This window comes from Phragmites australis, chromosome 22 (genome assembly GCF_958298935.1).
Source record: "Phragmites australis chromosome 22, lpPhrAust1.1, whole genome shotgun sequence".
NCBI classification, from domain to species: domain Eukaryota; kingdom Viridiplantae; phylum Streptophyta; class Magnoliopsida; order Poales; family Poaceae; genus Phragmites; species Phragmites australis.
Genome location: NC_084942.1, coordinates 3,898,293 through 4,036,029, shown reverse-complemented (window position 1 = coordinate 4,036,029; position 137,737 = coordinate 3,898,293). Strand labels below are relative to the sequence as shown.

Genomic DNA, 137,737 nt, shown 5'->3' with positions numbered 1-137,737 from the left:
ACTATTTTGAGATTATGTCGGGTATGAAAATTAATTATCAGATTAGTGATGTCATTGGAGTTGATTTTATTGGACAACAAAGAGTTGCTAATACATACAACTGTCAAATTGATTCGTCTCCGATGAAATGACTAAAAGCTGAGAAGTCCATGGGATAGAAGAGTTTAGATTTTGGGGTCAACATGGGTCCATATAACTTAATATGATATCGGATGACAAGACTTGAGTTTAATCCTATCCTATCCCACGTTGAGACTTAGATCCGTTTGGTTCGATGGACCGAGCAATCCGGGAGAGGGCCGTTCAGTTTTTTTAACGTTTGGTTTGCTGGATCAATGGGATTCCCTCCGGATGCTGGATAAGGTTATTCGGGTAAATCGGCCGGACAGAGCTATCCAACTTCTGCTAGCTCGTTGCTATGTACGCTCGTGTTCACGTTTTTTATTTTCTCACAATTTTATTTAGAATATAAAAGTTGATCTAAAAATTCTAAATATTTTTATGAGCAAACTAGAGTTTACTAGCAACCTATTTTAATTATTTTGATAAAAAGCTTGAGCCAATATTTAATTAATATTCTTAAAAACTACTTTTATAACTTCTAACAATTTTTAATGTCTCAAATAAATTCTAAAAATCAGAAAAAAAATTCACTAATATTCTTCTCATGTGATGGATCATCCTATCCACTCTAATCCTAACAATCAAACAGAAAATTAACTCATCCTATGCACTCCCATCCTACCAACCAAATAGAAAATTATCTCATCCTATTCATCCCAATCAAACAGAAAATCAGATCATCCTATAAAAAGATATGAATAACCCTATCTCATCCAATCTCACCCTCCAACCAAACACACCCTAAGAGAGCTACATGTGTGTGAGAGGTACATAGTACCCTGCATATGAGAGAAGGTGAATTATTCGTATTTCTTTATAAGCTTAATTTTTTGGAGTTAACTAGATAGTGCATGGTAGCTTAATATATATTAAACGCAGTCTTGAGTTCAGAGTTGACGTAATTCATATAAAAAATTACAGCTCCTATTTGGCACCTGAGACCTAAGTGTTGGAACTCAGTGAGAACAGTGGACTCGAGATTGACAGGATGAATCAGTCATTCCATCACGTTACATATATTTACAGAGAGGAGTGTCTTCCTGTGGGAGGCATCCGATTACAACCATAACCGTCATTGGTGGTTTCTCTTTGATCACAAATTCGTAACACTTTCTCTTATCAAAAGATCTTCATCTGTATAAGACAAATTAAATACTCTTAAAACCATATGAAAAAAATATGAGGAGATATATCTATGTAATATATTATTAAAAACTTCTTTAAAACCCAGTGAAAAAATAGAGAAAAATAATATAAAATATGTATATGTTTGTATTGATATTATCGTATTAAAAACCTTATATAAGAAACTATATAGGAAAAATTCATAAAGGAAAATAGTACAATATTTTTTTATATGAGACCATAACAGGTTATATATATTAGGAATTTACTCACAATGAACTTTGCAAATCTCGGAGCCTTCTCATACCAATTTTATGTACACATCTTTGACATGTGACTTTGGTAAAGACTTTGTAAATAAGTATGTGAAATTAACATAAGATTTTGTTTGAAAAAATTATATCTCTCCAATTTTTTAATTTATGAGGATAGAATAATTTTGAAGCAATATATTTTGTAATATTGTTCTTTATATAACATGTTTGCATCTTTGCAATACAAGCTGAATTATCTTTATAGATAATTGTTGGTGACTCTAATGCACCAATATCACATGACTGTTGTATGTGGTTAATCATTCTGTGAAACCATATACATTCATGTGATGCTTCATATAATGCGATTATTTCATAATGATTAGTGGAAGTTGCCACAAGGGTTTGTTTAGATGACTCTTATAACATAGTTATCCCATTATATAGGAATACAAATTTTGTCTGAGATCTGGTATTATGAGAATCTGATAAGTAGCCAACATATCGTATCCAATCAAATACATATCTTGATTTTTCTTCTAGAATAAATTAAGATCGTTAGTGCCATTGAGATATCTGAGAATATTTTTTACTCCTGCCAAATGGTGTTTAGTAGGAGTTGAGCTATGTCTAGCTAGTAAATTCACTATAAATACAATATCAAGGATGGTGCAATTTACAAGATATATAAGCACTCTAATGTCACTTAGATATAGGACTTCAAATCCCAATGTCTTTTCATTATCCTCATTAGGTCTGAATTGATCTTTATCCATATCAAGAGATCTGATAATCATAGGGTTTTTTGATGGATATACTTTATCCATATTGAATTTCTCTAATATCTTTTGGATATAAGTAGACTGGTGCATAAGTATTCTTGAGGGAAGATGATTGAGTTGAAGACCCAAACAGAATTTGGTTTTACCCAAATTCTTCATCTCAAACTCGATCTTTAGATGATTGTGTGCTTCATTTGTATCTTATATGTTTCCGGTGATATTGTGATCATAGACATACAATGGGATGATACAAAATCCAATTGAGGATTTCTTCGTAAACACACGTGGGCAGTCATCATTATTGGAGTAACACTTCTAGAGAAGGAACTCGCTCAGTTAGTTGTACCACATCTTATCCGATTGTATTAAGCCATATAATAACTTATTCAGTTTAACACAATACATGTTGCGGTTTATATTTACATTTAAAATTTTAAGTCTTTCAGGGACCTTCATATAAATATCCGAATCGAGTGACCCATATAAGTATGCGGACACTATATCCATCAACTGCATGGATAAGTTCTTTTGAATTGCTAGAGATACCAAGTATTAGAACATTATTCCACTTATGACTGGAGAATAAGTCTCATCAAAGTCAATGTTAGGTCTCTGCATGAACCCTTGTGCTACAAGTCTTGCTTTGTATCTCACCACCTTATTGTTTTCATTCCCTTTATGGACAAAAACTCATTTTGATAGCATAGGGAAGGTGTTGTGGGGAGTAGCTATTACTGATGTAAATACCCTTGTTTTCTTAAGCGAGCTTACTTCTGTCTCAATTGCCTTATTCCATTTGATCTAGTCTGAGTGCTTCATGCACTTCGCTATAGTTTTAGGCTCTAGATCTACCACGAGGTTTTTGGCTATCTTTGAGGAGAAATAGATGTCAACAATTGTAGTTTTTCTATTATATGATTCTTCTGAATAAATATAATCAGTGGACATTTCATCTACCCCTTCTGGTTCCTTGTGATTTTCCATAACAATGTAGTTAGGGTGTTCTGATGTCCCATGACCTGAATCAGTGTGCATATTTGTGTTGGGTTCTGGATGTTGAACATCCGAAGGTCATGTATATTGATTATCCATAAGGTGTCTATCAACTTTAAGTTGATTTGCATTTACTGCCTTAAAAGTTAACTTTCTTTATTTTCTTGGATGTTTTTTAGAAGCATTATCCCTTATGACCATACTTCTCCTCCTCTTATTTACATTTGGGAGTTAAGTGGGTTTTGATATTTCTACTCTTTCTGGCACATTGATAGCAAGAATATGAGATTTAGTGATACCTTAGGAGTCAGTAAATGCATCTATCAGATTATTTTCAATATATTGTAAATTGATAATCCTCTCGTTTGAACTTCATGTTTAGATTCCTTAGTATGTGGATCTAAGGATTGAATGTTTGTTGCATTCCAATCTATTTTTTGTTATTATTTTGTGGTACTTTTTGTCACCCCCTAATGCCGAGAAACGCTATGTAGGGATGGCAATCGGGTATGGAAAGTACGGGTAATGCTCACCTGTAAGATCCTCATCTCGGGATCTCTTGTACCTCCTGTATCAGTCCTTGAACTAAGTAGCTGATAGGCACAGTATAACAGTTGTAGTATCATAACCAAACTTTATACATACATATTAAGGTTCAGAGAACAAATGATTACAAATCATACAATATAATACAAACATGTCCGAACGGCCAACAAAACACAGCGGAAAGCAGTTAGGGTGCGAACGCAACTTTTACAATTACTCTTCATCCTCGCATGCACCTCCGACGAAGTCGACATCGGCTTTCTCATCTGAATGCACAGCAAGAGTGAGCACGAAAGATACTCAGTAAGCCCTATACTACTTCAAAATGTTGATAGATGCATAAAAGGGTAATTCAAGGATAAAGCTTTACAATTTTAGTTAGCGCAAAGCAATTTTATGCATGTATTCCATTGTATCATCTACCATCGACCTTAAAACAGTTTGAATAGTTCAAAAACAAGGTAATAAGCTATATCTAGAGTTTTTGGGTGCTGAGAGGGGCTACATCTCGCTCCACAGTCCCTATCATCACATATGGCATACCCCTAGTACCACACAGCTCCTAGAGGATTGATCTAATAACCTCATTACACGGACATCTAGTCCACACACTCGCTCATCAAGACACACGCACCCAGAGTTTAGTCATCAGGGTTACTATTTTCACATGTCCATGTCCGCGGACACGGCTATTTGAATAGGTTTACACTCTTCAGAGGTTGTACATTGTACCCATGCGATATGCTTAGCCTCCAACTATTGCAAGCGGATGAGTAAATCATATTGAGACACTCCAATTACCTTTCTTGTTGAGCTTTTCTACAAGATTTACCCCTAAGCAACTGAGTCCATGTATTGAAGACCAGTCCCCCTTTTAAGCCTAGTTCGGTTCTAGCAACCTTCAAACAGAGGAACAGATGGTCACTTGACTCCTCACTACTCTTAGCCTCCTAGTATGATGCCTAACTCAGTCCCGTGAAAGAAAAATCAAGTCCTACCCATTCAGGATGTATGGTTGCACTGGGGTGGCTAAGTATGACCTCGCAATGAATCAGTCCTTAAACGGCCGAGGCAGGTATCTTATATCAATGAACACCACAAAGGTGACTTAAGCCCCCATGAGCGTCCTCATCCAGAGTACCACTTCACATGCTATCGGTGTATCAGGAACCGGGGGTCCCCGAATCCCAAGGCCAGGCCAGCCATCCGCCACGTGGCACCATTCCGCGAAGTCTCTCCCCAGGGGTGAAAGAGATTGAATCCCGGGAAGAAAGTGCTCGGGGAGGTGTCCGGCGACCCTCGAGCACCCTAGTCCCCTGGAGACCAGGAGAGCTAAGTGCCGGGAGGAGCGAGCCCGGGGCCGCTAGCGGTGGCCCCTGGGCACCCAAGTATCCCGAGGACCCACCGAAGGAAGTTCCGGGAGAGAGTGCTCGGGGTTGTGTGCAGCAGCCCCTGAGCACTCGGTTCCCCGAGGATCCGTACAAGAGTGCCCGGGAGAGAGTGCTTGGGGAGGTAAACAGTACCCTCGAGCACTCGGTCCCCCGAGGATAAGAAAGGGCGCTCTCGGGAGAGAGTGCTCGGGGAGGTGAACAGTACCCCCGAGCACTCGGTTCCCCGAGGACAGGAAAGGGCGTTCTCGGGAGAGAGTGCTCGGGGAGGTGAACAGTGCCCCCGAGCACTCGGTACCCCGACGACCCAGAAAGGCTCCCGAGGGGCCCACCGATGAGGTGTCAGCCAGTCAAAGGTCCGAGGCCGTATTTAAAGAGCGTGCGTGGCCTGTCCCCTCCAACTGCTCCCGCTGCGCTCAGTGTCAGTTCCTGCCACGTTCTGGCAGAGAGGCGTGGGGTTATTAATTGCACAGGTCCCGTCCTGTGCCATTCGGCCCGTCTCAGGATAACGTCGTGAGGGCCAAGGCGTTTCGTCGGCCACGCTGCTGTGGCAGGGGAACAAGACAGGGCGGGCACGCCGGGCCGCTCTGCGGCTGCCCGGTGGGCCCACTCCACGGCGCCCGTTACCAGGACATTTATTGTGATGGACGACCGGGCGTGCGACGCATTTTCCACCCCCGGTCACGTCACCCAGAGGAAATGATGACGCACTTTCCATTTATGATGTCTCAGAACTCGTGTCCCCTCCCTCCCGTTCGAGGCACGTTGCTGCCGGCGAGTACTTAAAGCAGCCGGCGGCACAGAAGCAGAGATATCTAGAGGCAACGGATAAGAGGAACACCCGGAAAACGGAGATCAGAGAACATCTGAGATCTGAGAAATGAGCGGCACGAGACAGACCGAAGAACTTAGAGCCCCAGGCTCTGAGATAGACCAACATTCTTGTAACCAGCAACACCCTTGAGGGACTTCCTCAGGGCATTTATAGTATCCATACAGGAGTAGGGTGTTACGCCCCCGTGCGGCCTGAACCTGTCTAAATTCCGGTGTATTTACTTCTTCTTACGCTAGGTCATTCCACCACCACCGGCAGTTGTATTCATTTCCATTTATTTCTACAACGAACATATTCAGGATCATCCCCCTAGCAGAATCTCTAAAAAGGGGTCTCTCGGGATCCTTGCGACTGGAGTTAATCCTCCGACAGCTGGCGCGCCAGGTAGGGGGGAAGCATCCCTAAATCTGTTTGTTTGTTTTCTTCCGTAAAAAAAAATTGCCGGTGGTCATCGCCTCCAGCGTTCCGGCTCCAATTCCAGCGGGGAAATGCAGACCCTCGCACAGGAGGCCCCAGCAGCAGCCGCGGTCTGCGTGCGCAGCGCTCCCCTCCCAGGGCGACCAGGGCGCTGGGTCCAGTAGGGCCGCTGTCGCCATCGCCGGTGCACCATCCGATCCCCAGCCGGTGGCAGAGACTCCTGCCGCCAGATCCGCGTCTGGACAGCGCCGGGCGCCTCTCCGGCGTAGGCTCGCCTTCGGCGAGGCCAGCCCCGAGAGTGCACTGCTTGTAGCGCACGCTCTCCTCAGGCATCCGCCAGTCCAGGCGACCGGGGAAACCCCGGAGGGCCGCTGGCTCCAAGAGGTTGCCGCCCTGGTCGGCACTGCCCGCCGCCAGGTGCTGGCCGAGAGTTCCCGCGCCACCACCCAGCGTGGCGCCGCCAGAACCGGCCCATCGTCGGGTAACGTTCGCGCTGGCCGGGGGGCCTCCAAGTGGAGCGCCGCTCCCCTGGCCACGTCCAGAGGCCACGACCTCCGCTTGCACCTCAATGAGCGGAGAGGCATCGAAGACGCGCGCGTCACTCTCGAGCGCCAGCGGGAGACCCGGCAAGAGGCCGAAGCTGAGGACCAGACTTCCTCTTTGCCAGCCTATGATCGCCGGGGCTCCCCGGCTCGCCGACGTTCACCGCCCAAGAACGCCACCCGCGCCATAGGGTACGGCACCGGCTACTTTGCCTTCACTAGTGAGCTCCGCCGGGTCAAATAGCCCTCCAAGTTCCGCCCTGACCTGCCGGAGAAGTACGACGGGTCCATCGGCCCCGTTGAGTTCCTCCAGATATACACTACTGCCGTCCAAGCGGCTGGTGGCAGCGAAAAGGTGATGGCTAACTATTTTCATGTTGCCTTGAGGGGCTCTACCCGCTCTTGGCTTATGAACTTGCTCCCAGGGTCTATTAGCTCCTGGGATGATCTTTGCCACCAGTTAGTGGCTAATTTCCAGGGCACGTTCATGCGCCTCGGCCTGGAGTGCGACCTCCACGCCGTCAAGCAGCAGGAGGGGGAGACGCTACGGCGCTTTATTCAGTGCTTCAGCCAGGTCCGCAACACTATCCCGCGGATAACCCCCCACGCTGTCATTGTTGCTTTTCGGCAGGGCGTCCGCGATGAGCGGATGCTCGAGAAGCTAGGCACGCATGAGGTCGAGACCACTGCGGAACTTTTCACGCTGGCCGACAAGTGCGCCAAGGCGGCAGAGCGTGGGCTTGGCACGCTCCGCGCCCCGAGCGCCCCAGCGCCGATCAACCAAGTTCTTCCCGCTGCGACAGGGGGGAAAAGAAAAAGAGAAGGAGGCGCGAGGCCGTCCCCGCCGAGCCGGCCCAGGGCCCCGCCCATAGGCCGGCCCAAGAGCCCGACCGCCGGCAAGCACGACCGCCGGCAAGCACGCCGGGCGACCACCGATAGACAGCCTGCACCCGCAGGAGCCCCGGCCCGCGCTCCTCCTAGGGTTCCGGCTCCCACGAGGGCCCCCACCCCGGCCAGGCCCCCACTCCCGTGGGGCCCGAGCCGGGCAAGTGGTGCCCGATTCATCAGACCAGATGGCACGACCTCACGGAGTGCCGAACGGTCAAGAGCCTCGTCAAGCAGCCCCAAAGGGAGCGCGACGAGTCCCGCAGGGGAGGCGACGCTGAAGCCGCTCCCGACAACACAGAGCTCGACTTTCAGGAGCCCGAGCACACCGTCGCCTTCATCGACAGAGGCGCCTATACGCCTTCCTCACGGCGCGGCATCAAGACCATGCGGCGCGAGGTATGCTCGGCAACCCCGAGCGAAGAGGCCACAAGGCCCCTGAGATGGTCGGGCACCCCGATCACGTTCAGTACGGCCGATCACCCCGCCAGTACTGCAGGCGTGGGGCGACTACCCTTGGTATTGTCCCCCACCATCTGCAATGTAAGGGTCGGCAGGGTGCTGATCGACGGGGGCGCAGGCCTCAACATCCTTTCCAAGGAGGCCTTCGAGAAGTTGTAGGTGCTCTCCAGGCGCCTAAAGCCATCGCTTCCGTTCTGTGGGGTGACACCCAGGCACTCCCTACCCCTCGGGCAGGTTGAGCTGCCCATGACTTTCGGGAGTCGGGATAACTTCCGCACGGAGGGTGTCGTCTTCGACGTCGTGGAGCTCCCCCTCCCCTACAACGCCATCCTCGGGCACCCGGCGCTCGCTAGGTTCATGGTGGCTGCGTACTATGCGTACCTCACGGTCAAGATGTCAGGCCCAGCAGGCCTCATCTCTGTGTCCGCCGACACCGGCGGTGCCGTCTCCTGCGCCGAGCAGTCATACCTGGCCTTGGTCTCAGCTCAGGCCGAGGTCGAAGGCTGTCCAGGGGGCCCAAGACCCTCTTCATCCAAACCCCGACTCGCCACCAATGCCTCCATTCCTACGAAGGAGGTCGTGGTGGGCTAAGACGCCTCCCAGGTCATCCGAATCGGCGGTGACTTGGACGGCAAATAGGAAAGCGCGCTCGTCGTCTTCCTCCGGGCTAACGCTGACATGTTTGCTTGGCAGCCGTCCGATATGCCCGGGATCCCTAGGGAGGTGATCGAGCACCACCTGGCTGTGCGCCCGGACACACGCCCGGTGTAGCAGAAGGTCTGGCGGCAGGCGCCTGAGCACCAGGAGTTCATCCGGGAGCAGGTCAGCAAGCTCCTTGACGCCGGATTCATCCGAGAGGTTCTCCACCCTGAGTGGTTGGCAAACCCAGTTATCATTCCGAAGGCCAACGGCAAGCTCCGCATGTGCGTGGACTACACCGATCTAAACAAGGCTTGCCCCAAAGATCCTTTTCCTTTGCCTCGCATAGATCAAATTGTAGACGCAACCGCGGGATGTGATCTTTTGTGTTTTTTAGATGCAAACTCTAGTTATCACCAGATTCGCATGGCCGTAGAGGATGATGAAAAAACTGCTTTTACCACTCCGGTGGGGACTTATTGCTATGTGTCGATGCCTTTTGATTTGCTCAACGCTGGGTCTTCTTTCCAGCGCGCTATCCACATCACCCTTGATTCGCAGGTTGGTCGCAATGTCGAGGCCTACATCGACGATCTCGTGGTCAAGTCCCGGGACCACGCCATCCTGCTCGAAGACCTTGCCGAGACTTTCAACAGTCTCTGCACCACCCGCCTGAAGCTCAACCCCGAGAAATGCGTCTTCGGGGTGCCGGCGGGCAAGCTCCTCGGTTTCTTGGTCTCCAGTCGAGGAATCGAAGCCAATCCTGAGAAGATCTGGGCCATCGAGCAGATGCGACCCCCGGCTCGACTCAAAGAGGTTCAGCATCTCGCCGGCTGTATGGTGACCCTCGGGCGCTTCATCTCCAAACTTGGGGAGCGAGGGCTCCCCCTCTTCAAGCTTCTGAAGAAGACCGATCGTTTTGACTGGACGCCGGAGGCCGAGCAGGCCTTCCGCGATCTAAAGAATTACCTCACCTCACCACCCGTGCTGGTGGCCCCGTCCGAAGGCGAGCCACTGCTACTCTACGTATCGGCCACTCCTCAGGTCGTAAGCATGGTGCTGGTGGTGGAGCGTGATGAGTGCACGGGGTCAGGCGCTGGGACCCAACTCTCAGCTGCCCCGGACTATTCTCCCGTCCTCGCGGCTCCCCCCGAGCAGGGGGTCGAGCCCGAGCACTTGGCTCCCCCCGAGCAGGGAGTCGAGCCCGGGCACCCAGTCAGCCCCGACCACGGCATCGAGCCTGGGGGCTGTGGTAGGCCCACTGGTGAGGCCGCAATCCGGGCCCGCCGGGTGCAGCAACTGGTGTACTTCGTCAGTGAAGTCCTCCGGGAGGCCAAAATAAGGTACCCCCAGGCTCAGAAGCTGCTCTACGCTGTGCTCGTCGCTTCCCGGAAGCTACGCCACTAGTTCCAAGCGCACAAGGTCTCGGTGGTCACTACGTACCCACTAGGACCTATCCTCCGGAACCGAGAGGGCACCGGGTGCGTCGTCAAGTGGGCGGTGGAGCTAGCGGAATTCGACCTGCAATTCGTCAGCCGCCAGGCGCTCTCTGACTTTGTGGCCGAGTGGACGCCCGTCCCCGAGGCCGTCCCAGAAGAAATCTCCACATATCCCGGGCACGATGCGCCCGGGTACTGGATCATGCATTTCGACGGTTCCCTCACGCTGAAAGGCGCGGGGGCCGGAGTGGTACTCACCTCCCCAACGGGTGAAGAACTCCGGTACGTCGTGCAGCTGCAGTTCCGCGCATCCAACAACATGGCAGAATATGAGGGTCTCATCGCTGGCCTCCGCGCCACGGTGGGCCTTAGGATTCGTCGCCTGCTGGTCAAGGGAGACTCCCAGCTGGTGGTCAACCAGGTCTCCAAAGAGTACCAGTGCTCGGATCCTCAAATGGCGGCGTACGTGGCGGTGGTTAGGAAGCTGGAGAAGCGCTTCGATGGTCTAGAGCTGCGGCACATCCCGCGCCGCGACAACGCTCTGGCCAATGACCTCTCTCGCCTGGCCTCCTCCCGTGCGCGCGTCCCTGCCGGAGTCTTTGAAGAAAGACTCACACGGCCTTCCGTCCTGCCTGCCGAACAGGACGAAGGGGAAACCTCGAACTCAATTCAGGGGACCCCGGCGGCGCCCTCAGTGGGAAGCCCCGTCAGGGTGTCGCCGTCCGGTGAGTGCGCTGCACTTGCCGACCGTTCTCAAGATGCCTCGTGGATGGACGACATCCGAGGGTACTTGAAGGAAAAGTTCCTCCCCGGGGATGAGGCTTCTGCCAAAAGAGTTGCTCGGCAGTCCAAACTCTATGCTATAGTAGATGGGGATCTCTACCCGCATAGCGCAGGCGGCATTCTCCTGAAATGCATCACCCGGGCAGAAGGCGACAAGCTTCTCGCTGAGATCCACGAGGGCGAGTGCGGTGGCCATGCATCGTTCCGCACGCTGGTCGGGAAGGCCTTCCGGCAAGGTTTCTACTGGCCTACAGCCCTCCAGGATGCTTCCGAGCTGGTCCGGCGCTGCAGAGCGTGCCAGTTCCACACAAAATAAATTCACCAGCCAGCTCAGGCTCTTCACACCATCCCCCTGTCATGGCCTTTCGCGGTCTGGGGGCTGGACATTCTGGGGCCATTCCCCCGAGCAGTCGGGGGCTATGAGTACCTCTACGTCGCCATCGATAAGTTCACCAAATGGCCGGAGGCGGTCCCAGTCATCAAGGTGACCAAGAACATGGCGCTCCAGTTCATCCGCGGCATCACCAGTCACTTCGGTGTCCCGAATCGGATCATCATCGACAACGGCACTCAGTTCACAAGTACCCTGTTCGGGGACTACTGCAAAGACCTCGGCATCAAGCTCTGCTTCGCCTCCGTCGCTCATCCTCGAAGCAACGGACAGGTCGAGCGCGCCAACGCGGAGATACTGAAGGGGCTCAAACCCGGACCTACAACGTGCTCGCAAAGCACGGGAAAGGGTGGGTCGATGAGCTGCCTGCCGTGCTATGGGACAACCGGACCACACCAAGTCGCGCTACCGGGGAGACTCCCTTCTTCCTCGTGTACGGCGCTGAGGCGGTCCTCCCCTCCGAGCTCACTCTAGGCTCCCCTCGGGTGCATGCCTACTCCGAAGGCTAGCAGGAGCAGAAGAGACGCGACGACGTCGATTATTTGGAAGAGCGCCGACGGTGTGCCGCCGTCCGAGCAGCCCGCTACCAACAGAGCCTGCAGCGCTACCATCAGCGCCACGTCCGGGCCCGGTCTCTTAAGGTGGGGGATCTAGTTCTCCGACGCGTCCAGTCGCGCGAAGGAAGGAACAAGCTATCCCCTATGTGGGAAGGCCCCTTTACCGTTATCGGTGTCCCGCGAGAAGGCTCTTTCCGGTTGGCAGCAGAAGATGGGCAGCCGCTCCCCAACCCGTGGAACATCGAGCACCTGCGCAAGTTCTTCCCGTAGATGGCCATGCTCGCGGCTCAGGTCAACCAGGCCGGGGGCTTCTCCCCGCCCAAGTTGACCGGGGGCTACCACTAACTGGGTAAGTCACCCAACCTTGTAAAAAGAATTGTCAATATAATATATGTATCAATGTGCAATCCTTATGTCAAATTTTATTTTTCTAGATTCTATATGTTTAATCTGTCTGGTGAGATGCTCGATTGTGCGAGAAAAGTTCGCTCTCTCATTTTCCCCGCTGATAAAAGAATCCCGATCGGTGTGTGCATGGGCAGTTGCCACTGGCTTACGTCTGTTGTGGTAGGCTGTGGTGTTCGGTGTCGTGACAGTCTCCCGGGCACTTCCGAGCCCCTGGGGTTCTCGGGTAATCCTATCGCTCGAGCCTCTCGAGTAGTCCGGAGCCTAGGCCCCAGGGCCGGGCTGTCGGTGCTCGGTCTGGTCTGTCATACCCGGGCGCCACCGAACCATAGGACCTCTGGGTTATACCTCTGCCAGCTCTTGTCCGCCGGTCTGGGTATTCGAGAGGTCTCGGGTCGAAAATGAGAGCAGTCTATAATGAGTACCGCACTAACAGAGCGCACCAAGCAAAGAGTCTCCCTATTTTCAAATCGCAGATCGACACAAAAGCAAAGGAAGCTCAACCGCGAGGGCCTCAGTGCCCAGGTCACTGCCCGGCCCTAAGGGTCCTCGGGTGGTCCTACCGCTCAGGCATGACTGGTCGGGACCGCCTGATCCCGGGCCCCTCATGCGCCCCCTGGTGCTCGGGTGCCCCGGCCGCGGGAACTAAGTTCTCGGGCACCCCGAGCTTGGAGCGCATGCCCCTCCTAGATCGGTTGGCCGAAAAGCCGACAGCTGTCCGGTGAGTGGTTAAATTCAGACGAATTTACATTCAGTAATATTTTGTTCCCGAGTCGTCCTCGGGGGCCCTCATACTCTAATCTTCTCGGTGAGATGGTCTCCTCGCGCACAAAACCCTGCCACGTGTCCACTTTTTCCTAGAGCGACAGAACGGTTCGTAGAAAGGTGTACCGTTCATACAGTAATGTCCGATCGAAGTTTTTTATAGTGGTCGTGGTGTTCAGTCCGCTTACAGGGCCCCGAGCACTACCAAGTCCCTGGGGTTCTTGGGTAATCCTATCGCTCGAGCCTCTCGAGTAGTCCGGAGCCTAGGCCCCAGGGACGGGCTGTCGATGCTAGGTCCGGTCCGTCCTAAGCCCGGGCACCACCGAACTGTGGGGACTCTTGGTCGCATTCCCGCCCGCGCGTGTCTCCAATCTACTTGCTGAGTGGTCGCAAAGTGGAAAAGTGTTCACCGGTCATGGCGTGCTCCGCACTGGATCGATTTATCTCCCGAGCAAAGAAGTTTGTGCCTTTGTCTTTTGACTTAGCCATCGCGGACTCACGGGCTCAAGGGCTGAACGCGCCCAGAAGGACGGTTGGGGCGATATCGTTCTCGGGGAAGGAAAGGTCGGGGTCGGTCCGACTGAGTACTCCTCGGGGCATCAAGTGAAAACAGCAGAAACTACACCAAGCACTCAGAAGAATACTGGAGTTGCGACCTCAAAGAAAGGCCTCCATTATATTTACAAAAAAGGGACAGCGTTTCTGAGGGATCACTCCCATATTTACATCAAGTAAAAAGAAAAGAAGAAGAAACGAATACTACAAAAAAAGCCTAGTCGGAGTCAGAGCTTTCACTGCTGCTCCTCGGGACTCGGGGCGGCGGCGCCTCTCACGTGAAGCCGGCCGCCACCGCGGCGGCGGTACTCCGAACAGCCTCCCGGGCGGCCTCCTCCTCGGCTTCGACCACCCCTTCCTGAGCTGGTCCCAGCGGGAAGTTCGGGTCCTGGCTCCGGTAGCAAGCCAGGACGTGTTTGGCCACTACCTGGGCCAAGCCATGCCCCTCCCGGGCGGCGAGTTCTTGGATGGCCTGGGGCAGCGTTTCGAGGCGCTCGCTGACCTTCTGGAAGCCCAAGGCGAACCGGCCGGGGCCCGCTCCTTTATCCTCCACGGGAAGTCGCCCGAGCCCGACCACCCTCATGGATCGCTGCATCAGCTGCAGGCTGGCCCGTTCGGTGTTGGCGGCCTCGAGTTCCTCCGCCATGGTCCGCAGCCGCTCCTCAAGACCCTACCCTCCGGCTGCACCAGCAGAGCTAGTGGCGGGCACCTGGGCCTCAGCCTGCTTTGCCTGCCCCGCCAAGGCGGACAGGGCTTGCTCGCGGATGGCCAGCTCTGCCTCGAGCTTGGTCGCCCTTTCCTCCCTAGCAGCAGCGGCCGCCACCGCCTCGACAGCCTCCGCCTCCCGGTGGGCCAACAGATCCTCCCAGGAGCCCAAATCCGCCGCCGTTATCTCGGCGTCGGTCTCCCGGATTGTGGCGTCCTCCTCCCGGCGTTGGAGCTCCCCCTCGACGTGCTGGAGTTCCTCCGCCCAGTATTGGAGATCGGCGTGGGTCCGGTCGACCTCACCTTTCTGGCGAGCTAGGTCGGCCTCGAAGGCCTCTGCTGCCCTCTCGCGGTTCATCGCCGCCTCCTCCCGCTCCTGCGCCTACCTCTCCCTGGCAAGGGCCTCGGCAGCCTCCTACCGCGATGCCTCGGCCAGGCGGGCGGTGTCTTCCCACTCCCGTGCGGCCTCCGCGCGGGCCTTCTCCAAAGCCTCCGCTCCCGCGCGACCTCCGCGCGGGCCTCCTCCAAGGCCTTCCGCTCTCCCTCCAAAGCGCGCCGTTTGTCGTCATGGACGGCGCGCGTCGCGGCAAGGCGGGAGACAAAAACGCGACAAGCCGCAGTGAGCTGCGCTCTCTCCGTGGCCAGAGCGGCGGGCTCTGCCTCCCGCTGCGCCATTTCCCCCACCACGGCCGCCTCCAGCCGCCCGATCACCTCCCGGGCGCTCTCAAGCACGACCGGGAGAGGGTCGGCAGGCTGGCTGGGTGCTGGGTCCCCCGCGGGCCTCCTCTGGGGGGCTCGGGGCCCCAGAAATTTGCCGCGCAATCATCCGCCCCGCGCTCGGCGCGCTCGGGCCAGACTCAGACGGCGCCGGCTGCTCCGGCGCGGCCTCTGTTGGCGGCTCGGCGCGGCACGACGTTTGAGCTTCTGGCTCCGCCGCCGCGCTCGCCGCTGTCGCGCTCACCATCTCCAACTCCGCCACCACGCTGGGCGGCCCCGGCTCCGCCGCTGTGCTCGGCGACCCCGGTTCCGCCGCCGTGATTATTGGCCCTGGCCCCGCCGGCGCGCTCGGCTCGGGCGCGCTTGGCTCAAGGACTGGCGCCGGACTCGGTGCCTCCGGCCGCCCCTGGCTCTTGGCGGCGCCTGTAGGTGACCTGCGAGAGAAAAACAAGATCGAAACTCAGAGTGCAATCCGGGTAAAGCGCACTCGGGAAAGAGGGGAGGACGAAACTTATATGGCCGTGGGTCTTCGGTACTGCCACCTCGCTGCCGGAATCCTGTACTCCGGGCTCGGCGGCGCTGGCCCGGATTCCTCCCTCCTCCTCTTCTGCCGGGGGCTCCGCGGGGCCGCCGCGTGGTCTCCAGGCGCCGAATCGGGCCCGAGCAGACGAAGGCGCGGTTCCAGAACCTCAGATGCCGCCCCCGTCGACGGCCCAGCGCTGCACGACTAGCCGTCCGGGTTTCCGCCCTTGCCTGGCGACGGTGACGGCAGGGGCTCCGGCGCAGGAATGAAGAGCCGGGGGCGCTTCCCCCGGTCCTCCGGCGCCGGCAACGCTGCCACCGCGCTACCAGCGGCGCCTCCTCCTCCGGCGCGGCCGCTGCTGCCTACGGCAGCCCTGCCGCTGGCCTGCGACCCGCAGCCCACAGAGCCCGCGCCGTCAGATTGCGTTGGGCCGCTTACGGCCCCCTTGCCGACCGCCTCTTCCACCGCGGGGGTCTCGGTGGTCCCGGGACTCCGGCGCTCCGGCCGGTCGACCAACTCCTGGGCGTCGAACTCCGGCAACTTCGCATGAATCGCCACCCGGTCAGGATTGGCGTAGAGCGCCATCTCTTTCCATCGGAGCTCCGCTCGGCTTAGGTCATCCACCCCGGTCACCACCCGGAGCATGCCCCTCAACTCCGGCATGCCCAGGTCCCAATCCTCGCTGATCTGGGTCCGAGTGATGTCCTCGGGGCCGGTGTAAAGCCAGCAAGGCCAGGCCCGCTCCCGCAGGGGCGCCAGGCGACGACGCTGGAAGTCCGCCACCACCATCACCGAAGTGAGCCCGGCCTCGCGCAGGAACTCGATGCGCTCCAGGACCAGCTCCAGCCGCGCGTCCATTGGCGACGGCACCTCCCAGATCGCCTTCTGGGGTTCCGCCGCCACCTCTGGCAAGGTCAGACGGTCGTGGGGGCTGACGTCGATGTAGAACCAGCCGTGCCACCGGTCCTCCCACTTGCTTTGCAACACCTGAGGAATGTATCGCTCCCCAGGCCGTCCCGCAGCCAGAAGCTGCAGCAGCCAGCGACGTCCGCGGTGGAGAAGCTCCTCTTCTTCCCGGCCGACCGTAACGCAAAGAAGTGCCGGAAGAGTGTCACCAACGGTAGCACCCCCACGAACATCTCGCAGAGGTGGGTGAAGACCGCCAGGATGACGACGGAGTTGGGGCTGAGATGCACCAACTGGATCCCGTAGGTGTCGAGGATCTGGAGGAAGAACGTTGAGAACGGCGGCACCAGCCCGGCCGCCACGAAGGAGGTGAAGAGGACGATGCGCCCCGGGCGGTTTGTCACCGGCGGGAAGCTCACCGGCGTCACCACTGAGGCCCCATGCTGGCCTTCGGGGACCAACAACTTCCGAATCTTCCCCGCCGCCTCCTCGTTCAACAGGCGGGACTCCGGCAGCACGCTGTCGGGAGTTCTGTCGCGGCGGCTTCCTCCTGCTCTTGGCATTTCGTCGGGGCGGGGGATGATCTGGACGGTGGAGAAGGGAAGGTGCCCTGATCGCCTAAGGAGAGTCTAGGGCTCAGGAGTGCAAGGAGAGTAGGGGCTAGATCACGAGATGGCGTAAAGAGGGGGGCAGTTCGCTCCCCTCCTCCTTTTATACCCCAGGGAGATTCAAACGTCGCCCGCCACAGTGCACTCGGCAGGACGGTTTCCTCGATCGATGCAACCGGAAAACGGAGATCAGAGAACATCTGAGATCTGAGAAGTGAGCGGCACGAGACAGATCGAAAAACTTAGAGCCCCAGGCTCTGAGATAGACCAACATTCTTGTAACCAGCAACACCCTTGAGGGACTTCCTCAGGGCATTTATAGTATCCATACAGGAGTAGGGTGTTACGCCCCCGTGCGGCCCGAACCTGTCTAAATTCCGGTGCATTTACTTCTTCTTGAGCTAGGTCATTCCACCACCACCGGCAGTTGCATTCATTTCCATTTATTTCTACGATGAACATATTCAGGATCATCCCCCCGGCCGAATCTCTAAAAAGGGGTCTCTCGGGATCCCTACGACTGGAGTTAATCCTCCAACACATGCCCCCACCAAACAGTTTTCACCCATTTTTACACACCACCCACCACATACCACATGACGTCAAGTATTTTACAACCATCACAAAATTCACAATCATCAAGAATTCATTATATATGAGTTATCATTGATAATGGTAATCTTATCTCTGAGGATAGGTGTTTTAAAAATGACGTCTCCGAAAACGTATTCAACCCTAAGCATACTAGACATCAAGACATCATCTGTTATTAATATAGATAATAATAGGTAATTCTTGGGTGATATATATTTTGGATGATAACATTTATGGCATTGTAAGTGTTTAATAGGATTAACTACTACAAGCAGTTTATAAAAGTGCATTATATAGCACATGCGATATAAGTCCAGTTTTAGTTGATCATATAGATTAGTTGAAAACATAGGTTTAATATGATCAAGGAGATAGTACTTGCCTTCTTTGAGGTTTTCTTCAGGATCTTGGTTGTAGTCAGGATCTCCCTCGCTCCTGACGTTTCTCGCGCAGTACTTGTAGAATTCTGGCAGTTATTAATGGGCTATACTAGAGATGAACCAATAACACCAAAGGGAAAGCCAAATTAGTCCTAATTGATGTCATATTATGATAGATAGGTAGATCTCGAATTTAGATCAATTTCGGCGAAAGAATAGCTGAAATCAGAGCCAGAACGGAGAAGTTATGACTCCGGAAAGATTTAATCTAATAACAATCGAGAAAATACAAAATAGTACACACATGAACAGTAACCTAGGCCCATTGAATAGTATCTGGTGGGGCTCACATTGAACAGTACATAGTTGGGCCAAAATTGGGCTCGAATTGGGACAGGTTCGGGCCTGGATAGGCCAGACTGGCTTGAGTTGCACAATATTGGACTACACAGTACTAGCCCACTTGGGTTGGGTTGGCCGGTTTAGCGGGATTCTAAGCTGGGTCATCCCACTAGGGCTCGGCCTGTGGGTGGCTGGGCTAGCCGTCTCGGTTGGGCTGCGCAGCATGCGGATGGCGGCCCGGCCACACGCGCGTGTAAGCGCACGAACAAAGTTAGCCGCGATGGGGGAAAATCGGGCCGGTGGGGAGCGATTTGGTGGAGCCATGCCGGCAAACTCGTAGAGAACGCACTGTCGCCGGGGTTCCACGGCGGGAAGCTAACGCCAGGCATCTACGCATGATACGGAACTTGTCTAGGGGCACATCGAAGGCGGCCGACGGTGGAAATGACATCAGATGGTGACTGGAAGAGACAGCAGTGGCGCCATAAAAATAGACAGCATCTCCCCTAGACTACGCGCGATTTCCCTGCAAGAAAAGGAGGCTAGCGCTCCTAGCTACATGGCACAATGGCCATACCATATACTCAGAGGCATAAGGCACATCAGCGGCGAGCTAAAGCACGACGGCAGAGCAAAAGCTCGGTGGCACGCGGTTGCGCGCGAGAAGGAAGCACGAGGATGGCTACATGATAACTAGGAGGGCTCGTGAGGGGATTAGGAGGCTCACCGAGATCAAGAACAGCAATGGGCAGAGCGGCGGCCGGAAATTCGTCGAAGAGGTGACAGCGGAGTGGCTCGGTCGAAGGCTCGGATGGCCTCCCGTCGGGCTTCCAGTAGATGGAGAGCAGCACTGGGACGGCGACATCTCCCTCGATCTCTTGGGGAGCACATGGACGACGGATCGACGATGGCGAGTTGCGGTGGCGTGCAATGGCGGCGGTGCAGAGGTTAATTGGGGAAAAAGGAGAGGGCCTGGCCTGCACTATTTATAGAGGGGAAAGGGTGTAGTGAGGCAGTGGGCGTGTGACATCGGGTGGACGTCAGCAGGCAGCGCTGCGGTGAGGTGATGGGGCAGCGCCCCCCATTTTTCCCGCGGCATGGGTGCTCTGCGCCGTCCAAGCGTGGGTGTGGGCGCAAAAGTCACGCTGTGCAGCGGCATGGGTGGTGCGAGTGTGGGCAAAGAGAGAAGAGAGAGAGTGAGAGCACAGAGGCATCACAAAGATATTTCCCCGAGGGAAGACGGTCGTCGTGGTGGCAATGGACAGCGTGGCGCTGTGTCGTGCTGGAGCAGGGAGGAAGATGATGGAGGCGTGGCGCGGATGGCCGACACGTGGGCGGCTGAGCTCGCACGCGTGAGTGGGCCAAGAACGTGGGAGTTGGGTCGTGTGGGGTTGCGACGGCTTGTGCGCGTGGGAGAAAGGGAAAAGAGGTCGAGCGCTGCTGTGGGTCAGAGCAGAGAGATGGGTGGGAGATTCAGCCTAGGGAGAAAGAAAAAGGAAAAAGGAAAAAAAGGAAAAACGAATTAAGTTTAAATTCAAATTGAGGCATTTGAATTTGGATTTGACTTTGGATTATGATCAATTTCAAGTTAGCATATTTAAACTATGATTTGGTCTTGGATCTTGAGATTTTAGAGATGATTTTAATAAAAAAGATTCAAATTCAATTTGAATATGGTCTGAATAAACTCTAAGAATAGATTTGAAATGGAGAGATATTCAATTTCAAATCTCCAGACAAAGAACCATAAAAACCATAAAACAATGCATATGAACCAATTTAATGTAGGGATCATTTTAAAAATAACCCTAATGCAGTTTGGAATACCTAGTCAAGCTAATATATTTGAATATATATATTTCCTTAATTTTAGTGACTTAATTAAGCACCAAACGTTTTAATTTGGAGCAAAAATTGAATTTAATTAACACATTAAAACTCAAGATGTTACATCACCCATTCCCGTACCCACTGTTTTTTACCCGCCCGCTAGTGAAGGGTTGGCACTAAACCCGTCACCCATGGGTATACCCATTTACCCATGGGGCGGTCTAGCGGCGGGGTGCGGTATGCGGTCTGGGGGTGGCTGAGCTGATGAGTGAATCAATGTGGGCATGTGGGTTGTGGTATACTGATACGTGGGAAACTAGGGTTTGGAGGGTTGGGTCCGAAAGTGCATCTTGCCCTTATATGTGATTTTGTTAATTAATGATAATACCTATTAACTAACAATTATGTTGAGAATTGTCAGTAGATCGTTCTATATGCGATGTATGTAGAAGAGATATGCATCAAAATAAATGGACTTTAAGTGATGCTCGGGTAAGTCAATGATAATACCTATGGACTAACAATTATGTTGAGAATTGTTATTAGGTTATTCCATATGAGATGCATAAATAAGCATGAATTAGTTGAGAAATGCCATGAGTTTAAAGAATTGCATCAAAATCTTTGAGATCTTAGTGATGCTCATAAGAAGAAGAAGTTTGAAGAATGAATGCTAAGTTACCTATAGAGATCAAGTAACTAATGGTATGCTATTGTCAATGAAATTTTATGAACTAATCCATATGCTATGTGCTTCAAAATGAGTGGAGTTAGATTCCATATGAAGAATAACAATAAGCATGAAGGCTAAATTACTTGTGGAGATTAAGTAACTTAAGGTATAAAATTGTCAATTATGTTTTATGGACTAACCCATATGCTTTATGTTTGAGAGTGAGTTGAGGGTTAGGATCCATAAGAAGACATAAGTTGAATTGAAATCCAATATACCAAGAGTGAAGAACAAAAATTGGGCTCCATATTTTATAAAGTGAATTCATTGAAGATGTCGAATATAAAATTATTTTCTATGGCAATACGGTAAAAGACAAGTAAGACTCGACTGTGATTAACCATCCGGTGGTGAAGAGCAAGCAATGACTTAGCGCCGAAGGACAAAGATGGTGGTGAAAAGCAAGTGAAGTTTTTGCGCCAATATCGGGTAAAGTCTTTGTCGTTCGCTAGTCCACTTGCTTCACGGATGGCTTGTGACTGCAAGACTCAACCTGGTACGAATTGCGTTGACATATCTAACCGTTGCATCACTTTATCTACTTTTCCAAACCTTATATCACTTTACCTACTTGCAGCGCAATGGTAGTCTATGTTTGGTTCATCTACACCTACACTAACAATGCTTGCCAGGCGTCTAGTATCTTAGTGCGCTTCATCTAGTGGGTGTGAGAGGAACTGGAGTACATTTGTATTTATCCACACGAAAGTTCGCAACCGCTTAAGCTACAAGAAGATCCATAAGTTGGTATATGTCAACTATAACCTGAGAATACAGAACAATTTGGATGCAAACATCAGGTCGACTGTTGATGATGATCTATTTCAGTGGCTTATGGAGCTCACATTGAACGAGGAGAACAATCCGCTCCGAGACTAGATGGAGACCGGTAGATCAAATGCTGCTCCTGAGCTTGATGAGGAGGACATAGACAGAGACATACCCCTGCCAACTCACCTGGTGACAGACAGCAAACCCACAAGATTTACAACGGTGGGCTGCTAAAGTGATATGTGACACACACGGGAAAGAGGAAGAAGCAAATGGTGCATCCAAAGAAGAGCAAGAAGATTAAGGGTAAGGGCAAAAGACAAGTGCAAAGCGATGAGAGCATAGATAGTGACCCAAAAAGCCCAATTTACCCAGAATCGAATGACAACAGCTCAAAGACAGATAGCGCTGACGATGATGGTCAGGGCAGCGATGTTCCTCCATGCCCATCCTCTGTCGTTGCTCCCGTACAATTCACTGATGAGAGTCAGTTTTCGTATGCCATACAGGACCAGGACCACGATGCCCCATACTCACAAAGGCATGTCATACAGGGTGGCCATGATGCACCACAAGATAGTGGGAGTTGTTCCAGCAACTATGGCATATAGAGTAGTTCTAGATTGTATCTGTACCACTATCCTGTCCTCGATGCTCAGTCAGAGCCACCTATTCAGTGGTCTATGAGTGTTAAGACCCTGAGTTTTATGCTATATTGCAAGGATAATGGTCAACCACTTCTGTATAGACGGGGTAAATTTGGGCAGAGTTTGAAGCAAAGTTGCTATCTACACGATGGATAATGCTCATGTTCACTGAGGAGTACAATACAGCCAAATTTAATCGCCCTCCCAAGCTAGTGGTTCTGAAGGTGATGATAATTTACTTTCTACAACTATTTTATTTTCATACTATGGTATTATACTAATTTTTTTCTATCTCGTAGGTTACACATGGTGTGGATACTATGCAAACTACATTTTAAGTATCGACCATCGCTTTGATAAGTACTGATGAATGGCATGTGATTGTGTTTTTAGCTTTTATATGGATAATTCGACATATTCATTAATTTTAGGCGCTACATATATAATGTATGCATATATTTGATGAAACAATGATATGGCCATGCTCGTATTGCTTTTAGTATCTATTTGTTGTCTTAAAAATATACAAAATATAGCAAAGGTCATAAAAAAAATTCTGATTAAACAAACATAGCAAACCTCATATCATATTTGTTACTATTTTTTTGATTTTTTGGTGATTTTTTGTGTTTTTTATTTTCCTAGAAATTCATTGATTACGAGTTCATCGGGTCGGTTACCGATTCAAATCGCTCGGTTTTCGATTAAATTCGCTCGGTTATTGAGTCTTCGGTTTTCTTACAAACCGTTTGGTTTATCGCAAAAATCGCTTGGTAACCGGTCCGATTCGATCGGTTACCGAACGGAAAATCTTATATTTTTTTAAAATAATTTAAAGTTCACCAAATGAATTTGGAGCGAATTTTAGCTGAATTTTGAACAGTTATCGTGATAACCATGAATTTTCGGTTACTGCTGGAGACCGATAACCGTTTGCAAAGCGGTAACTAAAACCCTGGACGATGATTTTCACATTATGATTGTAGCGTTTCAGGAAGGTAAATGCCCTTCCTACGCTGCAATTTATGCCCGGTAAAGAAGACCGACGCCGATGACAGTGTTCCGAGAAAAAGAAAATGCTGGTAGTTTGTTTTATAGTATGCCCTGGGATGTCCATAAATCATAAGCTCTAAGATCGAAGTGGTTTCCTGTGATGGTAATAGCTTATCACTGATCGATGCTGCTCTGTATGTAAAAAGGATGAACTACTTACACTACAACGCTCACAGTTGAAAAACAGTGTATTTTCCCAGATCAAATTATTATTGTGCGAGCACTGCGAGGCATCATCGCAACATGATAATTTTTACATGTTTAATATTGCGTTATCATTTTTCTCGCGTGTCTGTTACTGATTCATGATGCCCGCGGCAACAACGGGGGGAGACCCGATTACAAACATAACCGCCATTGGCGGTTTCTCTTTTATCACAATTTCGTAACACTAAGAAATCCTACACGTTACGGCGCACATGTGCATGCAAACACAATACTAGTTGCTAGGCACAGTACAGCGCACGTGCCAGACGCGGTACTGTTGCACACAATTGCGGCACGGGAGTTAGGTGCCGTGGTATAGGACAAGGAGCCGAACAGGTTTTAAAAAATAATATTTGAAGACATATAAGGCCTTGAAAATTTATTAGAAGCTCACGGTGCTCTTACAACAACAAGATTATATATATATATATATATAACCATCGAGATCTGGAATGAAACTAAATAAAGATGTTCATGCAACACCTGACAAACAAACAGATTTTTTTTAAAAAAAGAGTGAGCACACAGGCAACATAAAAAAAGATGGAAACGTACTCGACGATGACATGCTGATATTCCCAGTATTTAGACTCTTCCGGACGGCAGGTTTTAACTGTTGGCTTTTTCATGTGGACCATTAATAATGCTGCTTTTTCCCAAGCTTGCTTCGTTTCTGAAGGAACATACGGCGAAAGAGTCACCTGCTCTGGTTAACTGGTTTGACGGTTGGACCTGCCTGTTCAACCGGGATTCAAATACTATGTGTGTACCATAAAATACGGAAGGGAAAATTCTATTAGCTTTTACGGATATATTGGTTATCAAGATTATTTATTTGTATTAAGATTTACGTCGATAAGAGATAAGAGATAGATGAATAATGAGTTAAATAATATAATTAATAGATATATCAGATAGAAAGGATGGACCAATAAGATAACTCTAGATTCACATCTCATAGCAAGTTACTCCTCCCCGCAAATTAGCCTAGCACACCCAGAGCATAGCACCGGACCGCGTGTAACGGCGCAGCTAGCAATGGAGAGGCAATTCTTTGTTAGAAAGCAATTTATCTCAGCGACCTGGGATCGACTCCTGCCCTCCCCTTCATGTGTTATCTTTCCCCTAAAGCATTCGTAGTCCTTGACAGCTTGCCTTTCATGTGTTCTTTTGCGAGGAACGCCTGCTTCCATGGCAAACTCTGATAATGAATTTGTTTTTCAGAACTTCTGTTTGAGACAATAAGCAAGTTGTGTTTAATTTTTTTTTCGCAGCAACGCACGGGCAGTCCGGCAAATATATAAAGACTTCGATGTACTCGACAACTGAACGAACACGAGTACCCTGACACCTTACTTAGATCCAAACTTGTTAAACACTCTCAAAAACTAATATCGATAGATCCACGACAAACTGACAGGTTCATAGCGGCGATGTATGCAACGCAGCCGGCGAACACACGAACTAACGGCCCTCATGCAGACGTACGTAGCTAGCCTTCACTGGCTACAGGGCGAAAGCTGCGGCAGCCGCGGCGGCGCCGGCGGTGCGGAGGATCAGGAAGTAGAGCTGCGGGTTGGCCAGGAAGGCCTTACGGGAGATGAGGAAGCCGGCGGCGCCGGGCGCCGTCATGGTAGCGGCCGCCGCGGGCCAGAGGAAGTAGGCCCCAACGGCGACCCCGATCCCGATGAGGCCGAGCCCTGCGGCCACAGCACTTGCCGTGTCCACCTCGGACAGCTTCTGATGGAGCTCAGCCAGCTTTGCCGTGGACATCTCGGGTAGCTTCTGATGGAGCTCAGCCAGCTTTGCCGTGTCCACCTCGGACAGCTTCTGATGGAGCTCAGCCAGCTTTGCCGTGGACACCTCGGTTAGCTTCCGATGGAGCTCAGCCAGCTTTGCCGTGTCCACCTCGGACAGCTTCTGATGGAGCTCACCCAGCTTTGCCGTGCCCACCTCGGACAGCTTCTGATGGACCTCAGCCAGCTTTGTCGTGGACACCTTCTGATGAACCTCAGCAAGCTTTGCCATGTCCACCTCGGCTAGCTTCTGATGGAGCCCAACCAGCTTTGCCGTGGACACCTCGGCTAGCTTCTGATGGAGCTCAGCCAGCTTTGCCTGCAACATGGTTTAAGAAAAAGGAGAAGGACGACTACTCAGTCACTGGCACAAATGTTGCAGCGAGATGGAAGAGCTAGCTGCCCGGGTCTGTTTATGTATGTAGAGGAGGAGGGCATGTGATCACGAAGAGAGTGAACGCACGATGACGGTTCAGCTCCATCGGCACTCCTTACGAGTACATACGATGATGACTCGGCCCAGGTTCCTTTGATTAGTGATTGTGGTTGGGCCTAGGTCCAAGCGTCCATTTTATTATAGCCAGTCCCAAAGCGATTTTGCCAAATCTACTCTAGTCCCAAAGCGATTTCGCCGATTCTATTCTAGTCCCGACGCGATTGAGTAGACCCGGAAGGAGCGACAACGATGCACTACTTCGTTGCTAGACTAAAAAAAATGAAGTAAGAGGAATTTTACGGTGCACTCTGTTTACAGAGGAGTGAAAGTACATAGTACCTAACCCTGTTTATACGAGCTAAAACTAATAGTTAACTGGTTAATAGCTAGAGATAATTGTTAGTTGGTTAATTGTTAGCTGGCTAATAGTTAGTTGGGTCTGTTTAGATATATTAGCTAATAGGTATTTGGACTGTTAGTAAATGATCGTCTTATCTTTGGCTAGTATTACTTCCTTAGAGAGATAGGATTAGGTGGAAGGGCAATACTGTTTTTTCGCCATCTATTAGATGAAATTAGCTAGATTGAATCGGCTAACAAGATAACTATTAGTAAAGATATTAACTAATAGTTAGCTTCTACCTGATCTAAACAGGACCATAGTGGTATCAGACTGCATCCTCAATTTTGTTAATGTCTTTTGTTATGGTATGTGAGTGATGAATTGTTTTTCTTAGGAGCAGTTTAGACCTCGGTCTCTCCGTCTATATATCTTAGCGTCTTTCAATGCTCTTCTGATTTTATCCAGGAGTCTAAGACGTGGTTTGCTCCTCTATGCATGTTTTAGTGATTTTGGTATTGATGCAAAGAAGTCGTAACGGTCCCATGCACGCGTACATAGTGAACACACCAGCCGACCTCCATGAAAGCGCCACGAAAACGAACAAAAAAACAATAAGAACTCCATGAGCAAGAAAGATGAAGCACCCATCGACGGCGTAGAGGTTGCCTCAGGCTCCATGCGTGCACAACAATCTGATTTTCATTCAAAACCGTATTAGGCGGCATCTAATTTTTCGTTAAAAATTTCATTAGACGCCAGTACCACAGATAAAGCAAAAAAGAAATTTTTCTTGTGGTGGGTTACTGGTTCACTAGTACAGTACTACCTATTGAGGTTTGTTTGGATTAGATAGAGCTTATTGAAAGCTACTTTTAAAAGTTCTAGCTGATTCAAACAGCTCAGTTTTTTATCTAGCTTGTAATAATTTAATCACTCAGCTTTCTATAATCTTATAAGATGAGAAGAGCCAACTTATTTCAGTTAATATATATTAAAAAGACTTTTTTTTGCCCTTCACCTCCTCAACCGCACGCGTTTGCATGTCAACAATAAAGGTAAGAGTACTATAAATAATTAACATCTAAAATTAACAATAAACCAGCTTATAATTCAGATCCAAACAGCCTCTAATTTTTTACTAATCAGTTTTTAACCATCTATAAACTATAAACTAATTTTCTATAAGCTCTAAACAGAGAGTCTGACTCTTCATCTGCTCCATGTCATTAAGTGCATTGATTGCAGCGCTGGCCGCTAGCCTCCCGGCCTGCTGCTGGCTCGTTCTTGCCTCCACTTAGGCTAATCCCAATAGAGAGAGTATCATGATACTACTTCCTAGGTTGCCACGTTAGAAACAATGAAATAAATGAGTCCATTGATACAGCCCCTCCTAACACATACTTAGTATCTTATTGCTATTTCTTAAATACTTTATAATAATTAATTGTTGCATGTATTATAGATCAAAGCTTTCATATGAATTGTGTGGTCACTTGTATTGCTTTGTACCCAGTACTAGCGGGTTGTACTTAGAAGACACATGGTCAAACTATAGTAGTTAAATTTAATCGGACGTTGTGTACCTTCAATATATGAAACATTAGTAAAGTTGCAGTAGCATGGTCCTGTAATGGCTGAAAGAGACACTAAATAGTTAGCATACCTTGAACATTTGTAGCACTAAAAGAGTTGCCAACCAAGTTCTTATTTTTCTCTTTCTCCAATAGTTCCAAATATGCACTCCATTTGGACTGGTTTTTGAGAGTCCTCCAAAAATGAACCATGGTGAAAGTTTTTCCCACCTCTCCTGCATAGAGTTGAAGTGCCTCATCCATCATTTGATCATCAGACATCCCACTTCCATGGTGTTTAGTTGTTCGACTCCAACAGCCATTGAAATGGCTGATGGAAGCCTTAATACGCTGAAAATGTTGCTTTAGTTGATTCATTTCTCTTCTATGATCAGCTAGAGTGTTACCGTTATACTCTTTAGTAATATCAGACACAAATTTATCACTCCTCTTGCTGTCGCCATTGATTGGGTCATTCGAATTATGCAACCAAGCACTAGCCTACAAAGTTGAAAGTAAGGGCAGTATTAGCATGGAATAGAATCCAAATGTATAGTCGGAGTGTTTAAAATATGAGGTTACCAATCTGATTTCTTCTTCATGTGTCCAATGTATTCTCTTTGTGTTCCTATAGGCCTTGCCATCTATCTCATCATCCACATCAATAGTAACTAATGGAGGCCCTTTGGCTGAAGGCACTGATGGTGGAGTCCCTTTAGCAAATGGTGGCGGTGGTGGTGAGAAAGTCCCAAAGTTCGAAGGAACTCCAACAGAATAAAAATTTTCTAAGGGCTGAGGACCTTGAGTGAATGGTGCAAACTGTAGAGGTTGTAATAAATTTACAAAACCACCAGGTGGATGATTCCTACAATATGCATCAACAAAAAATAGGATTTATGCACAAATCATCTGACAGACTAAAGCACTAACAATCTATAGCATGTCACACGAGATAGACTGAATTTTATTAATGAAAAGGGACACTGTACAATGAGAACTATACAGAGTATCAGTTGTTGCATTTGTGTGCCTGATTCATTGTCAGTCATCTACATCAGTTGTTGCCATGTTGAGATGATTGCAAGTTAGTTAACATTTCATTTGGAAATTAAGGTGGCATGTGGCTTTGACATTTCGTGAGAGCATGGCAGGAATTTACTGAACTTGTTGTGGCAATTCTGTATCACGAGAAGTGTATGAGATGATAATATGGTTGTTCTGTTAGTGGCTTCAGGGTGTGAGTAATATGGCATCGTGGATGGATGAGCAAGAAACTCAGGTCACTTGCAGAACAATTCTACCTGTTTGATGCAATTAGTAGTGGTTTCATTATGAAGTCAAAATGCAATGTATGGTCCATGGTACTTAAATGATTAGTTTGAGCTTATGAAGTCAAACATGCAATGTATGGATGGATGAGCAGGAAATGGAAACCAAATTATTGGAGCGCCAACAGCAACTGAAATCTGAACTAGTACCTATAAAATTGCTAGGCTGAATACCTCAAAAATTGCTAGGTTGAAGCCATTTGATCTTCTGAAGCACTAACAAACTATAGCATGTAAATTTTAAAGGGCTCGTACCATGGCTACACAGATGGGAAGGCTTGAGAGCAGGCAGTTGCGTCGAGGCTACCAGTGGAGGCGCCAGGCCACCAACCAGCTCCGGCTGCGGAACCCGCGTAGTCCGCTGAGCTGGCTGTCCACGAACTCAATTGAGGTGCCGACGGCACCGGAACAGAGGATGTAGTCTCGCGGGTACGAGCCTTCTTCTCTCGACGAGCCATCCACCCAGACGACGGATTTGGGGAGACCGAGAGGAGAAAAACAAAGGATCGACAGTGGGGGATCGGCTATGGAGGTGCACGGCGTGGAGTAGGAGCAAGGAGAAAAGAGGATGGAGGGGATCAGCGGCGGCACTAGGACAGATCGGCTATGGAAACATGGAGGTGGACGGTGTGGAGTAGGAGCAAGGAGGAAAGAGGATGGAGGGGATCGGCGGCGGCACTAGAACGGATCGGCTATGGAGCCATGGAGGTGGACGGCGTGGAGTAGGAGCAAGGAGGAAAGATGATGGAGGGGATCGGCAGCGGCACTAGCATGGCTAATCCTATAGGCACAATGGATCAGCGTGGGATGGGAAGAGGATGGAGGGGATCGGTGGCGGCACTAGAACGGATCGGCTATGGAGCCATGGAGGTGGACGGCGTGGAGTAGGAGCAAGGAGGAAAGAGGATGGAGGGGATCGGCAGCGGCACTAGCACGACTGATCCTGTAGGCACAATGGATCAGCGTGGGACGGGAAAACACGTACAATGATACCGCTCCGCTCCCAGTGCAGTATCGAACGATGTTGTAGAAATAGGATTTTGAGCCAGGATTGTATCTTCCACAAGATACTGCTATCACCTCTCTCTTCTTTAATTACCTGACACATCAACAAGAAATCCTACATAGCACCTTATTTATGTGCATGACATCCTGCACTGGTAGTAGTCTTACTACTATTTTGACGGGCAGAAATTTCTCAACAAAGGTCAACATTCCAACATGAAGGAGGAAAAAGGGGATTGACAGGGGGGGGTGAGAAAAGGGGAGAAGAAAGAGCTTTTTTACTATGCTACAAGCCCTATCGAAACAAGCTCAACATAAGGACTCTCTTAATGTTTCAACATGACTGATATTTTAAATATTAATTAGATATCCACGTAAGAAAAAAAAATGATATGACAAGCTATTTAAAGAAGAGAGAGATATAACTTATCTCTTATGAAAAAAAAACTAGTTGATGGAGTCATTCAAAACGTAAGACATCGCATTGAGACATTGCAGCTTTTTACTTACACTCTCTCTCCCCTCACATTTGACCATCTACACTCTCCATGACACAAACACTATTCACCCCTTCTCTCCTCATAAAGCAAAACACAGTTCAGCGCACGATCAAATGGTAGTTTTGATCATACTACGTACAACCATTAATTGTCTTCAGAGACCTAAAGAAACAACATATAGACACTATGTATTAAAAACTTATTTCTTAATATTAATTTTTTACTCTCTCTCCTATATCATCTAAGAAACAAAGTATTATGAGTATTATGAGTGGCCTTAGTGCTTCATATTTCCTGTCCGAACCTGGAAATAACCAAATTATATCTTTTTTTTCAATCCCGTTTGCGAGATCTTCATTATGGTTAGCTTCAAGTTTGCATTTGAAGGTATTTGTTTTGGTATATTTTCAAGGATGTTATTACCATCGAATTTGACCTGTTTGCAGTTCCTGTAGATAAATACAATTATTCTCGCAAGCCATACATAAGAACCGGTTGGTGCAAGATGAGCACAAATAAAGACGAGGCACGGTGACACTTAATCTCCTATGATAAATGGCACGGCAATCTATTATAAGCTTAACAGCATTAATCAATCTCTAAGTATATATGCAACTCATGGATCTCATGTCATATGAGTCACTTTTTTTAAAAAAAATACATTAACATTCTAAAAGGACTAAAGATCCCACATATGGATGTCTTGTTAAATGGAGCAATTGTTAAAAGAAAGGACGAATGTTTGAATTTTTTAAGTTCACCCAAAACCGGAAAGGGGATCCCAGGTTCCATCAACTTTTCACTCTTTATGAGAAAGAAATTGATCACCTGAGCAACATCTGTGTTTGCTGCCTTGTTCAAATACTCCTACTTCAACAAGTTTAAGGAATGGCAAAATGAAACCTTTTGTTACATGTTCAGCAAAATAAACTGAGATAATATAGTTGATTGATTTATTGGGCTTGAAAACTGAAAAAGAACTACTGGGAAGAAGCCACACATCATAAGTAGCATTCCATCATCATTTAAGCTTGTCAACAGAAAAGAACTACTGCAAAGAAGCCACAATCATAAATAGCATTCCATCATCATTTAAGCTTGTCAACTGAAAAGAATTACTGCAATGAAGCGACACATCATAAATAGCATTCCATCATTATTTGAGCTTGTCAAAGAGCTTTGGTGCAACCTGTAACACAAGTTTGATGCACAAATTGCAGTCAGAATGATCCAACGGTCAATTACGTTGGTTCGGATCTACTTAACACACGAGTAGTACTTACACACTTGTCAACGCATGATCAGTAGTCAAAATACTGCCCTGTGCAGTGTTTCTGTCCAGTTCCATCATTCTCGACTCTCTTGATGCATCTCTGCACATAAGGTAGGCACTAATAAGTACACAAGTTTACAAGTAAACATACTTCACAGTTAAAGCCTCAAGATCATGTTTGCCAATACCAAAATAAGACAATGTCTTCGCTCAAAATTCAAGTTCAGCATTTTGGGTATACATGATTGAAGCATACAGAGTAAATGGAAATAGATCATGGATTGTCGAATCCATATCTGCTGTCATGTAACTCAAACAGCAAGTTTGAACGATTGTTCCATTCAAAATCTTTTGAACCGAAACAGGAGGACAGACCACTACTGAGATTTTCATTAAATAAAAGAGAGTTTTACAAGAAGATATTTTTCCATTCACAATTGAATCATGTGACTCGGAACAGATTGCTGACAACATAATAACAGTAACAGGCTAACACCTAACTAGTCTGCTATAAGGTGATTATAAAACTGAAGTGGGATATGGGAATCCAACAAATTGACAGGAAATACAAATGGCAAGAGGATGATTTTTGCACAATTTCTAGCATAATATATTGGACTTGAAACTTGTAGGTTAGAGCTATATATTTTTGGCGTAGGGCTTGCTCTTTATTCCCCGTTCCATTTTCTGTCTCTTCTCAAATTCAAAACTCAGCTGTAAGACTGATATTTTCATGAGGAATGGAAATGGGAAATCCCCCATTCGAAAAAAAAATCAGATAACTCTATAGCCGTGCACTGATGCGCTATAAATAGGTCAAACTTATCAAGTACTAGTCCAAGCTTGTTTAGCAAGTGATATACAATAATGACTAGTTACCACTGGTTTTCACAAATCTTTATCATATTTCGTCTTCACTTGTGAGTATGTGCCTGACTGGAATTATTGTACCACACCTCATAGTCGTACAATGATTTTACACATTGCGGCTTGCAACGTTCCTCAAGGTAATTCTTTGGATCAACTGGTTCAGCATCCGCCCTAACATAAAACTAGGCATGTTATTATAAAACCAGATGAAATGACGGAAACGATTACTGTTTTCAAACATTTTCAGCGAAATCCAAGAAATGGACCTTTCTCGTATAAAACCACTTAATAACTACAGACTACATCACTACACCGAGAACATCTATTTATCTACTTAAAGTACAATTCCAAGGTATTTATCTACTTCCCCTTTCCCTAGAAAAACAAAATCAAGCAAATTTCATATTAAATCTCCAAAGAGAATGTTGTGTATAGAAGAGCAAAATTAATACAGTGGGACTCAAAACAAATATCTGAATCAGATTTCCTTCCCCGAGATTGAGAGCACAAATAAACTAAGCACAAACATAGAATCCTACTTCCATCATAGACAATTCGCGTATACATATGAATGTCCTAATTTTCTGAAGAATCTGAAGCCAGCGTATCTGAACCCAATGGACAAGCACTTTGACAACCTTAGAAGATCCGCAGATGTCCGTAACGCGGGGATAAAACCCATGGCTGAGAAAACAAATTTTTTATCTTACGTCGCGTGTGAGATCACGAGACAGAATCGAACATGTTCCCCGCATGAACACGGATGGTACGCCACAGATCAAGAAACGCAAGTTCAGAAGCTAAACTAACTGTTTGAGTAGCAAAATCCAGAGGAAGAGAAAGAAATACCGACATGGCACTCGTACGAATTCGACCGAAACCGCTGGTCTCCCGCGCCCAGAGATGCCGAGACCCGATCCAGTGGACGGGTTGGTGGGGGTGGATTGTCTAGGGTTACGAGGAAGGAGCACTGGAGGAGACGCCGAGAGATGCAAGAACGGAGCAGCACGACAGGAAAGGCAAGTAGTTTCAATTGGGCCGGAGTTTGGGCATATAGGTTTTGCTCTACTTTTTGGCCCAGCCCAGCCCAAATGACTTAATTGAGTCCAAGGCTGTATTTCTCTGTTTCCTTTACGATGAATAGCTTATTATCCGTGAAACACAAATATTGTACGAAGTAACCTCAAATATAAACTTAAGATATAAATATATGGATGGAGCGTCGTCAAAAGAATACATCAGGAGCGATATCACAGTTTTATTTTATATGAGATCCGAAAAAGAATGATGAGATTATCTGCTAATTTCTTTATTTATTTTTATTAATAAAATGAGTCATATATCCATAGCAGATAACATGGCAGGGAAGTCGAAGGAAGAAGGTGGATGGCAAAAGTAGGTAAATTATTTAAATTTTAGGGATTTTATTAGATATGAAGAGAGTAGAGAAAGAGGTGACGCAAGAACTAACACGTGTTTTATACCGTAGAGATGTTTTCAGAGCTTTTTAATGGGATTTTAAAACCGAAAAAGTCTGTGAGAGTACATGAAACTTATTTGAACGCGGAAATTTTCAAAAACCACTCCACAAGTAAGAGGGTTCGTAAAAAATTACACACGTCTCCAAATTAACCGGTCAAAAGTCCCGGTTTGGCCCTTTGATTGGCTCAGGTGTCTTCCCATGTGGCCTAGTCCTACAGTACTACTTGAGAGATCCTTGATTATAGGTAAGGATGACAACTAGCACAGATCCCGCAGGTAGAGTTAATTCTCAAATCTATGCTCACACCTATTACTCGTCGTCTGTATGCCCGTTAACATATAAACATATGGTTGACATAGTAAAACTCCATAAAACATGTAATATAAATTTCACTAATAAAAATATCATATATATATATTTATATAGCTAACATGTATCTCAGATAATTAACAGGCAATTCACATATAGTTCACACGTATTACATTATGTCACGTACTTCACACATACAGACAAATAGTTCAACAATTGCTAGTTACTTAGAGCGGATACCCAAGCTAAGTGGGCACATGTAAAACTGTTTCATGTATGTGTATGTCTACCTGTTAGGCTTAGAATCAAATCCATACCTAAACCCATAGAAAAAATTGACCTAAACTCACACCCATTGAGGTTTTTTCTTGTGGCCATGCAGATAATCCGTACCCATTATCATTCCTAATTCTAGGTAGCACCTTGAGTTGGGCTTGCGGAGTCTTCCTGCTTCGGCTCTGCTAGCATTCGGCCCGTCTCTCTTTCGGCTTCAGTCTTTCTGCTCTTTGCTTCACTTGCCTTCCTGCCTTCTCTCTTCTGCTGCTGATTGGCAGCAGGTCAGGTGTGATCAGGTCTGCCTTCTCTCTTCCTCTTACTATGTCCATGATGAGAAGGTGATCATGTGAGCATGGCTCCTTTAATTTCATCAATTAACACTTCTAAAATTCTTGCAAGGGGTAAGATAATTTGCCTTTTGTTTGTCAGTTTGGTGATGTTATGTGCAGGAATTATTGTTTACGCATGTGGACTGTATTTTCAGCATATAACAGTTTCACCCCTTCTTGCAAGACAGCTCATTCTCGAGCTATGGTGACAGCCATGACGGTGTAGATTCTTCCACGGCTTAAGCAATATAATCATCGTTGGATTCGGAACCTAGTGTCTCAGACATCAAATGTTATGAGCAGGAATTACTGTTCACTCGCGTAAACAGTAACTGTGGTCCTGTAGCACGTGATTGGTTTGTTAGTTTGGATTAGATTCAGTTTAGGGGTAACCGTGGTACTGTAGCACAGGCGCTGCATCTATGATGGCTATTTCCGATTGGTCTCTTCTGATTAGTTTAAATTAGAAGAGAAATAGAGATAAGGTTAAGAGATAAAATTAGATTTAAATTAGAAATAAGATTAGAGATACAGTTGGTTTGAATGTAGAAGAGATAGGCCGGCTGACCGGCTATATATACACAATGTCAGTCGTGATTAATCAATCAAGCAAGAGAAATCAATCTAATTACAAGTCCCTTATTCTAAGTCTCTTCTAATATTCTATCTTCTCAATCTATGATATAATCTCTCCCCTAGAAGTTGATGTCGTCCGGCTATCCTCCTGATGGATGTTTATCGTAACATTTGATATCATAAATGACAGAATCTGAATCCAGTGTTCTTCACATCATGGTGAACTACTTACTATACCCGGTGACTGAGGAGGTGCTTCACCAAGTCTTCAACCCATATAGTACTAAAGAGGTGCAGCTTTTCGTAGTGGTAACACATGTGGGGGCGCTTGTACGGTTTCGGTCAGCACATGGCGTACTCCACGGCGCTGCATCTATGATGACTATTGCCGATTGGACATTCAGCATATGCAATCAACACCAGCACCTTCACTGACAATAACCTTGCAAGGTTTCGACTCTGGCGAGGACTCCAATTCTCAAGCCATCGAAGTTTTGACCAAGCTAGTGACCGACATGCAGAAGCAACTCGGCGAATTAGCATAGTAGGTGGCTGCCATCGACAAGCGTTCTCTAGATACTGCAAGTCAGCTGGACGTGCTGCAAAATGGCTTGTCATCTAGTGCAGCGGCTCCTTCACCGGTGGAAACCCTCCCAGCAAAGATGATAATCGTGGCCGAGGAGAAGAAACCACCAAAGCGTGCTGCAGCATTACCTCCACCAGCTGCGTTGCCTCATCATGAGTGCATGTACTGTGTCTCCAACATCGCCTACGACATCGCCAATGGCTAGGCCATGCCAGTGTTCACCGGCTCAACACCTATGTATGCTCACTCATTCAGTCATAGGCGCAAATGACCTCATGTGCGCATGCAACGATGTAGCGAGCATGGCCCTTTTAGTGCATATATGTGATTTTGGTGATTAATGATAGCACAGTTAATGGGACTAATATATTTATCAAGTATATGCTTTACTAGGTCTTATAGATGCAATACATGAAAAAACCACCAAAGCCGAACTTAAGAAAGTTTGAATTGAAAGAGTTTAGGAAAAAATGCACTCACCGGATGATCTGGTGCTTAGAAAAATGTACTCATTGGACGGTCTGGTGCTATGAAAGAATACACGCTGGAGTGTTTTGACACATAAGAGAAAGTCGAAGAACTCACCGGATGGTCCGGCGTTGAGGTGATGTACACACCAGAGCATTTTTCAGGAGGTGCATTTCTGTAGCAGATGAGTTGTACACACTGGATGGTCCAGCGATGAAGAGGAGAGTACACCGGAGGCTTCGCCGGAACATTTTCCAGAAGGTTTTTAGAAGAGAAAGAAGTTGTACACACCAGATGGTCCGGTGATCAGAAGATTATACACATCGGACTAATGCGCAATAAGAAGTGGCTCGGCTGGCTCAAGTATACACACCAGATAGTCTAGTGATGGAGTTCAAATTAACACCAGAATATATAGTGTTCACAAATGGGTTTGAGTGAGATTCCAATAGCTAGTTTCTACTGCGTTACACGCCAGATGGTCCGGTGTATGTACTATTGTTGACGCCGGATCATCCGGTGTTCACAGTCTGTTTGAGCTGTTGGAGCAACGGCTAGTTCACGGGGTTGAGGCTATAAATACCCCCCACTCGACCATTTGAGCATGCTAGAGTTCAAAAAAGCTCATATACACTTGAGAAGACATTTAAGTCACCAAAGTGCTAAAAGTGATCATCCAAGACAATTAGCATAAGACTAAGGGAGTGATTAGTGCTATTAGGCATAAAGAGAGTTGTTGTTAGGTTTTGATACCTAGAGAGGGGATCAAGGAGGGATCCTACATTGTAACAAGTGGTACGCTAGTACCTTTGAGTCTTGGTGACTCGCTGGCACCGTGAGCCTTGGTGGCTCATCCTTGTTGACCCTCTGACTTGATGTGGAGCGATGGCAAGACGCTTGTACAGGGACACGGCGGTAAGTGACCAGAAGAAAGACTTATGCTGAGACCTTATCTTGGTGGCTCAACCTACTTGAGGCTGAGGTCTAGGTGGCTCAAAAGTCGTGACTGGGTGCTGTCTGGGAGCTATAGCCTAGGTGGTTGCTCCAATGTGGACTAGGGATGGTGTTTATGTCATTAATACTATAGGATAAAAACTCCTTATGCCAAGTTTGCTCTCTCTACCATCTTTATATTTCCGTATTTACATACTTGCAACTTATCTTTATATATTTACCTTCCTAGAGTAGTTTGCTAGGATTGGATATATGTTGCAAACCTTTTTGAACGGTAAAGTAGACACACTAGATAAACCTAGGGCACATTTAGATAAAAATTGATATAGATTTATCTTGTGAAGTTTATAGAGCTAATTAGTTTTAAGTGTCATAATTCACTCCTTCCCTCTTATGACGTCACCAATCCCCACAAACGAGGAGTAGCGTGGATCAACGGAAGCCGCTCATTGACGGTTGGGCACGAGGCTACACGCAATCTACAATGCTGCCAAAGGCTACCGCCATGGTCGTCACCATAGCTCGAGGACGAGCTGTCTTGCAAGGAGGGGTGAACAATAACCGTGGTACTGTAGCACATGATTTGTTTGTTAGTTTGAATCATATTCGGTTTAGGAGATAAGATAGAGTTTGGTCAGTTCAAATCAAGAGAGAATTAAGGATAAAATTAAGAGATAGAGTTGAATTTAAACTAGAGATAAGATTAGAGATATAGTTGGTTTGAATGGAGAAGAGATAGTTCGGCTGGCTGGCTATATATACACGGCGCCAGCCGTGATTAATCAATCAAGCAATAGAAATCAATCTAGTTATCAGTCCCCTTCTTCTAAGTCTCTCATAATATTCTGTCTCTCTAATCTATAATCTAATCCTCTCCTAACAGTCGATGCCCTATTCGTCTATCCTCTGACGGATGTTTACCATAACAAGTGCATTTTCATTTTATTTAGAAATATTAATACAATTCATAGATGCACTCACACACTCACACCAGCACACACATATATTCACACAGCGCCTATTGAAAATCGGAGATGTGGAGCTTAAAAATTGATGAAGTCACCATAAACATCTTGCTATCGACGGGTATATCTCCTACCATTAAAAGAAAAATTATATCTTGGTGAGAAACACAAAGAGCAACATAGGTTTGATCCTTGATGGGTAAAAGGTATAACCACCCCCCCTAACTATACAAGCCAAGGCTTGGTGCATTTCCAATTGACGTAAGGCATGATAAGAATGTGGAAGGAGAAGAACCTAGCTGTTGATAAATAATGTTATTACGTTGTGCCTAATATTTACTGGTGCTGGCCTTCGTAATTAAATAGATAGAGGGGAAGAAATCAAAGTATCTTCAGGTTGGTGCCATGCATGAGGATCAAGTTGGAGCGTGCCAAATGGAAGGAGGAGGTTGTTTATTTCCCTCCTCTCCAAAAGGGCATTGCGGCCATCGCTCTTGTGGGGTAAACAGGGCAACCATGTGTTGGTGATTGTGGCCGTCCAGTAACTAGGATGTTCAAAATATAGTAAGTTTAAAATTTTAAAACCCAGTGCTGCTCACAACACAATAGTTTCTCGAAAGACCTACAAGAAATTGTACAGTTCCTGTAAAACTCTCAGGAAAAGCTGATAAAATCACACTGTTTCAAGCAGTAATGATATAGAAGAGCTAAGTAGGAACGACTCATCCACCTCTCTCCCCCTCTTCTTCTTCCCCTTCCTTCTTATTCTCTTCTTCTCTTTCTCTCTTTTCTTCTTCATATTCCTTATCCATAGTAAAAAATTGTTGAGTGGCTAAGAGGACTCTATTGGCTGCCAAACTATAGGGGCTCCCAACCCCTTGGATCCGCACCTGGTTTCAAGCAAGTCCCCAGTTAGTTTTATCTTTAGGAATAAATCACACTCAGTATTTCGTAGGGCAAAAGCACGAGCCGATCGATCGAGCGAACGGGCGTACTCAACAAAAGGCAGACAGGAGCCCATGAACTGAGATCGGCGATTCCCCATCCAGATCATTGCAACTTGCTAGAAAGCATCATCTCGTGCGCAACTTTTCAGCTTCCTCTCATGCATGATCGATCGACAATGCCGGCCGCAAAGCCATTGTTGCTGCATGTATGCACATGCATGGGACCTAGCTAGACCTGAGCAATGCGAGATCCCACGAGGGAGAAGATTCGAGATCTTGTTTCATAAGAAAATAAAAGGAGACCGGCGACGACTCAGTTAGTGGACCTATGCATATATATGCTGTTCATGAGGTAACTTACTGCTCCCTCACATATTACAAGTGCTATGGTCGTATGGAGCACTGCACAATCTTTGGTGATCATCTGTTTCTATCGTAATATATTTATCGAGGGTGTGACTATTTTTCAAGTGTTTGAAATTAATTTATTTTTCAGTTACCATATCATATGCCCCCGAGTCAACACCAACCATCTCATCTCATAAGTAATTAGATGTTGATTGATTGAAAAATAAACTGGTCTCGAGCGCTTGAAAATTAGCAAAAACTGATTTATTAGACTTCAGGAAACTATAATAGATTCTTTTTTCCTGAGGTAAATCTGTTTACATCATTCTCGCATTGATCAAGCACATGCGGATGTCAACATTTTTTTCTGAAATGATGGAGTACTTATTTGCAATTCATCTATGCTTCAGGTTACTACCGCCTTGATAACGATGGTGGTGCTCTTGTCCAACAAGAGCTTAGAGTTAGCTGGAGACTTCACAGAAGCCTTAGTTTACACACAATGACGGATGCAGATGAGCTAGTTAGGTAGGAGGACTCATTCATTACTCTCTTCTTCTTCTTTCTTTTTCTCTTCCTGTTTATCTCTCTTTTTTTCTTCCTCTTTCTCATTTATGAAAAAAATTGTTTGAAGAAAAGAGGGCTTCTATTGGCTATGAAGCAGTAAGGGGCTCGGAGGAGCAACCCTTTTGTACAGTCATCGGCTTTGGGTTCGAAAAGTTTAATTGGTTATATGTTGAAGATATTCTAAACTTGATTTTTTTTCCTTTTTATGAATGTAGTATCTCTCGAATATTGTGGTGCGCGGCCTGGGCTTGCTGTTGCAACTAGCTACACACAAGATCCACGGGAAGAAGAGAGCAGAGTACTTTGCCCCACGTGCTCGCGTGTGCAACTTGTAAAAGAACATGGCACAACTTGTCCCAGTAAAGGAAAAAGAAAAGACGGTGATGTCGATCTGATCTTTGCCCGTTCTTATATACACTAGGACAACATGCATGTATGGTTGGGGCTTCTCATTCAAAGCTATGTTAAAGCTTACGCGGAGATGTCTTTTTTTCGAAGGGACAATCGGAGCTCTGCTGATTTTTTTTATAGATTAGAAGAAAAAAAAAAGTCTCATACAGATCAACTACAGAACTAACGCATTAGCTTGCGCTAACAGAAAGGCTATTCCACAACGGGAAAAACAGAAAAAACACAAGAAGATGCTTAAACCATAGAGAACAGTAGACGCAAAAAGAAAAACGAGAACAACAAACTAGAAAAGACGCATGTATTACAACGGTATTACTCAAACATTTTCATCTACAGGTTGCTCTCTCCACACCAGCCTCCTAGTTAGAATCGATTCTTTTATTAAGCAGGCAACCTCTGTGCAGTCAACGATTGTTTATGGAAAATCCTTCGATTGCGCTCCTTCCAAATGTTTCACCAAAAATAAATGACGATTCCGTTGAATTCTTGTTTTTATCATGAGGAACTTGTCTGCTGGCTTGTTTCCACCAAGCACGCAAGGTCTGAGAGGAATTCAACTGGGGGTCTGTTCCAAGTCAAACCAAGAACAAATCAACTGTCAAGTTCCTTTCTAAAAAGAACGGTCTTTGCAAAGATAATTAGCCGTTTCGTCCTCTTGGTCACACAGTCGGCAAACTGAAGAATCCCCCCACCCACGCTTTGTCAAATTGTCCCCCGTTAGAATCTTGTTTTGTAATAGGATCCAAAAAAAGTTTTTGCATTTGTGTTCCGCTTTTGCTTTCCAAATATTCATCATGTTATATCTTCTGAACTTGCCCATAAACTGTATGTGGTATGCACTTTTCGTCGAGTATTCGCCGTTCTCAATCCAACTTCAAGTGATGTGATCCAGAGTGTCCTCTGAAATGACTATATCTTGCAAGAGTTTCCATAACAAAGTCATTTGGTTAAGTTCCGCTTGAGATGTCTTTGAAAAACGTTTTACAATCTCGCTTGTAGGACATGTTATATATCTGATGAAAATTAAACTACCCTCTCCTCGAAATGCAAATCTGATCAGCACCAAACGTTAATTAAATATTTGAATTAACAGGTCGAATAATGGCAACGGTTAAATTCTTTTTTTAGAAAAGAAAAAAAGGAAAACCATCAAATTGGCTGGCACAAGGTCATCATCGTGCAAAAGACTATCAACTCACTGCAAACAGCTGTCCAGTTCAGAATCATACCCGACTGGCCATCGTATAGATTAATTATTCAGGTACAAGCTGGATTAATATTTTTCTTTTTCAGATTCAGGTACAAGCTGTACGGATTAATAGAAAAGAAGGAAACACCTGGAATGGTGTCAAATTCCATCTTCTAAATAAAGATGATAAATTTGTTTGGTGCCTGATGACAGTCTACAGACCGGATAAGATAATTATCTGTCACTATTGGTATTTTTAGATAATAAAAAAAAAGAAAATTAGCGACGACGGGAGTGCCACTGAGCCAGCTTGGAATGAGCCGGCTCAGATGACGCTCCCGCCGTCGCTCCCCCATCATCGCCGCTCCATCATCGCCATTGCCACCACTGCTCCGCTAGCTCCGCCGCCGCTCCCCCGCTGCTAGTGCCGCCACCGCCGAGCTCCCCTCCACATACACAAGCATGACATTATAGTCAAAAAATCAAAACAAAATCAGCAGGCACAAGCATCCCATGCTCGTTGAATTGCTCGGAGCTCCTAGCCTCGCTCCCCCCCCCCCCACGGGATGAATGACACTGAAGTGCTTCGACGTGCCACCACCTAGTGCATCTCCTTCCCCCCGGCGCAGTTCACATCCCCCCTCCACCCCGTCCAAGGTCGGATCCGTGCGCGATGGGGTACCAGGCGGGCAGATCTACCCCTCCCCTCACTGGCGACTTGGACACTACGAGCTGGATACGAGCGAGCGGCCCACCCCGTCCCCAGCACCACCACTCTCGCCTTCTCCCCCTTCATCATCGGCCCCACCCTTGGGAACCCTTTCCCTGCCTCATCCCGCACCTGCCACCACGGTGGTGGAGAACGGCGACCAAGGGTGGTGACTAAACGTGCCTAATCGCGCGTGGCGAATGAGCGAGCGGAGCAAGGAGGAGGCGGCCATGGTGCGAGATGTGAAACGTTAAGTGCCAGAGAGAGAGAGAGAAGGAGGAGGAGGCAAGGAGGATGGCATGGAGAGAGAGAGTGGATGGGATAAGGTGGAGAGAGAGGGAGTGTGTGGAGTGGTGAAGCTGGTGACTGAGAAAATATCGTGTGAGATCGAGCTGGACGGGAGTGGAGCCTAAATCCGATTGAAGAAAAATCTCGGGTCCGATCGTTTCACTGTCGGTTGTCCTACAACCGGCACTGATACGAACTATTAGTACCGGTTTTTAGCGGCTCTACCACAATTTGGATGCAAGAGGTTACAAACCGACAGTGATATATTTTCACTGTAGGTTTTCATATAACCACCAGTGATGAACTGCTACTTATGGCTAGTTTTATAGTAGTGTGAAACAATCCACAAAATTCATCGCAAGAAAATGAAATGTGTCATTCTTAAAATCAACTTCGAAAAGGCATATGATAAGGTCAAATAGTTTTTTTCTCATACAGACTCTCTAGATGAATTTTTTTTCTAGAAGTGGTGTTCCTGGGTAGAGAACTTCATCTCAGGGGTAGTGTAGCTATCAAAGTTAATAACGGCATCGGCCTTTACATCCAAACGAAAAAAGGAGTACGTCAGGGAGTCCCTCTCTCTCTAGTACTATTTAACATTGTGACTGATATGTTAGCAGTTTTTATAGAGAGAGCAAAATCTATTGGTCAGTTTAGTGGGGTTGTTCCACATCTAATTGAGGACAAACTATCAATGCATGTGGCACAATCCTATTTATCAAACACAACATGGAAAATGGTAGGAACATGGAGGTCTTATTTTATGCTTTTGAACAACTATCTGATCTCAAAAATCAACTTCCATAAAAATACATTATTCTATTTTGAGGAGGCACAAGATGAAGTCAAATATATACACAACTTTTTGGATGTGCGATGGGCCAATTGCGGATGAGGTACCTTAGCATTCCAATCCACTATGGAAACTAAGAAATGCTAATTGAAAAACAGTAGAAGATTGGTTTGCTAAGAGACTGAGCAATTTTATAAGCAAATGTCTATCATCAGGGATAAACTTTTTCTTATAAACTAGGTTCTCTCTAGTCTACCAATATATATGATGTATGTTTTCCAAATTTCACGAAGGGTCCTTCAACAACTTAATTACTTTTGATTTAGATTTTATTGAAAAAGTGATAGTCATAAAAAGAAGTATCGTCTAGTGATACAGGAGGTTAATTATATATTTGAATTAACTGGTCAAATAATGGCAACGGTTAAATTCCTTTTTTAGAAAAGAAAGAAAGGAAAACCATCAAATTGGCTGGCTCAAGGTATCATCGTGCAAGAGACTATCAACTCATTGCAAACAGCTGTCCCGTTCAGAATCATACCCGACTGGCCATTATATAGATTAATTATTCATAAAATTATTCAGGCACAAGCTGGATTAATATTTTTTTCGTTTTCAGATTCAGGTACAAGCTGGACGGACTAATAGAAAAATGGAAACACCTGGAAAATGGTGCCAGTTGAGCTGGGCCAATGGGAGATTGGGAGGCCTCAAGCAGATCCAGCGAACAACCAGTTGGACTGACGGGCGCGCACGTACTACCGCGTGGGGTGGGGTCCACGTCGGATCGATCGGACGGCTATGTACCCTCCACATCATCTATCGTGCGGTCCAGCTTGTCTGAGCATCTCCAGCGCATTCCAGCCTCAGGCTCTTCGGTTTTTCTTTTTCGGTCTCGTTTTCTTTTCATCTATTTCAATTCGTTGTGGACCACTCGTATTTCAATTCGTGCATAATTGGAGTTTTTTTTTTGTGTAAATGGCCCCAACTCCCGATATATATATATAAAGGTGTACAGTTTTCGATTCTCAGTCCAAATATGTTTTTTTTTTAAAGAGAGGAGGTTCTCAATTTTTTTTAATAATATTAATTTAATTAAAATTTTAAATTCGGTATCCAGCAGCTGTCGGCATCAAAAATTTGCCAATATCACCTATTTGGCATTTGGGATGCGGATAGACTTCTAGTTTTATAATTTTACGAAAATAGATACCTAATTTGCAATTTTACATTGAATTAATATTATTTTAAAAAGAAATCCGGAGGTTCTCTACACTAGCTATAAGCCATGTGAAACTAAGACAAATCCTAAATAAACCAGTTTAAGAAATTTCCAATCAATTTATTTCCATGTTCTGTATTGAATGTTGTGGTTTGTTGGAATCATAGCTGTTTAGTATGGACCTACTTGCGAATAATTCCTCCCCCAAAAAGAAAGCTTTCAAATAATGCCTTTCATGTTCATTTCATGTCACGGTTTCTGCAACGTGACAACTGGAGTTTAGGAGATGCATAACTGGTTATGATATTCCCTTGTATAGGATTGCAAACTATTTATATTACATGCACCAAAAATAGTTGGCACCAGAGGATGGGCTAAATAACTCTTAAGATGTTGCGTGAGTAATTAGGTAGTGTTTGGTTGAAGAGTAAAATGGGATGAGATATATTATTCTTTTTTGCGTTTGGTTAGAGAGCGAGGTAGTATGATATGACTCTCACATGAGAATATTTTTTTAAATGTTGGACAAAATGATCTAGAAAATTTGTTGAACATAGTCATCCCACTCAAGATGTGAAAATGACGATAGACCCGAGAATCTAAAATAGGATGCTCTATCTCTCTCACTAAACAAGCATATAAAATTATTCCACCCTTAAATATATAGATGAGGTTATCTCTTCATCAAGAATGAAACTATAGAGTATGGAATCCTGTAAAATCTGATCCACACTCCATAGTGTTGATGCTTAACCACTTTATTTCATATACTTTGGGCAAGTAATACTACAACACTACTATCTTGTTCTACGTGGAAAAAAATTCATCCTAGTGGTCAGAAAGAAATCCGAGCTGTGGGTGATATCAACAACCGACTAATACTTCCAGTGTTTCGTTCACCAGATAGAACGAGACAGAGTGGATCTATTTTATTTTTAAACTATTTGGATGTAGAGTGATGGGATAAAATATTTTAGAATCAGAGAATAGTCTTTAAAAATTTGAGACAAAATTGTTAAAAAAAAGTAAAACACAATCATATTACTTTGAACAAGATACTAATGATATGTTTAAAATACTAAAATAGATTTGTTACATCTTACCTAATCAGACATCTATATATAGTACGGTTAGACACCGGAACACGTTTGAGACAGCGATCGATCCCGGCGCGAGCGAACGGTAAAAATACCCGTTAAAAAAATCACAACTCTGGATCAACGAACGACTCAGACATGAAAATGGTCGTATTTGAAATGGCGATCTTTTTTCCCAAGAATACAAATTTCGTATTTGAAATTGAATTAATTTGAGAGAAATACACGCCTCGTATTTCAAACCGTATCCCCACGGTGCCACGGGCCACCCATCCCTTCCCCCACACTCTTGTATAAACACCACCACCACCCTCCGTCCTCCGCCACGAGCACGCCGCCATCCAGATCCAGCCACACCCTTCCCTCCACCGCCGCTCCCCGTCGTCCTCGAGACCGGCGTGCAGTGAGGATTTGGATCGGCGTCTTCCTTCGCTGGTAAGGGAACCCTAGCTTTCTCTGACACGTTGCTCGTTCTGTTCTGCGGTGGAACTTTTATTCGCCCTGAGCGATCCATCGAATCCAAATCTTTGTTGCTGGTACGGATGCTCCGATCTGCCCGGTTTGTTGCGGATTCATTTGCTCCGCGGCGGAAGACTGGTAGGGAGCAGTTTATTTCCAAAAATTTTGTTCGAGATGAAAAAGGTTTTGGAGGGGAAAAAAGGGTTTTTGTGTAAGAAACCGCACCTGGCCGCCTCACTCATGGTGATGGCTAGCCTGCGCACTTAACTCAAGGGGACTGATTACCCCTAATGAGCTAAGCAGCACGGATGATGTCCGAACTAGTAGTAGAAAGAAGGTGGCATTTGTTTTCTGTTTTGAGTGACTGGTGGATTGGTAGCAATAACCTTCTTCTGTTTGAATCTGTGTGATGCAACAGAATCACTAACCAGATGGCTGACGGCGAGGACATCCAGCCCCTTGTCTGCGACAATGGCACAGGCATGGTCAAGGTTTGTGTTGCTCCTCCTGATTGATTCATACGAACCGGCAGTCCGGCATTTGTGGTTCTGATTGTAGAGTGATGTTTGTGTTATCTGTAGGCCGGTTTCGCTGGGGATGATGCGCCAAGGGCTGTCTTCCCGAGTATCGTTGGGCGCCCACGCCACACCGGTGTGATGGTGGGGATGGGGCAGAAGGATGCCTATGTTGGCGATGAGGCCCAGTCCAAGAGGGGTATCCTCACCCTGAAGTACCCGATCGAGCACGGTATCGTCAGCAACTGGGATGACATGGAGAAGATTTGGCATCACACCTTCTACAACGAGCTTCGAGTCGCGCCCGAGGAGCACCCCGTGCTGCTGACCGAGGCACCCCTGAACCCCAAGGCTAACAGAGAGAAGATGACCCAGATCATGTTTGAGACCTTCAATGTGCCTGCCATGTATGTTGCCATCCAGGCCGTGCTTTCCCTCTACGCTAGTGGACGCACAACAGGTGATTAACTGATTATCCCATTACATCAAAGCGCATATTGCAGTGTAAGCTTTTTTCCATCTCAGCTGGATAAACGTTGTTGTTCTTGCAGGTATTGTGTTGGACTCTGGTGATGGTGTGAGCCATACGGTCCCAATCTACGAAGGTTATGCCCTTCCACATGCCATTCTTCGCCTTGACCTCGCTGGACGTGACCTAACTGACAGCCTGATGAAGATTCTTACTGAGAGGGGTTACTCTTTCACCACCACTGCTGAACGGGAAATTGTAAGGGACATCAAGGAGAAGCTCGCATATGTGGCACTTGACTATGAACAAGAGCTGGAGACTGCCAAGAGCAGCTCCTCTGTGGAGAAGAGCTATGAGCTGCCTGATGGGCAGGTGATCACCATTGGGGCGGAGAGGTTCAGATGCCCTGAGGTCCTCTTCCAGCCTTCTTTCATTGGTATGGAATCCCCTGGAATCCATGAGACCACCTACAATTCTATCATGAAGTGTGATGTGGATATTAGGAAGGACCTCTATGGTAACATTGTGCTCAGTGGTGGCTCAACCATGTTCCCTGGTATTGCTGACCGCATGAGCAAGGAGATCACTGCCCTTGCACCAAGCAGTATGAAAATTAAGGTGGTGGCACCGCCTGAGAGGAAATACAGTGTTTGGATTGGAGGGTCCATCCTTGCCTCCCTTAGCACCTTCCAACAGGTAAAGATTACACTTCTCTGTCGCTCAAATATCAAGTTTTTCAATGTTGCAGCAGTAGTTGCACTGTGCCTTTTTTTTCTGTTAGTATACTAACAGCGTGCTCTGATGTTTATATGACAGATGTGGATCTCGAAGGGTGAGTATGATGAGTCAGGCCCAGCGATTGTTCACCGGAAGTGCTTCTAAGCCCTGGATTCTTGGTCTTTCTACTTTACTCTGGCTCTTCTTTGGTTAAGTCCTTGCCATGTATGCTACTCTGTTTGAGATTGCTGGGGTGCTATTGAGCTATATTGCCGGATTTGTTCGTTGGGTCAAAATCGTGTACCTTTTAGACTTAATATGTTCAGTGGCTGCTATATTCAACCAGTGCTGAATCATACATTTCGTGTTCAGGTTTCACTTGATGGCAAATTTGGTGCCAGTGTTAAAGAGTATTGAACTATCTACCAGCGTCTGTAATAGTTTTCGAATGACTGTTTATCATTTCCTTGTACATTTATTCTGGGATCTGAATCCGTTGCACTGTTGCATACTTGCATTGTCCATTTAATTCATGATATCTGGCTTAGGGTTTGGTGACTTTCAACTGGTATCCGCATTGGTGCAGTCACTTGATTTTTGTTGGCAGCCAAAATGTTCATTACATCTTTTGAGCTTATCTGCCCTTTGGCTACGCACTGTCGTAATCAATGCAATAATAGCTAGTGATTTCTGAATGCATATGCTGCTGCTTCGGTTCATCTGGCACCGAAAACATGGTGTGTTGGCGCTACTGATTTCTGAATGCACATTCGGCTGCTTTGGTTCATCTGGTACTGAAAACGTGGCATGTTGGCGCCACTGATTTCTGAATGCATCAAAGGCAGGAACATGATCCTGTACTTGGAGAACATGGGATGTTGCTTGGTGAAGAGTAGGGGTAGGGGCCATTGCTGCTTGTAACTTTCTTCATGTGCAACCATTGATTGCTTCATGTGGGTGGATGCCCTTTGGGTTGTGACTTTGTTCAGATCCGTAGCCTTTCATCTGCATATAGTGCTCCTCTTTTCCAGTTCATGTGGCAGGTCATTTTCAGTTCTACTTTTCGGTTATTTTCTGCAGTTTCTTGTGGGCGGTACGAGTTCATGGCCTTCAGGTGGCAGCGTGGTTGCTATTGTTTCTGGTATTTGTGGTGCAAGTTTGCTTGCAGCTGCACACCACAAAGCCACTGGAAATCATGGATATGTGGATTCGTTCATGCCAGAACTTTCAAAGGATCTCTAGCTTGTCATTGTCTGGTTCCGGAAAGTAGTTTGTGTGGCCTGGCTCGCTATCTTGTTATCGACACATCATCATCGATGTGTGGCTGATGAAGTGAGCCATATTTGTTTTCTTCTTTAAATGGGCAACGATAAAAGTGAGGTCTAGTTTGGATGGGATCTTAGCACAGAAAGTCAGAAACTCAGTGAATTGTCATAGCAAATACACTTCTACAGTCACCTGTTTGTTTCAGTTTAGGATTATAATAAATTTTATTTATTTTAATTTAGGATTATAATAAACGATTTATAGATGGTGGATTATAATAAGTTGGAGGGAAATAAGCTGTGAGCTGTTTGGCAACTTAGATTATTGTAGTCTAGATTATTGGCAAAAGTCTGTAATACCCTTAATAGGGGTTGGAGGATTCAGGTGTAGGATGGGAGGAGTGGTATTGATGAGTAATTTTTTTTAAATTTGATGGATAGTATAATAGAAGGTCAAAATAAGCTGAAATAAGCTTCTTTTCACAGCTTATGGGATTATTATAATATGAGTTTCAGCTTATAATAATCTGGACAAATAAGCTATCTATTTGTTTTAGCTCAGAACAAATAAGCTAGTTTATTATAATCCTGAACTGAAACAAACAGAGCCTAAATTGACTCGGGGCAACCTTTTCGACACAAATACATAATTTCAATGCAATACATAAAAAAGAAATTAAATCTCTCTAAGGGAAATGGGAAAATTTTCCATTCGAAGCTAGAGGTTTGCCTGATCTGAACACGAATTACATTCGCGCATCACTACACTTCTTTTTTATGAAGGAACCGACAGTAGAGTTGCTTATTATATTAAATAGAAGGAGAAGCCTGACGGGTGAGGGTGTTTGATTCCAGTGATATCCAAACATGGAACCAAACAGTAGACGCCATAAGTCAAAAGATTATTAAAACAAATATCAATCCCTCTGGTTATAAATACATGTCGTTTTGAAAAAGATTCGGTTAAACTTTTAAAACTTTGACTAATAATTACTTTCAAAATATTTTGTTTAAAAACTTTAAAATCATGTGTAGATTTGTTTTGAAAATTACTTTCATAATATCACAAATTTAATGAATTTTATAAATAGATTCTAATAGAAAAAATTATGGGCCAAACCGTGGGCTCACTTGTGGGCCGGAATTTTGTCTCGTGGGCCTCAACAGCGAGGCCCAACCGGCCCGCGTAACAATTCAGCAGTGCGGTGCCTTCTTTTCCTCGTACTCGACTCGGCCCCGCCATGGCTGTTGCTCACCGGCGGCGGCGCTCATGGCAAACACCGGGTAACTAGGGTTAGCCGGGGCAGCAAGTTAAGCTGAGGGCCTTCCATGCATGACTCGGCCATGACAAACCGCCCTCATGGCGGCGCCCTTATCCTCGACAGCCACTCTCGCGCCGGTGCTGATCCACATCCTGCGCGGCGCCTCCAACCTCGCGTCCGTCGCCGCCACCCACGCCAAGCTTCTCAAGGCCGGCGTCGCCTTCACCATCGCCTCCTGCAACCACCTCCTCGCAGCGTACTGCCGCTGCAGCGCTACGGGCGCCGCCCGCGACCTGTTTGACGGAATGCGGGAACGGGACGTCGTCTCCTGGACGACGCTCATGTCCGGGTACGCCGGCGTTGGTCGGCCCCGGGAGGCCCTGGCTCTCCTCCGCGGCATGTCCCTCGACGGCGTGCTGCCGAACGCCGTCACTTTCTCGACGGCCGCCAGCTCGTGCGCGCGCCTCGCGGATGCAGGCCTCGGCCGGCAGGTGCACGCCCGCGCGGAGGTCGCCGGATGCGCTCGCGACGCCGTTGTCGCCACCGCGCTCGTCGACATGTACGGCAAGGCCGGCGGCGTCGAGGACGCGCGCGCGGTGTTCGATGGCATGGCTGCGCCGGCGAGGAACGTGGTGTCGTGGGGCGCGATGCTGTCCGTGTACGCGCAGAACGCGCTCGGGAACGAGGCGATCCAGCTCTTCGCCGAGCTCAGAACCAAAGGCAACGGCGTGGCGCCAAACCACTTCATGCTGTCGAGCGTCATCAGTGCGTGCGCAGGCGTTGCACGTCTGGGCATCGGCAAGTGCCTCCATGGCGCAGTTTTACGGCTTGGGCAGGAAGGCAACGACGTGGTTGCCGTGGCTCTGGTTGACATGTACTCGAAATGTGGATGCTACGAGTACTCAAGAAAGGTGTTCGACAGGATCGAGCAGCCCTCAGTCATCCCCTACACCTCCATCATCGTCGCAGCAGCAAAGTATGGCCTCGGGAGGTGTGCACTTACTTTGTTCGATGAGATGATCGATCGAGGTGTGCAGCCAAACGATGTTACGCTGCTCGGGGTCATGCACGCTTGCAACCATTCTGGTCTTGTTGACACCGGTCTCCAGCTCCTCCGGTCCATGCAGAGCAAATGCGGCATTGCGCCATGTCCCAGCCACTACACATGTGCGGTTGACATGCTCGGTCGAGCAGGGCGGCTTGAGGAGGCGTTTGAGCTCACCAATGAAGTGCAGGTTGAAGGCAACGACGCCCTCATGCTGTGGAACTCCTTGCTGTCAGCGTGCCGGACGCATAAGCGCCTAGACCTAGCAACCATGGCAGGCCAGAGGGTGTCTGAGTTCAACCAGGATGTTGCTGGTGGACTGGTAGCGATGTCAAATGCATATGTCTCAGCCGGTCTGACTGACAACGCTGCTGCTGTATGGTCGAGCATGAGGCGACGCGGCATACGGAAGGATCCCGGGTGCAGCTGGATCGAGGTAAAGGATATCCCCCACGTGTTCTATGCCGGCACAATATCGTGCACGGGTGCCAGGGCAGGTGAAGTGATGATGTTGCTGGATGAATTGGAGGGTAAGATGAGGGAGAAGGGTTACAAAGGGAGACTAGGGAGTGCTAGAGTCTTTGATGCCCATGTGGATGATGGTGAGGAAGGGGAAGGTGTGATGGTTGGTGTGCATAGTGAGATATTGGCTCTAGGGTTCGGTTTGCTGGTCGTCCCAAAGGGGATGACCATCAGGGTGATGAAGAACCTGAGGATGTGCTGTGATTGCCACGAGGCATTCAAGATCATCAGTGCCATTGTTGAGAGGGAGTTTGTGGTCAGGGATCTGAATAGGTTTCACCATTTCAAGATGGGGTCATGTTCTTGCAATGATTACTGGTGAGTGATTGGAAGTGATATAATAAAGTGGTTCTGAACTTTCTGGTAGAAAGGAGAACATGAACAGATTCCTTGGTGTAGATATTCAAGTGAGTTAAAAAATTTAGGTAACAAGAGCATTGGTGATAGGTTGTAGGCCCACCAAACCTTACCCTGAGTTTGCTCTGGCTTTATTCCCTTTTTCTTGGGCAAATCTGCGTGCCTTTTTATTCCTCCTGGATCAATTCCATGCCACACCCAATTGCTTGGGCGGCCACTGGAGGCAATAGTGGTGGAGCTAGAGAGCGTCGATCGGGTCGTTGCTGCCGTTCCAGTGGAAGCTTAAGCTAATGCAAGGCTGCAATTTGTGTTTATCCATGGCAGCGGCAAGGCAATGAACAAATGCGTGAATGTAAGGAGGTGGAGGTAGCTGGCACAATCCTGGCTCTTTTCCTCTTTTACTCTCCTTATGGCCTGGCCTGATTGGTAGAGCTCCCTATCTCGTGGAATTGATTCAGAGGTGGAATGAAAAGTTTGACAAGCTGGTTGATTTCTGAGAGACATGACTGTGCTGGAATTGTCCTTTTTACTATTGCCTGTCTGACTTGATCTGTACATGGCACAATGTCTGCTGACCAAATTATATATGGTCTGTTTATGTATTTTAGGATGTTCAAATAAACTGAGACTATAGATTGTAAGATTGTAAGAACCTTACATAGGGTATAGTGATAGTTCAAATGGTAAAAAGATGGCAACAATAGTATAGATATTATAACCAAATTGTAAGACCTCATCATCTAGGTTGAGAAGATAAATGTAAGACATCATCATCTAGATTGAGAAACTGCCCTCACGAGGTCATCATGGACTTATCAAAAGATCAAACAAGGTAGTATGCAATTGAAGTTCAAAAACCAAAATGCCTACATAATGTTGGTGTCAAATTCAGTTCATAATCTGAAACGATATGCAATGCCTACAACAATTTCATCACGACATAATATACTAAACAACCTATTTTGATTATTTCCAACACTCCATCAATCTGTTTGATTCTGGCTACTACCATAGTGCGGCCTCAGTTCACCATGCTGCTTTAGGCACTAATAAGCCATTTTGTCCCCTCCTTGCGTAGCTAAAGGTTTTTCCACATCAACAAGAAGGAAAATACATTCAAAGATTAAACTGCCGAGACAGCATTTCATCTTCTTCACCTCATTCAGGGGGTGGTACAACAGATAATCCAACATCTCAGAACTGTGACCCCTTGCGCTGCAAAAACAATTGTAAGCGACAAGTTGTCGATGAAATTTATATGATTTACGAGAACTTCATTTTTTAGTTTAAGTTTAAATTGGAATAAAACAAAGGGACTGAGCGGTTCTATCTTGTTTTGGTGCTCATCACTGTCCCAAAACACACAAATTTCATTCAAAAAAGCAAATCAGCAGCCATTCGGATTTACGATACATCACACTTTTAGGTAGATGGTACAAGATTGCAAAGGATTTACTATACAATAGAGACTAATTTATGAAACAGTTCAAGCAAAATTTATGCGCCAAAAACATCAACCAGGTTGGCCTTTACAGAAAGGCATTTTACACAACAAGCTACCTGATACTATTCATAACTTGTGAAAGTACCATGCTCATAAGTATCAGGTAAAAGTACCAGGTTGCTGCTGCGTTTAGAAGTTGGTCCATTCAGATTCAGGGTCCATATTACATCAAATAAGAACTTCTAACTGGCACAATCTGAATTGCTTTGCTTGCACATCCAAACTGGCACTGCAACAACACATACAATCTGTTTTTTTACATGCACATCACAACAGCCTGAAGTTGTGCCAAACACCGTTTGTTGCTTGCTTGCCGTAGCTCTAACTGAATCAGACCATAAGAATTGTCCAGGAAAAGGGTATCTGGTGGACCGAGGGTCGACCAGGGCTAGGCAGTGGTGGCGAGCGCTGCGCTCTCCCCAACCTATGGCCTCTTGCTTGCCATAGGTTTAACAGAATGAGACCATAAGCATTGTCGAGGGAGAAGGCATCTGGTGGACCGAGGGTCGACCAAGGCTAGGCAGTGGTGGCGAGCGCTGTGCTCTCCCCCAACCTATGGCCTCGGAAGATGAGGAAGAGATGGATCCACGCAGATGGGAGCCAGATAGAGGGATACGGCACAAGGTGGGAGCCAGAGCGTCGTCATAACAAGGTGTTAGCATGCAGTCATGCGGTGACCATGTCCCGTGGTTCTCCTCGTTTGTAGCTTATGCAGTTAGCTCATGTACTTGTACATGTATCTGTAACACTGATCAACACAAGGCGTGGTTGCAAGCATTCTCATGCTTACATGGTATCAGCCATCTCCCGATCCTAAACTTCCACTGCTCTTCCCAACGCCGCCATGAGCTCTTCTTCCTCCTCCTCCTCCTCCTCGTCGGACTCGGAAGTCGACTCCGGCCTGCATCTTCCCAACACCACCCAACTCCACTCTGATCCCGCTCCTCCGACGGTGGTCCAGTCCATCAACATCCAGTCCAGGGTCCCCATCGTCTTGGACCTCAACGACGACAACTACACGGCCTGGGCACGTGCGTTCTCCGCCGTGTTTGGCCAGTATGGCCTGGGGGACCACGTCAATGGCTCCCCACCCAAGGGCGACTCCGACTGGGTGCAAAACGATTGCGCCATTGTCTCTTGGCTCTACAACCGCGTCGCCCCCAACCTCCTCAGCGTCGTCTCCGACGACGAGGACTCTACTTTCTCTCTGTGGCGCGGCATTTGCAATCTGTTTCGCGACAACAGGTCAACACGTGCTGTCTACCTCAACGCCGAGTTTCGCCGCTTCTTCCAGGGCGATCTGTCCGTGCTCGCCTACTGCACTCGGATGAAGTCCATGGCCGATCGCCTGGCCAATCTGGGCGCCCCTGTCACCGAGCCCGATCTCGTCCTCAACATCATCCGGGGTCTCAGCCCCAGCTTGCACCAAGCCGTTCCCCATATCACAATGCGCAAGCGCCTCCCCTCCTTCCTCAAGACGCGCTCCATGCTCCAACTTGAGGAACATCGGATCGGCGAATCCGCCAAGTTGCAGGCTGCCGCGGTGCTCCTCGCCCAAGCCCGGTCCGTCCACCTGCCGTCGCAGCCGCCGCAAGGCCCCACGGGCGGTTCTTCTTCAAGCACCAACCACCGCCCGCCCGTGCCATCCTCGTCGGCCTCCTCGTTCAACAACAACAAGAAGAAGAAGCCGTCCAGCACGGCTTCCTCCACATCTTCTGCACCGCCAGCAGGCTTCCAGCTCGGTGTCAACCCATGGACTGGCCTGGTACACGCCTGGCTGTTCCCACCGCCACGCGACAACGCCGGCATCCTCGGCCAGCGCCCCGCCGGTGCGCCTCCGCAGGCCCACGTCGCCACCAGTGCCCAGGGCGATTCGTCGGCGAACGTTGACCCTCAGCTGCTTGCTGCGCTGACGGATCTCTCCCTCCACAACTCCGGCGGCAATTGGTACCTCGACACGAGCGCCTCGTCTCACATGGCTTCCGGCTCTGGTAACATCTCCTCCATCCACCCTCACTCCTCTTCCACCAACATCATGGTCAGCAACGGATCTCTGTTACCGATCACACATGTTGGCTCTTCCAACACAAGGCTGGGTATGGTGCCTGACCAGTGATAGAATTGAGATCGATCGGCCATGCATGTTGGCTGCTCTCTGAAGTAAACACCTGAAATAATAAAAATGAGTGTTGGATATGTGTCGAATAATTGTACAGAGTTGGTTACATATAGGATTTAGAGTTGTATTAGCGGTATTTGGCAGAATTCTAGTAGGACTCTAGTGGAATCATAGTAGGATTGCTGTAATCAGACCTCCTCATAAATATGAGAGGAGGGCTGCTGTTTGTAACCATGACGGTATAGTGACAGGTTCGCAGGAGGCAGCAAGTCTGCGGGAACCCCGGGAAGTGACCGATGTTGCTAGTTGGGGAGGAGCATCCGTAGTCATGCCCTGAGGATGTAGGCTTCGGCTGAACCTCGTTAACAAACATCATAGCTTTGGTGTCATCTGTGATCGTGTGCATCATCTCGGTAGATCCATCCGTTGCTTCCGCTAATAGCTAATTTCCTAACAAGTGGTACTAGAGCCATGGTTGAATTGGATCTAGAGACGTTGCATGGAAGATCACGTAGAGGTGCGAGGATTATGCATCTACAGGGCATCGTACAACACGCGGGTAGTGCGAGAGGGGCACAACATAAGGTGGAGCATGACGGCGGCCTGTGCGCACGGGCGGTGCGTGTAACGGCTACTGCAGGTCAATGCAGACGTACGGGTAGTGCAACGTGGATGGCAGTGCGGAGGCGTCGTGGACACGCAGTGTGCACAGGCGTGTACAGAAGCGTTGGCGACGGATAGGATTTCTAACCAGATTCTGTCGTTGAGGGCCGCGCGAATGCCATCGAGGAGTCATGCATGCACGACGTGAGGTGTTTGCATTGGTGGTTGATTCGTTGTGCTCGGTAGGTACCCAACGATGTGGGGCGTGCCGGAGGGCAGGAGTTTGTGGCGACAGAAGAATGCGGTGGAATCTAGTTCATACTTGACATGCGATGGAGTTCTGTTCGGTCACGGTTTCTATTCGGCTCGTGCGAGAGGCACATGGAGGTTCGGTCCTGAGCGGGCAGGTAGCGAGCGGTATTGGATACCATGGCAGATGTGTGGTACGCTATCCGAGTTTTGACCGGTTCCGCAAGGCTAAATTCACGTCCAAGGCTGATAGATGCATGCGATTGGTGCACTGTATGTGCCTTGTGCGTGAGTTGCTATGGTATGGAGGTGCATGCATGCATGCATGAGGTCGAATAAAAAAAAGGAGGCATGCATGGCTGTTTTCATGGCTCACGTATGTTAACGTTCGGTCAGGTGCTCTCGGCGGCATGAAAAAAAAGAAAGGCACGTGGGGCACTGCGGTGTCTAGCCTAGGAGTTGGTTCGGTGCATAGCTGTCTGAGGGGCTGGTTTTCTAGGCTGGATCGGACGGGTAGCTAGGTGGGTGCGTCACGACAGCACATGCATCGATCATGAGAACTGCAAGCGAGTACTCGGCTGGTGTGGACGGGAACGGCTCTTGCATGGAGATTCTCAACAGGAGATGTGGCCAGGTGTGGTTTCATGTAGGGTGATGTGAAGGTGTTTGGCCAGTGACCAAATCGACGCACGTGGACCGGTGGGTTCCTGCAAGGGAATTTCGACAACGACAGACGGGTTCAGTGAAGGACTCGGGCAGACCATTCGTGGTGAAGGTGAATAGTTTGGTATTCGGCGATGTGAGACCGAAGTTTCGGTTAGGCGTTGGATGGATTGGCGTACAAGTGGCAAGATGTGTCACGCGGGCAAGTGCACAAGGTACGCATGTGCTGGAGTGCGACAGGAGGTCCCATATGCTGATGAATATTGCAACAGGCGAAGGAGAAGAGACAGTCGACCGGTTGGCCAGACCTCAGGCCAGTGTTGCGATGCTCGGTTATGAGCATAGGATGTCGATTGGTCGTGATGCGCATGATGACTGATGAGAGTTCGACAGTGGTAGCCGGACAGTTTGCGGGTACATGGCAGACAGTCCAGTGAAACTTGGTGGACAGTTCACTTGGAAGGTGAACATACCGTGGTGCAGGGTGGACAGGCTGGTGGCAACAGGCCAGTCATATCGAGGCGGCAGAGACGATGAGACTGGCGACAACGACATAGGAGCGTGAGGGTTAGTGGTGGTTATTCTCTGTGGCGTGGCAACACGTGGCGCGAGCTTAAGATGCAGGTTTGCATTGGAGAGGGCTTATGCTCTTCCAAATCAGTAAGGGTGCGGATCTATTCAAATTGTGACCACGAGATTTCTGAAGTGTGGATCGATGGGCGTGAAGAAGCTTTAAGAGCTGAATTGGAAGGAAGAAGAGATTATGGAGATCTTTACTTGTAACTGGAGTAATCTGGTTGGTCTGGGACTGCAGGAGGCTACGGTGTAAGACGTCGGAGAATCGTAACCTAAACAGTCATGTGAAAGAGTAATGCTTGTGTGGCAATTTCTATGCGTGACTCGGAAAGCAACCGTGAAGTTCTCAGTATCAAGAAGCAGTCAATTGTGAGCATGGATGTTGGATTCAGTTGGTTTTTCCATGTGATACCCAACATGGAGCGGTTTTCTTCATTAAATCTGGTGATTCTGGTTGTATCTACTTATGTGACGATGTGGGCTACCGTGTTGTTGGAGTAAGGTACTATCAAAATCAAGATCTATATTGAAGTTGTGTGCTTCGGGGAGTGAGACATGTGTCAAAACTAAGGAGGAATCTGATTTCGTTCAAAGAGGTTGTTTTGATAGAAGAGAAAGGTGCTCAGTTGCAGGTGGAGTCATGATGTCTGAAGTTGTAGAGATAGCAGTGTCTCTGGAAGACAGTGAGTCTGAGTAAAACTCATCAGGTAGCTCTTGTTGAGCGACAAATGCGACAACTCAAGTCCGGTGTACATGGAGGTTCGTGCATGACGGCTTCAAGGTGGCAAATTATTCGTCAAGGTGGAGTTTGTTGGATATGTGTCACATAATTGTACGGAGTTAGTTACGTATAGAATTTGAAATTGTATTAGCGGTATATGGTGGAATCCTAATAGGATTGCTGTAACCAGATCTCCTCATAAATATGAGAGGAGGGCCGTTGTTTGTAACCATGACGGCATAGCGCCAGGTTCGCAGGGGGCACCAAGTCTGCGTGAACCCCAGGAAGTGACCGGTGTTGCTAGTTGGGGAGGAGCGCCCGTAGTCATGTCCTGGAGATATAGGCTTCGGCTGAACCTCATTAACAAACGTCGTGCCTCTGGTGTCGTCTGTGATCGTGTGTATCATCTCGTTAGATCCATCCGTTGCTTCCGCTGATGGCTAATTTCCATAAATAATATGATCATTTAACATGCTTAAAAAGCAGGAACCGTACATTCTTGAAGTAAATGAAAAACACACATGCTGGATTTAAGAAACATTTCAAAAGAGAAAAAATTGAGCGAGACCATAAACTACACAAGCCGGTAGCATCTTCCAGAAAAAACCAAGACAAAATTAAAAAAAAACCTTTAATTAGACAAAATTAGACTTTGTGCTTGTGATTACAAAATTCTTGGGAGAAATGTCAGGTGCACCTCTCCTTGTTTAATCGAGCGCTCGTGGAGCTTGGAAGAGGTCCAGGAGCACTAAAGTTTCAGTTTTGCTCAGCATCTTGAAGAACATACTGCATTTGGTACCATCCTGTCATATTATAGCAAATTAGCAATCACAACATATTACATGACATCACTTATACTACAGAAACAAAGCATCAGATGATAGGACAAAGCTAAAGATGGCACAGATCTCAAATTTATCTCATACCAATCACACGTAGACCTCATGGATCAGCAATGTATTTCTTTCCTAACGGAGTTGCCATAGGACTGAACGCTACAACCAGCGTGGTCCACGTCAAAAACAATTTTTGTTCAAGATAAACTCTTGCTTGGTAATGAGTAATGACTGTCAATACACACAACTAACATGCACATTAAAGCAAATACAACTAGTTACACAACAAAAGCAGCTCATAGTCTTATAGCTACAACAAAGCAGGCTTCAGACAAAAACTACTGCTGCTGCCTGGTGTTTCTTGGCAGCAGCATAACTCTGCAAGACTAACAAAATACTAATCATTGTATATAAGAGCTTGAACTAACTTGTTCAACAATTCGCTCTTCACCCAACCATGAATCGTCTACAGCCTACAACTGGGCTGGAAGGATCTCATTCCACGTATCTGGCACTGAAACAGAATAGAGATCGAGAGAGATATGATGTTTAGGCTAATTGCCGCACGGTTGGAGACCTGGGCGTGCTCTTTATATATACGGCCAGCAGGTGCCGTGATGTACAAGGGAAATCAACCAAATATGGTTGAGATTACAACAGCCGGGATACAATTCCATATATACCCGGTGAATACCAAATACAAGAAGAAACTTCTATACAAGAGAGATTTTATCTCTAATACCCGCCCGCGGTCCTTGCGTGGATTCAGGAGGAGACCGAACGCATAGATTGGACTTGAAATCTAAAAACAGTTGTGTAGGCAAGCCTTTTGTCATGATGTCGGCAAACTAATGAGAAGAAGGCACATGAAGCACTCGAACTTCACCAAGAGACACCTTTTCCCGAACGAAGTGAATGTCGATCTCGATGTGCTTGGTGCGATGATGCTGGATTGGGTTTGCGGACATGTAGACAGTGCTGATGTTGTCACAATACACAATTGTTGCCGTTGCAAGAGGTTGGTGGAGCTCCTGCAGAAGTTGTCGTAACCAACAGCATTCCGCGACAGCATGAGCAACAGCACGGTATTCAGCCTCAGTGCTAGATCATGACACAGTCGTTTGACGCTTAGAGGACCAAGAAACCAAGTTGTCACCAAGATAGATGCAGTAGCCCGAAGTGGAGCGTCTGGAATCTGGGCATCCGGCCCAGTCAGCATCAGAATATGCCGTTAGCGTCGAGGGAGAGGAAGAACCGATGAAAAGCCCCAGGTCAAGAGATCCTTTGACGTATCGAAGTATTCTCTTGATCAAGGCAAGGTGGGGCTCTCGCGGATCATGCATGAACAAACACACTTGTTGGACTGCATATGCCAAGTCGGGGCGTGTGAGCGTAAGGTACTGGAGAGCCCCAGCAAGGCTCCTGTACTCAGTAGGATCAGTAACTGGAGCACCGTCTGTGGCGGATAGCTTGGCCCGAGTGTCAACAGGTGTCGCTGTAGAGTGACACTCGGCCATGCCGGCACGATGAAGAAGATCAACGGCGTAGTGACATTGAGACAAAAATAGCCCGTGTGATGTCCGAGAAACAGAAATGCCGAGGAAGTGGTGCAACTCGCCGAGATCCGTCATGGAGAACTCCGAGTGAAGGCGCGCAATGATGCGCCTAAGGAGTTGTGGGGTAGAAGCCGTGAGGATGATGTCGTCGACGTAGAGAAGAAGGTATGCAAGATCAGCTCCATCCTTTAATATGAACAGAGAAGTGTCACAGACCGAAGCGATGAATCCCATGGTGCGTATGTGAGTAGGAAACCTTTGGTACCATGTGCGAGGTGCTTGCTTCAAGCCATATAAGGACCTGTGTAGACGACAGACATGCTCCGGATGTGAGGGGTCGACGAAGCCAGACGGTTGCTGGCAATATACTATCTCATCAAGAGTACCATGCAGAAAAGCATTTTTGACGTCCAGTTGATGAATAGGCCAACATCTGGAGGCGGCGAGGCTGAGGACGACGCGGATCGTGGAGGTTTTCACGACGGGGCTGAACGTCTCTTCAAAATCGAGGCCGGGTTGCTGAGAAAATCCACGAACAACCCACCTTGCTTTGTGACGAGCAAGGGAGCCATCTGAGTGAAACTTGTGCTTGTATATCCACTTGCCAGAGACAACATTGGCACCTGGTGGTTTCGGGACGAGAGACCAAGTACCATTGTCGATGAGTGCACGATACTCCTCCATCATAGCATTACGCCAGTTGGGATCCGTAAGTGCGCTTCGGTAGTTGGAAGGAAGCGGAGACATAGCCAGTGTTGCGGTAGCAGATAAGTTGAGGCGGTGGACCGGCTTCACAATGCCAGCAGCTGCTCGGGTGACCATTGGATGAGGTCCTGGCACAGGGCGAGCAGTGGGCTGGGCCTGTGGAAGAGGTTGCATGAGTGCTGGAACATGCACCGGTACAGACGAGGAGGCCGAGACGTCGGGTGATGCCACGAGCGGTGTGGAGACATCGGCATCAGGAGCTGGCTGGTGATGCACCGGCCGAGGACGCCGAGCGTAGACAGCCTGGCAAGCTTGCGCAGGGGCTGCTGCCGCAGTCGCATTGGTCGATGGAGCAGTTAGCGCTGCGGCCAACTCACCGCTTGATCTGGTGGCCACCGGTGGAGCCACAGATGCAGCACCGTGGGCAGTCGGTGGAGCAGGGGGCATTGCAGCCAGCGCACCGCTTGACGTGGAGGCCACCGGTGTTGCCACAAATGCACCAGAGAGGGCTGCAGTGCCGTGAGCATCAAGCGAGTCGGCCAGACCGACCGAAGCAGTGGCGCCACGCAGCACGGGACGTGTGCTTGACGTTGACGGCAAGAAGAAACCTGCATTGTCCTCGGACACTAGAAAATCCAGTGAGTTAGAAATAGAAGCTGGGTTGGAAGAAGGTGGTCCGGTGAAGGGAAACACCGTTTCATCGAAGATCACGTGGCGAGAGATGTAAATGCGTCCCGTGACGGGATCGAGACATCGATATCCCTTATGTGAAGTGGGGTACCCGAGAAAGACACAAGCCACGGATCGAGGCGAGAGTTTGTGTTTTACGGTGGCTGAAATGTTAGGATAGCAAAGGCATCCAAACACGCGAAGATGGTCAAGGTTGGGAATTTGGTTATGGAGTTTGTGGTAGGGGGTAGAATTTTGGATGGAAGAGGATGGTCGCCTATTTAGCAGATAAGTGGCAGTGGCAAGGGCTTCAGCCCAGTAGGATGCTGGCATGGAAGCATGGAACAGGAGCGTGCACATGGTGTTGTTGATGGTGCGAATCGCCCGTTCAGCTTTGCCATTTTGCTGTGACGTATAAGGGCAAGAGAACCGGACATGAATTCCGTGATCGGCAAGGAAAGTCATTGTGTTGGAATTGATGAATTCTATGCCATTATCTACTTGAATGGAACGAAGGGATGAGCGAAATTGAGTAGCGATATATGCGTGGAATCGAACTATATGGGCATGTACTTCTGATTTTTGTCTGAGTGGAAAGGTCCAAAAGAAATGGGAGAAATCATCAATAATGACCAGATAGTATTTGAAACTAGAGTTGCTCAGTAATGGAGATGTCCATACATCGCAATGTACTAACTGGAACGGTTCTGTTGTGGTCGAATTAGAGGAACCAAAGGGTAGACGTATGTGCTTGCCAAGTTGACAGGCATGGCAAGTGGTACGATATGTTTTATTACACGAGATAATAGACGACTTTTGAAGAACAGCAAGGGCATCACGACCAGGATGATCGAGACGCTGGTGCCAGACACGAGCGGTAGCAGAAAGGGCGATTGGAGTGGTTGAAGGTGATGATGTATTCGGCAGGAAGGTGTACAAGTTGCCATGACTATTGGAGCGTAGAGTCACGCGCCGGGTCTTGAGGTCCTTGATGGAAAAACCAAAAGGATCAAACTCGATAGAACAATCACTATCTCGTGTAAGTGACGAACGGATATGAGGTTCTTAATCAAAGAAGGCACAAAAAGAACATTGTTGAGATGAAAAGTGGACGTAGGTGTGTAAAGCGAAGCGTCACCGTGGACAAAAGCACGAGTAGTTGCGCCATTGCCAATGGTGACGAGAGAGGGAGATGATGAAATGGAGAGAGGATGGAGTTTACCATCATCGGATGTCATGTGCGTAGAAGCACCTGAGTCCAGGATCCACCCTTCATGTCCCTGAGTGGACAAATTATTCATTGCTGCTATGAGGGCGGCTTGATCCCATGCAGGACTGGCTGTCGAAGCAGACGATGTAGTCGGTGGAGCGGTCATTGTGAACGCCTGAGTTGGAGGAGGGGTAGGAGGCCCGGAGCCGAGGATTCCAGCTTGCGGTGCGCCCGACGAGAAGCAGACCTATGGCCCAGTCGGGGTTGGTGTAGACGACGGGGTTTGCTGTCGAGGAGGACCGCCGTAGCTAATCTTTCCTTTCTTGTTCTTCTTCTTTCCTGAGCCGTGGCCACCTGCATGGGGCGCCTGAGTGGAGCCGCAGGAAGTCGAAGAGCAGCGCTGATTGCGCTGAAAGTTTGCGAGGAGAGCAGTGGCGGAGGCGATGCGAGACTCGCTGTCCATGCGCATCTCTTTCATAATGAGCTGTGACAGCATGTTGGTGAATGATGGAAGCTGCCATGGAGAAACACAGGCTGAGGCCGCGCAGAGTGTTGATGACGAGAGTGGAGTCACTGACAGGATGGCCGACGTCGCGGACGGCATCGGCCACGCTTTTCATCTTCTGGAAGTAGTCCGCGATGGGCATTGTACCATGCATCAAGGAGTGAAACTCGCTGTTGAGGTAGATAGCGCGAGCCTCTTTGTTGTCGCGGAACTGAGACTCCAGCTGCGTCCACAGGTCGTAGGCGGATTGGTTTGGCTGCATGACGAAGGCGAGGAGGTCGGTGGAGACGGAGCCGTACAGCCAAGACTTGTATGTGTAGTCGTCCTGCACCCAGTTCGGGTCGCCCAGCGTCAGTGTAGCCTGCTGAACGTGTGGAAGAAGGTTGAACTTGCCACAGAGCGCGAGGAAGAAGGTGCTCCACATGGTGTAGTTCGATTCCTGCAGGTTGAGGACAACGGGGAGGCGGACAGCAGCAGTGTGCGCTGAAGGGGGCATCGCCGGGGCGACGCTGGTGTTCAGAGCACCATCAGCGGTGGAACCCATCGGCCAGGAAGGGAGAGTAGCGGAAGGTGGATTGGATCGATTAAAATCCTGATACCATGAAACAGAATAGAGATCGAGAGAGATATGATGTTTAGGCTAATTGCCGCACGGTTGGAGACCTGGGCGTGCTCTTTATATATACGGCCAGCAGGTGCCGTGATGTACAAGGAAAATCAACCAAATATGGTTGAGATTACAACAGCCGGGATACAATTCCATATATACCCGGTGAATACCAAATACAAGAAGAAACTTCTATACAAGGGAGATTTTATCTCTAATAGGCACCCTAGGAAGACACCAGTGCAAGCAATCTTGAACCCCTTGCTTTAATGCTATACTATGAGATATGACCTTCGTCACTTAGACGCGATAGCGCGGTGAAATTAAAATTTTGCTAAAATTTCACAAATTTTGGGAATTTCAGAGGGGAATAAAATATCTAATTTCAGATTTTTCTTTCATTGACATACGTGACCCACAGAGTAGAGGATGAAAAATTGCCGAAATTTTGGCGAAATATCACGAATTTCGGTCTTTTCACTGGTGAACGAAAAAAAAATGTAAAGCAAAATTGAAATCCCGATGGTGACATCCAGTAGCTTGATTCTGGTTTCCTTCACTACACCCTCAGCATCAGCGTCTTCAGAATGATTCTGGTGAATGCCACTTCCCTTGGCCAAAGGATTTGTGTTGTCACAGTGCCCGTCAGTGTTCCAATCTCCATTAAAACAGTGCCGAGGCGATATTAATCTACATAACATCTTCGGTTGGAGGTGGTGAGGAAGTTATGCCTCCAGCCACTTAACGACATTGTGGATGGTCAATTTTTTGGCCTTCCAGATGACAGCAATGTTGTCATTGTTTGGTGCTCCACCAAGATAGATCTCCCACTTGTTTGCCCTTAGCTTCCTTCGGTTCCAGTGGTGGGCAGTGTTAAGAACCAGAATATGGAACCTGTGAAGGTTATTCTCCACAAAAGCAGGTGGACGGTACATAGCATAACTTGTTCTCGGGTCTGATGGATTCAGAGGCTCCAAATCGCAAAATGTTGATGACCAACGGTATAAAATGGTTGTATTAGTGCTCGGGGATCGATCGGCCCAACCATCTGGTCTTTTTCAACTGGTGCTCACATAAAGCCATATTTCGCGCCGACATCTTCCACATCTGACCTCTGCTTTCCACCAGTGACCATGCACATCTTTGATTGAAACATTTGCCTCCCTAAAGAATCGCCCACATAAGCAATGGTTTTATCCTGCATTCTAAAATATGTCTAAATTAGTATTTACCTATTGACTCAAAGATACATTATCATGTCAAAGAGTGCAGTTTATGCCATCTCCAAATTCATCTTGGATTGGCTATGGCCATATACCTCCTCGAGAACTGAGAGGCCTCAAACTCTGGCATCTCACAAGCTTCAGGCTGCCATCTAAATTTTTCATACACAAAATCTGTGTGCTACGTTAGAGCAACTCTCTGAAAGTCATTGTTTATAGCCAAAACCAGAGTATAGTGGTACGCGGTTGTCAGAAACCTAATTTTCATTTTTGTAGTTACATTCTGTAAGAAAGATGAAGCAAAATAAATATCAGAGAGAAGTATAGACCCTAACGTATGTACAAGAAGACTGAACAGAAAACAATCTTCTGAGACTAATGTACACAAACAATAGGAAGAGAATGCTAATGAAAAAAAAAACAAGTATATTTGCATCCTCATAGAAGAATTAAATTCACGCTTCCTCCTGCAGTCATATAAGATGAGTAATTACCTTTCTTCTCAAAAGGAGGTACTTCGTTTTCATCTGCAACATCAACAGAATAACCTATCATAGATAATGGTGATGGCACACCAGGAACTTGTTTTTCTACTTTAACTACTGAATTATTTTTTTTGAGAGAATACTTTAACTATTGATTGAGCCGCTGGGTCTGCACTTGGGAAGTCCTCATCTGAGGATGTATGCTGATCTACAAACTTTGAGTTAGCTACAGAAGTTTGAAAGAAAATGAGAAAAGAGATAGATGTGATACAAAAGAAATTTAAGAGAAAATATTTCTGTGCTTAAGATTACGTGGATGAGTCAAAAACCAATGAATCGGGTTGGAGGATTTCAGAACTGTAGTATGTGCCTTTCTCCCATTTCCAAAGAAACATCATGAAGAAAACAATAATGAGAACTTTTTTAGAGAAAATTCCTTGTATGCCATTGGAACTTAAACTTTTGCTTTACGTGATATCCAAAATTTACGCTTTCTCTTCTTTGCCACTAGATTAAATATGCCATCTCTTCTATGCCATTTCCTCCCTTCTATGACATCTAAAATATGCCACTCCCTCCCTTCTATGTCATCCAAAATATGTCACTCCCCCCCTCCTTCTATGCCACTCCAGTGGCAGAGTGGTAGAGAAGGAATGACATATTTGATCCAGTAGCACAGAAGGGAAGCGTAAATTTTGAATGGCATATAAGGCAAAAGTTTGAATTCCAATAGCATACAATGAATTCTCTCAAGTTTAAGCTGCTTGCACCGCAGTCCATTTATACTTCCAAACCTCAACCCTTTATTGGCATTCTGTAACAAATAACTTCTCTACAAAATCGGCGTGTGCTTAGTTGAAATTTTTGAATCCAATATACAAGTATAAAATTTGCTAAAAGTACAATATAAATATATTAAAAATTCACAAGTAAAAATAAGTCATGATTTGACTATAACAGTGCTGAAAATTTCATATTACTTTAAGAAATTACAGCTAATTAGGTGACATTATCTGAACCACTACCAACTAAGGGTGTAACAAATTAAACATCTAAAACGTTTCTGTAAAACCTTATTTTGACAGCAAAATACAACATTAGTAGGTAGTAGTAGATACTAGCACATAGCATTGCATAATGAGAAAAAGAATGAGCCAACGATTATCCTAAAGAAACTTAGAAGGATATACGGAGATTAGCAAACGCCTTGAACTTATGAAATTTCAGATAATAATTGAAAACAACATAGAGTATACCCAAGAATACTAAATCATTTATCAGAATACCAGCCAATCCCTTCTAGTTCCAGGGGTTCTTCTTGTCTTCTTGAGTTTGTGGTCGAAACTTTACGGAGAGAAGTAAAATGAAGAACCGATCCCTGATGAACTTTCCAAATTTTGGATGTGCTCGACACCGGGAACCCCCTAGCTCTGCCCCTGGCAGAGGCAAACCTAGCTGTAGAGATAGAGAATTAGTGAAACCATTGTTTGAATAAGGCCATCTCCAACGGGATCGGTATCCCCATGTGGCATCACTGTTCAGCACGATTTGTCGTTCGCCAGCAACCACATTGTCCTCCAACAGACCCTGTATCTAGTGCTACAGTGTTGCGGCCGCGACACTGTAGTAGCTGGTTGGAGGAATTTGTTGATGCTTTGAGGAGTCTGTATCACTGTTTCCTGAGTATGCATGTGGGTCCGAGGGAGAGGAGAGTAATGGAAGGTAGGAAATAGGAAAGCTGTTGGAGATGAAAAAATAGGGTATGCTGTAATAGTGTTATAAAGGATAAATTTTTAGAGTATCTGTTGAAGATGACCTAAAAATCCATAGTTGAGTGGTAATAAAATTAGAACGGACCAATCAGATTTAAATGAAAGAATGAACAAGCTGAAAGGTATATATGGAGGAACCTGAAACAACTACATCATTTCTCAGAGCATAGCTACTTACACAAACAATCAAGCCTCGAAATAAGTAGCCACCTTATCTAACATGTCGAACCCCCCTGTTTTGAAAAGCTTATCTTTAGGATCAAAATGGGACGGATATTTCTCGACTATCCGACATGGGAAAAGCAAATATAAGATGACCGATATTCATGTCTGACACTATTCAATATTATCAGTGTCTGACTCCAGATCCGAGAAAAAATATGAGATATGATACAAGATGACTGATATCCGTCCAAAGTATACATATGTTGGGTGTTACGAGAAAATCTATTGTAATTTTACTTAAAAATATGATAATATATAGGTAAATTATCATACATCCGTAGACAGGTAATATTGAATGCTTTTGTTTTCATATCTCACTGATCATTCTCTCTGTGCTCACTTTGATTACACCTGTATACTGTTTAATATACTGTATGGGGATGCAAATGAAGTGAAAAATTTCCATCTATCCGACTATCCGCTCTGACTTCGAATTCGAGAAAAAAATATAGGATAAGATACAGGATGAAGAAATAATTATTCGACACTATTTGTGTCTGTATCCGATCCGTGAAAAAAAAATTAGGATAGGATACAGGATGAGCTGTATCCGTCCATATCTAATCCGTTTTCATCTCTACTCATTTTCAAGCATCAACATTGTGGAATGGCCTAAGAAACACTCAGTTTCATAACATTTTTTCAGCTTCCATGACATATTTGGTTTATTTTTAATATTATATAAGAAAGAGCTGAAATAGCTTAAAATAAATAAGAGGAAATATTAGGTGCATAAGAGTATTTTGATGTATATATACACAAATTTAAACTCATACGTCGGATCCAATCTGAGTGACCCAAGTGAGAGGTGTGAATTCCTCAACTCATATATGCATCTTTTCATCTAACCAAGTCCGATTGGACCTAAGTCGGCCTACCTCGGATGGAAGATTTCTCACCTCTCACTTGATCCACTTAGATTGAATCTGATGTACTAGATTGAGTTTGTACATATACACAGTAAAATACTTTTATGCACCTGATACTTTTTCAATAAATAATAACTAGTTAAATGTTTATGTGTTAAAAAAACACAAATATTAAATACGGTAGCATAAAGTATAAACTAAAAAGAAATAACATAGGAGAAAGAGATGCCGGATAATTAACTCGTGTTTTATAAAATATAGAATTATTTAGCGGGAGAATGCCACTCGAGTCTCAAAGAATTACACGCAAAATGCCTTCCAACTACACGCATCACAGCGCCCCACCTTCTGCTGACCCCGACCCACTCGCTCCCCCCACCGCTCTCGTTCCTCCCAGAGACGAAACCCTAGTCGCCTAGCGGCTCCACCGGCCGGCCCTCCTCCCCCGGACCCTCCCATCGCCTGGCGCATCCCCTCCGCCTCCGCTCCCGCCCGGCGCGTCCCATCCGGGTCCCCGTCGGCGCGCCGGATCCAGATCCCGTCGGCCTCCCCTGCAGCCCGGCTCCCCTCCGCCCCGACGCCGCCTCCTCTTCTCCCCGGCCGAGCAGCCCCTTCGAGCCGACTCCGCGCACCTTCTTCTCTGCGACCGTGCAGCCTGTTCTAGTTGACGCCACGCCTCTTCTTCTCCCCGGCCGAGCAGCTGAAGGTACACATTCTCCCCTTTTGCTTTATGCAGATCGAGCAACTAAGTTTCTGAACGATAATGCCCCTTGGATGTTTTCTTGTGCCCCTTCGAATTCTAGTCTGATTAGCAACGGAGGTCCTGAATGCAATAAAATTATGCTCAAACTTGCACGAGATTATTGTTTTCTTTTAAATTGTATGTACCAGCAAACCAATTCTGAATGTCAGTGGTAAGAAATGTGCTCATATGTGCAAGCGCAGTCCCTTTAACTTTGTACACACTGCAAATGCAATTTTCACGACAAAAATACGAAAACAGTAATATAGAAGTGTAAACAGGAAATAAATACACACTCAGAACAGCCAGGGGTACTACAGATATTACGCACTTCATCCACTTCAAAGCCCCATCCAAAATCCAGGATGCCAATAAACCTCATCTTTTAGAGATTCAGCTTTCCAAAATCTGGAAATCCATAATGTAGGATCAGCTTTTGAGAATCCACAACAAAAACAAAGACCCTTAAACTAGCTATGGTTAGCTTTGGGAACAACCCTATACAAGGAATACAATCAGATACGATCCTATCTGATGGGATCCAGAGGATCCGTCTGTGATGCACGTGACATGCATGAATGCACGTTATACATTAACAAATAGGTTTCACGTGGTTCTTGCTTTGGGAGTAATCAGCACCATGCGCCTGTGATATGGGATGGTGAAGCTCGTCAATCTGGATCCGATCAACAAAAAGAAACCTTGTTAATCTGGGTCTGCTACCTGTATAGGGGGAACAGGGAAGGAAATGATAGGTGCGGTTGATATTATCATGATGAAAGATGTTTCGTGCTTGTTTATAGCATTGGTGCTCCCCTGTGTAGGCTGCTTGTATTGTAGTGTTCTATAGTTCAACAGACCAAATAGCTCAAAATGGATCCTGGTGTAGAAATTACAATAGGTGATTGACTTTACAGAATAAGCTCTGAATGCATAAAATGTAGATTGGATAATGCATCTTGGGTAATCTGGCCAATTGTTGTATTAGTGTTAGCTACCACGCTTGATAATTTTTACACTACCGTGTAGATCTGTTGTTGCAATTATAATATATGTTTGGGAGCAATGAGAAATTAAAAGCTTTCCATAGTTTTCTTTCTTCGAACCCTTCTTTCCCTGTGTTAGAATGTGAAGTGCTGAAGTGCATGCATGCAAAGTAACTTTTGAACCATTCATATGCTGGCCAGGGAAAATCTGCTTGTAGCTATGATCTATGAAAATATATCACTAGTTGTAAAATTGTGACCTGAATTCAGAAGTGGCTTTACAGGTGGATGTCAATTGATTGCTTAGTTGAAGACAACTTCTTTGATCCTGAGGGGACGAAGTAATGACCCTCCCAGGCTCCAAGGAGTTGCAAAATTATGATAACAATAACCAGAAAGTTCATCCTCAACCAATTGATGAAAATATGAATCAGAACGCGGACTCAGTGGACACTACGATCGGAAGGATATTCAACAACATTTCCTCTTTAAAGTCTGCTTACATTCAGCTGCAGGAAGCCCATACTCCGTATGACCCAGACAAGATCCAAGCTGCTGATAAGAATGTCATAGAGGAGCTCACGAAGCTTTCAGAACTCAAGCATGCTTACAGAGAAAAAAATCCTAAGCCTGTAGCAGCATCACCTCAAGATTTACGCTTGCTTTCTGAAATACAAGAGCAGCAGCATTTGTTGAAGACATATGAGGTCATGGTAAAGAAGTTCCAGTCCCAGATCCAGACTAGAGATACTGAGATGACCCATTTACAGCAGCAAATCGATGAGGCTAAACTCCGAAGATCAAAGCTAGAGAAGAAATTGAAACAAAGGGGCCTGCTTAACAAGGAATCTGAAGATTCTGATGAAGAAGAGAACTACTTTTCCATTGAGTTGACACCAAGTTTATTTACATCTGCTGTTGATAATGCTTACCAGTCGATACATGACTTTTCAAAGCCCTTGATCAACATGATGAAAGCTGCAGGGTGGGATCTTGATGCTGCTGCTAATACAATCGAACCTGCTGTAGTTTACACGAAGAGGGCTCACAAAAAGTACGCATTCGAGTCCTACATTTGCCAAAGAATGTTCAGTGGGTTCCAAGAAGAGAGTTTTTCTCTCAAGGATTCTAACATCACTGTTTCCAACGAGGTTTTCTTCCACCAATTCCTGTCAGTACGAACCATGGATCCTTTGGATGTCCTGAGCCAAAACCCTGATTCAATTTTTGGGAAGTTCTGCAGAAGCAAATACCTACTACTTGTGCACCAAAAAATGGAAGGTTCGTTCTTCGGTAACATGGATCAGAGAAACTATGTCATGAGCGGCGGTCATCCAAGGACACCTTTCTATCAGGCGTTTCTAAAGTTAGCGAAGTCCATATGGTTGTTGCACAGGCTGGCGTACTCGTTCGATCCAAAAGTCAAGGTCTTTCAAGTGAAAAAGGAAAGTGGATTTTCAGATATTTACATGGAAAGTGTTATCAAGAACATCATTTTAGATGAAGGTGCGGAGAGGCCTAAAGTTGGCCTGATGGTGATGCCTGGCTTCTTGATTGGGACTAGTGTCATCCAGTCTCGGGTGTATCTGTCAGATGTAAAGTGTGCCGAATAAAGATGCTTCAGTTACATGAGGAGATTTGAGGGTGTTCTGCTAGATGAGCTAATAGCATCAGATAAGGACATAAGGTGGAGGATTATGTGTCTGTCTTGTATGTGCTGCTGCCTGTTGTCTCTGAAAATTGCATGCTATTCCTGTGAAACGTGGGTACCGATGCCTTTGTGAAAAAGCATTAATGGGCTTTTGTCATTCTGAGTACTGTACTATATTTGTATTTCTCAAGTTAGATTTTCCTGTGGTGTGTAATTCTGTCCAATGTTTGGTCTATACATGTTATCAGTGTAATTTAATCTACGTGATGAATGTACATCCCCTTTCATCTGACACGGTTTTGCTTGATTATATGATTTTTCTGTAGTAGATGTCTGTACTGAAAATGTCATCTTTTTGGAAAAGGCTCCGATTGCTCTCTTGCATCTCCGTGCAGCGGCCAGCGGCGCTCGTCCCTGCGACTTGTGCTCGGCCGTGAAGGGTTCGGCGAGCGCACGCATGTGTGGGGCGGCGACGGCGATGTATTGTCACACTACACTGAAATAATAGATACGGATAACTAAATATATTTTTTAATTATATACATCTACTAAGATAGGATCTCTAAATGTGGACAACTAATCATATTTTATTTGCATATGTCAGCTAGACTGTAACAGTGAATATGGGTAACTAAACACACTCTAAAATTATATACATTTACCGAGCCAAGTCGAGACAAATTTAGATAACCAAACACATCCAAAATAAAATAAAAAATTATTTAATGACCGGTACAAATGAATTTTGGGGATTCCAAATTGGAACTACATATACGACACAAGATTTTGAATCGATTCGGTATTATCGGACTGGAGCTAGATTAAATATACGGAGATTTAGAAGATAATGAATTGATCCAAGATTTCGGAATTCATGCGTAATTTGGATTTCTAATTTAGAGACTGGTATTGAACTCAACTTGATTTGAGAAGTCGAATCGAAATTGGGGTTCAGATTTAAATTATGAACATAGTTCAAATTTAAACCGGCACACATTAAAATCCAATAAAATTCAAATAAACACGGGAAATCCCAAAATGAAAACGGATCACTACTACACAACGTTCGATTCTAAATTATAAATTTATGCGATAGATGAAACACTAATCTAAATAATTATCAAGAGATAGTTATCAAAAATAATAATCAAATGTGCTTGTTAGAGACTGTATTGATATTTTAAAAAACAAGTAAAAAGAACGGATGTAAGTATATGTCTAAAAACTTTAATTATTTTTCAGCGGAGGTGGTAGTATATTAGTAACAAATTGCACTAAAAAAATGCCGTGACAACTGCCCTGGCCCAGGTACGCAGCCGGCCGACCGGGCGAAGCTTAGCTGCGATTGGCCTGCCACTCGCTCTCCCTACCCTATAGCACGCGAAGTCCGGCCAAACACCGCCTGTTGAATCCTCGCCTGCCGCTCCTCAGGTCTCGGCGGCGCTCTCGGTCTCGGCTTCTGCCTTCCGCACGCGTCGCCCAGCGCAACGGTACGTCAGCGCTCCCGTCGCTTCGCTCGGGGTGGTAGTCGGGGGGGGGGGGGGGCAGAGCTCGCCGGGGTGGTAGATCCGTCCCTGGTCCGATTACGATTAGTTTCTTCTGCTCGTTCAGTAACGCGCAAGATCGGCATTAGCTGATACCACAAGAGTTCTTGGCACCCAATTAAGGTGCGGGTGAACCTTATTTACTGTCAAAGTTAGGGGGTTCAAGCTGAAATGCTAATAAAATACTTTAGGCCCTTATGGTAATGCAAACAGTTCTTTAGCTCCTCTGTCAAGTGTTGCTTAATTTAATTCTGTTGAACTGATTAAAATGTTTACTGATCTTGCCAATTTTAAAGGTAGTTTCACTCTATGAAGTACTTTAGGGGTTCAGATTGGTATGCTGCTGCATTTGCTAATTGTTTATGGAACTGTGCTGAGTGAACCCACTGCTATGGCTTGTAAATTGACGCAGAGATGGAGTTGTACTACATAAGTCCATTGCGTCTACATTAACAAAGTGCCTCCAATAGGATAGTTTGAATGAATTATTTAATTCTTGAAGCATATGTTCACAGAGTAATTTGAGATCTTTATGGTCTTGTTGGAGTACTTATATGTGCATTTTTTCAACAGTTTCCCCTGAACTATTTTCTCATTTGGGGCTGCAAGACCGATAAGGAGTGCCCATCCCAATTTCTCTGTGCTTGTACATGGTATTAATGAGAAAGGAGTATTGATTTCTTGTTCTGTGGGGAAATGGAAGGAAATAACCTACCCTCTGGAAACTTGATGCAAGGAACACCTTATGGCAGTTTAGACTTGCATCGTAACCCTATGCAAATGCACACTCCAAACTCTGGAAATCAGGGCTTCAACCATTCTCAGATGCCGGGCAATTTCCCCATCCATCTGAACCAGGTTACAGATCCAGATCACTTGTCAGAATTTCAATTTGGAGAACATGGCAAGGCTGATCACCACCAGCACCAGCACCACCACCATCACACAAAAAATAGCATGAGTGATGATGAGGAGCATGGTGTGAACGAGGATGCCACTGATAGCCAGACCGGCAAGGGAAAGAAGGGCTCTGCATGGCATAGGATGAAGTGGACTGATTCAATGGTTAAGCTTTTAATTACTGCAGTGTCTTACACTGGGGAGGATCCTGGAACTGAATTAGGAGGTGGTAGGAGGAACTGTGCAATGGTGCAGAAGAAAGGCAAGTGGAAGGCAATATCAAAGGTCATGGGGGAGCGAGGCTGCCTTGTGTCCCCACAACAGTGTGAGGATAAGTTCAATGACCTCAATAAGAGGTATAAAAGGCTTACCGATATCCTTGGTCGGGGTACTACTTGCAAGGTTGTGGAGAAGCCAGAACTTCTGGATGGCATGAATATCTCTGATAAGATGAAAGATGATGCAAGGAAGATATTGAACTCTAAGCACTTGTTCTATGAGGAGATGTGCTCCTACCACAACAACAACAGGATCAGTTTGCCTGAAGATCCTGCACTTCAGCGTTCATTGCAGCTTGCTCTTAGGTGTAAAGATGAACATGATGCAAGGAGGAGAGCAAGTGGAGATGCTGATGAAGATGATCAAAGTGCAGACACTGATTATGAGGAAGAGACCGATGATGAGCATCACACGGCGCATGTTGATAAGGGGGCCCTACCCATGCATAAAAGGATGCGGCATATGGTGGATCAGGAGGATGTAGGTTATGGGAACTCTTCCAGCTCACATGACTGTAGCAGGAGGTCTGATCCCCATAGCATCCCAGTGGATATCAACAAAGTTTTTCCAGATGGAACTAACTTGGCGATGGTGCAAAATGACTTAGCTGCACAGTCTATGGAGATCGAGAAACAGCGCATGCAAATTGAAGTTGAGGCGCTGGATCTCACAAAGCAACGCCTCAAGTGGGAGCGGTTCAGTAAAAAGAAGGACAGAGAACTAGAAAAGATGAGGTTGGATAATGAACAAAAAAAGATTGAGAATAAACGTTTGGAGCTGGAGGTAAGGCACAGAGAGTTAGAGCTTGAACTCAAGCTAAAAGGCAATGGCGATGATGTTTGACATGATAATATTTTTTAAGCGATGAAGACTGACTTGTAAGATGGTAAGTTAAATCTCCCATTTTGAGTAACTCGTTTTTAACTGCTTCACCAACTCCTTGGTATTGCTGTGCTGCTAGGTGCTATTTGATATCAAATTAACACTTTATTCATCTTTAACTTTTAGTTATCTATAGATTTTTTAGAGTTGAGTAGTTCATTGAGAACTGAGAATGTGAAGTATCAATGCATGTTTAAAGAGCCATGCAATCCTTGAAGTATCTTGGCTGATGTACATTAAGAGTTATAATGACTTGCATATTTAGTTTGTGAGCAGTAATATTTGTTAGATATACATATATAGCCTTTGTGTAATATCCCCATGCTATAAGCGGGTCATTGCATAGTGCCACTTGTACATGTATATATACTGGCTTATGGCCTCTAGGGAATATAAGTTGTTATTCCTAACATGGTATTGGATCTAAGGTTTCCTCTAGGACGTTGCAACTCGTCCAAATCGCCGGCTTTCTCTTCTTCCCCTTTGCCGACTCTCTCTCTCTGCCCTCCGATCTGTTGTTAGGTTCGTGTTACCGCTCGTGAAGCACGTGCGACGCCACTTGCCTCGAACCGCGCTGCTCCTTTGGCCGCCGGTCGAGCCCCGCCGTCGCGCCAGCCAGTCCTCACCGAATCTGGCTCACCCGAGCCCAGTCGATGCTCTCCCGCGTCGGCCTGTCACTGGACCTACAGATCCATTGTCGGTCGACGTCCCCAACCGCTGCTGGGCAGATCCACCGTCGGTCGACGTCCCTGACCGCTGCTGGACTGATCCGTTTGCGTCAGCTTGATCGGGACACTTGGGTTGGCCCCATCTGCTAATTTCTGGTTCGTAAAAAAATTGCTGTTGCGTGCCACTACTTTTGCGCTCTTGCTGTTGCCCGCCACTATTTCTTTGCGCTCTAGCAGTCGTTCATTCTTTCTTTAGGATGTCGCCGAGCACCGTTCCAGTTCCTTGGTGCTCGGTGATCTTTGATGGTACCAACTACAGGGATTTCGCACAACATATACACATTCACATGCGTGGGCTTTGTCTTTGGGGTGTTCTCTCCGGCGACATTCCTTGTCCGCCTATCCCTGATCTTCCAACGGAGCCTGTGCAACCATCTGCCGACAAAGGAAACAAAGCAGCTACTGAAGCCGTCACCGTTGCCTATGATAAGGTTGTCTTCGCCTATCGAGAAGCTTTGGAGCTGTACTGTGATCGGCTATCTGACTGTGCTCAGTGGATGGATGATGATGCTCATGCGGTGTCGATTCTGGTTGCTAGTGTGGAGTCCAAATTTTCTTCTGAGATTGTTGAGTTTTCTACTACATTTCAGATGTGGACTCATTTTCGTCAGAACTATGAGCCTTTCTGGGAATGTCCTCTACTTATCTGTTGTTCGCCAGGAGTAGTCTCTTCAGCATGGTGATGCCATCGTTGATGTGTTCTATGCTCAGATGTCAATTGTGTTGTGTCAGTTGGACTCTCTTTGTGTTGCTGGTTGTCGCTGCTGTCAGTGCTGCTTGGATCTGTGTATTGAATGGAATTTTCGACGACTCTATGAGTTCCTGACTCGCATTTGTCCCAAGTTTGAGCAGCTTCGTGCTCAGCTGCTTGCACATCATCTTCGTGTCATGCTTGTGGAGGCCCTTATGGAGTTGCTTCCAGAGAAGACTCGTTTGTGTGGTTTTGGATTGCTACCACTTCCCTCAGTGTTGGCTACTCGTCCATCGGCTGTACCTCCGTCTTCGTCTATATCGCCGCTTGCTCCTCGTGCGACTCTTTCGCCTTCTGCAGCCTTCTCAGGTGGTGGTCGCCCTCGCTGCACCTACTACAGCAAGGAGGACCATATTGAGGAGAACTGCTACCGGAAGAAGTATCTTCGTCGTCCCTCTGGTGCTTCTACCCCGACTACTTCGACCGACACTTAGCATGAGATTGTGACGTTGCTTTGCTGCCTGGTTGCTACCACTTCCTCTTCATTGATAGGTTCTGCTAGTTCTGCTACTCTCTCTTCTGGCATTGAGAGACCACCTTCTACACAGTCAGATACCTCGCTTGGATTCTTGACTTAAGGGCATCTTCTCATGACTTTTGATTTTTCCATTCTATCTTTACTTCATCCTCTTGTTTCTCCTCTTCATGTCGTTACCGCTGATAGTATTTCTCTTTATGTTACTGGTCGGGGCACTCTTTGCACTTCTTCCTTTAGTGTTCCTTTTGTTGCTCAAGTTCCCCAACTCACCATGCAACTCATGACCGCTAGTCAATTTACTGATCATGGTTGTCACATTATTCTAGATTCTGATTCTTGCTGTGTTCATGATCTTCGCACGGATGCTCTGGTTGATACTGGCCCCCAGTGTCATGATTCCCAGCGTCTATGAGAGCTTGACTGGCTTCGTTTTCCTTCCGCTGCGGCCGTCGGTCTTTCTGCTTCCTCGACTACTCTCTCCTTCCAGCAGTAGCATCAGCGTCTTGGTCATGTTTGTGGGTCACGTCTATCTTCATTAGTTCGTCGTGGGTCTATCTTAGGAGACATGACTTTAGATTGTTAGGGTTGTAAGCTAGGTAAATAGATTCAACTTCCCTATTCTCATAGTCCTTTTGATATTGTCCATTCTGATGTTTGGAGTTTTGTCTCCCTTCATTTCGAAAGGGAGTCATAGCTACTAGATTATCTTTATAGATAATTTCTCTCGCCGCATTTAGATTTATTTCATGTCTTCTCATAGCGAGGTGTTATCTATATATAGCCTTTGTGTAATATCCCTATGTTATAAGGGGTTTCTTGCATATTGCCATATGTATATGTATATATATTGGCCTATGGCCTCTAGGGAATATAAGTTGCTATTCTTAACAATATTAACGGTAACTGTATTGATGCTCGCAGGCTTTGGAGCCATATATAGAGTATGTAATATTTTCAATATATTGGATCTTTAATTTTTGGCGATATGTAAAGCTGGCCAACTGGGCCGTCTCAAGGCCCGCCACTGTAGGCACGGCCCAGGCACGACACGGCCTGAAGTTAGCCGGGCCGGGCTGGCATGGCACGTGGCAGCGGGTCGTGCCTGGGCCAAGGCCGAGACACGCCGTGCCGGCACAGCCGGCCTGGCTAGGCATGGAGGAAGAGGACGGCGTATGCGCTCACCAGGCTTGCAGACTCGACGATGAGGAAATGGCGAAGAAGATCGGAGTGGTTCTCCTCCGGACCCTTGGGTGGCTGGGCGACATCAAACATAGCTTGGTGTTGTGCTGCTTAGTGGGGAATGATGGAGGAAGAGAGAGTGAGCAGGAGGGCCGACTGAAGAAATAAGGTTAGGGAAGGGGCTAGATTCTTGACGATGGACAAGGACGACGTGGAGGGAGCGTGGGAGAGTTAAGAGAGAGGAGCTGACGACGCTGGATGGAGGAAACGGCAATGGCAGGCCAGATCGGCCGCGTGGCCAAATTTTTCTGCGTGTTTGGTCGGGAGGAGGAAGAAGCAAGGTAGCTATTTTTTGTTAGTTGTACACAAAAGTTCGTTTTCTTTTTATTGTTGAATTTTTCTAGTGATCTAAGAGTTCTCTAAAAATTCTATAAAATTTATAAAAAATACTAGAGATGGTCAGGAACATATGGTCCAATTTTCATGATTTTAACACCTACCATCTGTCTTCAGACTGACACGCTAGCAGCTTGTGCCGCCTGGCCCTGTCGTGCTGGCCAGAATGTCGTGCTTGGCGCGCCGCAACCGTGCCTGGGCTGGCCTGGCACGGCATGGTCGTTCACGGGCCATGCCGTGGGCCATGCCTCTGGCACGCGGGCCAGCATGCCACAACCCGTTAATCTAACTGGGCTTGATGGCCCATGCCTAGCCAGGCCCGTGTTGGCTTGGCCCGTTAGGCCCATTTGGATAGGTCTAGGGATATGGTTGTTTACATACTCAATAAAGGCAGAGAAGCACAATACAATATCAACACAAATTGCAAGTACAGTTTAGTGATCAATCTGAGGCATTTGTTTCCAAATTGATGGCTGAGAATTAATAAAGGCACTTCACTGTGCTTCCCTGCTAACATTTGGCAGGGTTCTTCCAAGTTCTAGTGTTGCTCTTTCCAAAAATCTAATCAGGTTGTATCCACAGTAAAGTTACAGTATTCCTACTTATATTTCTTCTTTCAACGTCTTACAGCTCTAGTAACTCACAAAAATCTGAATTGCTAGAATCTTTGTAATTTCATATGCTTTATATTTCCTATATGTAATGCCTATTACCCACTACTTTGTAAATTGCAGAGTTTCAACAGACCTTAATCTGATATGTTCTTTCTTTTTGTCCTGGATATTAACACTTTCTAATCCTACAACTAATCTATCAGAAGTTAGAGACCGTCAGACATTCTTGTCACTTCCTGTGTTCCGCATATCACTTGAACTAACATAGGAGAAGCATTTACACAAGTAAATATGATCGAAGTCATAATACCCACTGGGAACAATATAAATACAAGGGATTGCAGGATTGATCAGCAGCAACTTGAGAAACAACCTATTTCCTGTTGTTGTATTTGTAAGCCTATATTAGAGCATTTTAATGTGACCTGTGAATCGGCAGAATGTGTTTTGTCAGCTATGGTTTTTTTCCATGCTGTGGTTTGTGCGGCGAGAAGCAAAATTTCTGACCAAATTTGTGTAGGAATTTCCTCATCATGCAGTAGTGCTGTGCAGTAGATATGTGATGGGATACGAATAAACGCTCTCCGGTGTCTACTTCATCCCACGGTTGAAGAACAACATCACCAGGTGGGCCAGCTGGACGAGGGCGGCTCCAAGGTGCTGATTGTAGACGGTATCTTGCGGATTTGGGATCGCCAACGCCGCCTCCTCGCCGAAGTTCGTCGCGAGCGCAACCGGCTGTACATTCAGCGCCTCGACGTTGCCCGTCCCATCTGTCTCGCGGCGCGCCACGATGAGAACGCCTGGCGATGGCACGCGCGCTACGGCCACATAAGCTTCGACGCACTCCGGTGGCTGGCGCGCCATGAGATGGTGTGAGGCCTGCCACAGCTGGAGCACGTCCAGCAACTGTGCAACACGTGCATCACCACCAAGCATCGTCGAGCTCCGTTCTCGTCACATGCCAAGTATTGGGCGAAAGAGCGCCTCAACCTCGCCCATGGAGATAATTGCGGTCCCATCACGCCGGCAACACCAGGAGGATATCGTTTCTTCCTGTTGATGGTGGACGACGCTAGCCGCTGTATGTGGCTGACGCTCCTAGCTGCGAAAAGCGACACATCAGTGGCGATCAAGGCAATCCAGGCGGAGGCGGAAGTGGAGAGCAGTTGGAAGTTTCGCGTCCTCCGCACTGACAACAGCGGCGAATTTACGTCCATTGAATTCATGCGCCACTGCACGTATCATGGCGTCCAACGACATTTCTCTGCGCCGTACAGCCCACAGCAGAATGGCGTGATGGAGAGGCGCAATCAGTCGATCGTCGTGATGGCACGCACGCTCCTGAAATAGAGGGGCATGCCGGCGGAGTTTTGGGAAGAGACAGTGAGCACCGCTATCTTCCTGCTCAATCGCGCACTGACGAAGATTCTGGATGGTATGACGTCGTTCAAGGTGTGGCATGGCCGGAAGTCGGCGGTGAACTTCCGCACCTTCGGTTGTTTGGCGTACGTCAAGGAGGCGCGACCGCATCTGCGGAAGCTTGATGACAAGAGCACGCCCTGTGTCTTGATCGGCTACGAGCGTGGCGTGAAGGCGTACCGCCTGTACGACCTGAGCACCAAGCGTGTCCGCATGTCAAGAGATGTGATCTTCGACGAGGACGTCGGATTGAGCTAGGAGGTGGATGCAGCAGGAAGCGTGGCCTCGTCAAACGACTTCGCCGTGGAGTTCATGGTGAGTCAAGTCCATCTTCCGGTGCCTGATGGGCCCACCTCAGCCGGAGGAGGAACACTAGCGGTGGAACCACCTGCACTAAGTCCAGCGGCGGCCGATTAGTCGCTAAGAACACCGAGCGGCGAATCTATCGGGGAGGCAGACTTCGTCACGCCACCGTCAAATGATAGCGTCAAGCTCAACGCACACCACAGCGATAGCCCAGTACGTTACCGCATCGTTGACAAGTTGCTTGGCGGCGGGGAGCTCCGGCGGGATACGGTACCAGCGTCCTGGATGACGCCAAGCTGCACCTGACGAGCGCAGGAGAGTCGAGCTCCTTCGTCATGGCAGAACGCGATGCGGCGTGGCGAGCAGCGATGCTGGAAGAGATGAAGTCTATCGAGGAGAATGGGACATGGACGCTGGTGGAGCTGCCACGTGGACACCGTTCAACCGGGCTCAAATGGGTGTTCAAGCTCAAGAAAGATGAAGCCGGGGCTGTGATCAAGCACAAAGCCCGTCTCGTTGCCAAGAGCTATGTGCAGCAGTCGGGCGTGGACTTCGATGAGGTATTCGCAACTGTTGCCCATCTAGAGTCCGTGCGCTTGCTGCTGGCGCTAGTTGCTCAAGAGGAATGGTCGATCCATCACATGGATGTGAAATCAACATTTCTCAATGGCGAATTGAAGGAAGTGTATGTTGCGCAAGAGCCTGGGTTCATCGTCGCCGGAGAAGAGTACAAAGTCCTCCGACTGTGGAAGGCACTCTACGGTCTGAGACAAGCATCGCGTGCATGGAACGCGAAGCTCGACATCACCTTGAGGGCTCTCGGCTTTGAGCAGAGCGTGCACAAACATGTGACGTGCTGGCGCAGCCATGGCAACATGCTGCTGCTCCTTAGGGTTTATGTGGATGATCTGATCATCACGGGATTAGCGAAGGAGGAGATCGATCATTCAAGGCGAAGATGAAGACAAAATTCAGGATGAGCGACCTTGATTTGCTCTCCTTCTACCTTGGGATTCAGGTCCAGCAGAGCAGCGGCGACAATGGTATGACGCTGTGCCAAGCGCATTACGCCGCTTGAATCCTGGAGATGGTAGGGATGAAGGACTGCAATCCCGCTCACACCCTAATGGAGGAACGACTAAAACTCAGCCGCGAGAGCACAACGACAAAAGTGGATGCGACAGACTATAGGAAGCTTGTCGGAAGCCTCTGCTACCTTGTCCACACATGACCAGATCTCACCTTCAGCTTCGGGTTTGTGAGCCACTTTATGGAGCGGCCAACTCAGGAGCATATGGCGCCCGTGAAGAGGATCATGCGCTATGTTGTCGGGACGATCAACTACGGTTGCTGCTACGGGAAAACAGAGGAGGGATGGTTGGTCGGCTACAACGACAACGACCTCGCTGGCGACATTGATACGCGGAAGAGCACTTCTGGCACTTTGTTCTTCTACAGTGATAGCCCTGTGGGTTGTCATTCTCTCAAACAGAAGGTGGTGGCTCTGTCGTCCTGTGAAGCAGAGTATGTCACCGCCACCACTGTAGCTATACAAGGTGTGTGGCTGGCTCGATTGCTTGGTGACTTCAAGAGGAAACCTGCCGACACTGTCAAGCTCAAGGTTGACAACCAATTAGCTCTAGCACTGAGTAAAAACCCTGTGTTTCATGAGCGTAGCAAGAACATCGATGTGCGTTATCACTTTATCAGGGAGTGTTTGGATAACAAGAGTGTTAGTGCAGACTTTATTGGCACCAAGGATCAGCTCGCAGACCTCTTAACAAAGGCATTAGAGCGAGTTCGATTCCAAGAGCTTAGAGTTAGGACTAGAATAGTCCATATTAAACTTAAGCAAATACACAAGGTTTAAGGGGAGTATTGTTAGAGTAAATCCTTACGTGTAGTTAGTTTAATCTTTTTTTTGCTGTTGGTACTGTAACAACATCCATTGGCTACTGTAGCAAACGACATATTGTAGCAGAGATCATTGTAGCTACAGTATAGTAGGTCAGTTGCTTTTGCTATAAATAGGGCAACACCCCCGGTATACAAACCAATAAGAAGAGCTTCAATCCAATATAAGCAATAGAGGTTGTAGTAGTTATAGGTTCTTTGGGTGTTTGAATAAACATCAGAAGCTATTGGCAGTAAGAAAACTCGTGTCTAGTGTGTGCTCGCGTGTGTGTTCTTACAACCCACCTCTCTCACATAATCGATTCCAACAAGTGTCTTATGCTCTCTGTTCTTCCCAGCGAATAGGATGATGCCACAGCTGCGGATGTTGACCACCGAGCCATCTCCGAAACGGACGGAGTCCACCACACCTCGATCGAGTTTCGCGAAGATATCGTGGTGACCCGTCATGTGGGTGGTGGCGTCGGTGTCGAAGTACTAGCCCTCTAGGTGGTCGCCGTCGTCGCTGGCACCAAGGTGGATTTGCGCGCGCGGCTTGTCGAGGTGGACTTGGTTTGGCGGTGGCTCATGTGCATCACTGAGAGTACACACTTGCGCCATCAGAAGCGCATACTCGTCTTCTTCCTCACCCCGGGCCAAATAAGCCTACGCCTTCTTGGGCGATCGGTAATCTTTGGTCTAGTGGCCATAGCGCCCGCAATTGCGGCACTTATCGTGGGAGAGATCGCGTGTAGCCTCCTTGCCATTGGAGTCGCCGCTTCCCCCTTTCTTCTGCGGTGCGCGTGCACGACGACAGGCATTGCCATTGCCGAATGACCTTTTGCCTTGCTTGCGCTCTTTCATGCGCATGAGCCATTGCTCCTCGGTCAGGAGGAGCTTACTGCCGACGACAGGGGATTCTTCCAGTTCGAGACGATCCTCCACCGCCTTTAGCCTCCCAGTTACTTCCTTCAACATGAGCGTCGAGAGATCGAGAAGAGTCTCGATAGACAAAGCAATCTGCGAAAATCTCTTAGGGACTACTCATAGATATTTTTCTACCATCTTCTGTTCTTCCATAGTGTCTCCGAGCGTGGCGAGGTTGGTGACAAGGCCAAAGAGACACATCGCGAAATTATCGATCGTCTCCCCGTCACAGAATGAAATTGCCTCGAATTCCTTCCATAGCTGTTGCGTCGAGGCCTTGCGGACGTGATTGTCGCTGACGCACATCGACATGATGGCGTCCCAAGCTTGCTTGGCACTCGTTTTGACAACGAGCGTGCCGATCATCTCTTGGGGCACGGCACGGAGGATCGCCTCTAGCGCCATGCGATCTTCCTGGAATGCTGCATCGCCTAATTTCACTGCGTCCCAAAGGCTGCATCGCCTGCAGCATGACCTTCATGAGTAGGCTCTAGTCGGCGTAGTTGCTTCGTGTGAGGATCGGGTATGGCACGCCGCCAACCTCCTTGACCACACGCTAGACGACCATATCGCGACCATCGACATCTCGATGTCTCAATCGTTGTGGCGGCGGCAGCGGTGGGGAGTTGCAGCGGTAGGACTGCCTTCGAGGACTCAAAGCTGCACCACTCGTAGGAGCTGACATTGCTGGGGTCGATTAACCCTGTCTCTTGATACCAATTGTTGGAATCAATCCTGCAAGAGGTGGGTTGTAAGAACACACACATGAGCACATACTGGACACACGAGTTTTCTTACTGTCAACAACTTCACACCCAAACCAACTGTAGCCACAGTAGGTGCTACAGCAAAGGGCGGTGCAATAACTAATGACTGTTGCTACAGTACCACCAGCAAAAAGATTAAACTAACTACACACAAGGATTTACTCTAACAATCTTTACTTCTGGGTAAGGTGCAGACAGTTGTTCAGTACAGAGAGAAGTTTATGCGAGATTAATAGCAAGAACTTTCCAACTTCAAAAGTAGTTTGAAAGTAGTGGTAGAAGTTTGCTAAGTTTTGTTCTATGTGGGAAGTTGACATATTAGGATGTAAACTACAATGCAATATTGCATTAGCCTTGGGTTTAAGTCCTCAAGGCGAGGCACCCTGGATTTTCACATGTATTTTGCTATCTTGTCCAATTTGCTTGAGGCAGCCAGTTAGGTCCTTGAGTTGATATTTGATAGTAGGGCTATGAAAGACCTTACTTCCACATTCTGGGACGGATAGGTGAAAAAAAAAAAGGTATGGAGACTGCAAATGATACTTTTGAGTTTCGATGCTGTGGTGCTTTCCCATGCAGACCTTTGCAATTGTCAATTAGTCATGAAGCTATATTGTTGTCTGATATCATACAAGTTAATAAGGCTTCTTAAATGCTAGTATTGCATCATTTCCTTCTCTCTTTTTTTTCTCCAGTTGTTTGACACCCTTGAATTTTCTTATTCTATTGGTTCTTTCAGGTTTCTGATGGCATTGATGCTAGAGTACTGCAAGAAGGTAGACAAGGACAACATTGACCATGTACATCTACAGGCATTGCAATCGAGAAGAGTTGGTTTTATTGGTTTTATGATGCCTAGGATGGTTCTCTTCAATATTATTTGTACATTGGAGCGGATTTGTACCGTAACTCTGATTTCTAAATGAGTGCTAGGCTCTAACCACAAATAAAGTGAATTCGCGAAAACATGGTATGCGCTGTTGATTTGCCACAAATTTCTTCGTACAGTTTCTGTATAAAAAGGTCAGATTGTTCATCCAGATTTTAAGATGCCGTTCAGTCTAGCACTGTTTCCTTGTATTCTTGTAGTACCATTCTTTGCCAAAAACAGAAGGCAAGCATCTTTAAAACTAGAGATTATGTGACAAAACCACTACCAGACTTACGAAGGCAGAGTCGAGAAATGCCGGCCAAACGCCTGGGCTCAGGAGATCGGCTCCAGCCCTTTACTAGTGCATTGGAGATAGCAAATTTGAGCTTCGACGAAGTTGGCTTCGTTAGAAATTGGCTTCCTAAACCAAAAACAGGAACATGATCTATGTGAAACAGAACCTAAGGTACCTTTGATTATCGGCATAAGGATGATGCACCCTCATATATTTATGAGTGTGTCTTATCACACGTCTATAAATAAAATTATTCAAAACACTCGTGTGTATATAAATTATAGAGATACATCAGAGGCAGAATCAAGATTTGATCATACCCTAGGCTAAACTTTAACAGTAAAGCTAATATCAAAATATCATCCCAGATTAGACTTTTACTGTCTAGGCAGCTTAACTTTACCTTTTGCAAATTTCTAAGTCCTGAGTTAAAATCCACCTTACCATGAGCTTGATTCTACCCCTTCCATGAACAAGTTTTATTGATGCGCCCTAGGTGTAGATGTACCCTTAGTCAAGAGTCTACACATGCATCTAAATTGAAGCTATTTATCCTAATTTTTAAGAGGTAGGATAAATACCCATCGAAATAATTTATGATCCGATATTATTATGTTTGAAGATGACGAGGACTATATGCAAGAGTGTGCCTTCAAACCATAAATGCGAGAAAATAAGGCGAAATCGTTTGTTGTTGTTGTTTTTTTAATAGAATTTTCGCGAAAGAACACCCCTTACAAGTCGATGTTGTTTTCTGCGGGCGCACGTGATGTCGCGTCCACCCCAACACGTGATGTCCAGCCACCACCACTTGTTCTTTCCTTCGCCACCTCCTCTCCTCTCCTCTCCTCCTCTTCCTACCCCTTTCCTCTCCTTCCCTCTCCCTCCTCCGATCCAAATGGCGCCTCCGCAATCCGCTCCCCACGGTCTCCCGTAGCCACGGCTCGCCCCCTGTCCCTCACCCGCCGCGCCGCTCGCTTCTGTTTCAGGTGCGTGTTGCCCGGATCCGTGCTTCTTTCGCTTAGATACGTTTCGGTGATTCTGGGGGGATTTGCGCCGTTAGAGAGAGGATTAGGTTCGGTAGAGGTCGAAAGGAGGGATTTTTCGCTGGAGCATGGTTTTTTAGCCTGTTTTTGAGCGAAATTCGGCGGGATTTGGTGGAATGGCAGGGGCTTGAGCTGTGATTTGGGCTGAAAATTAGCGGGATTTGGGTTTGAAGAGGGTGTTCTTGTCGAGCGTGTTACGGGGTTACCCTTATCTGTTTCCAGTGAAAGCGACGTTATGCGCCTGGTAATCATTATGTATGGGTGTGCATATATAATTTCATGTTTTATTATTTTTCCTGTTTATCTTAGCTTCTGTAATTCGGTTCCAGTAGTGGTATTACTGTCGTACGCAATGGGTCAGCTTCTGTTTTAAGGATTTTCTTGTGGTACCACTTAGATGCATCCAAGCGATTGTGGGAAATTTTTGTGTAGACTGTTGACATTGCTAGAAATCAGAAAGGAGTAGCCTTGATATCTATGTACGTTGAAGTATTTGATTGGAACTAATCGAGCCCATGATTTTAGTGGTCAATAATGCTGTGGTTGGGGGAATTGAAGTACCATGTGTAATGTTTTGTGCTCTGCAGAGCATTACTTTCCCTAATCCCTACAATGGTTTTGAATTTTGATTGGAGAATGAGTGATTTCATTGTAATTCTGTTCAAAGTCAAAGCATAACATTCAACTGATACATGCACTGCTCATTTTGGTGTGCTCTTTCCTAATCTTTCATTTTCTTAGTTATGAAAAAAATGTCCCACCACCTTCTTTGGGCTACACCATTTCCAGCTGTACTTCTTGATGCATATGATGGAAATGGCATAACAGTTAGATGAAGCAACCCATTCCAATATTATTTGTGCGATGGTTGCTATATCGTGTTGGGACAAAAACACAAAGGATGATAGATTCTTCCAAGTTTCAATTCACTGATTGTACTAATTCATTTTAGAAATTATATAATATGCTTCAGTATCGTAAGAGATATTTCTTGCAGAGTTTTGTTGCAATTCGAATTAGGTAATTAGACATATTTATGTGCTTTCCAGAGAAATTGTAACGGCTAATACCAATTAATTTTTTTTTGTCTTGGAGGCTTTTCTTGATTAGTTTATCTTGACCATCATTACTCTGCATCCTATTTGTACAATCATTGCAGGAAGTTTTGATGTTTCAGCACAATTGCTCTTGCTTTGCTTGACCTAGATGTCGTTTCGTAACATTGTGCGTGATGTAAGGGATGGCTTTGGGAGCTTGTCTCGAAGAGGCTTTGAGGTGAAGCTTCTGGACCATCGCAGAGGGAAATCTCATGGTGCTGTCCATGAGTTGCATGATCCAGCCCCAGTGATCCAGAACAGTTGCTGGGCTAATTTGCCTCCGGAACTGCTTCGAGATGTAATCGAGAGATTGGAGGATAGTGAAGCTACATGGCCTCACAGGAAACATGTAGTTGCTTGTGCAGATGTTTGTCAAACCTGGAGAGAAATGTGCAAAGAGATAGTTAAGAATCCAGAGTTTTCTGGAAAGATCACTTTTCCTGTTTCCCTGAAGCAGGTGATGATGCTCTCTTAATCCTTTCATGTTTCATTTTCATATGTCTTTCGTGACCATTTTGTTGTAACTTACATTTGGAAAGTGATATTTTGTAAAATTAAAAAAATTAAAAATACAGATAAAACATATTTCATCTATTCATTAATACTATTTTGTTGGCCATGTTTAATATTCAGCCTGGGCCTCGAGATGGAACCATCCAGTGCTTCATCAAAAGGGATAAATCTACCCAAACTTACTACCTATATCTGTGTCTTAGCTCAGGTAAGCCTATTGCGAAGTATTATGTTTGTTTGCTCTTATTACTTGCTGTAACTCCTTACACAGCATCTGAGCCATCACTTCTTGTGTGAAGCTTGTAGACATTTCAAATAATGCAAGATACACGACCATGTTTCTACTCGTGTAACACAAGAATAGAAGTGTAGCTTAAGTCCTTTCATTATAGTGAATCATGCACGATCTATTTCATGTACCGAAGTTTCCAACTTACCTCCATTAGATGAAAAGTATGTTTGGACTGTTGGTACCAGCATAGTATTTGTATTATTAAATTATCATACACCGATGTATTATACATGCCAGTCATTTTTGCATACGTGTATGCATCTTCCACTCATGTTTTTCATACTCGACATAACTGGCATTATTGATTCCCTATCTCACAAATCTAGAGAACCAGACCTCATACTGCTCTTGCAGAGTATGCACTCTGCTTCGCTTTCCAGAAGTAGTTATGTGTGGCAACTGAAGTTGTAGAATTCAGAAAGAACGAATTTTTTTTCTGGTTGATTAGCTTCCCTAAAAGATAATTTTCGACCTCTGTTATCTGCTTAGTCTGCATGTTGGCAACACCTAATAGCATTTAAACTTCATGAGGGGGGTTGACAAATATGCTTCTTGCTCTAAATGAATACGCTCGGCCTGTCTTTCATCTAGGCCTAAGCATTCTCTTCTAGCAGCCATCTACATAATAGTGAATTTGCTGGAATTGAATGAACTTAAGCATATACACCAGCCCTGCTGGTATCCCAGCTCTTGAGGCTAAAACATACATGCACCTACCGCTACCAGTTATTAGTGCTGGCATACTGTGATCAGATGCCAACAATTTTCTGTTCCCAATTGACTTAATCCTTAGAGCTTATATTCCACTTGCAGGCCTACCTGTTTGGTACCTTTTCTTTAATCTCTGCTGTAATCTAACATAATACAACCCATTTTCTACAGCTGTCCTTGTTGAAAGTGGCAAGTTCCTCCTATCAGCAAAAAGAACCTCCCGTCCAACCTGTACAGAATATACAATATTCATGAATGCTCACAATATATCTAGGTCAAGCAAAACATACATCGGAAAGCTGAGGTACTAACTCATATAACGAGCAACTGTTTTGAGAAGTTACATAATTGATTTTTGACCTGTATTTATTATTTTGGACTTTTAGGTCAAATCTCCTCGGCACAAAGTTTGCAATATATGACACCCAGCTACCATGCAATGCAGCCAATGTTTCACAACCAGGGAAAACAAGCCGTAGGTTCTACTCCAGGAAGGTGTCGCCAAAGGTCCCTTCCAGTACCTGCAACATAGCACAGGTTTCATATGAGCTAAATGTCTTGGGGACTCGAGGCCCTAGGCGGATGAACTGTGTGATGCACTCCATCCCTGCCTCGTCCCTTGAGGCTGGTGGCACTGTCCCATGCCAGCTGGACAGTGTCCTTGCCCGCTCGCTTGATGAGCCATTTGGCAGCATTTCCTTCTCCAAGTCATCTATTATGGATCATTCCATGCAATTCAGTAGCACACGATTCTCTGACATCTCAATGAGCAGCCACAGGATCAGAGACATGACACTGGGTGACAATGACGAGTGCAAGGAGATGCCATTGATTCTCCGCAACAAGGCCCCAAGATGGCATGAGCAGTTACAGTGTTGGTGCCTCAATTTCAGGGGCAGGGTCACCGTTGCATCCGTCAAGAACTTCCAGCTTGTTGCTGCAACACAGCCCACCGCTCAGCCCACCGCTGGAGCCCCGAACCCATCGCAGGCTGCCCCAGCACTGCCACCCGAGCACGAAAAGGTGATACTGCAATTCGGGAAGGTGGCCAAGGATATGTTCACAATGGACTACCGTTATCCGCTATCAGCCTTCCAGGCCTTTGCAATCTGCCTGAGCAGCTTCGACACCAAGCTGGCCTGCGAATAAAGCTGTCAGTGCCAAAGCATTGTCAGTGATCATGTATCATGAAGACGGTGGCCCTGAAATTTTGCTGGGCCGCCATTCTGTTGTATGTTGTTGGTGTCTTCTTAACCTGTAGCTCCTTAGAAAGCATGTTAGCCATTTCCACCTGATCTACAGCTGCTGTTGTGTGTCCCGATTGCTTTGTTTTCATTAGCTTTGCTCTGGAGTAGCACCTTGGCCTGCCCTTAACTAGCTGGCAGATTTAATTGGTTTTATTATGCTGCGGTTATGTTAGCTGACATGAGTTTGTCTGCCAGCTGTTGTGTTGACGTGCAAATGTGCATCTTCTAAAATTCTGGATTGCCTTGTCATAAGTCATAGCAATAAAAGGATTAGCTTTCATTTACTTCCAAAAACTTTGGGCGATTGTGTGTATTTTTTCTTGAAGTTATCTCCCCTGTCTGCGAATGCCATATCTCATACCAGAATTGTGCAGTAGTTGACGCGGCCACTCCTTGCCCCTTGCATGCACATATGATGTGTATCTGATCGGCAAGCATACGCAGGGTATTTCAGAAATGCTCTTGGGTAAGTTGCTATGAAGGGATCAGAACTTTCAAACAAGTAAATGGTCCTGATGTTTATAAACTTTAAAGTTCCTTAGAACTGCATTGCGTCAATCATATTTTTTATTCTTTTACCAGAGAACGTATCATGTGCTTCCGCCTCTTACAGTGGTTCCTGGTACTATTAGGTAAAAAAGTTTTTCAATATAATCTTTCTAAATTTAAAGATGTAAAGTTTTTTTAGAGGACCGTAGTAAAATTTCTTGGGAAGATCCATGTCAAAAGTTGCAATATTTTTTGAGAAAAAATTGCAATTGGGACAAGTCCTAGGTTCCGAAGAAGCAATTTCTTTAACTTAACTACACGAGGTAATGTTATCGCTGACACATATGATGATCCACTAAGAGCTGATTCAGTATCAATGGTCGGTATAACATTATCGTTAACACGTAAAACCTATTAAAAATTAGTTCACATGTTAACAAATAAAATACAATTACATCAGAAGATCTCGTCCAGCCCCGGCCCATCACGTCTACGTGGCCTCTTTTCGGTCCAAGCGGAGTACTGCTGTGGCAAAGCGGAAAGACGGAGAAGGGTTTTTGTTAAAACCCCGCAACCGCCGGCGAGGAGAGGCGCGCCGCCGCTGACGCCGATCCATTCCGGCCGCCATGTCCCAGATCCTCCTCCGCCGCCTCGCCTCCCACCCCCGCGGTTGCCGCCGCCTCGCCTCGGCGGCTGGCGGGGGCGGCGAGAACAGGGCGGTCCGGGTGTCGGTGTGGTGGGACTTCGAGAACTGCCACATCCCCAACGGCGTCAACGTCCTGCGCGTCGCCCCGCGCGTGGCCGCCGCCCTGCGCGCCGCCGGCATCCGCGGGCCGCTCTCCATCACCGCCTTCGGGGACGTGCTCCAGCTCGCGCGCTCCTCGCAGGAGGCGCTCGCCGCCACCGGGGTCTCCATCTCCCACGTCCCACGCAGTTGCGTGCTCGCCGCCACCGCTCCCCTCCCCCTCTTATGTTCCGTTCAATCTAGTGTTGTTGTGCTGGTTTCCTGGAATTCCTTACCATATGTGTAGATCGTTTAGGCTTTTCGTGCGTTTTTAGTCGGATGTTTCGTTGCTGGGGTGGTGATTTGATATGCATTGCCATGATTCGTGATGTTAGCAATCCTGAATTGGAGAGAAGCGTATATTTGATTAATTTTGCATCCTTGGTCTGTTGATTTCTAAAGCTTTTATTCACAAAGTTCGATACCAAATTTGTTTCCTCCCAATCTCTGGGATGTCCATCCTCCTATTGTAGGATATAATTGAATCATGCTTTTTCATAGAACAGGCCGAATGAATGATGATGGTGAGTTATGTTACCAATTGGTTTCAAAACATAATGATTATGTTGGTCTTTGAACTGTGCAGCCTTGCCCATGTCGTATCCACTGGTTTGTTTTACACATTCATGACATGGAGTATATGTTGCCTTCTGCAAGAGTTAAGAGTATTATTAGAGGGGAAAAGAGCATTCCTTTTAGTTAGGGGACTGTGGGAAGTTTGTGGATATGAATGACTATAAGCAATATGTTTTTTTTGTGTGTGTGTGTACTATCAGAAAAGACACTGTTGTTTGATATAGCCTGAAATTTGTGGAAAATGTTTCTCATTTGCTGGTAAGACAAAACATGATAAATAATAAATCTATTTGATTGGTGTTTAATTAATATCGGTTACATCCAATTCTGCATGGGTAGATATATTACAGAATATTTTCTGTAGGAATCGTTTCACTTTTTTTCAGTGTTGAAATTTCTCCTGTACTGACAATGAGAACCCTTATTAATGCTTTTTGTAAGGAAAAATGTGTGGTTTTTAATATGGAATGTTGAGAATGGCTCAGATAATAAGTATGCCATATTAGTTGGTATTTGGTATCAGCTCTTACTATTTGCATATGCATTTTTTTTAAAATCAATGGTCAAAGCATAACATCAAAGTCAAAATTGTTACTTGTTGAATTACGGAGGTGGTACAAAGTTGGCATTCTGTAGTTTCACCTTCTTCTTTTTTCTGTTTGTGCTTTTTCTTATGGAGCGTTATGGTCTTTTCTAAGATTGTACTAATAGTTCTGTTACCACAATGTAGGTGGGAAGAATAGTTCTGACCGTTCATTTATGGCTGATCTTGTCTACTGGATTGCTCAAAACCCTCCACCAGTCCATTTTTTCCTTATATCAGGGGATAGAGATTTTGCAAACATGTTGCATCGTTTGCGAATGAGCAATTATAACATACTGCTTGCTTGTCCTAGTAGTGCTACCAGTGCACTATGCAGTGCAGCGACAATTATGTGGCCTTGGGATGCTTTAGTTAGAGGTGAGGATTTCTCACCAAAACGTTTTAGCCACCCACCCGATGGTTTATCTGGATCTTGGTATGGTCACTACAAAGGAGCCCTGGATGACCCCTTCCTGGAGACGGAGTCAGTGGAACCCATCAAGACACCATCTGATTCCAAGCATTGTTCAGTCCCCAAATATGTAACTAATGCAATTCTGGAGGCGCTACATTCATATCCTAAAGGGGTGAACCTCTCGGATCTTCGAGGAGAGCTTAGAAAGAACAATATTTTTCTGGGTACAGACTTCTTTGGCCACAAGAAGTTCTCTTGTCTTCTCCAATCGATGCCAGATATTGTTGAATTTCTTGATCCTCCACCTGGTGAAAACCAGCCATATGTAGCTGCGGTCAACAAAAGGTTGCTGCAGCCTGGTGATCAATGTTCTAAGACCCTGATTTCAGCTCAATGTAATGTCAAGGAGAATAACCTCACTCGAACAGCACACAATGATAAGACACATCCATCTTTTACGTCAACTTACCTTTCTGAACTAAACTCTAAGCCCCCAAGTTCTTCTCAAAGTATTGATGGGAACAGAAGCTTCGCAGAGGCTGTAAATGAAAATCCACCTACATTTGCCGTCTCATCGTCCCCATCAGATGTGTTATCCGAGGATCACAAGGAGTATCCAACAGCTGATGTGAATGCACAGCCAGAATCGCCAGCCAGCCGCAGGAAAGTTGATGAAAGGACTACCCCTGGAACTCCCTCTTCCTCAGGGATTGAAAATTCTGTTAACAAAGATGGACTCTTCAAAAGGATCTGGATGCTGTGGAATGGCCCCGAGAAAGCTAAATATGAGGTTTCTCAGAATCGTGAAAACACTTCTGCTGAGGTTGTTGATGATTTGCGAACTTCTCAGCAAGAGCATAATGGCGATCACCGTAGGAAGCTTTTGAAAAGAATCCATAAGAATGGCTGCTCAGATGGCTCTGATAGTACTGCAGCAGTAAGTGCTAATTTGTCAACTTTATCTGATGATGACCGTTCTGCAAACATAAAGAGAGATTCATCAATTCTTGAGAACTCAGAACCATGTAGTGGACCTGCATCTCTTCCCATGGGTAAAGCTGGAAAAAGGGATGATTCGTCTGAAATGAATAAGGGCTTATGGAGCTGGGCATCAAGATGGTGGGCTTTTGGAAAATCAGATGCAGATAATAGTACAACCAATAGAAATGTCATTGATGAAGCAAGGACTGACTCAATTGAAGAATCTGAATCTTCAAATGCTTCAACTTGTGGAAGTGGACAACAAGTAGTTAATGAAATATTAACAAAATCTTACTTGTGGGATATTTTGGAGCAGCAGTTATCAAAACCTCTTGGGTCTGAATTTGTTTCAAAAGCGAAGACAAGGTAAATCTTTTTTTCCTTTAGATTTTAATTCATGCCTTTTGGTTACCTGTATATCTTTTTTTATGTAACAAAAGTTGTTGGGACTTTGACTTGAAGTTCAAAGTTATGCAAATTTGAAGTCAGACTCATGGCTAACGCATTATAACGTTATTGTTTCTTTTTTTTTAAATGAAAGAAGCACTTTGTAGATCTATCAAACATCAACTGATGAGAACAAAATAACTCCAAACTATGGCACATTTATTCTAGTAATGTCAATCGTTTACATAATTCTATAGATTTGCTTGCAAGAGATTTTGTAGATTGATATGAGTAAGGCACAGTTATGCAGTTTTGCCATTTACTGCTTGAAAATTTTTGGGTTGCATTTGTAGTTTAGTAGCTGGAACACTGATAGCCTATCTATTACTTCCTATGAGCATTTCTCCTCCAGAGCTAATTTTAGGGCAAACAATTGTTTCGCACTAGATTCATGATTTTTAACTAAACATATGTATTCTCTTTTGCAATTCCCTCTTACTTCCACCTATGGCTATTTTGTAGCATCTCATATTTTGTAAGGGGAAATTCGTTGGTGACCAAGGGTTGCGGTGTCCCCATTAGCAAAGATACGATAATCCAACATGTTGCAATGGTTCAAAAATTTCATAAAAAATCATGTATGTAGTACACATAAAGTAAAGAAATCTTCAAAAATTCAATCTCAAATTCATCTTTGATATTGATATTCAAAAAAGACAAGTGATACTGTTAGCACATGATGAATGATGCCAGATTGATTGCTTGTCTATTTTGTTTCTTGACATCTAGGATGAATCTGACGCTGAATTTTTACAGATTTACTTAAATTCATGCGTACTACATACATGAATTTTTGAAACATTGCAACATGCTGAATTCGCTACTGGGGACGCCGGAACCCCTGGACACATGTAATGAGAAGAGTATAAATGAGGTGCATTTAATGATTTCTCTAGGGGTCATTTCTGGTTTTATGTACAAATTTTGGCACCTAATCCTGCAATTTACTTTCCTACTTTTGAATTTTTTTAATGCTGGTTGTGGCTTGCTACCTGGTGGCAACTTCGTGCAAAACAACCTGTCTACCACCAGTGTCAGAGCAACATTACACAGTTGATCCATTACAATAGATATGTTGACTGTCCAGTAGTGGAAATTGAATCTTTTCGGAGCACCAAGATATTTGCTAGTGTGAATTTTATAACGGGAGAATGAATCTATTCTATCTCAGATCATCTAGTTGTTAGTTCCATAAACTCGTTGCTGTTTTTTTCTATAATTTGAAATTGGCACATAACACCTGATAACTCACCAGTTATCCTTGTCTAACACTGGATATTAAACCTTATAAAGTCAGCATTTCCTCACAATTTGAAATTTTATGATCAATCGTTGCTTACTTGATTATTCGGTATATAATAATCCTTACATATGTTTCTTTTTACAAGTAAAAAAGGACTTATGAGATGATGTGAAATTGTGTTTGTCTTGATTGTTTTGAAGGAGAATACTTCTTACATGATTACTTTTCTTGGCCAGGGAACAGTTGGTGCATGGATTGCAGAAATTAGGTTGTTGGCCTCTCAAAGGCCTCCCTGAGAAAGATCTGCATCAGCTGGTACATTTGTTAGTTTCTGAAAAGAAATGGATTGAAGAAACTCCCTCCAGACATTTCCCTTTCCGTCTTACCCTCCCCCAGAAGAGAACATGTGTTCCATCGAATCCCAGCAAGTACAATGGTCTCAGTTCTATTTTTTCTAATGTGAAGCCATCGCAGCAGGGCAAATATGTCGATGGTAACAGTAGGGTGAGCAGGCCTCTCACTAGGGAGGAAATGCTATCCGATTGTCACAAGTCATTAAAGGAGCTTCTTTCGCGGTATGAATATGGATTTAACATCAGCATTTTCAAGCGTCATTTTGCTCAGAAGCATGGATACGAGCTTGATCACCAGAAGCTTGGGTATACAGATCTTGAGTCACTGTTGCGAATCATGCCTGGTGCAAGGGTAAAATATCCAAGGGTTCTACCTGCAGAAAATGGAACTGGCCAGCCTGGCAACAAGGGAAATGGAAATCAAAACAATGGTGATGACTTCATTTGGGAGGAGCTTGGTCCTGTATCTGCTACTACTGAAACTGCTGCAGGGATTGATAAGGAAATGTGCTACCGTCCTCCCACTTCTTCAGATGACGAATTCTCAGATAATGACAATCAAGCAGAACAGCACCCTAGAAGAGACGCAGAGCATAGCTCACTTCTCCAAATTATCGATTCTTGGAACAGTAGCAAGGATGATGGTTCTAGCAAGAAACCTCAAGACATTGATGGGCTTGTGGATTGTTCTAGAACCAACCCAGGTTTTCTTGACAATCTGACCGCAGGAAATTCACAAAGGCTTACAAGGCTCTCGCAGAAACAGTATTCTTTTGTGTCAAACTCCGAGGAAGATAAAGAGAACGATAAGCTGGTTGAGAGCGTGTTGGGCAGTCTGCAAAAAGCACGGGGCTCAAAGTTGCACAGTTGAAATTCTGTTGTATGAAAAAAAAAATGCTATAATTTGCTTCTTTTGGCGCCAATTGCAACTGTGGCCTGACCTCATTTTGAAAGCTTCCATGGTCCTTGTTTGGTAATCGTATCAAACAAAGGTACACTTGTTTATGGTTATAATCCCCTCAAACAACAGCTTATGATCTAACAGAGTATCATTCTTTTTCCTACTTAAGAGAGCATGTTTATGATGCCGTGTTTAACTGGTACGGACGACTACGAGCTTCAGTTAGCAGGAATCCTCGACACTTGAACTGTTGAACCAAGTCATCTCCAGTTACTCTGCCGAGGTCTTGATACTGTGGAATAAAGTGGAGTATTACAATTGTTCCATGAAGCTTCCTTGATACTAATACTATTAGTTTCTGCTTTCTTTTCTGCAGTGTCTTTTTTTCTCCCCCATTTCTGTGTTGCTGGTTCTTGCCCTCATTTTCTTGATAAATAGTGTTGACACGCGATTTAGATGCTTCCTTCCTTACCACATGACCAAGCGTCATTGGCACGTGATTTTTTTTAGTGATTTAGGTATAATTAATCTTTTCTAATGACCACTATTTCTGTTTTAAGTTCTAAGATATGCCGATGATCTGCTACGGTAACCGTCATTGGATGAGCTTCTGGGTAGGATGGGTTGCTCAAACCGGAAGGGAAAATTTCACAATATGGTGTGTGCACAATGCCTATCTTAACCGTTTATTTATGTTGAGATTTATATTGAAAATTTGATAAAAAAATTAAGATAGATAAGAGAATTAACGGATATAGATAAGAGGAGTGGATGGCCGAGATTTATGGTGCATGCCTAATACCTTGCGGATGGATGAAAACTGGTTGCCTCCAATGACAAGTCAGCACGAACAGGCAGCCAATGAGGAGCTTGCCTCATGTGGAGGAGCCTGAATGCCTGGTTCCAAGTTAACGATGCCACGTGTCCCTAGAATGCCAGCCTGCCTCTGTTCCAACCTGGTTGCCGACGTGGCTGGCCCACGTCACCATGCCTACTACACGACCGGCAAAAAAATAATAGCCCGGCTGTTGATCATAGTCAGCTATCGTTTCAGAATTGAGAGATTTAATACGAAAAAAAAATGCAAGCACGCCATTCATTTTTATCCTAATTTCAATCATGCTTTTTATGACGAAGCAAGTGTTTTGCTTGTAACGAAAATCCACAAGATACGATCTGCCACTTGCTTACACCACCAGAAAAGAAAGCAAAGGATAGAATACGACTTCTCTGCCAGCTCGGCTCGGTTCACCTAAAATACTCTGCGCCACTGGCACGTGGGCCCAGCCAACCAACGTTGTCACGACTACTTCCAGGTCAGTATGTTGGACGTGCCTCCTGTTGGTCAGTGTTATACCAGGTTTCATAAAGCAGATCATCAGATCTCACCTTGCAGAGCAATCCAACAGTTTATCACCCAGATCCAATCATCCAACAGAGTCCATATAACAGCACTGAAATGGCAAGGAACACAAAGCTACAGACAATTGACACAGCTGATATGTCAACATGTGAATTATTATTGGTTTATTTCTATACGATGATGCGCGAGACGGGCAATCTAGGCTCCATGATACCATGGTTCACCGAAAATACATGATAAAACTATTTTCATCATTGCTATCTGGAGTCAAAAGGTTACTCGATTTACCCTGCTGATATGTCAACATGTCAGCGACGCAGGAGACCTGATTAGCAGAAACAGCAGTTCTACAAGAACCCTCAGCCATCCTTTGTGTATGGACTATGGGTGCTGAGGCTAGATCCACCGCGACCAAATCGCAGCGCAACAGGGGGTGGGGTATTGTTCTTTCGGTATCTGCACAGTTTCCTTGCTTTGTGCTAATAGCACTCGCTGAAGCAGAAAAATAAACCCCTTGGCTTGTCTTCCATCTTGCCCTTTGGTGTGTCGCCGAGGTCGCCTCGAGAAGCCATTAGCGAGCTTGTCCCAGGAGATTCAGGAGGGAGGATTGTGTTCTCCGAACTGAATGTGCGACAAGGGGCCAAAGTTTCTTGTGGCGAAAGGGTGGACAGGTAGTGTAGAAGCATTTGTATTATCCGGGTGAAATTTGGTCTGTCGTTTGGGTCTTCCTTCCAGCAGGATGTTAGAATTTCTGACAACTCTTCAGGCAAGTTATCTGCACTTGGCCTGATGTTCTGCAGAAAATGAAGCTGTCATCTCGACAAATACAAAATGCATGATACTAGTGTATGTGTGATAAAGTAACACATGCAATAGAACTTATTTGGAACACCATGTGAGACAAATAGGTTCAAGGGCCTCGAAAAGCTCCACCGTAGCATAAGAATAGTAGAATATAATAAAACCAATCATGATGGTCTAAAATCAAATAAACCACACGCTGAAGCTTCAAATAAAGATAGACATGCAAACACAATTCAGGGATGAAGTATCAGGTGTTACCTTGAAAGCAGCAGCATACGCGGCTTGCAGATTAGACATGCCCTCAAAGGGCAGCTTATTGTGAAGGAGTTCCCATAACACAATTGCAAAGCTGTAAACATCTACTTTATGGTTGTAATGCTTCTTTTCTCCATGCCTCAACGTTACTGTACTGTACAACTGTTGATATATTTCGGGATTAATCAAATAACAACACAGAAAAGGAAGGATTCAGTAACTGACTAATATGAAACTGCAGTAGTAGAAACCTCTGGAGCCATCCAACGGTATGTTCCTGTCTCAGCAGTCATCATCTCTGTTAATGTCTCTTCTCTTGCTAAACCAAGGTCAACAAGTTTGACTGTTCTCTGGTCTGAAGTCAGCAACAAATTATCTGGATGATAGGAAGACCAAAAGCAAGACTCAGGATCAACTTAATCTGAAAAAACATCTCGTCAGGAAAATCGGTGGAGAATGACTTTTGAGAAAAAGATTTGCACCCAAAATATGAATACAGACCAAGGAAATAACTGATAAACTAACAGTATAATAAGATGTCACTGATGTTGAATCAAGTCAAATAACTAACAGTGCTAATGTACATTGTTTGATTGAACATATTTGGCCAGAAACTCAGAATAATTATAAGTATTTTTCTATTGATGAACAGCACTATATCTACACTGAAGTACACATCTTCAACTATGCTCTATGTCATGACTAATCATTCAGCTCCAATTTTATATCTCCTGGTGCTTTTTTTTTTTTAAAAAAAAGGGATATTAGATTAGGTATTTCTTGTGAGAAAGTTTTGCTCTAGCTACGTCTTGCTCTAAATACTCCGACTTGACAAAAAATGCAACAAACTAATGACACACACTGCAGCTTGCAAGCTGTAGCTCACTGACATACTAACTAAATGAAAAAAAATTGTCACTCGCACTCTACTGACCAACATATTGATCCCTTACCCTATGTTATGGACCTCTATATCTTCTTCAATAAAATAGCCTCGGCATCTTAATTGCCAACACATTTATCTTTGCAAAACTATGCACTAAAAGAGATTACCATATTGAACCATATCTATGCCAAAAATCAAAGCCTCGACATCTTAATTGCCAACACATTTATCTTTGCAGAACTATGCACTGAAAGAGACTACCATATTAAACCATATCTAAGCTAAACATCAACTATCTGGTTCATATGTAATCTGTGTCTATATGTGTTGCAAGCATAGTGCTTTGACGCTCTGTTACATATCAAACTGAATGCAATCATGTGCTTTTAGGAGAAACACCTCCCTCCAAAAGGATGCCCCTTGAAACATGGTTATCAGAATTGAAGTTGCCTAAACTTTTGTGATGCTCCCTATAAGGATTAACAACCCATACAAATCCTCACACTTGGTTTCTTCCACAGTATTAATTCATCCAAAACAGCAAGGTAAATAGCAGCAAACGGGCTTCTGTTATGTAAGGCCCACTAAGAAAAACCTCAAAACTGCTATGAAGATACCATCTTGATGTCAAAACTTGAATCTTTAAAACATTGTGTTGGATACTTCGCAAGCTTCCCAATAGCAGCAGTCGTACTAAGATAATATTGATGAGTTATGAGTTATCCAACAAGGAACTACAGCATGGTATAATAAAGAACAAGCAAGATTGCAAAATGTTCTTAACTAGTCAACAAAGATTACGAGACACGGTTTTTGGATAAAGATTACAAGACACAGTAATTAGATACTCAGTTCTGCATGCCCACGAAACTTGCTGATTGGGCTAATTGGGGACCTAACGAATTTGTACAGACATGCACACCTAGCAACTATAGAAGCCACACCTTCAATCCAAGATACAACTATTCTAGAAACTAATATACCACTACACCAGTGCTCATTTGATTTTACTTTGTTGTACTAACTCCCAGCTATACTAAATATTTCGAAGATGAGATATGCACAATTGCAAATTAATAAAAAAAATTCTAAATTACTAAAAGTAGTCAAGATTTTAATTACAAAATTAAGTGGGGCACTGCCCACCTTTGGACGCCTGCTAAGAAAAGTGTTCACCTAGAAATGGCAGGGAACTGTTGCGTACATCAAGAACAACACAAACATCTACTTGCCCATAGCCCCCCCCCCCCCTTGTGTGCAAAACTGCAAATCAAGGATATATATTTCAATATGTTCTTCTGTATTTTGTGATGGTTTCCATTATGAATTTATGCATATACTAATTAGAGGAACCTATAAAATGCTTCACTCTCGATAACCATTTGGCAGTCATGCCTAATTTAGCAACAAATAATTAAACTCTTTAAAAGCTAAAAATCACTATTCTCTAGTATTTATATTATATATAGCACCCAGAAGGGTATAACTCACCCTGCTTCCCCATGCATTGTTCAATCAGTGTGTGATTTCCTTAATTAGATTAGCCACAACAGCAGTGATAGCCAGCACAAAAGATCACAGGCACAGGGGGGCAAGGAAGTAATGCACCACAGATCATGTTTGCGTCAACTTCCTACCATCTCAATAATTTGTGATGGAAAAATTCAGCACAAACTTAAACAATACATAAAAAATGATAGATGTAAAATTAACAGAGCAAACGATTCGATGCCAATGAGATTATTGCTTAAGAATCATTTATGCAATAGAAAACATGTGCCAAATTAGAACATCATTACATTTAAGCAAAACCAAATAATATGTCAGATACCATAAACTATGATAGTGTAAGAGTAGACTAACTTCTCACCTCCATGTTAGCTAGCCTCACAAGTATGCCATTACAAGATTTATATTTAAAACCTCACTCCATGGTACAAATGGACAGAAGGAAAAGTATCATCCACAATTTGCAGAAATTTAGTAAACAATGAATAATATGGATGGCACAAGGTAACCAGGTTGTAAAGTCATACCAGGCTTAAGATCACGATGAATGATTCCATGTGCATGCAAGCATTCCATAGCTCGGGAAATGTCCAATGCAAACCCCACTGCTACATGAGGCTCAAGGCTCCTAGGCCGGAGACTGACCAAGTACTTGCGCAAAGAGCCCCCCACTAGTAACTCAGTCACGACCACCATGGCAGGCTCTAGGCAGGCCCCAATAAACTGCATAATAAGCAGACATAGGTTTTCATATCCAAAAGCATCCTAAACCTCCACCCAAGGAAAGAAACAAAAAAGCCTCAGCAAAAGAACTACCTTGACGAGGTTCTTGTGCTGCACCCTTGAAAGCATGGTCACCTCTCTCAAGAACCTCCCCTCCCTCTTGGTTATGTCCTCTGGGTTGTCCCCTTTGTGCAAAATCTTGATAGCAACGTTTTGGTTTTTGTACCTACCAAATCTCAGCATCAAGCAAGTGATAAGCTAAGAGAAAATCATTCAAACAAACCAGCAAACTGTAGACAATAGCGCAAAAATATAGGACTTACTTCCCCTCATAGACCTTTGCATGTGCGCCCTCACCGATGCGTGGCCCAACAAAGAGAAGCTTTGGGTCAATGAGCCACTTGGGATCGATGGAGAGACCTTCACCTGCGTAGAATGCACTCCCAGACTCCATCCCAAACACCGCAGGTCTGCTTTGGGTTCCACAGGGTCACCCCACTGAAAACTTAAATAGAAGAACAACTTTTAGAAAGTACATGATGGTTGTCAGAAAAGTATATCTTTTTTATTGGAAATGTTAGAAACGTATATCAAGAACACATGTAGAGCACCTCATGAGAAATAGTAAATACTAGAAGGATCTCGTGAATTCTACAAATATACTTTTAGAAAGTATTTGAAAGTTGGTTAGAAAGTATATTATCAACAACCGTAGGGTACCTCACTGAAAATGAGAAGAATCATATGTATTCGACGAATTATAGTTTCTGAAATATTTGGAAGTTGGTAAAAGTATATTGTACAGACATATATCAAACCTCATTAGCCGTATACGTTTCGACCAACTTTCGAATACTTTTCAAAAGTAGAATTCGTCGAATACAAGGGGTCCTTTTACTTTATACATATGTCCATTGAGGTTCTCTAGGGGTGTTCATGATACATTTGTTCCAGCATTCAAATACTTACAAAAGGTAGAATTTGTCAAATATGGTATTCTTCTAGCTTACACCCAATTACCTATGTCCAAGTGACAGTAGAGTGATGTACACGTGGCCAGGGTATACTTTTCTACAATCTTTCAAATACTTTCAAATGTAGAACTTGTTGCATACACAGTAGCCTTCTACACGCTTAGAGAACCTCACCAGAAATGGGTGCATTGGAAGGTTCTGCGTATTCGACAAAATCTACTTTGAAAGCATTTGTAAGTTTGGTAGAAAAGGTACAAGTTTAGAGCACGTCACTGCAAATGGATACAACAGATTAATTGAGCGCATTCGACAAAATTGTACACCATACTCACACACCACCATGATTTCCTCGAAGTCCTTAGCAAAAAAAAAAAAACAAGAATCAACTAGGACCTTGATCACAACAAAAAAGGGGGGAAATATGAAAATAAAATTCCACATGCACTGAAAATGCAGGAGTACCTAAAGTGAAACAGTGAGTTGCTTGAATGCCGTCCGGCACTAAAACTACAGACTAAGCCACGATTTTGTCATCTCTACTAACTCCTAAAAAAGGAATAGCCACCAAATTGCATCACGAGGAGATCACCCCCATCTTGTACTATTCGGGACATGCTTGGCGGGGATTGAGCCAGCCCACGTGATCCTACCAAAAGAGACTCTTTTAAGAGCGGCTTCTACATTAAGCACAAGCACACCTACATTTTAACAGCATTCTTAAGCCCATTCCCCCGTGCTTAAAGCCTGCCTCGCTAAGCTTCCAAGAATCCACAAAAATTCCAAAAAAAAACTGCTATTAGTACTCCATCATGAAGCAAATGAATCCACAAGTAGCTAAAGCCTAAATGGAGAGAAAGAAAGACATGGATTTGATTGCCCGCGATCACAGCAAAGAGAAGGTCCCCAGAACGAAACAAACTCCTGGAGCAATCAGTCTAAGTAAGCTTGGGTCTCTTACCAGCAAATGAAGAAATCGATCCAAGTACTCTAGATGGATCTCCACTCCATACCAGCCCGGTAGCGGTGGAGGGCAGGGAAGCGGAGAGAGACGCCTCTTGACGAAAGAGGACTTCGGTGGAAGGAGGCCTGGCTTGCTGTGTCACGTCACCGGCAGTGAGGCCAGCGACAGGGAGGCACAAGCGGCACCCAATTCAGTATGTACACGCTCTTGCAGATAACCCCCCTTGTTTGAAAATTATTTGTCTAACCTGCATTAGACAAAACAGCACAAGATCATTAGGATAATTAGGATCAGCACACCCTCCAAACACAAGCGCAACAAGTTAGTGGAATAAAAAAGTCGCACTGCATGATGAGCTACAACAGGTGTAGCTCACTCATGCACAACTTTTTTTGGTAACTAAGCATGCACAATTGTATCTCAATATGGTTCCAAGTACAAATTATTGATGTCTCACTTGCAGACTGAAATATTGATACGCCAATCATGTACTTCATCCAGTTATCGGTACCAAACTGTGATGGGTCAAGGTTAATCAATTGTTCATATGTAGACAAATTATTAATGCTACACGTGCTGCAATTAGCAATATGACTGAAAAACAGAAAGGGAAACCAAACTGTGATGAGCAAATGAATTGATGAATACATCCCCAAATGCAATCTAATATCGTGCAAAGCACACAGTCTGCACTGAATAGCAGCTAGCATCGTACAGTATGTTCGGATCATACAGGAAAAATGCAGTATACTCCAATATTCGTTGCATAGCTGCATAAGTCCAACGACATGCAAGTGGAGTACAACAGATCGAAGAACACCAACAGCACAGGCCAGACGCGAGCAAGCACATGCCTACACTCCATAGCGACCAGATCTGGGGACTAGAGCATGGGGCTTGCTGTGGTGAGGTGATGACGGAGGGGAGAGGTGGTGGGACAGTGAGATGGCCGAAGCAGAGGGAGGACGGAGCGGGACAACGGCTAAAGGCGGCGGTCGAAGCTAAGGGCGGGTGAAGGCTCAAAGCAGAGGGCGAGGAGAGGAGAGGGGAAAGAAGGGGTGTGGGGGAGGGGGCGGCGTGTGGATGGGTGGGGAGGAGGAGCTCACCTCGTCGGCGGTGAGGGGACCTCGTCGGCGGTGAGGAGGAGCACGAGGGCGGCGGACAAGGGAGCAACTTATTCGTAATCGACTGGCGGTCCACTCCCCTGTCAACGGACCGTCTACCACCTCCATCATCACCCTTCTTGGTTCAACCCCCCCCCCCCTCCACCCAACTCAAAGGTTTCAAATCAGATCAATGTTTAGGAATCAGATTAAAAAAGTTCCCATTTAAAATTTTAAAATCGAAAATGTTTTAACTCTAAAGTTTGAAAATAAAGAAGTTTCAAAATCAAAGAGTTTCAATTCAAAATTAAAAGAAACAAAGAAATTCAAAAATTCATGATTTACCTTTGATGGTGACAGTGTGATATGCCAACTACAGCACGGGGCAAGACCCACTACCTCCCTATCCACTACACGTGGTGGCGCGAGTTGGGCAGCACGCGGAAGGTATGCAACAGGGAGGGAGAGATGGGCAGTGAGAAGATAGAGCAATAGAGATATGATATGAAAAAAGTGGCTACGAGATAGCGAGCCTAGAGGTGTCACGGCTCGGTCCGGGTAGGCCCGGCTATTGTAACGAGCTATGTCGTGTTGGTCTGCGTGCCGCGCTCTCGGTTCACAGTACGGATCGTTAGCTACCGTGTCGGATCAGTTTGGACACAATTGTAGCATGACAGTACGACTGGCTCGGCGGCACAATGGAGGCACAACACATGGGCGACACGGTGGAGGCACGTCACACGGGCGGCATGATGGGCATAGTGGAGGCACGACGCATGGGCTGCCAGGCGGCACGGCTGAGCACAGCCGGCCTAGCAACACTTTGAAAATAGAAAAAAAAATAAAAATAGTAGCTACAAATTTTAAAAAAATATAATAAATAAATAAATATAAGCTTTATTGATTAAATGTCTTGTTAAAAACTTTTCTACTAGAAGAAAAAAAAAGATAACAACATATGGCTATGCTCTAAAAATTACATAATTTCATTAGAAACCCTAGAATTTTGTTTGCAATATTTAATATGATTCCTCAAGTATCTTGTTCTATTTATAGACCTGACATCTAATTTATAGTTGCATATATTACACTTAACAAATCTTATATGTTCCCTGTTAATTTCTCTAAAGATCTTTTCAAAATGTTACCACACTCATAACCATACACGCGAGTTTTCGATGTTTTGATCCATGGATGGAAATATGGAATTGATTTGTTGAAATAGGCAAGTGGCTTTGACTAGCAAGTAGAAAAAGAGAGATGGGTGGCCGATGGGAATGGGATCACTGAGAGTTTGGCATGTACAGAAGATGGTAGCTATTTATAGGCTAAGATGAGAGACGGTGGTGGGTTCCGGATCGCTTTAAAAAATAAAAAAAATCATAAAACTGAGCTTTACTGATATGTTGTCTCATTAAAAACTTTTCTAGCAATGAAAAAAAGAGTACAATCAAACTCAGAAAATTGAAAATTACACGTTCATCAACATACATACAAATTTTTGAATGAAACTTCAAGCTCAGTATTCTCTGCAATGTGTTACATTCGCGCTTCAGCTTGTCCCCAGTCTTTTATTATGGTGAGTATTTTTACCATCTTACTTGATAGAGTTGTTCTTCTCTCTTCGATTATCCTTCTAGTAAGACTGAAGACAGCCTCAGAAGAAACTATAGATAAAAAAATCATTAACAAATCTCATGCTAACAGTGAACGCACTAGATAATTCGTCTTGTGCTCATGTCACCATTACAGTATGCTGAAATTTTCTTGTTCATGGCTGATAACGTCATTATCAATTAAGGTAGTTAGCTCCCCTCCGGATGTTAGAATTCCAGTGCTCGTAGAAAATCGTGACGAAGAGTCTAAACTTCTTGATGAAGAACTTCCACCAAATATTTTTCTCCATGTTGTCGTCTTCTTACTTGTTGTGGGTGCTAGTGGAGGTCGTTGCAGGCGAACTCTGGCATACTCTGTTTCATATTTACTATAAACATTAAATAACTTAGAACAAACATTAGTATAATAATTAGAGTCATCGTGACCAAGAGCATCACCTAGAATTATGAGAACTCTTAAAAAACATGCGATTTTAGCTTAGTCGATTGCAAAGGAATTTCTTTCCAATATTTTAAAATAAAGGCAAAGGCATACAACAAGGGAATTTGTTTCCAATATTTAAAAAAAATAGATTTCGTAGGAACTACATAATCTTTTAGAATATTGTAATTTTCATAGCTGTTTAAATGAGTAGAAATTTCAATAATATTATGTATTACTAAACAAGATGTTAGATAATAAACTCTTGATAAATTCACAGTTAAATCATAAAAAATTCAAGAAACGCTAATATCCTTTCAACAACATATCAATACGCTTCCATGAGTAAAGTTTGACCCGCATGCTGATGATAGTGTGTATGAAAAACACACAAAATATTCTCTTATATGGTATAATATTTTGTAGCATAAAAAAGTAGAATTCCATCTTAACGGCACGTCCATAACAAACTTACATGGACACACAGCCATTGCAACATAATACTGCTTATATGCTATAATTCGTTGGTTAGAGGAGTTCACAAAAGAAATTGTAGTATGAAAATCGTCTAGGTATTTTTTTTTCAACAATATTTTCACCGGTATGTGCGTTGTCAATCAACCAGAAACCTATATTCTTTTTTCTAATTCCCAATCATTATTAACAAAATAGGCAACCAACTAAGATAATCCTCTCCAGCCCTACCTACCCATATGTTCGAGGTCAAATCAACTTAAAATGTACGTGTTTGCAATATTTTTTAAGCTTACTACAACACGCATTGTAGTATTTTATCATATCCCTACTAATTGTCTGTCTAGAAACACGTGTAAACCTAGAATTATGTGCTTGCTTAATGTAATCTTTAAATACAACAGATTTGCCGATGTTGAGTGGTAGATGCGCTCTTGCAATGAAGCAGCATAGCTCTTTACAAGTATTGGCGGAGTCGTACTCCCAATGACGAACAAAGCTGTTAGGGTTGTACTGCAGCACCGTCTGCTTCATGGCTGCTCCACTTTTTCGCTTGCAAGTTGTGGTGTGCTTCTTCAAGTGCCTCATTCCACTTGAGGACTTTACAGGTAATTCGTGTTTACAAATATAACATCTAGCATACCTGACACTTACCTCATCTTCCTCTATGTCTTTCAAAGTCTTACCAAATTTTGGAAGTACCGACTCTTGATCTTTTAGAGCCAGTGTTTGCTGATGTGTGTGCACTTATAGAGCCTGACAATGGAGGTGCTGCTACATGTGAACCAATCGGAGGTTCACATTCGAGTCTTTCTTCACCTGTAACACTGTTATAAAAGGGGTCATAGTCTTTTATGGGTCCTCGAAGAAAAAAATCATGATCGATGGACGTATTATCATGATGACTGGCGTCCATGATCAATGTTGAATGACACTAAAAAAATTCAAATATTCGGAGTTAGAAATAATCAAATAAAAAATCAAGAAAGAACATGCAAAAAATCACCAAGATTTCTTCAAGACAACACATGATGACGATTTTGAATTTTCTCAGATTTTTTTTAACAATTCAATCTAATTTTGCCAAATTATCGTAAATTCTCAAGAAGTTTAAGACAAGAATGAGAGGAGTAAACACGAGAGCAAGTGTTGTTGCTAGTGTGGAATGGAAGGGTAATGTGGTCCTCTATTTATAGGTGAAAAATAATGATTTTTACATTTTTTTTTGAATTCTTTGGAGCCCAAACAGTCATAAAATGTGTAGAAAATTCAAAAATAATGGGTTAAAAGGGTCAGGCACAACCCATTCAACCTGTTAACATAAGCGTGCTACCGTGCCGTGCCTAGACGGGCCGGCCATGCCTAGCCAGACCTAGGCGTGCCCGTCCATGTTGTGCTCGTGCCGGCCTGACACAGCCGGGCCATGCCTACTAGGCCGCTAATGTGTTGTTCCTAGGTCGTGCCTATAGTGTCGTGTCTCGGGCCGGTATAGTAGGCACGACCCATTTGGATAGCTTTAAGCAAGCTAGAGCGAATAATAAACTTTTGGGCGAGCAAGCCATCACTGGTGTCAAGAAGCAAGCTTATTTACTAAATGAGTGAGTGTGATGTTGGGAGAACTCATGGTTAGTAGAGATTTGGGCACTTTGAATTTAGATGAGATCACTTATTCTAATTCCATGGGTAGTCAAATGCACAAACTTGCGGAATTGGTTTCGATTCCAAGATTCCATCCTTGGGAACTAAAAGCCCCAACTAATAGTAAATTGTGACTGAGAGGTTGCAACTTGTGGTTTAGAAACTATAATAAGTTCTTTGTGTCTACTCTCTCTTTCGTCAAGCTGGTATATAATGTTGGTTCCTAAAATGTGTATATCTATGTTGTGTTCTATATTTGAAAGTCTTGTGTGAGTCAAAGGTTGTCTCATCCATCCCTTACATCCTTCAATCTGGTACCTTCAAATCTTTCATATACAATTCATTTTGTATTGATGAAAGGATATCTTTTCTTTGTTTGAGAAGAGAAGCGCTTTATTATTGGATATAGTTTTATTTCTACATGATGTTAAAAATAAAATGTTTAACCTTTTTAAGGACTTTATAAAGAAAATGTTCAACCTATTTTACTTCAAGAAAAAAAGTTAGGTCCGAACATACAATATTAATGCTTCAACCTTTTTTTATTTTAAAAGTAACATCTATGACCTCTAACTGCTGTCAGATAATCACATCATAGATTTATTTTACCCCCATCGTTACAACTAGCATTTACACCAGCAATTATCCTTGATTCAAAAATCAAAGGCACATCAATAATTTAAGAGACATGCTAAACAAATATATATCCCAACAATGTTGCCCCCATCCATCCCCACAGCTGAAGAAAGCAAGAAGCCATCCAAGTCATATGCTCCCAATGCTAGTTTCTTAAACATTAATTAGATGTCCACCTAAGGAAAAAGATGATGTGGCAAGTAATTTAAAGATGAAAGAGAAAGAGCTTGTTTCTTATGAAAAAAACTAGCTCTTTGAGCAATCTTAGATGATTGTGAGACAATAAATTGCTTTAGGAGATCTCAAGAAATTAGCAAGACACATGTGTGCATTGGAAACTTGTTTCTTAATATCAATTTCTTACTTGGGTCTCTCCTCTTAGAAATCATCTAAGAAACAAAGCATTGAGAGTGGTCATCATCCGACTTCTCAAGAATAGACCAAACAAATTTGCTAACTTAACTATCCAATGATTAACCTTCAAGCTGAACTCGATGGCTTCATTGATTGACCACAATTAAATCCTTGATTGTATGACTTTATTATTTCCTAAGCTCCCCCATTTAGTGCATATAGAATAATCAGCACCCTCATATAGATTCTATCAATTACATCCAACAACTGGCATTTATTTGACGTTGTGCCATTGCATCTAACAGCCTACGTTTTTGGGATGCGTCGGCCCCCTGTCCCTCCGGCTCTCTCCCTAATTTTTTGCTAATTGGACCCAAGATTAATACTAATTGAATAGTTGATTTATTCTATCCCATATCATACCAATCAATCAATTTCTTAAGTAGCATAATTAACTTCTAATAATTTTCATTCTATTAGCATCAAGAAAGGAAGAAACTCACACCCCTATCTGCATGTTGAAGATTAGTTCCTGACAATATGTCCGTAAATAGACCGGGTACCTTCGAGTGCAGGGATTAATCACGAGACGGAACAATCGATGTATACAGGTTCGGACCTTCGATTGGAGTAATACCCTACATCATGTGGGAGTGTTGCTGCAGTATATTGATGATCCTGAGTACAAGCAATAGGTCTAAATCTATTACAGAGAGTATATCAGATCTGGTCTAACCTAAAGCTAAGGTTGCCGAGTATCTTCTCTGCTAGGGTCTTGATGCTTGCCTCGAGTTCTCTCTTCCTCTGTTTTCCTTGTGTGTTGTTCTCGTGTATCCTGTTCTCGTGTGTCCTGTTCTCCTCCTCTCCCCCTCCCCAGCCTTTTTGCCTTATATAGGGGTGGGGTATCGACTCCTATCCAGCCGTGGTCGATAGAAAGTTGTCTTCCTTGACGCCCAAGTAGATAAATCTGTTTTGAGTACTAATCGTATCGAGTTAGGTAACTAATTGAAATCTTTCTGATATATACTTACGTGATTCCGGGTGTATCAGGTACCGTTGATTTGGTTTCGTGATATCTAAAACTTCTTAATATGTGTTGTACATACCCTGTTCATATATGATATATTCCTTATACGCATATACCTCATAGTTAGATATTCGACATTGCATGCGTGATTAATTCTGGTGCAAGAATTTCGAGATAACTGGCACTCCTAGCACACAAATCACATATCACCTTCTAAAGATAGCCCCAATCTCTTTCAAGCTCGCGCCCGCCACCCTGATCCCCTCCAACCTCCATAACTGACTACACTCGCACTCGTGCGCTCAGGTTCTCGGTCCAGATGTGTTGACACTAGGGTGAGAAGCCCTTACAATGCCACCGACATGTCGCCTTTTGAAGTCGTTGGCTGCCAGTTCGGTAGCGTACTCGGCACCACCAGGAACCCCCTTGCCGCCTCCTACGACCTTCAAATCCCCCAGGAAGAACAAGATCCAGTTAGATACCTGTCGCTACTCGTCTTCAACATTCTACCGTGGAGCATTGTTGCCGTCATAGTCTGTGTCCTGCCGTAAGCCCAAGTATATCTGGATCTCACCTTGGTAGGTGAGGTAGTAGTCGCTCCCTTCCTTGATAATCCTAAAGCCCCTGAAAAAACACGTTGTGGTCACACTCCAAGTCGCGTATTTGCAATGGTGATGTATCAAAACTCAGGGTGAGGGGGGTAACCATACCACTCCTTAGGTGCAAGGTCATCATAACCACCTAAAACAAGCAACCAATCAGCTTCACAATACATCCACCCCCCCTGCAACCTCAGTTTTGCCCAACCAATCAGAAACCTAACTCAGCCTGCATCCATAGCAGCGGCCTACCAAACATTTTTCTTTTCTCAAAATACAGCTCCCCTTAGTCTGCTTCCCCTCATCCAGGATATACCCTGTAGTTTAAAAAAACTCATACGGATAACCAAACACACCTATAGAGTATGAGAGACATGATATGAAAAGTGCGAATGTGAGATAGCGAGCTAGAGTGTATAATAAAAGTTTTTGGCGAGCAAAACCGCCACAAGTGTAAAGGAGCGAGCTTAATTTCCAAATGAATGACTTGATGTTGGGAGAACTCGTGGTTAGTAGAGATTAGAGCACTTTGAATTTAGATGAAATCACCGATTCTAATTCCATGGGCAGTCAAATGCACAAACTTGAATAATCGGTTTTGATACCAAGATTCCATCTTTGGGAACTAAAAGCCCCAACTAATGATAAATTGTGACTAAGAGGTTGTAGCTTGTGGTTTAGAAACTATAATAAGTTCTTTGTGTCTACTATATCTTTCCTCAAGCTGTTATATAATGTTGGTTTCTAAAATGCGTATATCATTGTATGTTGTGTTCTATATTTGAAATTCTTGTGTGACTCAAAGTTTGTCTCATCCATCCCTTACATCCTTTTGTATTGATGAAAGAATATATTTTCTTTGTTTGATAAAAGAAGAGCTTTATGATTGGATACTTGTAACACCCTGATTTTCAGATTTCTCAGATTTCTAAAATTTTCCAAGATTATTGAATAGCTTCACCAGTAGTATAGGTTTAAAACCTATTTTCTTAATCAATGAATCAATATAGGTTATTATTTTGTGTGCATTACATGCTGAGTTTTGTTAGTAACCAGGTAAATGCATTAGAGTTCTTCTTTTTCTTTCTCTTTGGTGTTTTGAGTGAAAAAGATTTTGAAAAGGTTTTTACAAAACTCAGTAGTGAATAAGTTAAGGATCTTAATGGTTGGAATTCAAAATCTTTGAATTCATCATCTATTCAATCTTTGATCATACCTGATCTTTCTCCAATTCAATTAAAATCTTATCCAAATCCTTGTTTAAAGTTAATCTCTTCTCTTTCTCAAATTCTATCCAAATCCAAATTCAAATTCCTCATCTACTCCTATTCTTATTCAACCTTATCTTTTGGTTTCTCTCAAATTCACTTTAAGCTCAATTCAAATTCAAACTCTATTCAAATTTCTATGTAAAAGTTTCTTTCTAAACCATAGATATACCTAAAGTATCTTTGGGCTCAATCTTGCTCAAGTCCAAACCCTTAGCCAAGTCTTCTAGATGGCCCAACAAAGGATCCACGAAATCTGCAAATTTTCGCGGAGTCCTAGACAGCCTTATCTTCGCATGACGTTTCGGAGTTGAAAACAGTCTCAAATGCAAATCTTGACAATACCGAAGTTGTAGGTCTTGTCGAGAGCTTTGATTTGAACCTATGGAAATCCTCTTTTGGATAATGGAGCTAGGCGTTATGGCCCCTGAAATCAGTACTGTGCAGATAAGTCTGAGTTCAAACAGTTTATCTTGTGGCGTATTTTTGGAAATCAAGATGACGTTTTCAGAAGTTCTAATGACTACCAAAGTTGTAGATCTTTTCGAGTAATAGAATTTAGAATCAAGAAACGTCCAATTTAGAGTCCGGACGATGGAGATATCATCCTTAGAATACAGAGCTATGAAAAAGGAAATCGTAACCGACTCGAACTCGAATCCGATTCGTGTTCGGTTTGGACTCCACCTCAATCAGCCGCCCCTAGCCCTATATATATGAGTTGCACGCCCTCTCCTACCCCTATTCCACGCGCCCAAGCCCTAGAAGTCGCTGCTGCCCTGTCCGTGCATCGCCGGAGCGTCGCTGTTGCCCGGAGCCGCCGCCCGTGATGCGCTACGTCGTCCTCTCCGCGAATCCTCCTTCCTCGACCATCAAAACAAGGTGAGGACATCTTCTTCTCCTCCCTTACTACTGTTTTAGCATCATAATAAGTCCCTAACCAAGCCCTAGCCCCGGCCAAAGCCCGATCAACACCGCCACGGTCGTCGCCATAGCGGACAGCCGCAATACAGCCGCGCTGTAGCCGATTGGCATCGATGTTCCCGACCGACCAGAGGTCAAATCACCAAGCCCTTTCACCGGTGCATGTCCCATGATGTTCCCCATGCCCTCACCAACCAGGTCGGCTAGTAGAGCAACCAAACTATCGAAATCAAGGTCGACATACCCGCTGTCCGGTTTCTGAAGGCGTTCTGCGCGCGCACCGGATTTGCATTCGCGTTCCCCGTCAATACGAAAGCCGTATGGATGCACCAACCGTGTCATGGCGTGTCCCATGGAGTCTTCTATGTTACGCTAGGAGCCCATCCCCATTTGTGTAGCGACACGACCAGGACGCTCTTGCCAACCACAGCACGTCGCAGCCATCACCCGTCTCAGCTATATTGATCGTTCTTCCTCTCAGTGGATGATCTACCAAAACCCTTGCCATAGAATTATGTTCCCGGGTTATATGAATATCTCTATTCAAACGGTTTCTCAAATTTCATAGCCAATCTCCTGAAACGCGAGCGTCTTCGTTCCTGCATCTGTTCGCGGTCACCACCAAACCTAGAAGCAGTTATTGCTATTTTGCCACTACCTTGGATAACCCCTTCCAAAACCAACCATACCACTAAGTTTGTCTTTCCGCGTTCTATGCCATACTTCCCTCGTTTCACTAAAACACCACTGAAGCCGACATCGATGTTTGTGGCCACATGCCCGATCGCCATCTCCGACGAAACCCGAACCACCACTGCTACATAGAGTGACCAATAGTATCCTTAACCTAGAAGCACAACCTTCGATCTTTCTGATCTATCATAGGTGGTCGATATTAAATCTCAGTGTATCCCTTCTTTAATCCAAGATGATACTTGCATAGCATGCCAAGTCAGCACCACATCATTCTCCTTAGCCTAGTCAACGAAGTCTAGTCTGCCCTACACTTCTTGAATCTTGCATAAGGATGTTGTCAAGCCTGATATAGTGATTGTGCGATAAACTCTTTTCCCATAGGAAGATAGTTCCAGTAAATCAGTATTTTCTTTTCAGTCTAATCCATCTCTCGAAAGCTGTTCTCTTTTCATCTTAACTCCAATTTAGGTGATTCTTACGTCTAAATGTTTCTAAAATCTTCCCGATCCAACCATAGTATTTTTTAAAGTGTTTTGATGATGTTTGGTATGTTGTTCTTAGTATTTTCCTTTGTGTTGTTTGTCGGTAGTTCTCACGATTAGTTGATAACGTTCCGGAGTAGTTCGAGGGACTTCAAGACCAAGATTTCGACAACACTGAGCAGTATTGGGAAAAAGGCAAGTGTACTTAATCATATTGAACCTATGTTTTTAAATATTTTGTTTTACAAAATTGCATGCAATGTCTATCAATATGATGGGTAGTCACCTATGTTAGAGTTTTCTCTAGATTTTCCCTTATCATCCCTTGGAATCTAGATGGTTTATGGTTAAATGTCTTATATGGGTAGATTGTTTAGCCATGCTTTTGGGATATAGGGAAGTGTCATAATCTTGACTAATGAACATATGCAATAATGGTGGTTAATGTGTTAATGTTCTAACAACATGGAACCTTAGGCCTTGAGCAAAGTAGTTTTGATGGTTGTCATGGTTATGATGTTGGTTTCGTGTTTGCTTAAGTAACCTAAGTAAGGACCGGTTTGTGGAGCGATAACCCAAGAAGTAACGTACCAACCACAAGGCTGATATGGGTAAGACGTGACATACTGATTAGAGTCTATCAAGTGTGTGTTGGGTCAGCACAAAAGGGGGCTTCTGGGTAGGAGCTTAGCTTGCGTAAAGCCTGGCGGTGAAACCTAGTGGGTAGACATATACTGGATTAGTCTCTGGTTAGTGGTAAATGCCATGCAGTGATTCTTGGCGGCACACCATTGGCGTGTGTTAAGTGTTTCGCGAACATGGCAACATGGAATTCACTGACTCGTGGGGAAAATTGGACAACCTCTGCAGAGTGTAAAACTGTTATAACAGCCGTGCTCACGGATATGAGAGACTTGGATCCTCACATGATTAGATGGTTGTGGTTATGAGTTTAGTTTTGGTTATGGTTCTGGTACAGGGAGTACTGGATGGTTTTGGTTATAGTATAGGGAGTACTAGACGGTTATGGTGTGCAAGGTGTGGAGCCTTGTATGCTGGATGCTGAATTGTTTGGGTTACATTCATTTAATAACTGCTTAATATTTTTGAGTCCAAATGTGTTTTTATTACTCGCATTTACGCAAATTTACCATGTGTTAGCCTATTCTTGATATAAGCCTGCATATCATTATTTTTCCCATACTTGCTGAGCGCGTTATGTGCTCACACTTGCTATTTTCCCTATACCATGCGACATGTGTGCTGCTGCTCAGTGAGTGAAGATATTGAAGACTATCAAGACGAGGTTATGACGTTCTAGACGCGTGTCTCCCGGTCGGTTGCCTACGGTGTTGTTGGGCACCAGTGCTTCTGTTCCGCTGCAGATATCTTCATAGAAGACAATATATGTCAATTGTTGTAAGAGTTTAACGTTTATTTAATAAAAGTATTGCTTTTGCTACTTCACCTGTGACGTCCTTATGTGTGTTGAACATCCTGGGCACACATAAGCCGCATCTGGTTTTGTCCGTTAAAACCGGGTGTGACAATACTAGTTTTCTTTCTGCACAACGTTAAAAATAAAATGTTCAACCTTTTTAAGGACTTTATAAAGAAAATGTTCAACCTGATTTACTTTAAGAAAAAGGTTAGGTCCAGACATACAATATTGCTATTTTAACCTTTTTATTTTAAAAGATATCATCTACGGCCTCTAACTAATGTCAGATAATCACATCACAGATCTATCTTACCCCATTGTTACAACTAGCATTTACAGTCTTGATTCAAATATCAATGGCACATCAGCAACTTAAGAGATATGATAAACGAATATCTATCCCAACAATATTGCCCCATCCATCCCCGCGGCTGAAGAAAGCAAGAAGCCATCCACGCTGTGAGGAACTGTCCAAATAGTATTTTAATTAATCATTAAGATGATCATTTACTTAATCATCACCCGGCATATGTTTTGTGCCTAAGATCGGAACACATGCCTTTCCAACAAATAGCATCACAACAAAGCTTTAGAAAGAGCGAGTAATTAAATTATATTACAAGTTCTTAAGCATTCGACCATTTACAACAAAAGATTAGAGAAACTACGCAACGAAAAAATAACACCTATCAATACCAAAAGCTAGGTGAAACTATATATCCTTAGGCTCCACCCAAAAACACGTCACACGAGTAGATAGTACTACTCTTACCCGCTGTCAGCATTGGCGGACATGAAGTAGCTGGCAACTAACCTTTCCTCTCCTGCAAACATGAAAGAACAGTGTGAGTATGAAGGTACTCGCAAGACTTAATCAATATTAGATATATATAATAACCTGACTCTAAAGATTATGCAATTGAGCTATTAGAAACGAGTAGGTCTAAAGATTAAGTAAATTTATATGCATAACCAACCTTAACACTAATGTGTGAGCACCTAGACTTAACCATATATATCTTTCTATCCTATAACTAACGACATGAATATAAAGGTAACTAGAATCATAACAGTCATAGTTATGAACATAACCATCTCAACCACAACCCAACATACCCTACATTTCCAAAGTCGGAACTCTACGACTGCTGCAAATGGATAGAAAGTATGCTCATGACCAAGAGCGCAGCAATTCAAATTATTTTTACACCCTATGGGGGGTATTCCTGGACCCACACGACACGACCCGTCAGTTGCGAGTGATGATTCACGCACCAACCGTTCACGTACCCACCTTGAACCTTTGTTCCCATGTCGCCACCTAGATCTTGAGCATATGATGACTTATCGGACACAATCTCAGGCGCCCCTAACAGCATTCTCGCTCACACCTCGACTCATAGGTCAAATGAACACGTTGACTTATGATACTTGGATTACCTGTCCCACATCTGGGTATGTGGTAAGTACAGAAAGTACTTAAGACAACTGCAACAATGATCGGTGCTTAACTGATGCAAGCGGTCTATGGCATACGAGCTCCTTTTCCTAACTACACCGAGGAACTCCTCCGGTGAAGAAAATACCCTTAGCACCACCCACATCTCGCCTCATTTTCACAGCTCATACAACCCATATCATTGTTATTATGTTTGTAAACCATAAGTAAGCCCTAAGCTCGCGATTAATGGTTGAACTATTGTTTTTCTTCTACCGAGGATCTAAGTATTGCTAAGCATTTTGAATAACTTTTAAGTTAGATACACCAACAAAGTTATCAAGGCTACAAGATATGGATAATCAATAACTCAAGGTGAAGATAATGCAAATCAATATAGGTTCTACCCATATAAACCTGACATTGATATCACTAAACATGCAAATATACATCAACGATAACTTATCAATTTAGACTTCATTCAATTCAAATTGTAAGGTGCAATATACTTAGATGCTTGCCTTCCTGCTCCAGGTGCTTCACTTACTATCAGAACTGATCCGGCGTTAATCTCGACCACGAAGAATGGCGACGCATCACTCTCTAAACAAAATACGAATGTATCAAATAAATAATTAAACGATGGATAAGTGTGCATATGATACATATTTAAACAATAGTAGAGCACCGTATTCCGAAAACATTTGCAAAAGACCGCCAAAAGATTAGGGTTTCAAAGTTTGAAGCCCCGGATAAGGTAACCTAAGTACATACAACCTTAAGTGGCTGGCGGTCAGACCGGTATTGAAGTAACGGTCAAACCACCGGAGTGCAGAAGGTTTTGGCCTCTGGCGGTTAGACCGATTGTATGTCAACGGTCAGACCATCGTCTGGCGGTCAGACCAACCCTAACGGCCGTCTGACTCCTGTATAGGGGTTTGAACTCAGATATTTTGGTCCTAACTAGCGGTCAGACAGGCCCTAGCGGCGGTCAGACTGCCAGACCTTGCCGGCAGCGTCTTTGTGGGGTCACCGACGAGGACTTCAGCGAAACCTTCAATGACGAAGAGCACCAAAGTACTCCACAAAACTAGGATAACATTTTACGTGGTCGTTCGGACGACATGCATGGTCCGAACACGTAAAACCCCCAAAATGAGATCTAGATCTAGCTTTCACAAGGGTTTCGCAGCAAAAATCACAACGGCGATCGCCTAGGACTAGGAAACGACCGAAAAATAGTAGGGAGATGTTTACCTCAGCGTAAAGGAACTTCCTATCGAATTGGAATCCTCCGGGAGAGCATCGATTCCCGAATCAGGCTCTTGGAGCGGTGTTAGAGCTCGCATGGGAGAACGCCCGAGGAGACGATTCCGGCGAGGAAAAGAAGAGGAAGAAGTTAAGGAAGCCTTCAAGAAGCTCGGACAAGTCTTCACCGACGATCTCCGGCCTTCAAATGCGACAGATGGACCTCACCTTCTCTCTGTAGGGTTTGGGGCAAAGGGGAGTGAGAGAGGGAAAATGAGAGAGAGACTGATCGATCCTTTTAAGTGAGCCTTTGCGCTTCTAGCGGTCAGGTCACGGGAGACCCCGGTCAGACCGCAAGAGCGGTCTTATGCTGAAAACTTGATTCTATTCCTAATTTCTATTCTTTTTCATCTCCAAAGCATTTAGGGTTTTCCGACAGATCTCTAAACTATCTCTAAGTACTTTTAAAATATGCTTCAATTTAACAACCAAATATGTATAAATATAACGCCATAATAATTATATATACTTAACTATCCAATGATTAACCTCCATGCTGAACTCCGTGGCTTCATTGATTGACCACAATTAAAACCTTGCTGGTACAACCGCAAACAAGGATGATCTCATATCCACTAGTTATTGCATTGTACTACATCACCATGTTCTTTATATACATTAACCTCACCAAAAAAAGTCCTAGTGGCTAGTGCAATTTGTGCATTAGACCTCACCGGAGAAACAATCCTAGTGACTAGTGCGATTTTGCTGTGGTCAGGAAAGAAATCTCAAGTGACAAGTGTTTGTGAACGGACAGAGTATATAAACATATCTGGATCATTTTCAGAACTAGTTGTATGGCAATTCGTTTATGTTGATTTACATTGTACTTGAGGTTATTGATCAACTGGGGACATGGACAAGTATTGTGAGTGAGTGACTGTCGCTGCCACCTTTGTATTACAGTCGCGACTGATTTGTTTGCTTATCACTTAATCTATACTAATATAAAAAGCATAAATTTGTTATTTCCTAAGCTCCCTATTTAGTGCATACAGAATAATCAGCACTCTCAAATTGATCTCTATCAATTACATCCAACGGGTGGCATTTATTTGACACCGCACCACTGCGTCTAACGACTGATGTTTCTTGGATGCGTCGATCCCCTATCCCTCCAGCTCTCTCTCCTAACATGTGGTAATTGGACCCCCACGATTTATACTAATTGAATAGTTGATTGATTCTATTCCATATCATACCAATCAATTAATTTCTTAAGAAACATAATTAACTTCTATCTATTTGCATTATGTAGCACCAAGAAAGGAAGGAAGCCCCGTCCCTATCTGCATGCGTGATTAATTCTAATGCAAGAATTTCAGGATAATTGTCACTCCTAACCCACAAATCACAGATCACCTTCTAAACATAGCCCCAATCTCCTTCAAGCCCACGTCCACCGCCTTGATCCCCTCCAACCTCCATAACTGACGACGCTCGCACCTGTGTGCTCACGTTCTTAGTCCAGATGTGACGACACTAAGGTGAAAAACTCTTGCAACAACGTTGACACATCGCTTTCCGAAGCCGTTGGCTGTCAAACTAAAAAATTCACCACTAGAGGCGTGTTTGGATTGTGACTCAAGCTGACCAAACTAAAAATTAGTTACGTCCTAAAAATTTGACCGCCATTTGATTAGAAGCCTAATTTTAGCTGGCCTGAAAAAAAAATTAGATGCCCAGCCAATTTCTCACAAATTGACGGCAACTTCCGGGCGGCCAAATCGCTCGCCCGAGCTGCCTGGGCAGCCAAATTCCATGCAAGCATGACGTGGCAACAAGCTATAGGGCAACCCAATACTGCTGCAGGTGTATTTATTATTTATTAACAAACACTCAAATGATAATGACTCTTAAATGATGACTCTAATTTCTAATCTGATTAAACCATCGTGTTCTTTGTAATTAAATTACAAATCAAGACTTATGTTGGCTATATTTTAGTGCTAATTTTTTACTAATGTGTGAAGCCCATACGTCCTTACAGTTTAGCCAAAATTTGGTATGTCTACCATCCAAACGGCCTTAATTTTGTCAATATCCTAACTTTGACTTGATCATGAACCAAACGATATTTTTTCTGCCAGATTTTATCATTGCCTTAATTTTATCCATGACTAAAATTTAGCTTGGCATGTTGGTGCCAAGAACCAAACGGGCCTAGGAACCCCTAGCCACCTCTTGTGACCTTGCCGATAGATTGCTGCCAATTGGGGGTTGCATCGTCGCCATCCCCTGTTCCCCTTGCCACCGGTCAAGAACCGCCTCCCCCCCCATCAACCTTTGCATCATGTTCCCATAGAGAACCATGCACCCACTCTTATTGAAGAATTTAACTTATTATGAGATATCAAGTTAAAATATGTCTTGGTTTACGTATGATGACTCGTTGACAACATTAGATTCGAGATAATTTTAGTTGGCATGAGCTTGTTTGTACGTGTTCTTGTTTGTGGTTAACTAAAGTTCGAATTGGAGCAGACTATTGCAGAGTTCAGAAAAAATACCTTACCGGAACATTCGGTGTGTGGGTTCTTGACCACACTGGATAGTACGGTGGTATGGTGAATTGAGCACTGGAGCATTTTCAGTGCTAAATAAGAAATAGAGCAAACATCGGATAGTTTGGCATTTCAGTATGAGCACCGGAGGATATCGCCAGACCTTTTGTTGTAGAGAGGTTGCAGAAGGGTGGCTCAGTGGATTTGCACACGCCGTATTATCCAGTGATGGATATGAGATCATCAGAAGCTTCCACCGGATATTTTCTTGTAGAGATCAAAATTTTCCTGGAACAGATAGTGCTACACTCGTCGGATGGTCTAGTGTTAACACGCTGGATCATCCAGTGTTCATGTTTTCAGAATAATGTATTTTGAATTGAGGATTGATTTAGGTTTTGAGATAACTTGGTTTGGAGTTGGAGAAACATGCTTTTTTGTCTCATGGTATGCAGGTGATGGATGTAATTTGACAGTTGACGGCGAGATGATCGGGGCCAAGCGGGAGGCTTGGTGCCAGACGATCAAGTAGGCTGAGCGGAGTTAAAAGTGATTCTAGCTATACACGTGGAGATCAAGCAAAACATGAAAAAGGAGGATGAAGATAACGTATTGATAAAGTCAAGCAAAGGGGATACCGGTGCAAGTGACAAGATGACTCGAGGGATCGGGAGCGGGAGGGACTTGACGATGGTCAAAATCGCAAGATAGAGGACACGTGTTATCATCGGAGCGCTCACTTTAGGTGGAAACAAGTAGCAACTAGTCATGCTTTGAGAAGCGTGCTAGAGTTTCGCGGTTTGGCCTTAAATCGAGGGAGGACTGGAGGAGTATGTGGCACCATCATGAAGCTTGGGTTGAGGCGAAGCTAAGTCATGATGGCGTCACGACCGTCCGATGAATGGAGAAGAAAATAGACTAAAATGCCCTCAGTGGTAGATATGGGTATTTTAGGAAAAAACTAGGAAACTTAGAGATCAAGTTTACTACGCTTATAAATAGAGGGGGTAGGGTTATGAAAAAACTTAAATCAGCCACTTGAGCTTCTTATGCCACACATTTAAGAGCCTAGTGCTAGGATTTTTAGATTTTTAGATGAGAGAAAGATGAGTGCTTAGCATATGTAATAGGTGATAGTTTTTGAGAAAAAAATTCTTATAATCCGTCTAAAATAGGGCTGATCTCTTTGAGTAATGAAGTTTATGTTTTTGCATATGTTTGAATTCCCCTCTTTCCAGTCTCTCTCTATTGATTCTCTTGCAAGTTTATAAGTTTTCTTTTTTCGGTTGTGTTTTTCCTGTTGATTTTCATTTTTGTCTTTGAGCTGTGATTTTTCAACCTTAAAAAATTATTCTTTTTATTGCTAGAGACATAAACGTTCATATACTTATGTATTTGGGAGGATCTTGAATCTCTTTGCCTTTAGAACATCAATTTGGAGAGTTATTTCTTTCAGTGACTGTCTTGTTGCTTTGTTATTCATTTAAGTTTTAAGATTTTGTGCATAAAGACATATGAAATGGTTTTGAATAGAGACTATGATTCATATTTAATCCGTAGAGTCATGTTGTTTTGGAACTTTTTTTTCCCTCTTTGTCTCTCTAGACTTTATGTTTCTATTTGTATGTTTTTTAGATGTTAGGTGAACAAGAATAAGACATCTATTTCGTAAGAAATTTATAAGACGCATATTTACCTTTTTTAATAGTTGTTCCTAGTCCTACATATTATGAGATTGCAGCCTTGACCACGATTCGTGCTGCAGCCTTGACCACGATTCGTGCTTGGTTCACATGTTTTTTGGAGTGGTATCCATGGTGTTGAGTTTGTAGTTCAGGTGATCATTTTTCTTTATTCAGATGCAATCTCTTGGAATGTACGCTTAGATTAGTTGCTTTTGTAATTGTTTATGCTGTTTGGTTGCATGGGATTGATATCAAAGTTGAATATCGAGCTCAGCTATCTGATTCACAAGCATAGCATTCCGGAGAAATTGTGTTTTATCTCTGCACTTGCCGAAAACTTCCAATGTATGTTCCATCTCTTGATGTCCCATTATCTCGAATTTACATCATGTGGCAACTACAATACCATGTCTTGATTGGTTTTTTTTACTCAATATGACATTAACATATTTCTCGCATGGATACATGTGATGTGTAACATGTATCTGATGTCTTCATTTTTCGTAATCTGATTATCTCAGTAGAGCTTGAAAGTAAACATGACCTTGGTTCGTAATTTTAAACCCAAAAGAGCAAGGGAGTGAGTTCCGATGGAAGGACATTTGATTGCCTCGGCAATATTTGAACCTGGTCAGACTTTTCTTTGTAAATTTTGTACATGTATGTGAATCTATACTTTTATAATAATATAAAAAGCACACGAGTTTGGATGATACAAACTATCTCGGCCTTCCATCTGCCTAGATCAAATGACCCATGTTGTTCTAATGAGGTTGCACATTCATCACGCTTAATTTAAAAATCTCCCATCAATTTACCAATTAATCTAGCTGCTGTTTTTTTTTCCTATCGCCACCTCCCCACATCTCTAACACACATATCAACCACCCTCTCCCATGACTCAGCCTCCTTCATCTCCGCATTCACCACGCTCGTCACCACCACATTCATGTCTCATCTCTCTCCTTTGCCCCGTCCACTCCATAGTGTTTGTGCCGTTACCATCGGCGCCCATGTCATCACCCTCCTCGTTGTCTCCATCCACGTCAACTCCGTCCTCGACGTCCACCAAAACAGTGATGTTGTGTTTGCGCTTGATCTTTAGATTAGACATGAGAATAAAAAGCCCGACATGAAAAAAAACCCGGCCTATCTAGCCCAGCCTGATGGTTGCTATGGATGGGCCTAACAGCAGTTTATAAGCCCAAAATAATTAGGCATGTTTCGAGCCCAGCCAAAATATTAATTTAATTATATTTACACATAAATTTCATCGAGCGGCTCGAATCTAGCCTGAGCCTAGCCTGACTATGGCCCGACTTTGCTATCCAGTGGGATTATTGGATCGGTCTTGGGCAGCCATTTTTGGCTCGAAATAAATTAGGCTTTTTTTGGCTTGGTCTGGCCCAACCCATGCTCAGGTCTACTTTAGATCAATGGTGAGCATGCCAGCAGCTTTGGATCAAAAGTGATCGCAAAGTTGCAGTCCGCATCCGATTAGATCCAGTGCTCATTGGCCCCTTACAAATCACCTTCACCATGATCAACTCACCCAAGTTGTATCTACATGTCCTCATTCATGCCACTTGTTAGAGGGTGCACCGCCCGCGAGAGCAGTCGCCCATCTCTGTGCTAGACGCCCCCCTCCACCACCAGATTGTCACCATTGCCGAGACGCACCACCTCGCGAGTGCAAGTGCGCATCACCGTGGTAGACGTACCCCCTTCACCATCGTCTTATCGTGATTGCCTTCCTTGTCTACGATTACACAATATTAGATATATGAATCTAGTTCATTATATTTAAGAAAAAATTCAAAAATGAATCTCAAATGTCCAACCAAATAGATATGATAATGTATCTTTTAGTCTCTCATGGCTAGTGAATGTGGAGGAAGACTAATTTAAAAGAAGTTATATGCTCCACCCACTTAGCCCACCTCCGATCATTTTCTCTTTATTTCATTCTCTTCCTGATTCCTCTTCCTATTTTCATTCCCTTTATTTTTTTCTCATCTCCAATAGCTTCCATTCGAAGAGGTTCGTGAAGAAAAAGTAGAGAGAATCTTGGGGTAAAGGGAATGACCTTGGGAATAACTTTGTGAAGGAAAACCGTTTGAGCATTGAAAAGAATGAAAATCCCTTAGCGAAGGGAATATGACTCACGAAGGAAATTCATTGGAGATGATCTTAGCATGTGTGGATGAGAGGAGTAAGAGAACACACATGTGCACTCACCTCACATCGCCTTGTCTCGTCGGGTCAGGCTGGGCCATGGCGAGGTGTGGGCGCATGACACATGCGTAAATGGTTCGTCGAAATTGGGTCCAGTAGCTTACACATGTGCGACATCCTTTTTGTAGTTTTATTTTTTACTGCGTGAGCAAACATATATAGATATAAAAATTATGTTGGTTAAGAATCCGATCATAGCACAAAACCGAGTTTGATCGTGGCACATACCTGCCAACCACCACTATAAAAGATATACGCAATTAGAGGTTTTGCATCTTCCCTCTGTTGCACTGCCACCAGTAGGTTACTCCATCCTGTTGTGTTAGCGTACACCGATGAACGGAAGAGCATGTCTTTGGAACTCGACGCTCTTGGGATCCTGCATCAGGAGAGATGTATGTCTAGGATAGACTATTACTACATGATAATGCTAGTTGATTTGTTTATATTCATGTTATATTTATGAATTAAATTAAATATGAAAGTGCGTGTTGAAATCTGACTTAGATTCGAATGTCCAATTCAGTAACGAAAATTTTTACATACGAAATACAACTCGAAATTCGACATAAGTGTCAGAATCCAACTCAGATTTAGAGTACCCGATTTGGAAAAAAAAATAGATACATATGTCCATATAACATTGTCCAACAAGCATTTGGTCACTGCAGAAGACATGGCTTTGTTTGTTCTAGGATTGCCTGCCCTTCTCAGCTGCATTATTCGCCTTCACCTATGCAAGTCCAGATTGCAATGCAGCAAATTCATTGATGTCCACACTCATAGCCCACCTTCAATATGATTTTGTAGATGAACGACAAGATACCTGAGGAATAGTGATACTTTCTTGTTATGGTGTAATAGCCTCATTTTTGCAAAATAAAATTTTGTCAAGAAAATAGTTAAATAAATGTCTATAAAACCCTTTTTGCAAAACCAAACAAATGGAATAAGAAAAATGTTTGAGAAATGAGAAAAAAATAAAAAGAAATAAAACACTCTCTCTGAGCCCACTTCCCCCCCCCCCCTCTCTTTTCCCTCCAACCCAGCCGCACTATCCCGGCCCAGCCCGCTCCCTCCCCTCTCCTTCCCTCCCTCGCGTGCGCTGCACTAGGCCACAACCACGTAGCCCACTGTCCCCGTGCACCGGCACTAGCCCTATTTCCTGAGCGAGAGTGCCACCTAAGAGAGCTCCCATTGAGCTCCAATGGTCGTCGAGATGCATCGTTGTCGCCGAGCCGCTACATACTGCCCCGACGCCCACATGTGCACCAATTGGAGTCGCCGAGATCCCAGGGAGCTTCTTCGCTGCCCGTCATCAAAGCTCGAGTGCCGCAATGAGGTCTTCGGCCACTCCAGTGAGTGCACCACCTCGAAACTTCACCACCGTCGCCCCGAGTCGCTGGAACACAAGTAGAAGCGATTCCCACCATTCGATCTTGTGCGTACGGTTGCTATTAAAACCACCGTGTACCCCTTCGACCAAACCACATCAGCACCCCTTAATCCCAGTCAGCACGCTTGCATGTCTAGCCATGTCAGCATACCATCTCACATGCCTTGCTGTGTCAGCAACCCGTCCGACGTGGCGTGCCACGTTAGGATCCAGTCAGCCTCGCCTTTTCTTTATTGTTTTTAAATCCCTTTGCTGATGCCATAATAGCCTTTTTTTCATATAAAAATAATTAGGTTACTTTGATAAATCCAAAATTAGGGTTTTATAAATAATACAAATTAGTAAAAATATTTAATAAGATAGATTTTTAAAATGATTTTCCTAGTAAAATAAATTTATAAAAATGTTATTAATTCTGTTTTAGTGATAAAATAAATGTTTTCATTAGAATAATGTTTTAGAAAAGCTTGATAATGTTTTAACTAATTGTTTAAATGTTTAAATATGATTTTGTTAATGTTTTTAGTTATAACAAATTGGTAAATAATTATGATAAATTAGAAAATGATTTTTATTTAATAAAATAATTTGTAATAATCTATTTAAATTCTTTTTATCGTTCCTTTAATTAATAAATTTCTTTTTAATTCCTAAAAATTGGTAAAAAATCTAGAAAAATCATAGAAAATCCCAGGAACCTCTAGAAAATCTCAGAAAAATTTCTACACCCTTCTTTCACCCTTTCCAAGCCATAACTTCATCGTTGCAACCCTGATCTAATTGTTACTTTGTCAATAATTCACCAAAAATCGTATAAAAACAATAAATTGGGTTGTCTTGTGTGATTTGGGCTCTTTTTTTGTTCTTGGTGTTTAGTACCTTGTTTTCTTTTGTGATTAGACGCCAATGTCCGGTGAAGGAGTTTGCAGGTTTCTAGGACCAGAAGTTCGAGAATCCCGCTGAGCAACAAGCAACAAGGTGAAGGTAAGTTGTCCTTGATGCATTTTGATCCTATGTTTTCGAAATGATTTCTTTTTATAATGTTGCGTGCTTATAGATGTAGTTGGGAATCCCATGATAGGCTATACCTTAGTTTATCCATAACTACCTTGTCGCCTCGGTTTTGGTGTGTTCGAGGATAGAAATGCTTAGCCATTTTGATAATGGTTTTATGCAACGAGATAACATAATGTTTTTTTGTATCATGGGACTTTAGGTCTAGGCAAGTTTGGCATGTTGGTTGACCTGTTATATGTTCTAGGTAGATTGGTGATTTCCCTATGTTAGACGATAGCAGTCTTGCCCAGACCACCTTAAGAACCAGTTAATGGTGTGATCAGATCGAGATTTACAGTACAACTATAAGCCTGATATGAGATGAGTCTGGCTAACTAATTAGTCTCTCCTAACATAGTGTAGACCAGCTGGTGGAACATGGAATTGATGAGACTTCCTTAGAACGTAAAGCGCAAGAGGGGGTTTCCGTTGTTGAGGATATTTGTGTCACGCGGTAGTGAAACCTCAGTGAGTAAACACTTGTTGGGAGAAACTTTGTAAATGCCTTGCAGTGGTCAACTCGGCGCATACCTCAAAAGTGTGTAAGGTACCAATGGGTACTGGCAAAAGAGTTTGATCATGTCTTGTGTGTAAAATGTACAATCTTCGCAGAATATAAAACTGATATATCAGTCGTATTCATAGTCATGAGCAATGAGGAATGCTACATATGATTAGAATACACTGGTTTTGTTTTGGAAAACTTTGGGTTGGTGGTTCATTCATGGTTGCGGGAACCATGTTTGATGTGGTCAACTTCAGTTGAGGTTAAGAATGTTAATTCTTAAGGTTGTTTATTTTCAGCATTTACTAGTACTTTTATTAAATGTTTTTTACTAAATTATGCCTTTTATACAAATAAGCCCATGTAAGCCTTATTATATTTGAATGCCTTCCTATCATATTTTATCATAACTTGCAGAGTACGAGATATACTCACATTTGCTATAACCATACTTCTCAGTTGGGAAGTTTCTTAAGATGACTCTAAGGATGAAGAAATCTAAGATGGTGCTCTACATCGACTGCCTTTGGGAGATGCAGATGAGAAGACTACGCTAGCTGCGGTGTTTATTTGCTTCTTGATCCTTGAAGGTCCCTTCTGTAATTGTAAGTAATTATGTTAAGGTATGACATTGTGTTTTGTTTACCATATATGAAGTCTCTGTATATTGAGATTGATTTCTGGCTTAATATACAATATGGGTATTGGTCTATCCTTAAACCAATCCTGACAAAGATAGTATCAGAGCTATAGCGACCTATAGTGCAACCCTAGATATTCTGGACAACCCTAAAAGGAGATAATGTTAAAAGATGTTCTTTGAAGACTTCCCTTATGTACATTTTCTCTTTTCTTCCCGCTAACCTCTCTCTTGAACTTATAGTTGTATGATAGCAAAATAATGCTCTTCCGGAATATACCCCAGTTGCAATGTCCCCTTAAGAATCTAGGATTATTCCCTAAGCCAATAATCTAGTAGTGTTCGCTTAAGTTGTTGGAGTTTTGGTTCTTCTTGTTTGTGTGTGTTGTAGAATCGCTTTCGAGCAATTATTTGCATCCAAATTCTTAAGAAAAATCTTTTTGAAAAACAAACTCCCAATAGACCCTAGCCTAAGGGGGTTAGACTTCCCGGTGGACCTGGAACCCGATGGAATGGGTTGGTTGACCAAGTACAATGAAATAATAGATCACGACTGAAGAGCAGTCACCTTAACTAGCGAAAAAGAAGCCCAAGATGAGATCGTTGCCAGTACCCTAGCAGAAGAAACGAAGTAGCTTGTTAATAGACCTAATGTTCTCCATGCTGAAGAAACACCTATGTTTAGAGTGAAGCAACTACTCGGAAGCAGGAACTAAGAAGAAGCGTGAAGATGGAACTTTTCTCCGATGCTCGCCAACCAGCTCGAATCTCGAGGATGAGATTCAGTTATGGGGATACTATGTACTTAACTCTTGAAGGTACTGTACATATCAAAAGATAAATGGTTTCATTTTTTATGGATTTATTCTCTCATTTCATTTCTAGATACTATATCCAAAATTATTTTGTTTCCCCTATAAACATAAATGTTACAACAATATACATGCCAGTTGGCTAATCCAAATATGTTTTCAAGGGGTAATCATTGGGAAGTGCTTTGCGGGATACTTCATACCATGCTCTTCCTGAAGCACTTGATTATAAGAACATAGTACTCCATTTAGTCACAAACATATGACACGAATAAGCTTCAGGTTGAACTTTTGGAGATTTGACTATCAATATCTTTCAAAATCTATAGATTGAAGACATAAATTATATGGATTTTTTTTTCTTGAAATGCAATTCTATACTATCATAAATTTATTGTATTTTACAAATATGTTCCAATAGAGCATTGTGGTCAAAGCTACGTTTTGAACTTTGTATCCTTATATTTGTGATTGAAGGGAGTAAAATATTATTTTGATCGCAGAAAGAACTTGCTTTTTCCAATAACCTTATGCCCATATATATTTCTTGAGACTTGAGATATACTTTGCTTTGTCAAACAATCAAATCTGATGATTGGTAAGAGTAATATGCCAAACTTGAAATTTAGCAATCAATATCTAAGATTCTAGCTGGACCTAAAATCAATTTCGTTAGTGGGCTATTTGGCATGTGCGTCACCGGTTACAACATTTCCTTTTGTTAGCAACGTGTTGATTCAAGGGGATGATTCAGCATGGTCACTGAGTGTGCCCGACACACCCAGAAAAACAATATTTAATTTTTTTTGGTAAAAAAAGTGGTGTGCTTAGCTTCCAAATCATATATGCAACATTCTCGTGTTGATTCAAGGGCATTCAGCATGGTCACTGAGTGTGGCCGACACACCCAGAAAAACAATATTTAATTTTATTTTTTTTTGCTAGAAAAGTGGTGCGCATAGCTTCCAAATCATATATGCAACATTCTCGTGAAATTTTTGGGCTCGCATGTAACATTATCGAATTTATTTAGACACATGGATTTCACATGCACACTTCCTATTTGCGGTAGGAATCTGCTACTTTTTTTCAGGGTCGAAATGGCACTCGTATGTGAATTTACTGACATCTGCTCTTGATATCGGGTAAAATACAAAAATAGACAACATACGCTGACGTATTTACGAAAATAGACAACATATCGGCGTATTTATAAATCTAGCACCTGTATTCGGCACCTTAAAATCCGAAAACTCAATTTTGTTACCTCAAACTCCGAAAATACGTCGGGCCCACTGATTTCGACACCTAAAGTACCAAATATAACACTGTTCACCGTATTCGGCACCTCAAATACCGAAAACACTATGTATTCGAGAACTAAGGTGCTATTCGGCACCTCACTTGCCGAATACGTTTCTGCCGTGCGCGCTACAGAGAAGCTAGCAAGCTACAGTAGAAGGAAGAAAGTGTCTTAAAATTCATATTTTTTATTTAACTCATGATTTTATTTAGGAGTATAAAAATAATCTAAAAATTCTAACCGTTTTCATGAGCAAAATAGAGTTCACTAGCAATCCGTTTTAATTGATTTGATCCAAAAAGCATGAGCCAATATTTAATTAAAATTCTCTAAATAAGTCAACTTTTATAAATTCTAGCAATTTTTAATGCCTCAAATAAATTCTTAAAAATCTAGAAAAAATCACTAATATTCTTCTAATGTTATGTACTAATTTATAAAAATATTTCCAATCCTATGTTATTTGGTGAAAAAATGAGTTCCTTTGTAATGATCCATTTATATGCATTTTTATCATTTCATGTCATATTCTCTTTTTAATTCAATTTGAATAAAAATAAACGCATACATTCTCTTTTATTTTATTTCATGTGACATTCTCTTTTTAATTCATTTTATTTCATGTACTAATATTTTATCATTTCAAGCTCACCCAGCATATTTGACGATGAGATATGCTAATATTCCCTCTGTTTGACATCCTCATTTATATGTATTCTTATCATTTCATGTGATATTCTCTTTTTAATTCAATTTGAATAAAAATAAACGCATACATTCTCTTTTAATTCATTTCATGTGATATTCTCTTTTATCATTTCAAGCTCACCCAGCACATTTGACGATGAGATGTGCTAATATTCTTCTCATGTGATGCAGTCAACATGAACATATTGAGATTGTTTTTTCATGCACCTTTGTTGTCTGCACTAAGAAAGCAAAATATGCCCAACCAAACCTTGTCACTCCTCGGTAGATCGAAACACCTTCGCAAGTGCGCAATATACTCTTACCTTGTCATGCTTTTCATCTCCTCAGCCGTGTATCTTCACACCACTCCAGCCATGACAACAAGGGCGGTCATCCTCCACAAAGAGAATATCACATGAAATGAATTAAAATAGAATGTATGCGTTTATTTTTATTCAAATTGAATTAAAAAGAGAATATCATATGAAATGATAAGAATGCATATAAATGGATCATTATAAAGGAACTCATTTTTTCACCAAATAACATAGGGTTGGAAATATTTTTATAAATTAGTACATCACATTAGAAGAATATTAGTGATTTTTTCTAGATTTTTGAGAATTTATTTGAGGCATTAAAAATTGCTAGAATTTATAAAAATTAGCTTATTTAGATAATTTTAATTAAATATTGGCTTATGCTTTTTGGATCAAACAATTAAAACGGATTGCTAGTGACCTCTATTTTGCTCATGAAAATGTTTAGAATTTTTAGACTATTTTTATACTTCCAAATAAAATTGTGAGTTAAATAAAAAACATAAATTTTTAACTACTTTCTTCCTTCTACTGTAGCTTGCTAGCTTCTCTGGAGCGCGCACGGCAGAGCCGTATTTTCGGCATCTCAGTTGCCGAATACAGAGTGTTTTCGGTATTTTAGGTGTCGAATATGGTGAATAGTACCGTATTCGGTACTTCAGTTATCAAAATCAGTGGGCTCGACGTATTTTCGGAATTTGAGGTACCGAAATTGAGTTTTCGAATTTTAAGTACCGAATACAGATGCTAGATTTACAAATACGTCTATATGTTATCTATTTTCGCAAATACACCAGCGTATGTTATCTATTTTTATATTTTTTCCCTTGATATACTAGCTAAAAGAGAATAATGTGAAATTCAACCATGTAAAAGTAAAACCTCATGGTTCATTAGTTCCCTGACTGAGAGCATGCAAGGTGCATAATATATAATCAGGCCCAGTACCAATATAATCGGGCTGCTAACACTTGGACCCTTACGCTGGACAAAATCGATGGGACCTTTTTTTTAGGCCTAAAACCTTTTCTCTCTCACTCTTCAAAAAAGAAGAGCTTGTGTGTTAAATGTTAAAACGTTGCATGAAATCATATCCTAATAAACCTCTGTTTGCTTTCTCTAATAAAGCAGGACCAATGCCTTTGTTCTAATATCCTAATTAACCTGGCCCACCATTATCTAAAAAAATTAACCTGGCCCACGTTAACTGGCTACTGATGAATGTTCAGTATGGTCGTTTCTGCCTTTTGTGTTTTGGAGCCTGTCGTTCCCAAGGAATCTCAGCCAAACAGAATAAGGAAAAGCTACAGAAACCGTGTTAATTGGCTACTGATGTTTATTTTTTTCTTTGATGCCTTTGACCAGCATAACAGCTTTCTATCACCTTAATTATACTATGGAACTAGTAATCTTTAATTAATAAATAATAATCCAGCATCACTCTTCTAATTAAGTTCCATGACCTGACGTAATATATGCTGTAACAGAAAATATCGTGGCCATTATCTAGGGTGTATTTGGTTTTCGGATAAGTTTTACAGAGTTGTATTTTATAAGTGTGTTGAGGGAAACATGCTAAGTAAAATCATATTTATTGAAAAGAAGAGTGTTTAATAGGTTGTATCTATCTAAATAGGTTACACTGAGTTTATATTTGATTGATTAAATATGAGGTTGTATGAACAAGTGTAAAAATTAAGATTATAATTATTTATATGATGATGTTTTATAATATTCACAAATAAAACCGACACCTGAGTGGATGCGAAGCTGTGACCTGAATGCAAGGCAACGATCCAGTCCATGATGACAAGTCAGCACGAACAAGCAGCTGCCTCGTGGAGCCCTGAATGCCTGGCACGGCTACATGTTGACACGTGTTGGCGGGAGCGCCGACGCGCCTCTCGTCCGAACAACCTGGCTGCCGACGTGGCTGGCTGTCGTCACCTCCAGGATTTATTAAGAAAAAGTACAAGCCACAACCTTTGACTGTCATTTGAGAACTACTCCATCGCAACCGGAGGAAAAAAAAAAACAGGTTGTCATCCATCATAGTCGCATTCGACTGACTGTCATTTGAGAACTGAAAGGTCTATTAAGAAAAAGTACACGCCACAACCTTTCTTTTTTTTTCAAACTGAATTTCAATTATT

General features: G+C 44.3%; 8 protein-coding genes, 1 long non-coding RNA gene and 1 pseudogene across 12 annotated transcripts; 7 read left to right on the top strand and 3 right to left on the bottom strand.

Moving 5' to 3' along the window:
• Positions 1 to 15,014: 15,014 nt before the first annotated feature.
• Positions 15,015 to 15,629, top strand: LOC133905414 (actin-binding protein wsp1-like). Its single transcript, XM_062347177.1, has one exon. It carries the CDS (start codon positions 15,015 to 15,017, stop codon positions 15,627 to 15,629), a length of 615 nt encoding a protein of 204 aa, XP_062203161.1.
• A 16,161-nt stretch (positions 15,630 to 31,790) lies between these two features.
• LOC133905219 (uncharacterized) lies at positions 31,791 to 34,019 on the bottom strand. Its single transcript, XR_009907587.1, has 4 exons — positions 33,878 to 34,019; positions 33,111 to 33,195; positions 32,165 to 32,254; positions 31,791 to 32,070 (listed from the first exon to the last, which is right to left on the bottom strand). It is a non-coding gene; the product is annotated as an uncharacterized LOC133905219 (long non-coding RNA).
• Positions 34,020 to 46,813: 12,794 nt separating this feature from the next.
• LOC133904436 (actin-7) lies at positions 46,814 to 49,179 on the top strand. Its single transcript, XM_062345941.1, has 5 exons — positions 46,814 to 46,976; positions 47,419 to 47,491; positions 47,582 to 47,975; positions 48,067 to 48,680; positions 48,801 to 49,179. The coding sequence occupies exons 2-5, from the start codon at positions 47,432 to 47,434 to the stop codon at positions 48,864 to 48,866; spliced, it is 1,134 nt and encodes a 377-aa protein (XP_062201925.1). The 5' UTR covers positions 46,814 to 46,976; positions 47,419 to 47,431; the 3' UTR covers positions 48,867 to 49,179.
• Positions 49,180 to 51,179: 2,000 nt separating this feature from the next.
• LOC133905521 (pentatricopeptide repeat-containing protein At4g15720) lies at positions 51,180 to 53,833 on the top strand. The gene has a single exon (XM_062347332.1). It carries the CDS (start codon positions 51,327 to 51,329, stop codon positions 53,115 to 53,117), a length of 1,791 nt encoding a protein of 596 aa, XP_062203316.1. The 5' UTR covers positions 51,180 to 51,326; the 3' UTR covers positions 53,118 to 53,833.
• Positions 53,834 to 64,871: 11,038 nt separating this feature from the next.
• On the bottom strand, positions 64,872 to 69,074 carry LOC133905412 (uncharacterized; annotated as a pseudogene).
• Positions 69,075 to 70,580: 1,506 nt separating this feature from the next.
• On the top strand, positions 70,581 to 73,920 carry LOC133904908 (protein GRAVITROPIC IN THE LIGHT 1-like). Its single transcript, XM_062346553.1, has 2 exons — positions 70,581 to 70,955; positions 72,262 to 73,920. Exon 2 carries the CDS (start codon positions 72,322 to 72,324, stop codon positions 73,588 to 73,590), a length of 1,269 nt encoding a protein of 422 aa, XP_062202537.1. The 5' UTR covers positions 70,581 to 70,955; positions 72,262 to 72,321; the 3' UTR covers positions 73,591 to 73,920.
• A 1,002-nt stretch (positions 73,921 to 74,922) lies between these two features.
• On the top strand, positions 74,923 to 87,747 carry LOC133904675 (uncharacterized). Its single transcript, XM_062346143.1, has 3 exons — positions 74,923 to 75,118; positions 75,746 to 77,237; positions 87,434 to 87,747. The coding sequence occupies exon 2, from the start codon at positions 75,869 to 75,871 to the stop codon at positions 77,192 to 77,194; it is 1,326 nt and encodes a 441-aa protein (XP_062202127.1). The 5' UTR covers positions 74,923 to 75,118; positions 75,746 to 75,868; the 3' UTR covers positions 77,195 to 77,237; positions 87,434 to 87,747.
• Positions 87,748 to 88,589: 842 nt separating this feature from the next.
• On the top strand, positions 88,590 to 92,943 carry LOC133904684 (tubby-like F-box protein 14). 4 transcript variants are annotated; one of them, XM_062346162.1, is made up of 5 exons: positions 88,590 to 88,849; positions 90,145 to 90,460; positions 90,637 to 90,724; positions 91,691 to 91,823; positions 91,906 to 92,943. In XM_062346162.1, the coding sequence occupies exons 1-5, from the start codon at positions 88,605 to 88,607 to the stop codon at positions 92,666 to 92,668; spliced, it is 1,545 nt and encodes a 514-aa protein (XP_062202146.1). In that variant the 5' UTR covers positions 88,590 to 88,604; the 3' UTR covers positions 92,669 to 92,943. The 4 variants fall into 4 exon arrangements, with proteins under 4 accessions (XP_062202146.1, XP_062202147.1, XP_062202148.1 ...); XM_062346163.1 differs by having other exon boundaries at positions 88,708 to 88,849; positions 90,066 to 90,460; XM_062346164.1 differs by having other exon boundaries at positions 88,712 to 88,849; positions 90,113 to 90,460.
• Positions 92,944 to 93,731: 788 nt separating this feature from the next.
• Positions 93,732 to 99,701, top strand: LOC133905494 (uncharacterized). Its single transcript, XM_062347300.1, has 3 exons — positions 93,732 to 94,188; positions 95,346 to 96,960; positions 98,521 to 99,701. The coding sequence occupies exons 1-3, from the start codon at positions 93,882 to 93,884 to the stop codon at positions 99,506 to 99,508; spliced, it is 2,910 nt and encodes a 969-aa protein (XP_062203284.1). The 5' UTR covers positions 93,732 to 93,881; the 3' UTR covers positions 99,509 to 99,701.
• A 1,337-nt stretch (positions 99,702 to 101,038) lies between these two features.
• On the bottom strand, positions 101,039 to 108,263 carry LOC133904814 (serine/threonine-protein kinase STY13-like). The gene is made up of 8 exons (XM_062346381.1): positions 108,120 to 108,263; positions 107,011 to 107,260; positions 105,402 to 105,583; positions 105,172 to 105,304; positions 104,883 to 105,078; positions 102,212 to 102,336; positions 101,964 to 102,122; positions 101,039 to 101,695 (listed from the first exon to the last, which is right to left on the bottom strand). Exons 3-8 carry the CDS (start codon positions 105,530 to 105,532, stop codon positions 101,381 to 101,383), a joined length of 1,059 nt encoding a protein of 352 aa, XP_062202365.1. The 5' UTR covers positions 105,533 to 105,583; positions 107,011 to 107,260; positions 108,120 to 108,263; the 3' UTR covers positions 101,039 to 101,380.
• Between the last annotated feature and the right edge of the window lie 29,474 nt (positions 108,264 to 137,737).

Excerpts from the sequence above, each read along its gene's own strand:
- LOC133905414 (XM_062347177.1), top strand. The coding sequence starts at position 15,015 with ATGCCTCGGCCAGGCGGGCGGTGTCTTCCCACTCCCGTGCGGCCTCCG.
- LOC133904436 (XM_062345941.1), top strand. The coding sequence starts at position 47,432 with ATGGCTGACGGCGAGGACATCCAGCCCCTTGTCTGCGACAATGGCACA. Across the intron at positions 47,492-47,581 it reads ATGGCACAGGCATGGTCAAG|GCCGGTTTCGCTGGGGATGA; the intron begins GTTTGTGTTGCT and ends TGTTATCTGTAG. Across the intron at positions 47,976-48,066 it reads CGCTAGTGGACGCACAACAG|GTATTGTGTTGGACTCTGGT; the intron begins GTGATTAACTGA and ends TTGTTCTTGCAG.
- LOC133905521 (XM_062347332.1), top strand. The coding sequence starts at position 51,327 with ATGGCGGCGCCCTTATCCTCGACAGCCACTCTCGCGCCGGTGCTGATC.
- LOC133904908 (XM_062346553.1), top strand. The coding sequence starts at position 72,322 with ATGACCCTCCCAGGCTCCAAGGAGTTGCAAAATTATGATAACAATAAC.
- LOC133904675 (XM_062346143.1), top strand. The coding sequence starts at position 75,869 with ATGGAAGGAAATAACCTACCCTCTGGAAACTTGATGCAAGGAACACCT.
- LOC133904684 (XM_062346162.1), top strand. The coding sequence starts at position 88,605 with ATGTTGTTTTCTGCGGGCGCACGTGATGTCGCGTCCACCCCAACACGT. Across the intron at positions 88,850-90,144 it reads GCCGCTCGCTTCTGTTTCAG|GGATGGCTTTGGGAGCTTGT; the intron begins GTGCGTGTTGCC and ends GCGTGATGTAAG. Across the intron at positions 91,824-91,905 it reads ACATACATCGGAAAGCTGAG|GTCAAATCTCCTCGGCACAA; the intron begins GTACTAACTCAT and ends TTGGACTTTTAG.
- LOC133905494 (XM_062347300.1), top strand. The coding sequence starts at position 93,882 with ATGTCCCAGATCCTCCTCCGCCGCCTCGCCTCCCACCCCCGCGGTTGC. Across the intron at positions 94,189-95,345 it reads CATCTCCCACGTCCCACGCA|GTGGGAAGAATAGTTCTGAC; the intron begins GTTGCGTGCTCG and ends ACCACAATGTAG. Across the intron at positions 96,961-98,520 it reads GTTTCAAAAGCGAAGACAAG|GGAACAGTTGGTGCATGGAT; the intron begins GTAAATCTTTTT and ends TTTCTTGGCCAG.
- LOC133904814 (XM_062346381.1), bottom strand. The coding sequence starts at position 105,532 with ATGGAGTCTGGGAGTGCATTCTACGCAGGTGAAGGTCTCTCCATCGAT. Across the intron at positions 102,123-102,211 it reads ACCGTTGGATGGCTCCAGAG|TTGTACAGTACAGTAACGTT; the intron begins GTTTCTACTACT and ends ATATATCAACAG. Across the intron at positions 101,696-101,963 it reads CGTATGCTGCTGCTTTCAAG|AACATCAGGCCAAGTGCAGA; the intron begins GTAACACCTGAT and ends CATTTTCTGCAG.